This window comes from Leptosomus discolor, chromosome 17, assembly GCF_034619465.1.
Source record: "Leptosomus discolor isolate bLepDis1 chromosome 17, bLepDis1.hap2, whole genome shotgun sequence".
In the NCBI taxonomy this organism is placed as follows: Eukaryota; Metazoa; Chordata; class Aves; order Leptosomiformes; family Leptosomidae; genus Leptosomus; species Leptosomus discolor.
Genome location: NC_141407.1, coordinates 4,279,572 through 4,401,467, shown reverse-complemented (window position 1 = coordinate 4,401,467; position 121,896 = coordinate 4,279,572). Strand labels below are relative to the sequence as shown.

The following is a 121,896-nucleotide window of genomic DNA, read 5'->3' as shown; positions in this document are numbered from 1 at the left end:
GTCATAAAAGCGTTTTTCCAAGCAGCTGTCGCGGCGGTCTTCTAGAAGGGGTCTTCCCAGGGATAATACCTCCAGTTTTGCTTTTATCTTCCTGCAATATTACTCTGCAAAATAGACCCCTGTCTTCACAGAGGTTTTGTGCAGGGTACCAGGGTTCCAACAGGTCTGTAGAGCTTGAATAGGTTTTAGCTGAGTTTATCAAGGAAAGGGGTGTCGTTGATGATCTCTGGTGACGCTTAAAATGCGAATGTGGAGTTTGATACCAAAGCGATGCTGGTTCACCCAGCTGGGACTTGCAGTGTGGGGCTGATAGCAGCAGAAAGGAGTGTTCAGTAATTGTCTTGTTATTATAGTTATTATTAGCTAGTATTGTTGTCGCTGTCTTCTCTCACTCTCTAAAATTGAAAGCACATTTGGCGACCGTGTTGCTCTTGGTTAACAGCCCAGCGGCAGGAACTTTCCCCATGCACTGACTCCTTGTCCCTTCCCTCCTTTCAGCATTCAGGTGTCTTTCAATCTTCCTTCACTGCTGCTAAGTCTTCCTCCAGCCAGGCAAGATGTCTATGCTGGACATGAGCGTGTTTGGGGAGGCTGCTGAATACCTCCGGAAAAGCTACACGGAGCAGCTAAAGCTTCAGACAATCCCGTTTGATGGTAAGACCCCGAGGCAGTTCTCCCATGTGTGTGCCCCAAGCCAGCCCCTTGGCCATAGCTCTCTTTGGAGATCATCCCTGTCCCTTTCCCAGTGCTGCTCCTTGTGGTCTTGCAGGTGCTGCAGAATTACCCCCACCACCCTGGGGGACAGGAAGATCTCAGAAGTAGGAAAAGCAGTTTTTTGACTTTCCCCTTGTTTGCTGAGGTGTGGGTGGAGGTGGCCCTTTGTCTTCCCTGACCCCGAGTGACAGGAGGGCTGAGGGAGATTGGCTGAGGAACTGGTGTCAGAGCCTTTTCCAGCCCCGTTTCATTTTGGAGGTGTCCACTCTGTCCCAGCCACCCTGCTGTACCACAGTTCGCTGTGCTCAGGCTCCAGGGCCCAATTTGCTCTTCTCAGTTTGGCAAATGAGAAGAGTTTTCCTTCCTCTCGCCATCCTTTGTTCACGACAGTCCAAGTGCAAGCACACGTGAAGCAGGGGACTTCTGTCAGGTTAAAAGTTGACCCTGTCAAAGTAAACATCTGCCAAACATGAAGAAAGCAAAGAAATCCTAGCTCCTATGACCAAGAATGTAGGAAGGAATAATCGCTGTCCATGTACGGACTGTATTCATGTGGCTTTCAGCTGACAATTTCAAATGGTTTTCTACATTGCAACCTGTTTTGTGTCTCCCTTTCCTTTCCTTTCCTTTCCTTTCCTTTCCTTTCCTTTCCTTTCCTTTCCTTTCCTTTCCTTTCCTTTCCTTTCCTTTCCTTTCCTTTCCTTTCCTTTCCTTTCCTTTCCTTTCCTTTCCTTTCCTTTCCTTTCCTTTCCTTTCCTTTCCTTTCCTTTCCTTTCCTTTCCTTTCCTTTCCCTTCCTTTCCCTTCCCTTCCCTTCCCTTCCCTTCCCTTCCCTTCCCTTCCCTTCCCTTCCCTTCCCTTCCCTTCCCTTCCCTTCCCTTCCCTTCCCTTCCTTTCCTTTCCTTTCCTTTCCTTTCCTTTCCTTTCCTTTCCTTTCCTTTCCTTTCCTTTCCTTTCCTTTCCTTTCCTTTCCTTTCCTTTCCTTTCCTTTCCTTTCCTCCAGGAAAGAAGCGGTCTTGGATCCCAGATGAGAAAGAAGCTTACATTGAAGTGGAAATCAAAGAATTATCTGGCGGCAAAGCCACCGTGGAAACCAAAAATAAGGATGTAAGCAAAATACCTTTCATTTCCCAAGGGAGAGCAAGTGTGTGCGGAGGGGGGGATACGTGTGACAAGATCACATCTGAAACTAGTCAAGCTCTTGCTGATAACCCTTCCATGCTCAGCGATCAGTCATGCCCCGAGGGGACACGCACCAGCAGAGTGTCAGGAACGTAGGCCAATTACTTGCCAAGAGTGGCAGCGGTTCAGCATCCCCCCCTCGAGTGTTTGCTTTCAAACACGGTTTACCTTGCGGGACAGACCAGAGAGGGGCAGTCGGGCTGGCCCAGCACCGCTCCCGGCATGGGAGGAAGGGCTGCCTGAAGGCTGCGTGCCCCAGCACAGCCCTTTTGATGCTGAACCGCTGCCTGGCTCATCTTGAAGGCTGAAACAAGAGGTAAGGGGCCAATTGGCCAATTCCTACTCGTTTTAGCTGGGATTTGCAACAGAGTGAGTGGTGCTGTTGGGAGAACAGGAGCTGGGCAAAGGGGTAGGATCAGCTGTGTCTCATGATGAGGCTCCAGCTTTCCAGCAGTAGGAGGGAGGCAAAGCAAGAAGGATCAGCTGGTATTTGTCACAATAATAGCCAGTACAAATAGCTGCAAATGAGCTTAATTAATATTCCTTTCTTGGCTACGGGAGCTACATGGCCCCACAACTTCATTACACTGCAGAGACTCACAGTGGTGTAAAACTGGGAAAAAGAACAATGACCTGACCAGGCAGTAAAAGATAGACTTTATTATTTCTATTACTCAGCACTGAGAAGTGCTCATGCCTGCTAAATTTAAAATAAATATATGTGATCATCTTTGCAAAGTGTCAAGGCTTTGAAAATATTTTTGTTTGAAACTGGGAAAAAAAGTAAAGAAATTTGCTCTCTCCAAAATAAAATTTATTGGGGAAGAGGTAGAAATTTAAAAAGTTTATTCTGATGCTTAAAAGATCTTCAGCTTCTGCAAACAAAGTGGTTTCCAAACCTTTTTTGCCGTTCCATCTTGATACTGTCTTTTTTAACAATTTGCCACGGATTTACAAAATACGAAACTATACCTACTTTCCTTGGATCAGCTTTTCCAGCAGAAACTGTTTCAAGAGGCATAATCCCAACCTTACCCTTCTATCTACCCTCCCGCTTTTAACACCTAACACCTTTTAACACCATCCACTTCCTATTCACCTGTAAAAAAAAACCCAAACAAGCCTCTTTGAAAGTTTTCATTCAATCTTTATTAGCAAGACCATTTGCTAAATCCAGCTTCTTCCATTCAGGCCAGATATGTAAGTACTATTTTCCCAGCGCTTGGCTTTGCGGGATTAAATAAATCTAGTGGTTAGTGATGGCATACAGGCTTCAGCTGTTTGCCCAAATAATGAGCAAAAGGCTGTGCTGCTGCAGGATTTTAGGCTGTGAAGAAGAGCGCAGGATGGGGGTATTGACGATGTTGTGGGATGACGTCTTGATGCCCCTCGGCTTGGACCCCCTCTGTGAGCCTCGGCCACAGTCCGTCCCTCTCGGGAGGGAATAGGTCTGGAGCTTGCTTGTCCCAGCTGGACTTTGTGGCTGGGATGCTGGTGGGGCTCCTGTAGCCCTGTCACCCCAAAACGGAGGGCAACCCTGTTGGGAGGACAGCAAGCATGGAGCCAGGGTTGTCCTCAGGATGGGACTGTTGGTGTGTCCGCCCAACTGGCAGGTTTTGGGGGAGAGGGTGTTCGGTGGGGGCTGGGGTCCATCTGATGTGTCCCCCCTCCTCCGGCAGACACGGGTGGTGAAGGAGGATGAGCTGCAGCCCATGAACCCCCCCAAGTTTGATATGATCGAGGACATGGCCATGCTGACGCACCTCAACGAGGCCTCCGTGCTCTACAACCTGAAGCGCCGCTACTCCCACTGGATGATCTACGTAAGCTGATGGCGCCAGGGACAGAGGGGTCACCCTGTGGGGTGGGGAGGTGAAGGGGTGTTGGGGCACCCCCATCCCTCACCTGCCCCCTTTGCCCCTGCAGACTTACTCGGGGCTCTTCTGTGTCACCATCAACCCCTACAAGTGGCTGCCCGTCTACACCGCGCCCGTGGTGGCAGCCTACAAGGGCAAGCGGCGCTCTGAGGTGCCCCCGCACATCTACTCCATCGCCGACAACGCCTACAACGACATGCTGCGCAGTAAGCCCTCACCTTGGGGACCCCCATCGTGGGGGGTCTGGGCTCCTGGGGCAAGGGGTGAGGTGGGTGGCACTGGCCTAATGCCTGCTCCTTCTCTTCCAGACCGCGAAAACCAGTCCATGCTCATCACGTAAGTGCCCTTCCATGCCCTCACTTGCTTGGCCCTGGTGTGAGCAGTCGAGGCCCCCCCGCGCTGCGCTCCCAGGGGAGCCCTGGGCAGACACCCCGTGCCCCAGGAGGGCCCCCCCAGCCGCGTCCCCCCCGCCCCGGCAGCTGTCGGCCCCCCCCGTCCCTTCCCACCCAGCCTGCCGCCGCGCCAGGTGACAAAGCCCGGCGCGGGCCTGGCGGGAGGGCAGGCTCCCCCGCACCCCGACAGCTGCGGGAGCTGCCGTGGGGCGCCCCGACCGCCGGCGTCCTCCGAGGAGCCAGGGGGAAGGAGAGATGGAGGCCAAGGCCAGAGGGAGATGGCGGCAGGGCTGGAGGGGCGGTGGCGGGGGAGGAGGGTGATGTGGGAGGGTGTAGGCCAGGTTGATTTCAAGTGACATATAGATAAGGGCTATATAAAGGACTCTAAAGGACTCTACACCGCTGCCAGGAGCCACGGACATTTTTAGCCTCGGCCATAGCCTAATTAGGAAAGGCAGGGGCTGCGGAGAGATGCTTGGCGCGTGTCCGGTGGCGGCTCTGCTCCCCGGCTCCCCCCCGGCTCTTTGTGATCTGGGATTACAATGGGAGAGCAGCTAACTATAGGGATGAGCTCAGTGGGGCCCACGGCCGCCCGCTCCCCACGCTGGGCACACCGGCCCCAAGGCTCGCCCAGGCAGGATTCACCCTGGCGCGGTGCCGCCGCCATCTCCAAGAGCCCCCAGCAAAGCGGGGTGTGCTGCAACTACCCGAGCGGGAGCAGGCGAGGCTGGTTCCTGGCTGATCCTGGACAGCTGAAGCCCTGGGGCCAAGGCCGTACAGCCTTGGTGGGCGCCAGCGCCTCCCGCCATATCTGCGGAGGGCAGCTGACCCCCCGCGGCACCTTCGAGGAGGCAGCCAGAGCCCGGGCTTGCAGCCGGAGGACACGGCGAGGATGTTGCTGGGTTTCGCTCCAAAGACAAACCCCAAAGACAAGCACGTACACCCCCAGGCTGGAGGGGATTGACAGTGCTGGCCTCCCCGTCCCTCTGATACTTTGCTTCTCCCTCCCGGCATGATGAGTGGGGCGGCAGATTGGCAGGGTCTCTGTTTGAAGTTTTGCCTGTTCTTTGCCTCGTGTCCTTGATCTGTGTATTTCTGTTACTCTAAGCGGAGAATCTGGTGCTGGTAAGACTGTAAACACCAAGCGGGTCATTCAGTACTTTGCCATTGTCGCAGCCTTGGGCGACACACCCGGCAAGAAATTAGTAAGACCCTCTTTTGAAACAAGTTCTTGCTGTTTTCTTCCTTTCTTTGTTATTTTTTTTTCTTTTTTTTTCCCCTTCCCCCTTTCTTCTTCTTTTTACTTTTTTTTTTTTTTTCCTTTCCCCAACTTTTTGCATTTGGAAGCGTGTTTTGGTCTGACCCACCCAGGGCTTGGCTTTCCCTTGACTTTTGAACAAGCAAGGCTTGAAATTATTCTGCTCAAGGGGAAATGGATTTTTTTTTTAATGCAGCTGCTCAATCTGTGCAGCCCAGAAGAGGTGCTTTAGATGCCCTCTTTATCTTCTCTTCCTCCTTCAACACCCCACAGATCTTCTTCTTAAGGCGCACTTAAAGAATGGAATAAGCCTGCCATTTCCCACTTTGCCTCTTTTAAGCCTTGCTTTTCATCCTTTTCTCCTTTTTTTCTCCTCTTGTTCATTTTGACCCTTTTCTACCTTGTGCTTTTCTTGCTCTTGTTTTGATTCTTGCATTTCTTTGGTGCTGGTTATTTTTGAGCTGCCCTTGCAATTGCTTATTTCCTCTTGATATGTTGAGTCTCCAGCCTGCTTTTCCCTTGTAGAAGCAAACTGGCTGCTTTAGGTATCAGACAAGCAATACTTCAGCATTATTTTCTTTACTCTTCTTTGGGTTTGGATTTAACTGTTCTTACTTTTTGACGCATTCTTTATTTTCTTGAGCTAATCTATTTAACAACTTTTTGGCATCTCTTATAAAGTTTAATCCTCCCATTTTTTTTTTCTTGGATGTTTTTTGGCACTAAATGGTCATGCCCTGCTTTTCTGACCATGCTTCTTGTGGTTCTTGCCTGGCTTTTCTGGATTTCTAAAGACAATTTTCTTTCCTTTCTCTAGGCAGCTCTTGCCACTAAAACTGGGGTAAGTGTTGTAGACTCCTAATCTTTAATGCTGAGGACAGATTCTGCTGCACCACAGAGCTATGGCAGGGTGATGAGGAATGCCTGCAAGACCTCTGCCTTGGATCTGGGAGCAAGAGCTGCCCCAGCACCTGGGCAGCATTTAGTTCTCTGCTTGGCTTTGTACCTCTCACCTTCCTATAGTTTGAAGCTTTGGTGTTTCTTCTCTTAGTGACTTTCTACCTTTCTGACTCCAACCTCTCCTTCAAGGGATCATTACTCTTCAAACGCTTGTTTCTAAGCAGGACAGTGTTTGCCTGGGTGTAGCGTGGGCTTCTCCAACCATAAGGTGAAGCCTCCACTCTCTGAGCCGTTAGTGTCTCCCCCAGCCTCAAAGCCCAGCTGAGGGCGGCGGTGCTGAGGGGCAGGGGAAGCTCCTCGTTGCCTCAGGTAGCGCTGGGTTCTGGCTGCAGACTGGGGCCCTGATGATGCCTGGACATGCCACCATCTGCGAAGACCTGAACTGGCTCAGCCACATTGCAGGTAGCTGATGTCCTCTCTGGGGTGCATTTCTGAGGTGCTCGTTTAGCTCCAGGAGCAACTGAGTGCCTTCAGAAATCCAGCAAAGGTTTAGTCCCTGGCGCTCCCAGCACCCCAAGGGCTCAGCCAGTCCAGCAGCTCGGTTGTATGTCCTTGGCCCTCGGTTTTTCTGTCTGAGCCCTGAGGGACAGACTTTAGCTGAGGCACACTCTTGGTTGGGGAGATGCTCACAGGTCTCAGGTGACTTGAGCAAACTTACTAAAAGTGAGATAACTGGGGGGCTGAATCTGTGGGTCTCGGGGCAGCCCATGGGGCAGCCCCCATTGAATTTCACAGGCCAGGCCATTTTAGATCAGGCTGAATTTAAAGATAAGAGATGAAGGGATATCCAAGTGACAAAATACAATTTGATAGCAAAGCTGTGATTCACAGCTGCTCCCTGACTCTTTTGCCCTTCACACACCTGGAGCTGCAGAGGTGGGGAGCAGTTGTGGGCCCAATATTGAAAAGACAGCGTGGCTCTTAGTGGCAGAGCCCAGGTGTTTCCCACCTAAGGAAAGCCCGGTGGACTGTAATGTGTCAGAGCATGGGCAAAAGCGCTCATGAAAAATCCTGCAGGGTCCTGTGCCTCCAAACTCTGCTATTGTCAAACCCCACTGTCCGTTGTGTGACTTGGCACAAGTCTCTTGCTTCTCTCCTCAAATTCTTGTCCTGCTTTGCCTGCATTAGGTGGGGGCTGTCTCTTTATCTTTGGACTGTGCATGTGAAACACAAATGGAAAAGCAAAGTCAGGGAGAGATTAATCTTGGGGCTTGCTCTGGAGAGCTCCAGTGAGTTCAGCAGATCGCGCCAGCTGGGACCTGTGATGTGTTCCCATCACACTGTGGCCCTGCTGTGCATGTTGTTGGCATAGGGAGCTGTAGATCAAGCCTGTTTTCTGGATCTCTTCTTTTGCAACGTGTTGTGATTTGAACTGTCCAAGGCTTTGGTTTGGTGGAAGAGAAAATGTCTGGCAGAGTCAAAGAGCCTGAAATGTGTCGGACTGTTGTGACAATGCATGCTTGCTCTCGGTTTCCATATTGTAGCAGCCTAAGAAAGGGGCTGAGGACTGCTGTGCGCAGAGAGGATGGTCTCCTGGATATTCAGAGGGACCAGTTTAGGCAAGGAGAAGCCCACGGAAAGCATTGCTGCAAAACCCAGCTCTGCTGACCCCTAAACCAAGCTGCATTGCCTCATGAGACAAGAAGATGCCTCAGGAGCAGCAGGCTCTTAAAGGCAGCTAACGAGCATAGAGGGCAGATGGTGCAAGGACCCCCACTCTGTTTCCCTGTGTTGTTGGTAACAGATCCCCTCCGGCCGGGTGGGAGCTGACTCATCCTTTGGTTTTGTTTTCCAGGGCACCCTCGAAGATCAAATCATTGAGGCTAACCCAGCTATGGAAGCTTTTGGCAATGCCAAAACCATAAGAAATGACAACTCCTCGCGTTTTGTAAGTGTCCTGGCAAGACAGAACTAACGTGTCGCGTTTGTGTGAGCTGGATGCATCGCTCGTGGTACTGTGTTTGTGTACGGTGTGAGCCAAAGGCACGTAGTAGGAAGCTAGTTCTGCTTCCTAGTGGGACTGGACTGCTAATGCCAAGCTTCTTCTGGTTACGTCAGTGCAGTAAATGGTGTGCTGGTCAGGATGAATCACCCTGGTGTCACAGCCTGTGGCTCAGCCAAAGCTGAGAGGGCCAGTGAGTGCTGGAGCTGCGACAGACAAGCACGCCCCTTCCAGGGAGTAGCATTTTTTTTTTTTTTGCTAAGCCCAGCCTGGGTCTGCTGTGGGATGTGGAGCTCGTCAGCCACAGGTCGCTTTGATGCCCGTCGTTGTGCTTTGGAGGGAAAGGGGACACGCCTGGGTGAGATTCCTCAGCACACCACAGAGCAGGAGGCTGCGGGCAGACTCAGTGTCACACTGCCTGGCAGAGGTCTTAGCTTTCAGAACAGGTCTGAGGACAGGGATCTACCTGCTGTGAGTGAGGTTTCTGCCTGCCTAGTGTTTAAAGCCTTAGGTGATGCTGTCTGCACATTCCAAACCAAAGAACTTCACCCACCTACCCCCCACAGGCCCAGTAACTTGCCTGGCATCAGCAGAAGCCTAAGCAGTGGGAAATTACCCATGTCTTGTAGTCACCTGAGGTTTCTAGGAGCTGTTCAGAATTGTACCTGTGTAGCCGAGCCCAGCACTTACCTCCTGCACATGTTTTCAGGGCAAGTTCATCCGGATCCATTTTGGCCCCTCAGGGAAGCTGGCCTCTGCAGACATTGACATCTGTGAGTAAACACGTGCCAGCCACAGCGGGGAGGGATTTCATCTCGCTATTTGTACCAATGCTGGGTCAGCTCCAGGAAAGAACAAGCCCTCCTCTAATTCCTCTGCCTTATTTGATTCTAGATCTTCTGGAAAAATCAAGAGTGATTTTCCAGCAACCCAAAGAGCGAAGCTACCACATCTACTACCAGATCCTCTCTGGGAAGAAACCAGAGCTGCAAGGTAAGGCAGCCAAAGCTGCAGCATAGCCTCTATAGCATGATAGCCTGAAAATAGGCACAAAGGGCTCTGTTGTCAGCTTTGGGGTCCACAGGGAATGATCAAACCCGGCTCACCACGCAGGTACTGCCCCCAAATGCTTTCCTAGCTGCGCAGGATCATGGGATTGGTGGATAATTCAGGGTGGAAGGGATTTCAAGAGGTCATCTGGTCCAGCATCCTTTATCCTCACAGGCTGAGAACCCAGACTAAAGCCCTTTCTGCAGCTGTCTAGTAGCAAAGAAGTGGTCCCTCAGGGTCTGTCTGCAGAGGGGGAGCAGGCTTTGCAAAGCTGCCTTGCATAGAGTCCTTGTCGTGTGGCAGGTACAGCACTGAACTCAGTATCTGCAGGCGGGAAATTTACTCATTTTGGGGTAGAGGGAGGTGTTTTGCAGCCTACTCTGAGCTCCTTCAGCCACACTGGTGAGATGACCTATTTCTGGTGAGTTTGAAAACAGCTGCACAGCTCACTCGCAGCAGTGGCCCTGGTGTAGACGTATCCTAGATGTGTTCCCCAGGACAGTCCCAGCTGACCCGAATTTGCACCGCGGCAGTCCTGCCCTCCAGGTGCCAGATCACATGGGGTGCACAGGAAACCTTTCCACACTGCAGAAAGCTGGCTGGCACAGTCCCCTGGGGTGGTCAGCCTCTTGGCTGCGGGCTCTTGAGCTTGTTGCTGGCTCAAGAACAATACCTTATTAGGCAGGTCTGGAGAGCTGTGCAGAGCAGTAATCTTATCTGGTGGTCACAAGGACATGGATGGCCACTTCTAAATCAGTCTGCAGCCAAGCCATATCCCAAGATAGCAAGCAGGAGGCACATCACAGAAGAGATGGACCCATGTGCAGACCTGCCCAGGCTTGAAAAGGGTGTTCCTCCCACCAGCTGGTGCCCTCTAGTTGAGGCTGGTGAAGCCTTACCTCTTCATCTATGCCCGGGGTTGCCCCTCTGTCCCAGCTTTGTCAGACTGGCTTCACCTTCTGCATGTCTTCCCCCAACAGATATGCTGCTGCTTTCCCTCAACCCCTACGACTACCACTTCTGCTCTCAGGGTGTAACAACTGTGGACAACCTGGATGACGGCGAGGAACTCATGGCGACAGATGTACGTGTACTTCCCTCGCACTGCACAGCCCAAGGCAGGGGCCTGGGGGATGGCACAACCTCCTTCTGGGCAGACGTGGGGATGTGTCCCTCTCTAAATCGGCTGTGAGCTCCCTCTGGTTTATTGGCAGTTGCTCTGCACATGCTATGAGCCTACAAGAAAGAGCAGAGTGACTCTGAGCTCCATCAACGGCCTCCTCCAGACAGAGAAGAGTAATTCCCCGCATTGGGAACGTCCTGTAGCACATGAGCACTTCCTACAGCTCCCATGATGAGACCTCAGTTCAGAAAACCTCCTGCTTGTGAATGCTAGGCTAGTCTTTTTGCTTTCAAATAGATCATGTGGGAGTTGGACTCACATTCAAAATCCTATGGACCAAATCCTTGGCTAGGTGCCCACTGGATAGAGCACCCTGCCCAGAGCCCCAGGATAGGGAAAGCACCTTAGGAGTCATTGGGAGAACCAACCCTTACTTCAGAGTGGTGATTTTGTGCTATCTATCTAAACTGCTTTGTCTCTCCTCAGCACGCCATGGACATCTTGGGCTTCAGCAACGATGAGAAATATGGCTCCTATAAAATAGTGGGCGCTATCATGCACTTCGGCAACATGAAGTTCAAGCAAAAGCAGCGAGAAGAGCAGGCAGAGGCTGACGGCACTGAAAGTGAGTTTGGCTCCACGCTGCCAGATCTGCCCAGCCTGGGCTGGGCATGCAAATCCCTTCAAGTGCAGACTGTGATAACTTCCCTGGCCTGGTCTGTGAAGGTCAGTGACCATGATCCCAAGCAACCACACTGTCTTGGGTCCTGCTGTAGGTGCAAAAAAAGGCCTGTCCTTCAGCAGGCACGTTTAGGACAGCCTTGTCTGCAGGCACTAGGTGGTCTGATCTGCATCAGACTTGCCTCGGCAACACCACAGGCTGCCACACCCTGTCCGTGCTTCACCTTGTTCAGTCCTCTACCCCTCATCAGCTCTTGTCTTGCACCTCATTAGACAGCCTTCCAGAGCAGGTCATCCACAGAATATGAGCCAGGCCGTGATCAGGACTGCAAGGACCTGCTCAAGTCACAGCTTCCTGAAGAGCAGTTAGAGTAGGATACAGTCACTGGCTAATACTTTTCCTTGTTTGTTGCTTAGGAAAATCCAATGCAAACCATAGATCTAAGAGAACAGTCAGGCTGCAGAGCAAACCTGAAAATTCAGAAAAGTCAGAGGTCAAATATTTTCTATTGCTTTTGCACTGCTGTGTTATGCCTGGCTCCCAGGCATAATGGAGCGAGCTTCAAGGAGAAGGTGACTTTCTAGCATGTGGAAGGATGAGAAGGCAGAGCCCTATCACTTAACTGGAAGGTTTAAGCAGTAACTATACATCAGCTGAGGCAGAGATCCAGCAGAAATGACTACCTGGATCAGACCTTGTCATGGTAACATTCATGAAGGAAGAGTTCCACTTGCTTGAGGAATGTCAACACAGGATTCAGCTGCTCCCTGGTAATGAAAGAACATTTTGATCAAGCAGTGATTTCCCCACAGAGGTGATTTTCTAGCTACAGTCTGCTATTAGGAGCCTATGAAAGATAAGCAAGAAAAATCACCTCTCTTCTGGTCAGTTCCAACTCACTGCATGGGAATCAAGCTTCTACTGGAAAATGCATAGAAATCCTCAGCTTAAGAAGACTCAAAAACCTGATAGGCACCTGACAAGGTGCAGCAGGTCTGCTATGGCCATCTTCTCCAAACAGTAACTTCTCAGGCAGGAGGTCCATCATACATTAAAAGCATCATACAATATCTAAGATGGGAAATCACAATAAACACTGGAGGAGACTCTGGAGCAGGTGGCAAAACTAGTGTAGTTAGCACTGATCAGTAGAAGAGCCGGTAATTTTTTTTTTTTATTTTGGTTTTTTTTTTTTTTCCTCCCCGGGGCTTCCTTGCTGGCTCCTCATGCCCTTGTACTTTTTTACAGATGCTGACAAAGCTGCCTACCTGATGGGAATCAGCTCAGCTGACCTCATCAAGGGGTTGCTCCATCCTCGTGTGAAAGTGGGCAATGAATATGTGACCAAAGGTCAGAATGTGGAACAGGTGAGCGTGCCAGGACACAGGCTCAGTACTCATGCTGATGTGTGACTCCTCTGCAGGCAGGCCCCTTGTGTAATGTTCTCTGTACAGGGCAACTGGTGCTTTAGTTCACACTCTTGGGTTTAGGAGACTCCAGAGCAGCATAAGAAAATCTGTCCACAGTTACTGGCTTTTAGCAGCTGGGAAAGTTGGTAGAAGGGCTGGAGATAACTTTGGATATTAACCAAGGCTGGAGGATCAATGCAGTATCTTTGAAATGTGGGTTGGAACACAGCCAGAAGAGGTCCAGTTTCTATGGATCTGCTTCAGAGATGGTCACACTCTCATGAAGAGTTCAGCTCTGGAAAATAGAAAACTCATCTAAATACTCATCTAAAACTCACCTAAACTGGTCTTGTGTGAGACTCAAATGCACCAAAAATGTATCTTGTCAGATTCCAGCCACATCACAGTTAGGAACCCAAACCTGGCCTGGATAGTACAAGCCAGTCCTCGAGTAAAATTCCAGAGGACATTAGGAACTGGTGTCTTATCCAAAGTGAGCTGTAGGCTCCTGCCATGCACAAGGCTTCTGAAAATATCACTTTAGGCTGAGTTTGTATCCTAAGACTTTGGAGGCAAAGACCAGGCCAGCGACACGAGAACACACTTGTGAGCATGTGAAAACTAATCTTGAAGCATATCCTGTAACCATGAACTCCCTGGATCTGTCCTTTGTGTGCCAAGAGGAGTTCTCTTCTTCAGCTTCTAGCTTCTACAAAAGCAGGGAGAAGCATAGGTGCTCATGACCTGCTCTATGATTTGCTTTGGCAGGTTGTCTATGCTGTGGGAGCCCTGGCTAAAGCCACCTATGATCGCATGTTCAAGTGGCTGGTGACTCGGATCAACAAGACCCTAGACACCAAGCTGGCCAGACAGTTCTTCATCGGAGTACTGGACATTGCAGGCTTCGAGATCTTCGATGTGAGTTCTGCAGGCCACCTGCAATTGGTTTGGGGGAATGTTGTAGCTAGACAGCTCAGTTCTCTAGTGTCTGGCAGCTCTATCTCCTCCAAGAAACTGCTGGCCTTGGTGAGAAAAAGAGCTCTTGTCTGAATGAATTTATCTGGAGCAAATAGGCAGCTCACAAGGACTGTTCTAACACTGCTGTAGGCACATCTCCTATGATTCCTGGCTACCTGCTCTGGTAGCAATCCAGCTGAGCCTAGCAGAGATCGCTCTTCACACCCAGACAAAGCAGAAGAGTGAATCCCTTGGTGTCTGGAGCTCCTTCTTCTGACGCAGGTTTGTTTTGTTCTTGCAGTACAACAGCTTTGAGCAGCTGTGCATCAATTTCACCAATGAGAAGCTGCAACAGTTTTTCAACCACCACATGTTTGTCCTGGAGCAAGAAGAATACAAGAAGGAAGGCATCGAATGGGTCTTCATTGACTTTGGCCTGGACCTGCAGGCTTGCATCGACCTGATTGAGAAGGTAAAGCATGAGTCAGGGCACAGGAACGGTACTTCTGGTAGGCGGCTTCTTTGCAAAGACTGGAACAATGAGAGGTGCTCTGCTACCAGAAATGAAATTATTCCCTCCCCAGTCAGTGGCAAGTGCCCAACTTTGTTTTCCCCACACTTACAGCTCAGAGCCTCCAGCCCATTGAGTCATTTTTGACACAAATTTTGGTTTTATGAAACCACAGAGACTCTGTTCCTACCCACCGGTGAGCCACAATACCTGGTGTGGCCTTTTCCTCCAGAGAACAGTGATCTCTGCCCCTTTTTTCCTACCCACTTGCTGCCCCTCGGTGCCCCTTGAGTACATGCCGATTCAGAGCACCTTGTATAAAGTATTTCCACCATTGCATGGAGTAAACTCAGCCTTCTTTTTGGAAAGGAGCAAACCTATCAGGATACTGGAGAGGATGTCCCCTTCCCAACAATCTGATGGACGTGGGCAAGCCCCAATGTCTTGCAGGCCTGGCCAGTCCCACTCCAGCTGGAGGTCAGATGCAGCCTGGAATACACCAGTGATAGCTTGCCCCGTGGTCATTGTCTTGCACCATTTCTCTGAATGAGGCGAGGTCTCCCAAGTCAAGCCTTGCCTCACCTTGGTCAGTGGCACAGAGAATCCCCATTCTGGGATGGGACGTGGAAATGCTGATCTCAGACCTCTTTATACCACCTTCTCCCTGCAGCCACTGGGGATCCTGTCCATCCTTGAAGAGGAGTGCATGTTCCCAAAGGCATCTGACATGTCGTTCAAAGCTAAGCTCTACGACAACCACATTGGGAAGTCGCCCAACTTCCAGAAGCCTCGGCCAGATAAAAAGCGGAAATACGAAGCCCACTTTGAGCTGGTGCACTACGCTGGTGTGGTACGTCCCGTGTCGGCTCTTCTGCAGCATTCACACCTTCCCCCTTGCAGGGCTGTCCTTACCTTTGCCTCTCTCCTCTGGTGACAGGTGCCGTACAACATCATTGGGTGGCTGGACAAGAACAAGGACCCCCTGAATGAGACAGTGGTGTCCGTCTTCCAGAAATCCCAAAACAAGCTCCTGGCCTCCCTCTATGAGAACTACGTGAGCTCTACTTCAGGTGAGGAACAGCCTCACCATTTTTTTGACCTCGGTCTCTCCCTCCCTTTGCAGCAAAGCCTCCTTGCTCCCACACCCAGCTGTAGGTGCAGTATTCCTGCACCTAGCAGCTCGGGCAAAGGGAAGACCACTAAAAACCTCCCTAACGTGGGTGGGTGGGTGGGTACTCTGGACATGCAGTGCTGGCCTAGGGGCTTTAGATGGGTGGTTAGGACCAGGCTGAGCTTGTGCAGTGCTGTAGAGTTGTCCTGGTGGCCTGGAGACTCAGGATATGCGAAGGGGTCTTTTGTTACCAAAAGCTGAGGAGCAACACCTGGAGTTGGGTGCTGTGGGAGATGGTTTTGGTGGTCTGCAGCTTTGCTCTGTGTCAGGGCACTACTACCTCTGCTTTACAGAAAGCAGGGGCTGTCAGCATTTCAGGGGTGTCTGGGGGTGCTCCTGAGTCCTTCAAGCTGGGCAAATGTTTTGCTGATGTAATTAATCAATGTTTCAACCAACAGAGGAACCTCACAAGCCAGGGACCAAGGAGAAACGTAAAAAGGCAGCTTCTTTCCAAACAGTGTCACAGCTGCACAAGGTAAGAGCCAGCCCCTCATCCAAGACCATGAAGGAAGCATGCTCAGAGTGTCCCAGTATCAGTCCCACTTCCCTGACCAGACTCTGGGTTAACTTGCACATGAGCTCCTGGGGCCTGAAGGACCACCAGGGCTCCTGAAAGACCACCACTAGGCAGAAGCTCCTAACACCCCTTCATCCCCGGGCAAGGGGCCTGTGCCTGGCAGAGTCCCAGCCGTATCCCTGTGCTGCTAGGGAAGGACACGAGGCTCCAGGCCGGGAGAGCGATGGCTCCCTTTGAGCTGGCGCTTGTGCTGCTTCTGCCCACGTGATGCTTGTGCTGCCCGGCAGCTCCTTCGCCTTTGAGAGAGCGGCAGTTAAGACTTGTAGTGATGTTTAGATAATGTATTACATGAACATCACTTTAAGTCTGTGCTACTTCTCTCCTCATTCTTGTCAGCGGGAAGGACAGCCTTTGGGCAGAAGAAAATGGAGGAGGATCTTACAGGTCACTGAGCAGGCAGCTCTCTGCTGTCCTGCCCAGGGAGGTGGCCTGAGCTATTTTACAGCTCAGGATAACACACCTCCCCGTTCCCATGCTCACCACAGGAGTTATTTGTCCACCCCAGAGCTTAAGCAACTGGAAAACAGCACAGAGGGGTATGTGAGCCCAAAGCTGTGTCCTGCCATGACAGCCTTGTGGTGACGGGATGCTCAAAGAGGGCACTGCTTGTGTCGGAGCTCCTGTTCAGGGAGACGTGTGACTTTCTTCCTCCTGAACAAGTCACAGGCCTTGAGGAAAGGTGTCTGTGGTGGGAAGTTGCTCCATGATGACACGCAGCTGTGGGAAGGCAGTCCCTTCCCCGAGCTGGGCCTGGGCAGGCTAAGCCTGGACGAGCAAGGGAAGGCAGCCTGGAATGATTGAGGGTGCAGATGCCTTTCCCACAAGAAAAGGCAGGGCCGTGTCTTGGTTTGAGCCCTACCTTGGAAAGAAAAGGAGGCCCAGGCTGGATCGGCAGGTCCCTCTGTCACTGCTGAAGGGCATGGGCAGCACCATGGAGGTGCAGGGAGAACCTGATGAGATGAGGACTGCAGCCAATGTGGATGCCAGCACTGGATTTGTAGGGTGCTGAGCACAGGGCTGATGGGCACCAGCAGAGCTGTGTACCAGGAATATGCTCAGTCCTGTATTCCTGTCTCTCCCTTGCAGCAAAGCTTTACCTACAAATTCTTGGGAAGCATCTGGCTCCTCTCTGGCATAGCAAAACCTGCAGGTGCCATTTGGCATGTCTGCCAGCCCAGTCCCCACTGCTCCCACCCTGACAGAAGGCAGTGGTCCTGCTATGGGGCTGGGGATGTCCTGTTGGCAGGACAGCAGAGAGCAGCCAAGCAGGAGGAAATGCCCCCTCTCTCATGAAGAGTGGTAAGGGGCTCTCTGCCTGCTCTCTCCCAGCCTGTGGGTGGAAGGGCCTGGAATGAAGTGTTGTAGGGGAGCAGAGCTGTCACCTCATGCCTCATCCCCTGTGTCTGCCCTACAGGAGAATCTCAACAAGCTGATGACCAACCTGCGCTCCACTCAGCCCCACTTTGTCCGCTGCATCATCCCCAATGAGACAAAGACCCCAGGTATGCATGGACTGAGACAGCAGCACCCTGGCAGTTCCCTTGGGCGACATCCACATGTGGGAGCTGTCAGCGACTCTTGCACCTGCCTTCTCCCCAACCCTTTTCTTGCAGCAGTCCTGCTGCCACTGAGACCCAGCCCCATCTCAGTGTGGAAACCCCTGTGACCCACGCCAATCTCCTCTACTGGGGAGAATGAGTTATGCCAGGCTCCCATTTTGGCTGTGCGTTGATGGTTGGGCTGCCTTGTACTCGTGTGTAACAGCAGGCATGGATGAGTCTTTCAGGCTGACTTCCACCATCTGAGGCGGTGGAAGCACTGGTGCTCAGCATAGGCCCACAGGACAGGTTAACATCCGCATTCAAAGCCATGGGCTGTTTCTAGAGTTCAGGGCCATGCTGCAGCTCCATTTCCCATGTCTGCCTGGGCTGAGTGTCTGCTCCATCTTTGTTCCCACCCATAGGAGCCATGGATGCCTTCCTGGTTCTGCACCAGCTGCGGTGTAACGGTGTCCTTGAAGGTATCCGCATCTGCCGTAAGGGATTCCCCAACAGGATCCTCTACGCAGACTTCAAGCAGCGGTAACTCCCTCTTCTTCCTTGCCCAGCAACTCACGCGTGTTCTGAGGGGAGACGGACTTACCCTGCCCCTGACCTGCTCCCCAGCTTGTGCAGGGCTGGTCTGGACCACCACAATACGCCCAATGCACGTACAGTCCGGGATAGCTCTGTGGTGCCAGACATGGATAGTTTGGTGCCAGACATGATGGGACAGCAGGGCTGGTGATGTCTGAAGACGCTGAATGCAGACCTGGTGCAAGTGGATGGTGACAAGGCCCAGGTCCTCCAATCCTTGCTCAGATTTCTCTCTGCCCCTGGGATCCTTAACTTTCTCCAGCTGGCCTCATCCACCCTGCTTGGCCTGGACCTGACCAGGCATGGTGAGGCAAGTGGCCTCCTCCTGCACAGTCTTGTGTTCAGGGACTAAGATCTGACATGGTTCCCTGGTGCCTGCTCTGCAGAAGAGCCCATACTTCACCCTGAAGCTCCTGGTTCATACACAGCACCAGCCTGTGCTTCAGCAATGTGCTTCCAGGGGGAGCTGGTGTGGCTGGGGTACAGTGATGATGATGACGGAGCCATCAGCTCTGTGCTGGGGTTCTCTGCTTTGTCCCTGCAGCTACCGTATCCTGAATCCAGCAGCCATTCCAGATGACAAGTTTGTGGACAGCAGAAAAGCCACAGAGAAGCTGCTGAGCTCCCTGGAGCTGGACCACTCGCAGTACAAGTTTGGTCATACCAAGGTGAGACCAGGCAGCTGGTCCGTGGGAGGGAGACACTGCCCCTCCTGTCTCCCTGCAATCCCAGTTTGCTCTCCGTTCTCCCAGCTTGCTCTGTGCCTGGCCACAGTCCTGCTGAAACCCTGCGCTCTGCAGGTGGCCCTTGAAGGGATTGAGGAGGGCAGAGGAAGATGCAGACTGGGAAGAAATAGGTCTGAGCAGAAGGTCACTGCTGCCTGACCTCATCCCACCCAACACAGCAGCTAGTCTCTGCTGGGGGCTGCGAGGGATTGAGTGCAGGGCAGGGAGATTTGGTGCTCAGCTGTGCCTGTGCCTCGTGTGGGTGCACCTCCAACCAGGGCAGAGCGTGGGTGTGCGCCCGTGCAGGGAGGGCACCTAAACCTGCAGTGCGTAGCCCTCGCTGCTCTGTGTATCCCTGCTTTGGGCTGCATGTGGCCCAGGTCTGCCTGACAGGTTTTGTTACCCCTCAGCCCTCTGTCCTCTCTGCTGTTGACTCTGTTCTCACCCTCTTGCCTGCAGGTGTTTTTCAAGGCTGGTTTGTTGGGCTTCCTGGAAGAGATGCGAGATGAGCGTCTGGCCAAGATCCTGACCATGCTGCAGGCCAGAATCCGTGGGCACCTCATGCGTATTGAGTATCAGAAGATCATCAGCAGGAGGTAGAGTTGTGGGGGAAGGTAGAACCTTGTGAACATCTCCTCTTGTTCCTTCTGCACATTTCAGTGGGTTTGAACTGTGGGGCTTGCCTATGGCTGGCAGTGTCTGGGTGAGGCCCTGTCCTGAAGAGATGAAGACGGCTCTGCGAGAAGTCTGACATGGGCCTGGTAGGGAGGGTCAGTGTATCTAGGTGGTTGGGAGCCTTTGGTTTCCACTGGAAGATTCAGAGATATGTAGAGTGAGGAGACCTGACAGCCAGGCCACACCACCCATCCCACTAGGGCCATTACAGTGGGCAGACAATGTGCCATTCATGCAACATGCTGCCAGTTGCCCTCCTGGTGAAGAACAGAGCCATGCCCAGGCCTACAAAAGCCAGGTCTCTGCTGCAGTGAATGGGAGGTGGGGAATTTACACCCATGATGATGCTGCACTTGTATCCCTCCAGGGAAGCCCTCTATACCATTCAGTGGAACATCCGGGCCTTCAATGCTGTCAAGAACTGGTCCTGGATGAAGCTGTTCTTCAAGATCAAGCCTTTACTCAAGTCTGCTCAGACTGAGAAGGAAATGTCCAACCTGAAGGAGGAATTCCAGAAGCTGAAAGAGGCTCTGGAGAAGTCTGAGGCTAAGAGGAAGGAGCTGGAAGAGAAGCAAGTCTCCATGATCCAGGAGAAGAATGACCTGGCTCTCCAGCTGCAGGCAGTGAGTACCTCACCCTGTCTCTGGAAGTGTAAAGGTAGCGCAGGGCCCATGGGTAGAAGAAGGAGCAGACTGTGCTAGATCCCTCCTTCAGCCTCTGGCAGTTCTGAGGCCCCCTTATTGCCACAATCTGTTTGAAATGCAACGTTAGACTCAGTGCAAACCTGAAGCAATGTCGCAGACTTGCCATCTCAAGGCTGCCGTGGGGATTCATGCTCCCTTGGCTCTGGAAAGGGTGATCTCCTCACAAGAGGGTGGGAGGGATGCCAGTGTTTGCCCGGCAACTGTGGCTAATCTGTGCTGGTTCCATGCCAGGACAGTGTCAGTCCACTGTTTCCTTCCTCTGGCAAGGTTTAGTTGCTGTTAGCTCTTTGGCCCTGGTCAGTGTTAGTTCCGTGGGCTTTGAAAACGGACAGTGACTGGAGCTGTCTTTTTTTGTACACCTGAGCACCTCGGGCTTGCTCTGCCCCTTCCACCAGGAGAGGTTCAGCTTTGAGCCAGGATAGCATGGCTGACAGCTTGCTGGTATGTGCCTGGGACAATGGACGAGCACTGTCTCTCCTGTGCCTTTCCCAGGAGCAAGACAACCTGGCAGATGCAGAGGAACGCTGCGACCTGCTGATCAAGTCCAAGATCCAGCTGGAGGCCAAGGTGAAGGAGCTGACAGAGCGTCTGGAGGATGAGGAGGAGATGAACTCAGACCTCACAGCCAAGAGACGCAAGCTGGAGGATGAGTGTGCAGAGCTGAAGAAGGACATCGATGACCTAGAGATCACGCTGGCCAAAGTGGAGAAGGAGAAGCATGCCACGGAGAACAAGGTAACTGACCCTCCCTGCAGAGTACAGCCGCATTACCCTGGGGCCTCAGTGCTTGTGGGGGCACCAAAGAGGAACGTCAGCGACACAGGGTGCTGGTGTGTGGGAGCTGGGGCAAGGAAGAGCGCAAAAAGGAGAGGGCAGAACCCTCTGGTGTCCTGCCTCATAGGACAGGAGTGGTATGGGCAAAAGTTCTGTGCAATGGCAAGTAACGTGGGACAAACTACCTGGTGGAACCAGCCTGGCCAAGGGGGAGGGGCTGACTGCTGCTGCAGTGCCAAGCTGCTGTTGATCGTGGGCTCCTGCCTTTCATGGGTCAGGCTGCTGTATTATCTTTGCTTCTCCTGTTCCTGAGAAGTTGCACTTGATTTTTTACCTCACTGATGTAGGTTAAAAACCTGATTGAAGAGATGGCTGCTCTGGATGAGATCATTGCCAAGCTGACGAAAGAGAAGAAGGCACTGCAAGAGGCCCATCAGCAGGCCCTGGATGACCTGCAGGCTGAGGAAGACAAGGTCAACACACTGACCAAAGCCAAGGTCAAACTGGAGCAGCAAGTGGATGATGTGAGTCACAGGCCAGTGACAGTGAAGTGAGAGAGGTTTGAGTCTCACCTCCAGGGGAGCCCAAAGGCTGGCCCTGAGTGGGGCCTTGAGCGGGGGATCGTTATCAGATCCCATTTAATATGGCCAGTTGATGAATAACCTCATTGACAACCTACCACTGAACCAAGTAGTGGTCTAGAGTGCCTCATGGAGAGCAGTGCTGGGCTGAGGGAATGGGTTTGAAACAGCTCTGGCTCTCAGGGCTGGGTGAAGTTCCCACAGCAATGAACACGGGAAGGTTGGGGCTACAGAGGGTCCCTTCCCTCCCTAGCCTGTCTCCCTTCATTCTCCAGCTGGAAAGCTCTCTTGAACAAGAAAAGAAAGTCCGCATGGACCTGGAAAGAGCAAAGAGGAAGCTTGAAGGAGACCTGAAGTTGACACAAGAGTCTGTAATGGATCTGGAGAATGACAAACAGCAGCTGGAGGAGAAACTCAAAAAGTGAGTGTGTGATATGTATCTGGGTTGTGTGCTTACTCTGCCAGGCCAGCGCCCACCTCTAAATCAAGTGGACGTGTGGCCTCTGCAGGGGCTGCTGGGATGTGGCTTTGAGCGCTGCTGGTGTGATCAGTCCAGGCAAAATGAGGGCTTGGTTTTCCTGGGCACTGTGCAGAGATGCTGAGGAGCTCGCCAGCTGCACAGACCAGTAGATCAGGGTGCTGTAGACCTTCCTCTGTACATGGAGTTGGAGAGGAGAGACTTGCCTGGCAGGAACCTAACACAGAGTTGGGGCCTCAGCTATAAGTACAGTTTTCATCACTCGTGTCCCATTCTTATTGGGGAAGTGGAGAACAACACCTAGGGACCTCATAGGGAGAACCTCAGAGCCAGGTTGTCTGCTGGTTTGGCCACTCCAGCCCTCCCTCAGAGCAGTCCATCCGCTGCTTCTTACCCCTGCAGTCCCTTTCCTGGGTGGGTTGGTTTGTCCTCTGGACCTGGGTGTTAGAGTGCAGGGAACAATCCTCCTTAGGCTTCAGGAGCCAGGGGGACTTGGCAGGACAGTGTTTGTCTGACCAGAGGCTCTGCCTTCTTTCTACACAGGAAAGACTTTGAAGTCAGCCAGCTGAATTCAAGGATTGAAGATGGGCAAGTGACTGAGGCCCAGCTGCAGAAGAAGATCAAGGAGCTCCAGGTATGGTAGGAAGAACTGTTCTCACAGCCCAGGAGTCCTAAATTTCCATCAGATGTAACGTGCTGGGGGATCCCTCTCTGAGCACAGGGGCATCTCCTTGGCAGGAGTGATGAAAAGGGCGTTGTTAGCAAAAGCAAAGCCCTCTGCCAAAATGTGATGGACTGAAAATTAAAGGATGAACTATTGAGGTGAATGCTAGCACCAGCATGAGGAACAGCTTCTAGGATGCAATTCTCTGCTTAGTCTAAAACCTTAAATCTGGTGCCCAAACTCTGAAGATCCAAATCGAGTATGTTTGGCTTCTTCCCAGCAAAGACAGGACCCCAGGTTCAGACCGTTTGTATGGAGGCTTCCCACTGAAGGGAGGCTATTATCAGCCTGGATCCTGATGGCAGGGTACAGAGGAGGGCAGGAGCTCTGCAAAACGGGCTACCAAGGAGCACCAGGCACGCTTCCCTCAGAGAATCCCAAAACAGCCCCAGTATTTGCTCCAGGCTGTTTCACCCCAGGGTCAGAGGAGACACTTTGCTCCATTGCGGGGAGCGAAGACGCCGGAGCTTCACCAGGTTACTGCCTTATTCTGTCTCTTCCAGGCCCGCATCGAGGAGCTGGAGGAGGAGCTGGAGGCTGAACGTGCTGCCAGAGCCAAGGTGGAGAAGCAGCGGGCAGAAGTGTCACGGGAGCTGGAGGAGCTGAGCGAGCGGCTGGAGGAGGCCGGTGGGGCAACGGCCACGCAGCTGGAGATGAACAAGAAGCGGGAAGCAGAGTTCCTGAAGCTGCGGCGGGACCTGGAGGAGGCAACCCTGCAGCACGAGTCCACGGCGGCTGCCCTGCGGAAGAAGCACGCAGACAGCGTGGCGGAGCTGAGCGAGCAGATTGACAACCTGCAGCGTGTCAAGCAGAAGCTGGAGAAGGAGAAGAGCGAGATGAAGATGGAGGTGGATGACCTATCGTCCAACATCGAATATCTCACCAAGAACAAGGTGGGCACTGGTTCTGAACAGGGCAGGGTCAGCTCTTCTGTGAAAATCAGTGCAACTGTTTGCCGTGTGTTCAGCACAGCCGCGTCCATGGGATGTTGTCCTGGGTAGCTCTTTGCCATGGCAAAGTCCCACTTTTTCACCAGGTGTACCTCGTCCCTGTGTCACTATGGCAGTGCTTGCAGGAGGCTTTGCTTGTCCTAGTCAAGTCGGGAAGACCTAGCAAGGCATTTCCTGGGAGACTGACTGCAGAGAGCCGCTGTTAGCTTAGCAGGGACACGAGAGTTCTGGCAGGGTCCTGCTCTCTGCCTTGTGTGCACATGGGGTCAGCGGAGCAGGGCAGCGAGGTCCCAGAGTGCTGCAGGTGCTGAGCAGCTCCTCCTGGGAGAACGGTACTGCCCAGGCAGGGGTGGGTCTGACGGAGGCTTTGCTTGGTGCCTGCAGGCCAACGCTGAGAAGCTGTGTCGCACCTACGAGGACCAGCTGAGCGAGGCCAAGTCCAAAGTGGACGAGCTGCAGCGACAACTGACCGACGTGAGCACGCAGCGGGGCAGGCTGCAGACTGAGAACGGTAGGTGGGGGCGGCAGCCAGGGACGAGGGATGGCCTGGGGCTGGTCTTGCACTGGGGCATCTGAGTCGGGGAGCTGTGGTTCAGCCGGGCGGACAGGCCTGATTCTCCCATGGCCAATAAAAAATAGCAGGAGCTTTGTCTGGCGTGGAGGGGAGTGGGATGTTTGGGTTGTGCCTCCGCTCAGGCCTTGCAGAGGTGCTGTATAGCTTGGCCAGGAAGAGGACCTCTGTGGTGATGCCAGTTGTGCTGGGAGATGTGCTGTGATCTCAGGCGTCAGAAGGAGGGGTTCCTAGCGGGCCTTCCCTGCCTTTAGCTGCTGGTGTGCAGCTCTGCCCATGGGCCCCAGCCTGCCTGGGTGGGGATACGGCTGGGACTGCTGGAGGTCTCCATGCAGCTGAAGGCCACAGGCTCTGGGGGGGTGCGGGCTAATGCAGATTGCAGCCCTCAGGCCCCAAAGTAGCTGTTTTGGCTCTGTCTGAACCCAGGGGAGCTTAGTCGGCTGCTGGAGGAGAAGGAGTCCTTCATCAACCAGCTGAGCCGCGGCAAGACCTCGTTCACACAGAACATCGAGGAGCTCAAGAGGCAGCTGGAGGAAGAGACCAAGGTGAGCCTTCTAGGGCATGGCTGATCTCGGAGTGACACACGTCTCGGGGACTGGGACATGTGTCCCACTGTGGCAGTGGCCCAGATTCTTGGACTGGGGAGGTGGGACATACCCTGCCCACAGGAGCCCCAAGGGCAGCTCTTAGCCTGGGAAAAACAAAGTTCCCTTCCGCTGCCCCCAGCCCCGGTGCTGTGGCCGGTGTCCTGGAGCCTGGGGCCAGCTGCTCCTCTCACGATCTCTCTCTTCCTCAGAGCAAGAATGCCCTGGCCCATGCCCTGCAAGCCTCCCGGCACGACTGTGACCTGCTGCGGGAGCAGTATGAGGAGGAGGTGGAAGCCAAGAGCGAGCTCCAGAGGAACTTGTCCAAAGCCAACGCGGAAGTAGCCCAGTGGAGAACCAAATATGAGACAGATGCCATCCAGAGGACGGAGGAGCTGGAGGAAGCCAAGTGAGTCTCATAGCAGGAGGCTGTTCCTTGCAGGTGACAGGCTTCTTCTGTTCAAAGATGGGGCTTTCCCAGACCCCAGGGTGAGACTGCACCCTCCTGCCCAAACTTGAGGCTGTTTGGGCAGGCAGTGGCCTCCCCTCCTCGGAGCAATGGGATGGGACGACACTTGGGCTGGGAGCGCTCATCCCTTGCTGCCATCGGCAGGAAGAAGCTGGCCATCCGGCTGCAGGAGGCGGAGGAGGCAGTGGAGGCTGCCCACGCCAAGTGCTCCTCGCTGGAAAAGACCAAGCACCGGCTGCAGACAGAGATCGAGGACCTCTCGGTGGACCTGGAGCGTGCCAACTCGGCCTGCGCTGCCCTGGACAAGAAGCAGCGCAACTTTGACCGGATCCTGGCCGAGTGGAAGCAGAAGTATGAAGAGACGCAGGCGGAGCTGGAGGCATCGCAGAAGGAGTCACGCAGCCTGAGCACAGAGCTCTTCAAGCTCAAGAATGCCTATGAGGAGTCCCTGGACAACCTGGAGACCCTCAAGAGGGAGAATAAGAACTTGCAGGGTAGGACTGGGCTCAAGCTCTCCCCTTGGACTCTCTCACGGGCAGCCTGTGGCTCCCTTGTCCTCAGCCATGTGGTGCGACCGGGGTCCCATGTAGGCAGGGGGCAAACCGTGCTGCTCAGCCAAGCCTGGCCCATTTCCTCCTCGAAGGGTTGCAGCAGCCCAGTGAGGAAGCCAGCATGTGTCCTGGCTTCTGGGGCCACTCTGGGCAGACAGACAGTGTCACTTGGCTCCTGTTTGGAAATGGTGCATGTTTTGCCATGGCTGTGGCATGACACTGGCTTGGGGGTGTTCCTCTTGGACAAGGAGGTCTCTGTGGGTCCTTAATGCCTCTCCCGTGTCCTCTCCTTCACCCAGACTGCCGGGGAGCACAGCAGGGCCCAGAAATGTCCCCAAGCACAACCTCAGCTGCTCTCCAAGGGGCTGGGGGGACATCAGCTGAGCCTTGGCAGGGGGATGGGGAAATCACCTGCACAGGGCTGTCCCCACAAACTCATTCCTGACCAAACACCTTCTGTCCCTGCCAGAGGAAATCGCTGATCTGACCGACCAGATCAGTCTGAGTGGCAAAACCATTCATGAGCTGGAGAAGCTGAAGAAAGCCCTGGAGAGTGAGAAGAGTGATATCCAGGCAGCTCTGGAGGAGGCTGAGGTGGGTCCTTGTTTCCCACTGTGTGCCCACTGCCCTCAGGAGCCACTGGCCCACCCTGCAGCTGTGGCTGGGGGCTGCTGGAGCAGCAACCCACACCACGCTGGCGGGGTGATAGTGCTGAGCTGGGCTGGGACCCCTGGGCGCCCCCCTCATGGGGGGGGTGTGCAACCACAGCAAGGCACTGGGGTGGCTCCACCTGCCCTGCACCCCGTAGCTCTGGGCTGGGGGGCAAGGCCAAGCTGGGGGGGGGTGCTGAGGAGATCTCTCCCTGGGGGCCACCTTCTCATGGCTGCTGCTGTCTCTAGGGTGCCCTGGAACATGAGGAGAGCAAGACTCTGCGCATCCAGCTGGAGCTGAACCAGATCAAGGCTGATATAGACAGGAAGCTGGCGGAGAAGGACGAGGAGTTTGAGAACCTGAGGTGTGTGTGGAGAGGGGAGAGGCTGGGCCATTGTGGCAGGGGCAGAGCTGGTACTGTGGCCCTGACAGGGATGCCCCAGACTGGCTGTCCCCAGGGGGGACTGGGCTGATGCATCATCCCTCCCGCAGGCGCAACCACCAGCGCGCCATGGACTCCATGCAGGCCACGCTGGATGCGGAAGCCCGGGCCAAGAACGAGGCTGTCCGGCTGAGGAAGAAGATGGAGGGAGACCTGAACGAGATGGAGATCCAGCTGAGCCACGCCAACCGCCAGGCCGCCGAGTTCCAGAAACTGGGCCGCCAGCTCCAGGCCCAGATCAAGGTTGGACGGGCGATGGGCTCGGTGCTGGCCCCGCTGCCAGCTCCAGCTCCCGCCTGTCCCCACTGACCCCACGCTGCCCGGCAGGACCTGCAAATCGAGTTGGATGACACTCAGCGCCACAACGATGACCTGAAGGAGCAGGCAGCTGCCCTGGAGCGCCGCAACAACCTGCTGCTGGCGGAGGTGGAGGAGCTGCGGGCAGCGCTGGAGCAGGCGGAGAGGAGCAGGAAGCTGGCAGAGCAGGAGCTGCTGGAGGCCACCGAGAGGGTCAACCTGCTCCACTCCCAGGTGAGGGACCACCGGATCTTGGGTCTCTGCTGGCACTGGAGCAGCAGAAGCCCGTCTGGCAGTGGGGCCGCTGGCTACAGTGAACGGCCAGTCCCTGTGGCACCGCCCTGCTCTGTCCACAGAACACGGGCCTGATCAACCAAAAGAAAAAGCTGGAGACCGACATCTCACAGCTGAGCAGCGAGGTGGAGGACGCGGTGCAGGAGTGCCGCAACGCTGAGGAGAAGGCGAAGAAGGCCATCACGGATGTAAGAGTGCGGTGGGGACGGTGCCGTATGGTTCAGCGAGGGTGTCCAGCACCCTGTGGGGCTGGTGGGTGGGAGGAGACGGGAGGGTCTCAGAGCTTCTCCATTGAGCCCCTATGTCTGGAAGGGCTGCCTGGCCTTGTGTTGATGCCCCTGTGCTCTTGGCTTTGCAGGCTGCCATGATGGCAGAGGAGCTGAAGAAGGAGCAGGACACGAGCGCGCACCTGGAGCGGATGAAGAAGAACATGGAGCAGACCATCAAGGACCTGCAGATGCGGCTGGATGAAGCGGAGCAGATTGCTCTCAAGGGGGGCAAGAAGCAGATCCAGAAGCTGGAGGCCAGGGTGAGGTGGCAGGGGCAGATCCCCGGCTGTACCACCTAGGATCAGGCTCCTGGTGCTGCCCCAGCCCCTGTGGCACCAGGCTCTGCTGGGCACTTGCACTGTCCCATCCTTCTGGGGCCAGTCCGTACCACAGGGGTCCATGGGCAGTGAGGGACAGTCCCTGAGGCCCTGCAAGCCTGGGGCTGGCTCCAGGACTTTGCTTGGGGTGGCTTAACCTTGGCTGTGGCTCCTCTGATCTGGGGAAAGTGATTTGACCTCAGCTGGGGCTGGTGCTGGCGCCAGGGAGCAGGGTGCTGAGCTGGCCTCTATCCACCCGCAGGTGCGGGAGCTGGAGGGAGAGCTGGATATGGAGCAGAAGAAGATGGCCGAAGCCCAGAAGGGCATTCGCAAGTACGAACGGAGGATCAAGGAGCTGAGCTACCAGGTACGGCAGCACCGGGCACCACTCCAGCCCAGCAGGACTCGACCCAGCTCTCCCTGTGCTCAGCCTCTCGTGTGACCCAGTAACACCCCCGCAAGCCCAGTCTGGGCTTGTTCTGGGCTCCGTGCAGACACTGACAAGGGTGGGACAGGGTTCTTCCTGGCACAGCATCCACCCCCTGCTCTGTGTCCTCCTGCCCGTTTGCCAGCAGCTCCTGAGCTGGGTGCTGGGACGCAAGGGGGAGGACCAGGGGATGGACCCTGACAGGGGTTGGTGGGGCAGGTTGGTGCTCTCCGTGAGAAGGGCCCTGGCACCACTGGGACTCCTGGATAAAGGTACGGGGGCAGCCGGACCCTGAGCTGGGGGAGCTGCTGGCGTCCTGCTAACAGACCTGGGGCACTTGCAGGCTGAGGAAGACCGGAAGAACTTGACACGGATGCAGGACCTGATCGACAAGCTGCAGAGCAAGGTCAAGAGCTACAAGCGCCAGTTTGAAGAGGCGGTAAGTGTCCATCCCCACCGCTGCCCTCCTCCTGGGGCAGAGGACAGTGCTGGCCTTCCCCGGGTGGCTACAGGGGAAAGGGGCCACGAGACTGACGTGGGGAGCTTGTAGCCCCGTGTCCTGGCTGTGCCCCACCCACCCACCCCCTCACGCTGTCCGTGGCCCCCCAGGAGCAGCAGGCCAACTCCAACCTGGTCAAGTACCGCAAGGTGCAGCACGAGCTGGACGACGCCGAGGAACGTGCCGACATCGCCGAGACGCAGGTCAACAAGCTGCGTGCCCGCACCAGGGAGGTCATCACCTCCAAGGTAAGCCCACCCAGCCGTGGGGAGGGCGAGGCAGGGCAGGGGGCTCCTGCCATCCCCGGAGCCAGAGGGGCAGTTGTCCAGCCCCTGGCTGCATCGTGCCGTGGCACCGCTGTCCTCCCCTGCCCCCATTGCCAGCACCTGCAGGGTGGCAGAGCCCTCCCAGCCTCCAGGCCCGGCCTCTCACCGAAGCCCTTTTGGTTTTTTTTTCCAGCACGAGTAGCAGGAGCCCAGCTGCCTGCCCTGCCCGCTCCCCGGGTGCCTGCTGGAGGTTGGAGGCAAATGGCTGCAACAGCCGCTGCCAGCTCTGCACCGGGTGAATAAACGTCGATCTGCCAGGACTTGCTGCGTGGTGTCTGTCACGGGGTACCCAGCGCCTTGGGCTCTGCTGCTGGAGAGGTGGCGGGGAGGCTGGGGTCTTTGGGGACATCTTTCACAGCCAGGCAGTGCCAGGAGAGAGGCACAAGCCTCCCTTCTCCCTGCTCTAGTACCCAGGCTTGCTCCAGGCTTTGGGTGGGTTTTGGGAAAAGAGCCCCTTTCCTCATCCCTCTCCCTCTTCAGCACCCTGTCAGCTGCAGGGGACCCGAGCTGAGGGGCGAGGTTGGAGGGTGGAACAGACCTCACCGATACTGTTAGAGCCGGGGAGAACATAAAACCCCCTAACCACAGTCCTGCAGGGCAGAGGGAGGGTTGTTACGGCTTTGGCAAAGGGACAGCGAAGAAAGACACCTCCACTCGTCTCTTTAAAATAGATTTCTTTAATAGTTTCCATTTAATAAGTTTACTTGCAGTTAGTAAATTGGCATTAATCTGGGCAGCACGAACCTCAGCAATCCCTGGGGATCATGCAGACTTCCAGAAGTATTTGTTAGTGACAGGGGTCCCACCTCCACCCCCATCCCAGCGCGCAGCCTGCTGCACCCTCCGCTGAAGGCAGCGCTCTCCCTGGCCCCACGCAGGACGCTTTCCCCCCGTGCTCTCCATAAATAAGACAAACCAAGAAGGAAGGACAGAGCTGGCTGGTCCCTCTCAAAGTGAGATTCTTGAGGCATCTGGCACAGACAGACAAGCCCCCAGGAAGGCGGCCCCCAGTTAAAACTTGCCTGGGACCCTCTGCACGCTCACGCCCCTGCCCGCTGCAGGCAGAGCCTTTCCCCCAGACACCAGCGCACCCCCTCCTCGGAGGGGCTGCTGGGGGGTTCTGTCCTGTGCCCTTCCCTGCAGACGGCCACCGCAGCCGGTGGCCTCCTGCAAAGCGAAGCCGAGCTGCCTCTCGCAGGCGAGGACCCAACAGTCGGCGCGCTGGGGAGGAGACCCGGGCGGCAGCGATGGCAGCGCAGTCCCACGCAGGCCCCCAGCCAGGGACAGCGGCCCCGAAGGGCCCGGGACACAAGCACAGAGCTGTAAGTGAGGCTCCGCAGGGTTAGAGCAGCAATCACTGGATGCACCAATTAACTAGGGAAAAGGCATCCCTTAACTTAAAAGCCTTTTAATTTGAAGCATTTATTTCAAGTGTACATCTATTACAGTTAAGAAGAAGCAAAGATACACCAAAAACACAAATACCCAAGAACAAAAAAGTACAGATGGGAAAGAAATTAGGTGAGGGGAAGGGAGGGCACAGGGTGGGGGGGACCTGATGAAGAAGAGACTTGCAGCCGCCGGAACGAGGAGCTCCCTGACACAAGGGGTGCCACCAGGGTAACCACTGGAGCGGGGCAGGGTCTGCCTGGGGGATTCAGCCCCCAGGGAGGGGCACGAGGAGCCCCAGGCGCCCCTGCAAGGCTCCAGGTTTATGCGCAAGCTCAGCAGCTCTGACCCCCCCGCAAGCGAAGCACGGACTGCAGGTCACAGCAGGACCCCCAAGTGCGAGATGGGGAGGGCGACTTGCAGAGAGCAGGTCTGCCCCCGGGGCTGGGAGCCTTGTTCTGCCCCCAGGCCCCAGCGCAGGGGCCTCAGAGGGGGTTCATTCTGCTGGCAATGATGAGAGAGAAAAGGCTACAGCTCCGGGACATCCTCGCCTCCGGTCCCGCTCCAGAGCCTGGACAGAGCTGAAGTCAAGTCAGCTCAGCAAATAAGTTAAGAAAATTTAAAATAAATTCAGATGCCTGTTTCAAAGAAAACCGGTTCCTTTTAGCTAGAGCTGCAAGATGCGTATTTTTTGACTTAAATGCAGTGGCTCAGGAATTCAGACTGTATTTCATTCCTGGGAATCTGACTGACTTGGAGCAACACAACATCAGTTAGCAGGCAGGGCACGGGTAGGTTTGGCAGTCAGGACGGCCAAACCCCAATTCCCCCTTTCCCAACATACCCTACAAAGTTACTTTCAACCAGGAGTGTTTATTCCCAGCATTTAACACATTCCAATTAAAACAGATCCAGGAAAAAACTGACATCTCCAGTAAATATTGCACTTCAAGATTAATGTGTGTGTTGATGTTAAGGACTGAAAGCAGAGACTGACTTAAGACTTCCAGGCATAGCAGGTTAGCATCAAGAGCAATGGTCCTGAAAAGGATTTCAAAACCGGATTAGTCACCCAAGAAGGGGCAAGCCGCAAGTTAAAAAAATTAGTACATTTTAATGCTAGTGCCCTGTGAAAAAGCCAACCCCTGTTGCGATTCCACCACTGCTGAGACGTGTCTGTTGTTCTCAGCATGGCAAAACACCTTCAGATGGGAAGGATCGGCAGGAAAGACAGCCGGAGCAGAGGTGGTCTCCTAATGCACAGACAGATTCAGTACCAAATGATCCAAAAGTAGATGGTAAAGAGGTGACTGGAGCGAGGGCTCTCAGGAATCAAAAGCACACACGCACACACACGCGCGCATACGCACACACTCACACTCTAACCAACCCTAAACCCCGGGTTCCAAACCCCAACAGAAGAGCTATGCCTGAAGGGAGTCCTCATGGTGGCTCTGCACGTGGCTGGCGTGTCGGGTCCCGGTCAGACTGGCTCCTTGGACCTCACATTTGGAGGGCAATCGCTGTGCTTTTTGACTTGCTAATTCTGGTAGCCATGAGCGAGCCACAACTAATTGGCACATACTGGGTATCCTCCTCTGTCAGCAAAGACAGCTCTGGCCAGCCACGAGGGACTGGCAGAGCGGAAAAAATAAAAATAAAGAGGCTGGTTTTTGCAGGTGATTATTTTTATCCCAGAACAGCCGGAAGATACATCCCTGAATGTGTTGCCCAGTGAGCTTTCGAAGTCTCATCCGTTAGAGATCAGAGATGGGGGCCGGGAGGGGGCTGGGGTTTTGACAATGCAGTAACGCTCCACGGTTCCAAGCTGCACACGCACACACACACTACACAGCGTATCCCTGAAAATCCACGGGCTGCGAGGTACCCTCCGAGCGCTGTCCGTCAGAAGCCAGAGCGAAGAATTACTCCTCAGAAAAGTCTCTGTCAATGTCCATATACGCCTCGTCGATGTAGCTAACTATGGCACAGGGGGACGTCCGGTCTGGACTGAGCAGTATAGATACAGTCTCTTTCCAGTAGGTAAAACTAATACAGGAGCTCTGTGGGAAGAGATGGAGAGGCTGGTGAGCGCGTCTGCAGGCACCAGGGAGCACCAGAAGGCACATCCCAGAGGCATCCGGCAGACACAGCCGGACATCGCTTCCTACGCAGCCCGACTGCCCCAGCACTGACTGACCCTGCAGCCCCCCCGCCCGGGGGCAGGCAGCAGCAGGACAGATGCAGAACCCACTACCCCGTCTCCAACCGGCCTCCTGCCATCCAGCTACAGGCAGGGACTCCCAGCACCTACGGCAACCACAGCCCTGCCAAGGGCAGCACAGGGTGACCACCACCCCAGCAAGCCCCCACGGGCCAGCAGGCAGGGCTGCCCGTCAGCAGTACGCACACACAAGCCCAAACCTCTCCTTTCTGTCCAGCCCAAACAAAACAAACCGGGACGCTGCGGTGCTGCAGATCAAGCCAACGCTGGCAGTAGCTCCCGCTCCTAGGGAGGACCCCAAGACAAGGCGCCCTCCCCGCTCGCATCCCTCCTGCATCCCTCTCCAAAGGCCAGAAGGCCTCGCCATCAGCCCTACGCCACATCGTGCCATTACTCAAAGCCTTTACACACCAGACAATTGTTTATTTCTGCCCACCAGCGGCCCACGACACGAGTACCGCAGCGTGCAACGATGCAACCCCGGAGCGCGGCGCTGGCAGAGTGCTTCGGTGCCAGCAGCATCCCCCCTCGGCAGCCCGGCGTACCTCGGATGTGCCACATCAGGACGCCAACACTGTGACACAGCGCCCGGGTGCCGCAGCCCCCCGACCCTGTCACCTGCCGCTGCCCGGGGCTGAGGGGCTCAGCCCAGCCCTGACCCCAGCAGCACCGCGCCAGCTGAGCCGAGCATCTCCCTCCCACAGGGGCTCCCTCCATCACACGCCTCCCTCGTGGGGAACTGAAGCGCCTTATTTTAACTGCTCCCAAGCCCGAATCCTGCTCCTCTTCCACCACCTCGTCTGCAGCAGACAGCCTGTGCTCCCATCCCGGCCGTGGGGCCGCGTGCTGCAGCGGACATGCACACCAGAGAAGGGCTTTTCCATGAACACACTAAAAATCCATTAAATCTGCCACCCGGTCACTGCAAAGTCAAGGGAGAAACCAGTGCAGCCTCCCTTCAGCCTCCCAGGGCACCTACGAGGGAGCCGCCTGCTCATCACAGGCCACCTCTTCACCTTCTCAGCACCCCAGACCAGTGGAAACGTGCAGGCTGCTTTCCCAGGGCAGCTGCCCTGTCTCCCAGCAGCCACACCAGATACTTTTCCTGCACTGTCTGCCACCCCAGGAAGAGCGGGGACAGTCTGGATAAGGCGATGACCAGTCTGGGAGCTGGGTGCCATCCTCCCTCCCCACCCCTGCGCAGGGCCATCTCGCCAGCCTGCCTTTCACACCCGCTCAGCACTGCTAAGCCTCACCTCTGTGTGCCAGAGCCAAGACCCAAGGCGTTGTCCGCAGGGAAGCCCCGCGCCTACCTTGTGGCAGATCTGACTGCTGGCAGAAGGGACCTGACTGGGTAAGATGGTGTGAAAAGCACCACAGAAAGTTACGCTGGGGGGGGCAGAACTTGATCCCTTCACAGCCTCTCACTTCCCATTTCTGCTAGGTGACGAGTAAGGCAGATATTGCTACAACTGATTCTTGCCATGGTAAGAGGTTCACATACATTTTCTAAGCAGGTGCTGTCTTTATCCTTGTTGAGGTAATGCTGCTGCCAAAATCGCAGGAGACTGTGGAAGTTATTCAGGATGAAGCCTGGGTATTTTTCTGTATATTCCATCTGTTGCAAAGTGCGCAGATAAAAAGGTAGCTTTTCTTTCCTTCGGGCCAGCATTAGGATAACTAAACTTGTGTTCAAACAACTGACGTTTTCCTAAAAGGAAAAATGACACAGATGGTCAAACAACCACCACAAAAAATACGGAGGTATCAGTTGTACATATGTCCTTACAAAACGTGGTTGTGGTAAGCATGCAGAGGAAATGCTTCTACCAAGAAAGAAGGGACATGGGTCCCTTCAACAACCTGAATTAAATACATGGGTGTCCTCAAGAGAAGCCAGGGTCCTCCCTGCTCCCAGCCCACTCCATCACTACACAGTATCAGCAAGATAACTGCAAAGCCAGTGTCAGCTCTTTACCTGGGTAAGCGTCTGTACATGAATAATATTAATGAGACGGAAAAGGAAGGACATTCTCATGGACATCTGGGACATATATGATAACAGGCGGCACTCTGACAGGACTTCTGCAACTGCAGCAAGAGGAAAAAGACAATCAAGTGCTTAAAGTTCAGACACATTGGTCCAAGTAACATGGCAGTAAGAACTGGTGCTCAGACTGTAGCAGCAAACCTGCAGAGCAGCATTTCTCTGTCTAAAACCAAAATTTTCAAAGTCCCAACTTAAAATAACCTTTATCACTGCCAAACACATACACCCTATTTCTTCTTCTTTACCTTTAGCATCAGACTGATTCTCAAACCGGTCCAGGGACAGCGTAATGCAGCGAACAAGCATGTTTGAGTCAACCAGTGAACTGTTGATCTGATTTAAAAATATCTGGAACTAAAGAGAAATACTTTTTAGTGTAAAACTAAAAAAACCCCCACCAAAAAAAAACCCCCAAACACTCATAGATGAGGTCTGACAGAACAGCATTTCATACCCTTTTCGGAACGCGTATGGCCAAGAGGTGTACTAAACCAGTTACTGCTGGGAACAGGTCAGCAAACCCACACTGGAAAAGCTACGAAGGGGGTGTGGCGAGTAGGGCAACAGTAAGCGTTGTCCAGATTTCTGACACCCAAAGAGTGCAGGTTTTGAAGGTTATGGGAGAAACCACCTTAAATTCTGAGCACGAGCACCTCAAACAGGCACTCTGCCAACGCAAGGCTTCGCAGATGTGGATGCTTCCCCCTTCCCTTCAGAAACAAGAGCTGGGTTCTGAATGCCAAAGCAGTCAGGGGCATCACCTTTTAGTGATCCCTAACAACACTCCTGGGCCTGCCCCATCCAGTCCTGGCACTGCGGGCTGGCCAAAGGATCCTATAGCAGGTACCTTAAAACCACTGCGGAACAGAAAAAGACCAGAGTCCTGGCACCACTAGAGTCTCTTTGGAAGCTGTGTCACTTCAATGGGACCAAGATCCCACCCACTGTCTGTTTGGAACCAGCGTGGCTGCTGGCCTCTGGAGTCCCAGCAGCCCCATGTCCTCCTGCAGTTATTTTGTCCAAGCAGGCAGGGCTAGGGAGGAACACAGCGAGGGACTCGTACAGAATGAGAATTAACAAAAATACAGATGGATAAATAGGAAGCACACACAAAGCACACAGACAGATTCCCTAGAACGTGTGGGTTCGTTTACCAGGAAACAACCTGAATTAAATACACCTTTCTTTTAAACACATCTCCGCTGCTATTCTCCAGGCTCTGCCAGACCTAACAGCAAGCAGAGAAAAATTACAGCAACAGAAGCAGGAGTATGAGGTCATTCAAAACGCACCCAACAGCTGATGTTGTACGCACAAAGTGCACGAGAGCCCTTTGCACAGAGCCGTCCATTCTTGATCTACGCATGCAACTAAGTTTTATAGGCAATTACATCAGCCGTGGCTTCTTAAAAGGTCTGTCGGTTCAAACAACAGTTCAATGGCAGTATCAAATATTAATGAATATTGTAAGTCATCTCCATGAAGACCCCCCCCTCCCCAAGCTCCAGTAGAAGCTTTCTGGAGCCCGTCTCGATGCCGACAAATATCAGCTCAGCCTAAATCCAGGGACTTCTCAGGAAGTGTTCTCCTGTCTTTGAGCCCTGACCTTAGACCTGCCTCATCCTGTAGCAGGACAACGTTTTCTGAACAGCTCAGTGCTTCCTGGCTCAGAACAGCTGGGAGCACTTCTGGAAACACGAGTGTGGGAAGCAACATACACGCTTGAGAAGAGACTCCGGCAGCTCACTCCACAGCGTCATTGTGCACCAAGCTCCACCAACGAATCTGAGCTTTTTAGAGCGGTGTTTGGTTGGAGGGGTGTAATTTGACCCACTGACAACAGCTTTTACAAGTATTTACCTTCTCATCTGTGTTGATGTACTTGTTGAACCTTTTGAATGCATCAATATTGAATTTCATCAGTTCTCCCAGAAGGTCAAAGTAACTCTGAAGCACATCTCGTGATTTGCACTCACTATCAACAATGCAGTAGAGAATATGCTGGCATGGGAGGAAAACACGTTACTGCCACAGTTTAGTCTAATCCAGCAGCACAGCTTAGTCTCTGACTCAATCACTATTTAAAACATTTATCTGCAGCTTTAGTTCTTAGATGACAGAACGAAAGACAACAGTTCAGTCTTCTGTTAAGTTACCTTCCCGCTGACGCAGGCTATACAACTGGCCACTCCCCACCTGGTTGACACAAGCAGAATTCACAAATGCTTTTCAAAAATTGCCCTATTCCCAGGGAATATTTAACACTACATTTTCAGGCCCTTTTGAATTCACTACAGCTCAATCCTTCTTGATTGCTACGGAGATACATTACAGAGGAAGCTTGAGATACACTCCATTACCTCCAGGAGCCCTCTCTTTAGCAGGAACATCTGGTCTGCATAGGAGGTGGTGCCTCGCAGAAAACTTTCAACTGCCCTTGCTTGCCAAAACCTGAGAAGTAGAAGAGATGATGTTTTAATTTTGAAGCAAGGGGAGTATTTTATCACAACTATAATTCGATTTAAATTTCCTAATCTGTTTTATCCTAATCTGAAGCTGGAGTCAGACCGGTTGACCCTGCAGAAAAATCACTGACTGTACTGGGTGTGAGGTCCAACGCAAGCATTGGCACGCTCCCTCACCCGCGCTGCCACTGTAGCCAAGTGCAACAAACCCATCTCTCTTCACAGCTTATGAGCTTCAAGGATTTTTAACTGCTATAAGCTCTATGAACACAAACCAACCTCCCAGCCGACTCAAAACAGCACACTGCAGTGCAAAGTGAACCCACCTGAAGGAGGATTCAGCTGGTTCCTTCTTCATGACCTGAAGCAGTCTGGTCAATAAACCTCTCTTCCCATCACAGACAAGACTCCTAGAGCATGTGAAGAAATCACAGCGTGAGTGGAAGGGATGGCAAGCACAGCACCTTGTAGAACACTGAATCCAGGCTCTTCTCCAGAGCTTTAAATGATCAAAATCCCACTATTAAATATACAGAACAAATATTAACTTCCGTTACTATTTCTACCAGTGGATGAGCTCTCACCGCCTTTGGTAAACGTCTGCAGTACCTCCAACATGACTTCCAAATAAATCCTAAAGAAAAATTACTCATTTTCTCTCAAAACTTTAATGCTTTCAAAAATACCAATTTACACCTTGTAGGAATTAAGAGAATAGGAAAAAACCCATATACCACATCTGAGTGTAGGAATGAAAGAAACACTTGTCTTTTTTTCCTCAAATATAAAGGAAGCTCCAGGTTCCATTTAGGAGGCACAGCTGAAATGGAAACCTAGATGCTACGTGAGGCAGCCTTGTTCTGTATGTACCAGTAAAACTAGAGAGGCTGTAGAAGTGCAGTACTACTTGTATTAAACAGCACCTTCAGCGGAGCATCGACCCACAGCAAGCTTGTGCAGAAGCAATGCCCTGATCTCATGTACCAAGAAAAGCCACACAGATACAAAATGCTCCGTGTGAAAACGAAACCAAGAGGCCAGAAAGAGAGCAATGCTGTATGTCTGGCTACACAAAGCATGCTGCAGAGGGGGAATCAGACGCTCCAAGCAGCACTCTTCTACTCAGAACCCACCCCAGCACGACACTCGGCAGATGCACCAGGTCAGCGGCCACGTACTGTATCAGCACCTTGGCCGGGCAGCCGACACCCGGCTGGCAAAGCCCTTGGGGGAAGGAAGGGGTTTTCCTGCAGCGTGACTGTCTGTTCGCACCGACACTTGGGAGAGACGAGAAACTTTGCAGGTTGGAAAAAGCTGTTGACGCCCTTGATCCGCTTCCCTTCAGTGCTCCCTAACAGGGTGAATGCTCCCCCCTAAATACCCGCTCCTTTTCGACCAAAGCCAAAGGTACCTGTGCTTAGAAGGAAAGGAGTACGAGTAATACAGACACCATTTCTTCCCAATTAGGCACAGTATTATGGTAATAATTACAATCTAGAAATCCTCTTAGAGAACTCCCTTTGAAGTGAGGTAAATCCGCTCTGTGCGGACCAAGGCTCTGCTGATACCCCAGCAGTATTCTGACAACTCAATTCTGCAAAGAATGCTTCACCTGGTGCGGTTTGTACATCAGAACTGTGTATGAAAGAGGTCATTAAATCAAAATAGTCAATTTAACAGATACTCAAATGTAACACTAGAGATTCTGTAAGTAGTTTAACATGTTAATCTAATTTAGCTTATTCTAGTTATTAGTTGCTCTTAAAATAAAGACTCTGAGCAGACACACTTAGATCTGTTTATGCAGACTGGAAATGGACATTACGTGTGCACAGACTGCTCCCGAATCTCAAAACTAGGATTTGTTAGTAGCAGCCATCCACGCACTAGAGGGACCCCAGTTTACTTCCCAGGTCTGTCTGCACCGCCTGTATGACAGAGGCCAGACAAACAGGCAGACCGAGCACATCACAACGGAGTCTGTGCCATGAACTCAAACCCTCCATTTTAGGCTGCTTTTGTTTTTAAAACGCCTTACTCTGAGCACAAGCACATTTTGGATTTGCTAATGACCGTGAGTACCGTACAAACCCAGACGCTTCCCGCTGAAACATGTCACTGAAATCCAAGTGTGGCGGAACAGAAGGACTTTGAACAAAACAGGTGACATCGAACTTCCAACCTAAGTACTGGCAAAACACTAGAAGCTGCTGACCTAAGCCCTCCCTACTCACCTGTCTGTGTTGACAACTGCATCAACTTCAGGGATGTTGGCTTTATGGGAGATTGCACTCAGCTCATTAAGTTCTTGGCTGTTCAAAAGGAGATACTTGTTCCTAAAGCAAGACAGTTGGGGAGAAAAACGATGAGTTCAAGGGGCAGACAAACGTGCAATCCCACAGAGAGTAAAGCCAAGCACCTATGAGGGCTGCAGGACTAGACAATCAGCTTTCACCTCTCCGGCTCTCCACAGCCCTTCATACTCTTCTCCCCTCCACCACAGCACGCCCCCAAGGCAGGCCAGCCAGCTGCTGCTTTGTAAGCCTCCTCCAAAATTTCCCTAATGCAAATTTCAACACTGATCAGCTTTGAGATAGGGGTTCTTTGCTGACCTGTTCAGGATCTTATGGTTTGTTTTGTAAATATTTGCTTCAGGAGAACACTTGTTTTTTTTAAAGCCTCAGCAATATTTTGCTGAATTTCAGAAGACTTAAATAGCAAACTTTTTCACAGCTTCCTTCCTGCCTTACAGTGACCATGCACTTTATCAGCAATAAATCTCAGTTAGAAAGCAGAAACTGCAAAAGTAGTACTCGGTCATCCTGGTAGTTTATTACTCTAAGCAAACTGTTTACTCTGGAAATACTGAAAAACATAATGAAATGTAGAAAACAGAACAGGAATGGATATAAACACAAGGAATCTTTATGAAATTCTTCACCAAATACTGAACTTTTCATAATGAAAATCAATCAATTTATCTGTAAACTAAATTAAAGGCAGAATAAGTTTGACAAAGTAGAAATGTAGTCCAGAGGCTCCCTTTGACAGACACCCTGCCTGATGCCAGCATGCTCCCTTACAGCCCTCCTACTTCAAAGCACTCAATCACACAGCAAAGATTTACTTTCAGGAAACCTCAGGGAGCATAGGATGCAGCGATGAGCGTGAGGGTGTGCAAAGAGAACCTATTCATCAAAACAGCAACTACGCAGAAGAGAAATTATTAGACCAGAAAGGCGAGGGGGATGCCTTCTTGCTTCAAACACTGACTTCCAGATTAGTGCCCACTGAAGCTGTCATGTGAAGCTGCTTTTCATCTGCATCAACAGGTTTCTAATGAAAATACAGCCTCTCTCCACACAATACAGTTCTGGTTTATACACAATTTTACTGAAGTTAATATTAGTATCTAAGTACTTGCTCTCATCTTGCCCTCAGCTAACACAGCTTATCTGTGATTTCATAGAAAGTTCACGTAACTGTTTGTTTAAAAACCCTAACCAGATTGCAGACATTCCGCTTGCTCAAATGCTACAGCTGAAAACTGTTTTCTGTTTAAACAAGCCCGAGATCCTTGTAGCAGCCACTTATGCAGGAACACCATCTAAAGAGATTTTACTGGAAAACCTGGAGTGATTCCTGGGCAAACAATGTCTTGCATGGAGGATTTACAGTAGGTCAGCCTTCCCCTTCTGTTTACAGTATGTCCAGCACCTCCCCATTCTTCAAGCTAACACTCCACAATCAGAAAGGCTGACACTGCCAATATGCATATCTACCAGCACTAGATAAAATCCCCACAAAAAGATCACCCTGGCTGTAGGTAGGCAGGGCAAGACGTGCAATATGCCTCGAATGCAGATGTTTGTAAGGAACGGGACGCCATCTTGCAGGACGGAATTAGAGCGATAGGACACCGACAGAATGCAAGGTACGATTCTACAAGTCAGAACAGAGCAACAAGTACCTCTGTATCAGCAGCACAGCATTAAAAAAAAACCCCAAGCAAACCGCATCACCCCTGAACTACTCCAGCAGACTCGAGTATGCCTTTTGAAGGCAAAGAGAAGCTTTCTTCCTACCTCCAACCTAGCTTCCCGATGGCTGACAGAAAATTGTTCCCCTAACATTTCCCCATCTAGTTTAATCGGGTCTTCTCCATTGCTGCCATCTAAACAGCAATCATGTCTTCCCAGCCTTTTTATAAAGCCAAGTGTATTAATTAACCTCTTCAGAGGCACACAGTCTTTCGCCCTGATCTTCCAACCAAGCCTTTGTTTCATGCTCATTCCACTCTGAATTAAACCTGAACATGTCCCCACAGGGTACGTGTGCTCTTGCGAGCACGCTGGCTCACTACCAACTCTCAGGGAGAAGACAGATAAACAGCATCAGGAAAGCTGCCTCCTTATTTCTTCAGCCAGAAAGCGTTAACTCACCATATAAATGGTTCAGTTTGTTTCAACATGAAGCAAAATGGGCTATTTTTTGATCAACAGACATACCAAGACATGCCCGCTGGAGAGCGTATCCTTGGCCTTCTCTCAGCAGGAACCAAAAGGCACGCAAACGTCTGAGTTGAGTTTAAGGACAGGACAATGTTCCCTTCACACGGAGCCTGCGCTGTGCCTGGAACACCCGCTGTAACCGCAACTGCAGCCAGGCAAACAATACTGCCGAGGCACAACCTACCACAGCTTTTCATACTCACTCGTGGTGATCACTGAAGCTCTGAAGAAGCCTCAAGAACTGTATCTTCAAAGTAATGTCCTAAAAAGAGACAAGAAAGGTAAAAATATTTTGCTTGAGTACTTTTGTGTATCATTAGTTACCAAGATGATACGAAGGAGCTGAATTGAAAACTTGTCCAAATCAAACCCATTTGGACAGCAGAGCAAGTGACTTGCATAAATGGAGAAGACTGCACCCTGCAGACTTCCCAAAACAGAACACAAGTGGAGACTGCCTCCAAGCCTATGCATGTAGCTGTTAATAATTCCTTCTCGCTGCAAAGGCAAAAAAGCTCATCACTGTTTTGATCGATTTCAAATCGATCTAGGTTTGCAAAAAAAAACCCCAACACAAAAATCCACAAGAAACCCCAACCCCCCCCCCCAAAATACCAACAAACCAAACCAATCCCCCCCCGCCCCCCAACCTGGCTGTCATCCATTTTGTGTTCTTTGCCTCTCCTTGCTAGACCTGCTAGCTGTCATTTCCTTAAGTTTTGGTTGTCCTCTACATTTGGCCTCCAGGGACCACAGAATTTACCCAGTTCCCAAACTAGCAGAGAGAGGAGAGGCTAAATTGCCCTCTGCTAAATTGCCAGCATGAGCCAAAGATAAAGACTTAAGTGAAAGCCATAGTTCCCAAAAAACTGAATGCTACCACATCTCAATTCATTTATTATACAAGTACCCAGTTACTCAGTACAACTCCTCAGAAATACACGACAGGATAAAAATCCAATTGAGAATTTAAAAAGTTACTCACTGGGCTACAATCACAATTTTGATTGTGTCCATGCAGAACCAGGGCTGATGCCGAATGCTTTCTCCAGATCAGTTTGTCAAACAAGTTATTGAGGCCAGGAATCAGTTTGAACTCTGCTATCATTTTATGAACCTGGAAAACAAGAGGAATATATACTCATTTGCTGCAGTCTGAAACAGGGATGCAATGTAGTCTGGTAAACAGATTGGCACAATTACACCATCCTCTGACAACAGAAAGAATGAATTATTTTGTCAAACAGCATGTGTTTGGGCTAACATGCACACTAACCGTGGTGTATCCTTAGTTTGGTGGACATGGAGAGAAAACAGACATTTTGGGAAAGCTTTTCACTGTTCCTCTGGAAGCAGCTTTGGACATTAGGAGATCACTTACAGCACACTGAAAACAAATCTATACCCAACTCCTACGTATCACAAAACTAAGCTGCCAATATTCTGCTGCCGGATATCCACGGCACATCCTTTGCCTTTCCAGCTCACACAGCTCGAGCTGAGGCAATCCTCCGAAGACAACACAAACTATCGATACTGTTTTTGTTCGAGTGACCTAGGCAGGACTTTGAGCAAAGCACAGTCCAGCAGCAACACAACCACACTGTGGTTCAAGCGCTGCTCCTTCAGGTTAAGGAGAAGCTGAGCTTCTTTAGAGAATGCTCAGAAGAGAAGAAAATGCCAAATCACTCAGGTTAATTTATCAGTCTGCCTGCCAAGCTAGGACACAGTACACATGATGTGTTTGACAGACTACAGAGTTACTCATGTAAAAAAGCTAATAATTTTGGTATGAGCAGCTATTAAATACTTTCAGTCCAAGCTTTGATACTTTTGAGGCAGGCAGTTTGGAAGCTGAGGAACAGGAGAAGTACCAAGTGGGACTCTCATCAGCTGTAGGCCTATGACAAGGAGTATCCCTTGAGACGTGGTGCAAATGAAAACCACGCATGACTGGGAAGCCCACCACGCTGTAAAAGTTAAGTGCCCAAAGCAGTAATGGGCACGCTTCTTAAAATCAAGTCACCTAAACAACAACGTAGGTCATCCCCGAGATGAGAATTATAACCAGCAGTATTTCAAGCAGTCACTCCATTTTGTTCTATTTCCTCAAATACCTGAATGAATCAAAAATATTGGAAGCTGATGGTATTTTACAGGTTTTCATTCTTACTCTTGTTTGCAGCATAGCTGGTGGCCTTTTGCATTCCTCCTGGCTGTAGCCATCAACTTCTCCATCTACATGGAAAATGCAATCCTGCTGCTGGGTGAATGTTGCTATCACACCTGAGGAAGCACGCAGCTCCTTCCCACCTCACCCACACCACCCCAACAGATGGCAAACCCTGGAGTCCTGCGGTGCTCCCTTACTTTAAAACGCTCCTGGACACTTTGATCTAGTCACGAGCCTCCCACAAGAAGAGCTCTGAGGAAGCTCTCCCAACAAAGCACTCCCTGTCATCGCCGTCCCTCACTGGCCAGCATGGCACACGCACAACAGGGTGAAGCCAAGCGTGCAAGCCGCCTGCAAGCGCCTCGGCCCCTCGCTAAAGGAGGAGCTCTCTGTGCTCCTTGTTTTAACTCGTGAATCTGCTCCTCTCCACACAGAGCATAATCTGCTTATTCCAAATGACTCACTCCTAATTTCAAAGGTGTTCAGTTTACTTTTAGTTTCCTTAACTCTCAGTTCTCACCTGATGGACGGCTGCATAACAAAGCTCCCGAGTCACAGTCGCTGCCTTTGGATCACACGCTCTCCCAGACTCAAAACTCATTATGACTCTACTCATCCTGGGGATGCCAAGACAATCCCTGCTCTATATTCATCCTTCAAACTACTTTGACTTTTTCCTGTTGCTGCCCAGCTTCACATGAATCGCTCTATTGCTTTCTCACTATTAAAACTATTATGAGCTTCTGCTGTGTGCAGTTTGGCTGCTTACAGTAGGAGCAAGTAACTCAGCTGATTGCCTTTCACCACAATACAGACATGCAAGACAGCCTAGAAAAATATATAAGGAGAGTAATTTAGGGTGTGACCGTAATGAGAAGGAAGCAAAGGCACAGATCTGCAGTGAAACACCACTCATCCCCAAGGGTATGATCATCCCCAACATGGCAGCAGGAGCCAAGTCACTGCCAGCACAGTTGGCAGTTTATGCAAGTTACCCAGCAGTCAAGTTTAAACCAAGGATTTAGACTAAACATTCAGCAACAGGTTGAGTTTGTCAGAAAGCTGCAGCATGCTTCAAGCAAATGCCAGACCATTATGTTGATTATTGCTGTGGACTGAAGCAGGTTTGTGATGCCCTTCAGAAATTCCATGCAAAATTATTCCAATATAAAACCAGTAAGATCTCTGGCTGCTCAGACTGGAAGACAGATATCACAGATAGAATCATAGAATCATTTAGGTTGGAAAAGACCTTTAAGATCATCAAGTCCAACTGTTAACCCAGCACCACCAAGTCCACCACTAAACCATGTCCCTAAGTGCCACATCTACACCACTTCTAAATACCTCCAGGGATGGCGACTCAACCGAAGTTTTTCCTAATATCCAATCTAAACCTCCTCCGGTGCAACTTGAGGCCGTTTCCTCTCATCCTATCTCTTGTTACTCAGGAGAAGAGACCAACCCCCACCTCACTGCACCCTCCTTTCAGCTGTAGAGAGCGATAAGGTCTCCCCTCAGCCTCCTCTTCTCCAGACTAAATCATCCCAGTTCCCTCAGCCGCTCCTCATAAGACCTGTGCTCCAGACCCTTCACCAGCTTCGTTGCCCTTCTCTGGACACGCTCCAGCACCTCAGTGTCTGTCTTGTAATGGGGGCCCCACACTGAACACATTCTTTGTGTGCTTTCGTCCCCTCATAGCAAAAGAGATACCATCAAGCAGCTGAAATCCTGGTCAGGGAGAGCGCTACCGCAGACACTGCCATTCTCTGCTTATTGGAGCTTTCCATGTAGAACAGGTCAGCTCCAGTTCTTAATGTGACTGCCTCTCAGGAAGGGGAATGGATTCACATCCGCCACACAAGTCTTTGAAAACTTTATGTAGATTAAGGAATGAGGGATGTATCACACGTTTCAAAGGATTTTACAAAACGAGCTGGCTCTGGACAAGAAGTGTTTGGGAATGAAGTAACTCAAATCTTTCAAGAATTCAATTCCAGTCCTGAATCAGCCCTGGAGAAGTGAAGCGCGTGCCAGCTTTATCTTAGACTGTCTCCCTGTTTGCATGGGGGCTGAAATAGCAGAGGAAGAATAAAGAGTTGTTTTCCCAGGAAATTAGAAAAAAAGTCAGCTTCAAAGCTAGCTATTTCAGAGGCATACTTTCTCCCTTGTCACATTTCACAGAACAGACTAGAACTGACCCGGGGAGGTGAGGAAGCCAGCACCTCCAGCTCCCTCAACAGGCAGCCGCAGGATGAGTGCAAGCTGCAAGTAGTTTCTGCGGTATCTGTAACACGGCATTCTTGTGGTGAAATCAGGCAGGAATGAATTAGCTGACTTGATACAATGGAAAAAAGTCCTCCTAGCAGATCCATGTTCTGGTAGTTCTACTTATGTCTTGGGCTTTTTTTAAATTTTATTTTATGCACCATAGAAACTACTTCTAAAAGGAACGACAACAGGAGCATGAGCTGCTTATGTTAGTGATCGTGGTTTCTGCAAGAATTGCTAGTTTCCTCTGGTTACTATTATACAGAATCTATTTCTTTTTAATGCTGAGTATCCATTTGTAGGTTCAGGACTGTACTACAAATGGACTTCTAATTAAAATTCTGATTATTAATCTGATTAAGATTCTGATTTAGGAGACTGCCTGTGGCGATTATCTGTGACTCCTATACAGTGGGATGTTACTAGCAAAGAACAAAATACTCAAGATAAATGTGCTCAAGCAACAGCCCCCCAACACAGCTACTCTTGCCTAATACAACAACTCAAAACAATTTGATCCTCCCAGTCTCTAGGGCATCTGAATGCCCCCACTATTCCAAGCTGCTCTGCTGAGCTGAGCAGACTGCCAATGCTGGAAACCTGTCAAAACTGCACCAACAGATTGTTTTTCTTCTCCCTTCACAATATGCCTGTGACCCGTTTAAATCAAACTACGGCCAAGCTGCAGTGACTGATTCTCCATAAGCCTATGTGAGGGAGGGAGCAAATTACTGTTCATTTCTAAAGCAAGAAATGCAGAAGGAACAGACAAGGTTCTAGGCAGCGCCTAATACAGACAGCACCAAAGCGCATCCTCCCAGCTGAGAGTTTAACAACACACTCGCACCTGGCTGAGACATGAGAACCTACTGCAAAAATCACCCACTCACAAATCACACCTCATTTCCAAACAAGAGGATTTCCAAACGTGAAAGCAGCCAAAGAAGGGGAAGGCCTGAAGGGGCTCCATCTAAGCAGGTCACCAGTGCACCAGGAGGGGGAAGAACACTTGGCTGCAGCTCCTGCAGCATCCAGGTACACCCACGCACTTCCTCACACAGAGACCGACCACCCGCCCCCCTGGCTGGTCAGCCCTGCCGGTGCCTCATTCTGGGTCAGCAATGAAACGCTGCCTGTTTGTGCATTGCTGCAGCAATGGGATTTGCCCAGCTTTATGCCCTGAGCTTTGCCCTCCCTGTTCCTGCGTCCATGACCTAATTAATGAGCACTTTGGTTTAAAGAGACCTCACCTTCTGCACGCGTGACCGCTTACAAGGGCTCACCTGGTTCCTTTGTCTCCCCATGAGCAGCACACAGAGAACATACAGCACCTCCAGCTTATACATGATCTCGTGCATGATCTTCATGGACTGGGGAAGCTGCGTTCGCGTTGAGGTGTTGGCCAATCCACTTTCATCCGAAGACTCTGAACAAGATGGCAAAGATGTGAGTCTGAGGCAGCTTCAACAGGAAAGGGTTTGTTACAGTTATTACTTTTACACTGAAACACTGCAGTTATAAGACCAGCATGTCTGCTTGAATCCTCTTCTCAACTAAAAATAGTGACATACAACAAATGACCAACTTAAAATAAATGCTACAGAAGAGAAAAAAATACCCCTGGAAGTTTAGAGGAGATAAAATTAGATTTTAAAAAATTATTTATTTTCTCCATAATAACCTAAATGGCATCACCTACCTAAAATAAGTAGGATCACATGTATGAATTAATAGACTACTGCACCAGAAAGGATAATAAAAGTAGGGGTGAGATTATCAGAAACATTTACTATTAGTCTACTTTCATTTCATACCTTAGTACCAGTGCACTTAGGCCACAGCTACATCACTTTCATATATCTAGAATTATAATGCTAAGGGCAGAAATGGGATCTAACACGCCATGACTGCAAGTGGAAAACATGACAGAAATCGTAAGTGACACAGAGAAAGTAAACAAGGACACAGTGGAACTTGTAGGTTGCAGTTCAGAAGGGAGTTCGCTCTTTACCCAACACATAACTCAGCGACGAACTGCCCTGCCACAGCACAGCGCGAGTGGTTTTTGAACCCATGTGAAGAAACAGTAACTAGGCAAAGGAAGGAAACCATCAAAGGCTAAAAAGCAGAGACACCACCTCTGACTCAGAAGTCCCCAAGCCACTGGTGACTGAGGCAGTATCCTGGGAAAGCACATCTAGGTTTGCTTGCTAATTGAGGTTGTGGGTCAAGAGCCGTGACTGGGCATGTTCCACCTCGGCAAAATTGCCTTGTGAATTACGTTCCAAAACACCAAGTGTTCTCCAGCTTCCACCAAGTTGGTGTGTATAAAGGGTATGTGTGAGATGCTGTTGGAGCATTCCCGTATTTCATCTTTTGTGTATTTTCAGAAGTTTTAGTGACTAATTGCTACAAAACTAATGAAGCTGGATCAGGAAGAAAAGTTTCCCAAAGAAGCATAGAAGCAAAGATTTAGGTATCGACATTTTGGGATAATTCTCATTACCAAGTACTTTCAGTTCTATAAGACATATATTGCATTTTTGTAATATTGAAGGGTGAAGAAACAAACCATTCACTGGGCTTCAAAGCATCTTCCTAAGGATGTATTAACACTGCCATACCCTCACCTGGAACAATCATTTTTTTCCAATTAACTTATTTAATCTTGCTGGAACTACCTTTCCTTTTTAAAGAAGGGACCACTTGCATGGTACAAAATATTTGGACCTAAAGCAATCAGTCTAAGTTTTAGAGCAAAATGCTGATAAAGTCCCTTATCTCCGATGTACGGAGATTAGTGCTGAGGATGTACGGCGTCACACTCATCCAGGTGTGCAAAGGGCACAGTTTGCCACAGGCCACTTCATTTTACTAACTTTAGTTCATGAAAAAAAATTAGCACTACATGAGAACAAAACGGGAGTCAGACCTAAATGCTGACACGTCGGTCTTTCATGCAAGAAAAGGGGAATCAACACCAGCTGAAAGGAAAAGCAACCCACGGCAAACACCAAAGCTAACGGTGGCGAGAGGAACGCAAGCCAGATACCTGTACTGCTCTGCTCTGCCTCTTCATTCGCCACTCTCATCAGTGCATCAAGTACGAGAGCATTGTCCAGCCAGGTGTACCACTCTTCCAACTCCTGGAGGAAGCTGGAAGTACCCGTTGTTTCAGACACCTTCCGCGTTGCCAGTTTGCACAATCGCTCAATGAAGCCTGGGATATTCAGAAGTGTAGCTGAAAAAGAAAAATAATTTTATTGTGATTTAAGATCACCAACACAACAGTCACCAAAGCCTCTCTACCACAAGGTAGCATAACATCTACATTAGTAATACAGAAGCATACACAGAAACTAACTCCGTCTGGTTAAAAAGATCCAAAGATGGAAGAAGTTTGTGCACGCTCCTATTAAGGACTGGAGGAGAGTGTACATACCGTAGGCATAATTCAGTGTTAAACTGGTTTGTGTTGGACTTACACTGGAAAAAAATTAGTTCTACCCTACTCTAACTGCTTGTTTCCAGCCAATTCCCTTTTTGCTGGCCCTGCTGTTTTCCAGTCCACAGTGAGTCAGTATCTGATCTGGCTGAAAATTAAGCTGGCAGAAATAAACCAGCTCCACCTCCCCTTTCCTCTGTGCGATGCTACCTCCTTCATTTCACCTCCTGTGGGGTTTGTCTCTCAGCAAATTGAACTAGCTCACCTCAGCAGCTGGGCGGAAAGCTGTCAGCTTTTTAAGTACTAGTTTCCTGAATTAGTTCACCATGGAGCAAACCAGATGGGGAACACATGACAGCAGCCCCAAGTTTGAGGGTTTTAATTGTTGCTAGAAACAGCAGTTCCAAGGACAGAAGTCACTGGTCTGCAAAATGCTTGGGGGGCTTGGGGAGCTGCTAGGAGCCGCATTTTGTCCTGAAGTTTCCACAGGACCTGTTTACTATGGATACATGGCTAAGTCTTCACTTGACTACACACTTGCAGATGCGAGTGGAAAAGGACAAAGAATTCGGCCATGAACACTAGGTGAAATTGTTGCAAGACTCTGCCCGTTGGTACCATCTCTGAAAGAATAAGCTCCCTGATAAAATTTTTAAAATGGAATATGCTTTACCATCTCAGATACAGTCTCTAACTGTGCAAACAAAAAATGGTTAGTCAAACATTCGCTTGGCTAAGTTTAGCTCTGCAGGATCCAAGCTTATTCAGTTCAATTTAAACTAAACTTTGTACCCACACCTACAGATACTTGTCCGTTGCTCTTTCCAAGCAAGCTCTGGCAATCCACAGGGCAGAAGACAATACGCCCCCTTTAAAGTTTCTCATATTCTGCCTGCTGTTTTACACTATTCCTCTCTCCCTGGATGTTGTAGAGGTGGCAGTAGTTACAAACGGAGCTTTGCTGTTCATGGATGACAATGTTAGAAGACGGGAGAACCAGCTCCAAAACCCTTTCTGCACTTCCCAAACTAGCTTGCCATTGGCCCGTGCAAATATCTGCTTCAGGAGCCCAAAAGCTTTTCAGTATAGTAAGAGCTGAAAACAGCAGATCCAACATTTGAGGGTACTTGAATTTAAATCTCTTAAATGCACACTCATCCTTCCAGGCAAGACTTTTGCATCGGAGAAGTACTCAGCAAAATAAGGAAGCCTGCACTGTGCCCGAAGTTAAAGTGGAGATTAGACCCACAGATTTCCAAGGCTGGTGTGGCCACGGTGGGCAACATGATTAATATTAAACACAATTTCCTTGTTGATAAAGAAAGATCTCCTGCTCAGGACAATGCCAGATAAAATCGGAGAAGTAACTGCTCCGACAGCAACCACACTGCATGCACTTTTAGTTCAGGCATTCGTATTTTAAGGAGGACATAGAATTACTGAGAGTTGCTAAAGGGAAGGCCATGCAAGTGACTGAAGGACAGAGGAAAAAAAAACCCAATTATTTTACGCCACTCCCTTCAGAGGGTGAAATGACAGAAGTTAACTCATCTAACTACCAACACCACACAAAACTGAAAGCTAAAAAGTAAGGTTCATTAACAGAAAAGATTGTTTCCAGGAAACTGCTTTAAGAAAGTGAAAAAAGAAAAACGCTTTGTAAGACAGCATGCTTACAGTATCCTCTAGAAACATACACTACAGATGTGACATTGAGAAGAGGGCAACTACACACTGTTGATTCTTCTGCCTTTGTTCACAACGTAACAATTACCTTGATTAATTTCAGCTCGAGAAGGACCCAAGTTTTTTTTCTGCTGGGCATTTTTGGCAAGAAGCGTGTGCTTGTCGTCACTTCCTGTGTCAAGTTCAGAAATTGTGACAGCAAGGATCCTGCAGAAGTTTGCAAGCTGCTGCTGATCAAAACTGGACACAAGGCTCGCAAGATTGGGAATATCATCCAGTTGTATCATTTCCTGGAGGAGGCAACATCAACTGAGTAAGTCGCAGGTGATGTTCAACAAGCCAACACAGACACAGCCAGAAGGCTTCAGCTACAGCTCTTCCCTGGGCAGATCTGGGTGTTCTTTCAACAGTAGTAAAAGAGAAGCAAGCAGGCAGTGACAAGTGAAGAGCCTGAAAACAGCTGTGATTTACAATTGGTGTCACTTAGTTTATCAATTCCAAAAGTACAGGTAACCATATTTTAAAGTATTTACATAAAATTTAGTGGCCTTTTTTAAATTAAAAAAACCCAACAAAAACCCCCACCACAACCTAATTTAACACAGCAATTGCAGTTCGATATTAGAAAGTTTCAATTTTGTTTTCCATTTCTGTGTTTTCTTTGAAACTCACAGATGAGAACCAACTTCTGGATCATTTTTCTCAGTCTTTTTCATTACGAGATCTTTTTAATCAAAAAGATGTTGAAAACTGTTTTCAGCAAAAAGCATTTTATGTTCAGATACATTAAGCTTGTTTCCTACCCCAAGAAATACATCATTCTCAACCTCACACTAAAAAAGCAGTAACAAAATCCTGACCCTCTCCACAAAATGTACAGATGCATTTCATTCAGGGTCTTCCCAGGATTACACGTCTAGTATTGTATTTGCATCACATCAGGGCACCAAGCTGTAACGATGCTGGCAAGCAAGCTCAAAACCCTAGTTTGTGCAGAAGATCCAAGTGCTCTGTTCCCCCAGCCTACAATTTCTCAGAGAGGTGACAAACCCCAAGGTAAGAGAGAAGCATGGGAAGCCTTCGAGACGGCAGGAAGACTACTAAAATATCTGAAGTGTAATGTGAAGGCAAGGATGAAAAATGAATTTATATGAGGTTCATTTTCTTTATTTGAAATACTAGTTGTACTTTATTGACTGCTAGGTACTCACCCCCCATCATCCTCTGCAAGCTATGCCAAAAGCATCGCGAGTGTGATACCACACGCATAATTTGGCCGCTGTACGAAATGTGACTGAAGTCAATGATCACTGTAAACAGCCAGGTTTCGAATAAGCTACAAGAAGCAAGAATGCTAGCCGAGAGGGTTATCTTCAGCAGCTCTTCAAAGAAACAGTTGTTTTTCCTATACTGGCCTGGAAAGCCTTACAAATAAAATTAAGAAACCAGCAACCAACCTTTTTAACTCCCAGGATATCTTCAATGAGCGTTGCCGTTTGTAGGAATGTCTTTTTGTTTGTCATCAGTGTAAACAGGAACAACACAAAGTCATTTCTTTCTGCCAATCGCCTTGTGACTCCTTCCGTCTAGAAAGCAGTAAGTGCACACACAAATTGAGCGTCAGAGCCCACCCTGAGAAGCCTCACGTTACAGGCACATGCAGGACAGTTTTACAGATGAAGTGTTACCAATTCAGCTATTCCTGAAACCAGGAAACACTGTGCTTATGGTGACCAAACCTAACTCCAGTCCTTGTCTGAACTGAACATGACGCTTCCAAAAACCTACAGACTCCAGGATGAGAGGCTTCATCTCAAGGCAGTTGTTTACTTGCCTGAATCAAAAGTAAACACTGACGCTGGAAATACATCAGAGGGGCTTGTCTCTGGTTTCCCACACAAATCGTGACCAGCTCCACTTTATGGTACATAAATGCAGTCCTCAGATTCCTCCTGAACTGTCAGCGGTGCTCTCAGCCGGGCAGAGTCTGAGCAACCAGAATCAAGCATCGGCCTTAATGAACTCGCTGATGAACCCAAAAGTCTTGCTAAAGCATGAACTCTGGTTCATCACCAAGTTCATTAAGGACAGCTTTCATGCTCTGATCTCTGCTGAGAGCACAGCCAGTCTTTTCTGGAATTAAACGTAACTTAAAACTACGTCCTTACCGCTCGCAAAGCTGTCTATTATGTATGACTGACACATTACCAGTGCTCACAGAACCAGGCTAGCTTAGATACTTCCTGAATATTTACATACAAGCCTAAGAACAGTTAATATCGCACACAGAACACTTCTGTGATGCTGAACACTCCTCATTCAAGAGGGAGCAGTAACACTGAAGTGAATTACACCAGCAGCTAGTCTATAAATTGCAAATTTGTTTCTCGGCGTATTACGCTATTCAGTCTGCAAAAGTTGCAGTACCTATAGTTGAAAAAAATTAAATCATGCAAGTCAAGAAAAAAGTGTTCCCTCTCTTCCCCCTCCCCTGTGTACACAGACACTTTGTAGTGAGCACATGATCTGTTAAGACAAACTCTCGAGATCAGCTTGATGTCTTTGGAATAGCTCCAAGCCAGTACCTGCCTTTTCTCAAATTTTAGTTAAACGATGCTCCCTAGGCTATGAGATAATAAAATGTGTGATTAAGTTCACAATCTGGAGGATGTTCCCTGCATGCACGATCTGAGGCAAGTGCTTTCAGCTTCAGAATTTTAATGGCAAGATATTTCAATCGGCCTTTACCCCAGTGTCCTCCTCAGCCCTGATCTGCCATCAACTGAACTAATACTCAGCACATGGAGCTGCGATCAAACTTAGAACACTTTGCCAGCACCATCACTGAACAAGACTAGCTGTGTCTCAGGTTATCAGGCACCCATTTCCAGTTTCAAATTTTAAGTTTGAATACAACAAAGGCTGACATGGCTTTCCTATGGAAACACAGATACAGAAAGATCCAAACAAGAGGATTTAAACTTGACGATGTGGCTAAGAAAACAGAAGTTATTTGAGTAACACATCAAAAAACAGGGTGGTCCTATATTTAACTGAGGGAGTTTTAATGAAAAGTTTCAGGGTAAGTTTAAATTATGCTTGTAAGAGTCTGGTCTGTTCATTGTCTTATCAAGTGGCACATGTAAAACATGATCAGCAGAAGAACACTTTTCCACAGAAGTTGTACTTACACATATACATGTGTTGTACAGTATGCTTAAACAGTCCTTGATGAGGTCATCGCTTACTGCAAAGGAGAAAACAGACATTTACTAGCTATGTGTTGCCAAGGAACACTAATGTCCACAGTAGTGGCATGAATAGCTATAAAATGAGTGAGAATTTCAGGCTAACTGCCAGCTCAGATCATATGTGCAAATGCCTTGGAGGTTAAAAACCAGGGGAAGAAACACTCTACACCTGACCTGATGACGTGCTTTCTTCCAAAGTTACGATCAGCACTGCCTAGGACCACAGACAGAGATGTACTTGTGGTCCAGTGCACTACTTGGTCACACACACGAGAAAGTGACAGGAGCATAAACAGTATTTTAGGAAAAATAATCACAGATCAGCTCAAAACTTGTCCATTTGAGAAACTGTGAGACACATATTGGTTCCAATCATTAAGCACGGGGTGGAGAAAAGGACAGTGCATGCAGCTTTTTCCACGCAGCATCAGGAATTCACAGAAAAGCTTTCAATCTGATTTACTCCAGCATTTTAATATTTAAGATCTGTTTTCAGTACAGACATACAACAGCTGCCTCGAGCTCCAGTTCAAGTTACCTCACCTTTGCAGTTCCCTGGCTGATGGGCATGGAGCGCACCATGACATTTCCTTTCCTCAGAAGGGTTCAGGGAACCAGCAGAATCACAGGCAGGAGAAATGAAAACATTAAACCAAAGCTGCTCCAGCAGGAAAGTTGTGCTGAAGCTGCTGCACCCCATTGGCAAGTTCTCCTTAGAGCATTTTGGAAATTAGTAGTCACTGTGACTAGGGCAGGAAAACTGCGTGCTTTTCATCCTCTCACCATCTCGGTAACTCCTACTACATAAACAATGTTTTGTGGCTTATTATTAATAATTGTTAACTGTAGCTATAGCCACAGTAACAATAAGAGTTCCCAGTGATTGCAGATTTACTGCACCGAGAGAAGTATGTTATGCTGAGCGCGTGAATACTCCTGAGCTGTGCTTTGCAACAGGTGCCCATCCTAAATCCCACCATGAATCAGTACTGCAGGGAACAAAGAAACCAATGATTCATTTAGGAACAGGAAATTGCTGGTACGGAAAGACAGTAACAGAAAAATAGAGTAATTTCTGTCTGAATAAGGATACAAGACAAGAGTGTAAAAAAAAAGATAAAACACCTATTCACTTACTTTTCTGTTTCTTTTTCTGCGTAATAAGAGTTGGTCTCATGAGAATTTCTACTAAAAGCTGTAACAAGAAGATAAAGAATTAAGGGAATAATCACCAAGATACAAATAACCAATTAGTTTGTCAGTGACAAATCCAAACTTAGTCCTGTCTCTGCTGAAGTCAGAGGCAAATAATGGAAGCTCTACAATCAAAACCCCACTGGTGCCAAAATTAAATTGACAAAAAATAGCTGTATTTACCCTGAAGAAATAATAACAGTTGTATAAACAATTTCCCACTGGCAAGTTTTAAAGAATTCGAGTCTGCAAAGAATGTAGTTTCACATGCACCCAGATTACATCAAGAATGGCTATCACACATCTCCCAAAATAATGAATCTTTACCAATAAACTGCAAAGGGATGCAAACTTTGCAAAGGCTTGGGATCCCTAAATCTCGCTGGGCTTTGAAATACATTTCAGGTCCAGACATCACAGAACTTAGTTGCTCCAGATTTTCATCTCACCAAGAAAGAGCAAGCCACTGCTCGTGTACATGCACCTTGTACCTGTACTTACAAATACACTTACAGATATGGGAAGTGTGGTCTCATTTCTATTTAAGGAACATAAAAGTCAGACTAAGACTATGGCTCTGATGGATGTAGAACTGATCTTTCGTTGTTCTAGCCTATATCACTGGTTTATTTAAAAACATTTTAGAAAATAGCAGTTTATTTAAAAATGAGTTAGCCACTAGAAAGAACTGATGACTTCTGCAAGAAGTACTGCAAGAAGCCCCTAGTTTTAAAATTCAGTTTATAATTGTTAAGAGCAATGTAGGCATCACCCAGTCAAGTCATGCCAGCTGACAATATACTTACAACTTGCTCTGTCTATTTGTCCCAACTTAACTTTAACCTTCTTTTAACACACTACCTACCCAGACACAGAGGAAAACATCTGACAGCACTGGAGGCACTGCCCACATTCTAAGCACTGACAAATAAATAAATAGGCAACTTTAAAGAGGAATATATATTTTCCAGCAGTATCTGTAATAGAGGCTGCACATCACTAGGGTAGAGAAAAATGACTGCAGCAGTAATGAAGTGCTCTTATTAATGGCTTACATTTTAGGAGAAGAATGCACACCTCAAGGCTTGGTAAGCATCCAAAGATATCCCTGTGCACCTGGGATGCAGGCTGCCTGATCTCCTCCTGGGAAAGAACGTCTACTGCAACAAGGCTGGCTTTTAAGGGTGGCTGCAGCCATGCTCGCTCCTGCCTTGCCACAGAGTGCACCTTTTCAGCTCGTATTTATTTTTCCTGGTCAGTACTATAACCCACCATATATTTATCACCTTATTCTTGCAGAACTGGTATGCTCCTCACATACACTCCAGGGACTGGACTGCAGTGGTGTGAGACACTCCTTGGAGAGGGCTTTCTTCAGCCATCCTACTGAAACTGCAACAGTATGCAGCAAGAAGCACAAGAGTCCAATGGCAGAAAGAGAATAGGTAGGAGAGTGCCTCACCAGAGGCAGAGGAGCAGAAAGGGAGTTATGAGATCTTATTTCTTGGAATGGGGTTGCATTCCGGTCCGAAGTCCATAGGCTCATGTATCAGTTCATGTGTTTGTACTCTCAGGTAATATTTTACATGTATTCATAGAAAGGGAGGAGACACAAATTGTGCTTTTGTTCTTCCTTGATGTAAAGGCTGTCAGAATCCAAAAATATTTTAAGGAATGCACTAGCACACATTATAGCATACAGAGTACACTGAACATTTCCTGTCCTTCAAAGTTACTCATGGTTCACAGTTCAAATACTGCAACACAGAATCAGCATATGGCATACACAGAACCAGCAAATTAGACTACTTCCCTTTCAAGTCCTAGAGTAGATTTTCGAAAACACATAGCACTGGCTTCTACCTCTGCCTTTAACCACATTGAACCCACTTGTATCAGCCAAATCTCTGGCCATAGTACCAAGGAATTACAGTGTATCTGGTATCTACCACCTTCAGCCCAAGAAAAAACAAACAAACAAAAAAAAAAACAACCAACAAAAACCTACCAAACACCACCCCCCCACCACACACACTTGTTTTGTGCATTCTTATGTCAAAAGCACTTCTACAGGAAGTATCACTATTTCCCTTCAAAAACAAGGGAAATTTAGGACATTTTCATACAATGTTCTAAATTGCTTGGGTAGCTGAAGACTTTTGTCCTCAGTTGACAGCATACCAGCAACTAAACCAGTACTAATTTCAAAACAACATAACCTAAATACAAGTTTTACTTAAGTAAAGGCATGTAACAAGAGAGAAGTAGCAAAGACACTGTTCAGTTAGACCAAAAAAAAAAAAAAGGCAAGAAAGTGTCAATTAGTTCACTGGAAAATACAAATCATACATTTCTAATGAAAGCTAAGATCCCGGAGTATGTCACCAAAAAACTGAGCAAACTTTGTGTAATGTAGAATCAAAACAAATAAACAAAAAGATAATTTGCCAGAATGTCTGCAGAAACCTTGCAGTTCTGTTTAAAAACATTTCCAGAGATGAAGCAGTCCCCATTGCACGCCAGCAATAAACACAGCCAGCCTGGCTAAAAGAGTGACCGAGTGTGCTCAAAAACCCACCACACATCATCCTTCAGTGGTAAGTGGAATTCTTGGTGCTCCAGTATCAACTGCAGTATTAATCTCACAACTAGAAATCATTTGAAACTGTTTTCATTGAGAATCTAGAGGTTCTATCTTTTTTAAGTTAAAACAGAGTGCCTGAAGAAACAGCCAGGTCTTCATATAAGAAGTAGCACCTCAATTTCGATGATGTAATACCTCGGAAAACACACCGCTTTCACATTTTGATTAACAGAAACAGGCACAATTCTAATGCTTAACATCAAATTCGTAAAGAAATTCTGTAGTTTGCATTTAGAAGCTTCAAAGCGCTCAGACCTCATTCAGAGATTTCTCAGTGGTATGACTACTGTGCAGAAATCTTTCGATAGTGTTGAAAAAACACACTTACATCGACTCCTCCAAATAAGTCAAATGTGTATGTATTTGGGAAAGTGGACTCTTGAGCAGCTTTTCTATCTTCTGTAACAAATGCCATGGCTTCCATTGAAAGAAGTGGAGAAATTTCCTGCATGCAGTAGAAAAAAACCCAACAAATGGTTCAAAAAGAAAACTTCTCAGTATAAACAGAATCGTCTCTGACTATCTGTGTGATCTACTGACTAATCAATTACATGCATTCCCAGCTCTTATCTACCAGCCAATTCACAGATACTATCATGCAAACAGTTTCAAAAATCAGTTAGAATATGATCACAGTAGACTTTAAAGCAAGCAACCACAAAATAACCCCCAGCTTTCAGGAAGAACGGTGTAGACAGTACCTTTAAGATGCTTTGGCACTGGGAGAAATCACTGTTTGGGTGGCTCTGTTCATACAGCTTTTGCAACAGTAAGGGAATTCCATTCCATTTTGCTTGTTTATCCCTTTCCTTTAACAAGGCCTCTGTGATCTGCGAAGGAAGAATATAATTACCGTGTGCCCAATGCTTCGTAACCAGGAAAACAACCTTATCACCTCCCCAGTCTAACAGCAGCAGAGCACCACAGGAAAAGAGTTTACTGTGGAGAGTACCGTTACAAAATCCAGTACCTCTTTCCACACAGCAATTTATCCAGGACTGGTAGCTGCAGAATTTTACAGATGGTCAAAGTACCTTAAGCAGGACAGGGCTTAAAGCAGATGTTATCATTTGGTGTATACTTACTCTCATCTGTATTTTGATACTGATCACATATTTAAAATGGGAACACATTAGTCTCTAAATAATTCCAGAACTCCAACTGACAGGTCACTGAATAAGGAAATGGGTGCCCTTGACCCTATCAAAAATTACACTAGTCTAAAGAAGACAGAACACTGAAGATGGAAAGGCTTCATTACTCGTTACATTCAGCTATTACTGAGCATTTCCTCAGCCAAGTCCCTGAAGCCATTACTGGTCATCGCTATGACCAAAGCACTACGATTTACAAGCAGGCTCCAGAAGAATGTATCAAAGATACAGTGAAAATTTCCTCTGTAGTCTCGGGCTGGTTATAAAGTGGAGACCAACAACTAAGTCGGTAGAACAACACTGGCATTATCCTCTGGGAAGCAGCCTGCAACCCCAAAAGAGAACACCTCAGCATTTGCTACTACATTTGTGCAAACTTTCTGCAATCTTCCTCCTTCTCCACAAAATATATATGATAAAATTCTCAATATTCACCACTATATTTTACACTTAAAAAAAAAAGTAGCAGCAGCACAAGACTGGTTAGCAGCACAATATTCTGCTTGGAATCCACAGAAGATATTTTGAAGGCTGAACATTTCCAGGTTACTGCCAGCAGATGCTGTAAAGGAGGAGCTCTTCATTAATTCACCACCCTGTCAATGCGGACCTAAATTTAACTCCCTTCCTTAATGATACTTCAGAGTTACCTAGACCAACACCAATATAGGCACTTACCCTGGGACAGAAAGGTAAGGTAGACAGCAATAATTAGAGCTAGCAGGATTTCTGGCTGGTTTTACAGAATTTTTACATGCCCTCCAAATACAACACCAAATAAAGAAAACGCCAGTCCTCAGGTCAGCAAGACTGCATCTCAATGCGACGGCTGTGGATTTTCTCTTACTCCTAGGCCAAAAACCTCTAAGCTGCACATTCAGCATAAGTTTCTCCCCCAACCCTTCTGCGGTTAACTTGCATTGTTTCCCTCCAGCCTGCTTAAAACGTTCATTGTTAATAGTTAACAGCCAGGAAATTTTGCTTCTTATTGTTTCAGCCAAGACATCCTTCTCAGATATACCTCAGTGTACAATTCCAAAGGACCATTCAATTCAACTTCTGACTGAGAATTTAACTCTTTTCTCTGCTTGTTAGACAGCATACAGGAAGACCAGAAAACAGATGCAAGCACATGAAAACTCAGACTGGCAATGTGAGCTGCTGCAGGTCCTCACCCTTCCAAGCTTCCCAGATACTCAGGGTTCTTTTCCTGCTGAAATACCCAAATTCGGATGTAACAAATTCAAGGCTCTTGAAATATCATGGTTTCTTGCTACAGGGGCTGAAGCAGCATGAGCAAACCTGGGACATAAAACCTCCTCTGTATTTTAACTTCGCCCTGCTTTCTGATTTCTGAGTAAGAGTAATCAACCAGCACTGCTGGAGAACAACACAGAGTTCCTTCTGAGGAGGCACAAGAAATGGCAGGACAAAACCAGAAAGTCAAAATGGCTCCTCATTGTTTGGACTGTGAGTAACAGGTCAGCTCCTTTTAAGTCATAAACTTCCATTTCTCCTTGTAATACCCAGCACAGAGAGAGCAAGAGGCGCTCTACCACCACTCCATCTCAGGTGCGGGAAGAGCACACAACCCCATGAGTCGTAGGAGGAACTGGATTAATTGCTAGGTAAAGCGCAAAGAACATGCAGCAAAATGCCAGGGAAAGGAGCCAACTCTCCGGCTTCAGTTGATGTGGAAGATACCACAGGCAAAGATGACGTGCATTGGCTGCAATCTCAGCTTCCAGCAGCACAGGGCAGAATTCAGCATCCAAGTGCTCTCAAAAAATGCCAAAAGTCCTTAATTGATGTTAAAACCTTATCCTGGGCTCAATACCACATTTGTTAATTGCCTGCATGCTTCTTGGTTTGGGGCAGGATCCATCCCCACTCTCATTTCTGTACTAGTAGGTCTTTTTCTCCCCGTCCCAGACTTTGAGAGGCAGTCACTTGTGCTGACCTGCAGAAAACTTTCAGAATCAAAATTCTGAACGAAATGAAGCAAATGTTTCCTTGCTCTCATCTTCTTTCAACGGCTTTCAAAAAAAAAGTTTTTCTTTCTCTTGATTCAATACATGTCTTTAGTCTCATTGCAAGCTCTAGCTTGTGGTCCCTGTTCTGTATTTACGAGGCTACCCTGGCTCTGAATATTTCCATTGTGGCAGGGCGGTATTTGCCAACGCAGAGATTTTGGATTCTGTGGAGGGATTAAAATTCAATTACACTGTATGGAGCTTTCTTTCTTTACAACCATTTTGGTTAAAAACTGCATCTCATGATTTCTGTAATAGCAACTAGCCAACAGTTTTCAGTTCTACGAGAAGTTGGTTTCCTTCTTACTCTTTTTGGGCAGACATTACTGAATAGTCACCGAAATTAGCACTGGGTCTTCTGGGGCCCCATTCTCTCTCTACAATTTTTTGGTCTCATCCAAGCAGTATAAGTGCAATCCAACACTGATTTCTCAGGAATCCCTGAATGAATTCTTCATTCACTGACTAGCCCTGGATAAAATACCTGAAATCTTGTATACAAAGCTTGAGAAGTTAGATAGTACTTAGCACGAAGGGGAGGTTGCAGAAGCCCAGCTGGAAGTGGCAACAATTAAAAGAAAGGGCCTACCTAACCACGGTGGCTGGGGTTATGAATGGTCACGCCTTACATGCACCAGAAGATGACAAAGTACCAATTACAGGGAAAACAAAGGAACCAGCGTCAAACCCTCCCTACCACCCAGGTGCAGTAAACCCAACTGGCACAAACACCAAGACTCCACACAGTCGTTGCTCAGAAGTCTGCCATAACACATCCAGGGTTTGAATCACGAGCAGAGGAGCCCAGGGGACGGGACGTTACGGCTCCCCAGAGGTGGTTCTGTTCCGGGAGGCCACTGCAACACGTCGGCACGCACCAGCTCCAGCCCAAGCCCAGAGCTCCCAACCACGCCACCGCCCAAAGCGGCCGGTACGAAGCCAGTTCTACAGCAGCAGTTTACCGAACCAGCGAGGTGATCAGGTACCTGAGCAGCACCACCCATCTCCCCTCTCCAGCAGGGCTGTGAAGCCGCGGCAGTGTGGTTAGGCTGGAAAGGCGATCAAAGCCTTTCGAGAGGATTTGAGCACAGAGTTAAAAACGCGTCACCAAGCCCACCCATGACTGCAAGGCAGAGTACACCGAGTGGTTTTCTAGGACTGGAGCCCAGGACATCCCAGGAGATTACTCCAAAGACTGATAACCACCACAGCAATACTTTCCTACGACAGAGTTTAAATAACTTTTCTGCATATTTTTTCTTGAAAGTACACACAAAGGGCTGAACAAAGACGCTACACACAAATCTAAATATTTCTTTTACATTTCTTTCTAATCCTCCTGTGTTATAAATCCTTTTAAAAGGCTCCAGCTTCCATTACCATAACGGTCAATAAATAATTATGAACAATAGCTAAATCTTCATCAGGTTATATGAAGTCATATGTTAATATTTAGCTAAATCCATCCCTTGATCAGTTGAGTTCCCCTTTCCTTTCTCTCCCTCCACTTTGCTATAGGATTTGCTACTGATGTTCCCACCCATGACTGCTATCCTCCAGGCACAGCCTCTCCAACAGAAGCAGCTTACCCTCCTGGCTGCTTTGTGCCCCTGCACGTGGCCAGAACCGCATTACGAGCACTGCTAAAACGTTTGTTACTGGCCTGAGATCTCTTGTAGTTCCGATTGCTTCAAAATCCCTTCCCCTTCCAGTGAGGATTTTCCTTTCCATTTGTGATCCGCATTGTGACAATTTTCATTGCCCTACAAAGTAAACCTCTGATTTTCCTAACCTTGTCTCCACCACTTTTCTAAGCTGTGGTCAGTGACACATCTCCATGTCTTCTCAACAGCTGCTGACAAACTGAAGGGCCATCGACACACGACAGCAGCATAAATACCAGAAGCTAATCCTCTCCTTTGCTTTCCAGAGCAGGGGAAACAGTTTTCTAATAAAATAGCATCTCTGTTTCACATTTTATCCTTCAAACATTTCACTGTCTTGCTGAACACTCAAGTACAGGAGGGTGTTTTCTGTGATCTTTCAAAAAGCAAGTAATAGTGACTCAGGTGCCCAGCACCAAGGGATTCATGCTGTGACAGACTTTACAGCTGTGACACATCAGTTGCATTTTTTCTTAATTCAACTTTTTGTTGCAATCATGCATTAAGGTAAATTGGAAGTGCTTTAAAAAAGCAGAATTTCCATTCTTAGCATTTTCCATGACCACTTCTGAAGTAATATTCAAATGTTCTGAAAATTTAAAAGGAAAGAGGCACAAGATCACAGATCTCAAGAAACAAATGCAAGCACATGGTCTCTACATATTTTTAATAAAATCAAAGCCTTTCCAGTTCCTTTCCTTCAAACCTTTTAGGCCGTCCCTTTAAAAATACCAGGAAACTAATATTTGTGCAATTAAATATTTATTTTTTCCTCTGAACAATAACAACTTAGGAAGTAACCCCTGACAGACTGCCAGGAGAATGATTATTCAGTATTTTGGGGAGTGCCCCATCATCCCAGCTCTTTACTATGTTTTCCTTTTCAGTTGCTAACAAACATGCATCAGTCTGGCTAAGCCGTCTCTTTCCTCACACAACTTTTCACAAAAAACCCTACAACCGATTTAAATGACACCCCCCAAATTTTGATTTTAACACAATGGCACACTATGGAAACACAACTTCTGGCCTAGAGAGGGATTGTGGGAAGCTGTGAACTGCTACCCTGCAGCTGCGGGGCAGCAAACACCGCGGCCAGTCCTCAGCTGGGTCTTTCGCATGTAACTGATCAAGAACATGTCAAAGACCACAGAGTTTTATTCACAAAAAGAAACTCCAGTAGTGATATTAATCTGGGAGAAGTCCATGTAAGAGCACCTATTTCTCTCCAGCTCCCAGATTCTTCGAAGTGCGCACCAAGTTTCCCATAACTACTGTGTCTCCATCCTCCACAACCTTGGATGGAGCCCACCATCCTTTCTCCTGACAACCCAAAAGCCAGGCGTGAACTGAGGGACACGGTGTCCTATGATAAAACCTGTCATAGCTTCTAGCCAGGTCTAACCATCCCCACAACTCCCAAACTACTGCTCTTCCCACCATCACTGGAAGAAGAGCTGGTCTACCAAGACAAAGAACAAGTCTTGCGCATCTCAAAATTCCACCGTGTTTCCGAGAGCAGACTCCAACTCTGATCTTCAACACCAGCAGCTCTTCAAAACCACTACAGAACCTATCACTTAGTAACAATAGCTACTCATGTTTGTTTTGATGATCTTACTCTCGGAGAAAAATAAATCAACTAATATGTAAAATTATATTAACTTCTCAGTGATTACTGTTTCCTTGGAACTGGCTCCTTCAACTCATCTCGAAAGAAAGCAAAACCCGTAGGGACAGCTAGGAAAACACAGAGGGGTAAGGAATATCACCTCCACAACAGTTTTCTTCCCGCTCATCTTCAGCCACACAAAATAAGACTACTGAAGTCCAACACTGCCACTTTGGAGCGTTTCTAGCGTACGACAAAGCTCTGGTCCTTGTTACGTAAAAAGCACGTCCAGGCTTTCCAATACTCACTAGCTGCCCTCTACTGAAGAGGCATAAGCCTGCTAAGACCCTTACAATTAGAGCTACTAAAGTGGATTATATTCACGTGACTGGTTTTTTGTCGGTGGTGGTGTAAGGAGGAAACAAAACTAATTAGAGACCAAAACTACTACACACTACTGGTAAACTGTAATGGCAGGAGCTGGAAAACTGGATGTCCGAGGCAGAAAATGTTTTCCTTCCACAGAGAGATTTTTTTTTCCAGAGTGGCTACGGACTATCCTCCTGAGGGAAACATCTATTCCTAGGGATAGCAGATCATGAAATACAGCTGGAAAAATGGGCTCTCTTTTTCCATTCTGATTGTTTCAGCTAAGCCTTGGCAATCCTGTGAGAACGAGACCAGTGCTGACGACCTGCTCCTGGGGCCGCACCAAAAGCGCCCTAGTTTGCCAACAAATCCCTGGTTAGTCCATTATTGCACTGCTCTGTCTACAGGGATTCCCACAGCTGTACCTAAACACCTTCTGGTTTCATGTTATAGACAGGCTTTCCACAGCTGGCTTGCAGCAGATGAAGTGTGTGCCTGCTTGCTAAGGGGATCCGAGCTTGATCAGCTGAGCTAAAATATTCCTTTGCCTTCAAGGAACCGCAGCATAAACCCCGTCAGGTCTTATTTACAGCGCTGTGTGCACACAGCCCAGCCGTGACAGGAGAGGGACTGCAGACCAGCCAGTTCACAAGCAATATTTTTCCTTATTAGAAAATGCGTGTCACTGCTGGAAAGTTGGTCTGCTGCTGGTTCACCCGTATCTGAAAAGCCCCTTTCACTCGCTCTGCGCCCCGTGCTAGGGCAAACCTCAATACAAGGTTATGCAATCTGATAGCAACGACTGAGGCTTGCATCCAGGGCAGCAGCTGATGCTAGCAATATGGCCAAAATGGATATATGGAGAGATAATGGCAATATCTACTGAAATCTGCTTTATCCATCACACTACTTCCTATTAATAATAAAGCAAAGATACCAACTGGCAAGAAAGCCATGGCTCCTGCTAGGCGAGTAGTGAGAACACACAAGGCTCCAGATTTCAGAGCCTTAGCTGGTCTCAAAACTGCCAGATACTCAGGTGGCTGTTGCTGACAAAAATACTTACACGTCCCTGTAAGATCAGACTGATCAACTTTCCAACATAGGCCTGTCAACAACTATCCTTACCAACTCAAAGATAAGCCCCTGCTTTCCTCATGCAAAAATGGATCTTCAGATCACCTAAAAATAGTACACAAAGCTTGGTTTAAGAATAAATGCCCACAGAAGGGTACTCATTGTCTCCTGGAGATCAGATGCTGAAATACAGCGACAGCATTGCGGAAGAACACCACTCATGCAGGCGCCACAGCAAGGAACGGTGTTTCCCAATCTCTCTGAATTAAGACCTTGACCAGGGTTTCTCTTCCTCACGGAACACCAGTGGTGCAGTCCATGCGGCATATGACCCAAAACCTCCTTGCAAGGAACGGGAAGAGCAAGCTCAAAGGACATTCTCTCAACTTGTTCTCCTGAAGCCCAACACAGCAGCTTGGAAACCTGATCTGCTCTCAGGCTTTTCAGGAGCTAATGAGTTGGAAAAACTTAAGCAAGGGTTACCACACTGCAACTGAGGAGTCAACTGCAGGAAATCTGTGCACATTTTGATAAAAAATAAAACTTAAAGAAGAAAAGCACCCAAACTGCCTCACACTTCTTCAAAAGTCACATCAAAGTGTTTTATTTTTAGATCGTCTACAAACAAAAAACTGCTTTAAGGTAAAAGTACAGAGACACAATTTTAAAAGTTCAAAATCATTCAGGAAGCTGGTTTTTTTCCTACTTGGTCCAAGTGATTTAAAAATGTATTCCTCCAGCATTTATGAAGCACTGGGAGCCCTAGGCATCCAAGCTTTAAGTCTTTCAGGGCAGCACAGTGATACTGAAATTTATAAAGCAGAACAAAAGAAACAAAAAAAGCCCCAGCAACACCTCAAACTTGGGCATTACGAGAAGGAGGATATAACTAGCAGAAGTTTCCTTGATTACTGTAAAAGCCTGGCCATCTATTTCAGCAGTTACTTCCAACAATTCGCAAAAGCCCCAAATTAAAACACAGTACTACTGCATTTCTCAAGCAAACCAAAGCCCAGAGTGGAGGTACCATCCCAACAGACCACGCTGGTGCACGACGTTGTTACGGGTTTATCTGACCGAAATCGCGATGGCCATGGGGGAGCGAGCAAGGCAGAGCATGGGGGTGGACATACAAGTTGGTGAGACAACGCATCACTTTGTCCACAGGCCTATGAAATACACTCCTAAAGCCACCCCACAGAAACAACTTCCTTCAAAAGAGACAGTATCAGGTTTAAATTCATGCAAATGGATTTCCCTTTTCTTAAATACTAACCATGAGAGTATCTGAGCAAGCAGTACTGTAAGGACAAATGAGCTGTTAAAAATCACCTCCTGCTCTTTCACATATCTCAGCTACAGAACGAGGCATGGACATTTATGATGAACAAGTAATTGCTCAGAATCCTTGCTAGTCAAGGAAAATACTGTTGTTTGCACTAGTGAAAACCACTTAGAGAAATCCTTTTTTTTTTATTCCATTTCAACTCTTTTAAGATACTTTAGCTCCATAAATCACCACCTGAATGCAAGTTCTTTTCCTATGCTTCAGTTTCCAAGTCTTTGCACCATTTTGAATTTAATCTGTAAAATAAATGCCAGTTATTCTTCATAAAAAGAAATGAATAGTTCATTATCTATTTAGCTTCCTAAAAAAGCCAGCATAAGCACACGATAGGCACAAGCCTAGGTCAATGAGTCGATTTCATTTCTCAGTATTTCCCAGCATCATCAACTGGGAAACGATGACAAATCTGAAATAGACCTGGAATAGTTTCATGGAAAACCACCAGCATAAAGCCTACCCCATTTCAGAGCTAGAAGGTCTCCTGAGCCCTAATACCACGAGGTTGCCTTTATCCATCAAATACACCTAAATTTTGAGGCTGCATTGTTATGGTTCCAAGCAGAGCTTCCTTTTTTTGCAGGAGAAAGGCACAAGCTCTATCACCAACTAAAGCACCAGAGGAGGACGGCTCTCTTACAGCATGGCAAATGCTTGTCCTGCTCTACAGACTTTCTACAGGGAGACCGAGGATGGGAATGAGGGAGAAGGAGCACGAAGGCACAGAGGCATCCTTCTTCCCCACCGCGTGGGCCTGCAGGGCCGCCCCTCCAGCACCAGGCCCAAAGCCGGGCTGGCAGAGGAGGACGGGGAGCCCCAGAGAGCGCTCGAGTCCGGGCGGAGAGAGGCCACTTGGCCAGATGCTGCCTCCAAGCAGACCTGGCGGCAGGCCCCGCTAGGCCAGCCGGGCTCGCCCCGGCCTCGGAGCTCCGGGAGAGGCCTGACAGCCCCGAGCCAGTACTCAGCCCCGCCGAGGGGCCGCGAAAGCCGACAAACCCCCGCTCCCAACCCTCGACGGAGCGCGGCCTCGTGGGACGGTCTCCGAGGCGGACTTGCAAGCCCTGCCCGAGGCCGGCGGCGGGCGGGAGGTGGGCTCGGGGCAGAGGGGCGGCAGGCCTCCGCCAGCCCGCCCCGGCCCACCGCCAGAGCCCCAGCTCAGAGCACTGCCCGCCCCCACGGGACCTCCCCAGCCCAGTAAGCCCCCGCCGAGCTCCGGCCCACCCCCACCCCCGCTCAAACCGCCGCCGGAGCGGCCTCCCCCCGCCACGGGGCCGCCCCCCCACCCCGTACCTGCGCCCCCCGCGTCAGGCCGCAGCCGCTGAGCTGCCCGTGCCGGAGCTGTGCCAGGATGTTGGTGGCCACCGCGCGGGCTCCGCGCCGCCCCCCCCCGCCGGGCCCGGGGCCCCCCGCCGCCGCCGCCGCCGCCGCCATGGCCGCTCCTCGGCTCGGACGGAGACAAACAGGAAGCGCCTCCTCCCCCCGCCGCTTTGTACGGAGCGGCGCGCGGGGCGCTCCGCAGCGCCCCCGCCCGGGCCCCGCGCGCACCGCGCCCCCGACGGCCCGCTGGGAAATGTAGTCCTGCTGGGGAGGGTGGCGCGCATGCGCAGGGCCGCCGCAGGGCATCCCGGGAAGGGGCGGGCCGGAGCGGTGGCGGGGCCGTGGGGCGCCCCCGCGCGGCGGGTGGCGGTGGCTGCGGGGCGGGAGGGCGAACGCCACGGCCAGGTACTCGCCGGCCCTTCCCCCGCCCCGGGCGTCCTCCCGTTGATCGCTCCGGGGGCTGCCGAGGCGGCAGGGCCCTGCCTGGAGCTGCCTCACCTCCGCGCCGCGGTTTATTTCCATTGAAATGCCCACACGTGCTTTCCTATCGCTTCTGTAACGGTTGTTAACTCACGCTTAGCAGCCGAGGTGAGCAATTCAGACACGCAGACAGAACTGAAATCCACAGCACTGCCCCCGAGGAGCCCTTTGGATCGAAAGAAACCACAAAACAGAGAGTTGTGACGCACCAAGAGCCCCGACCCCCAGGCAGACCTTTGCGACAAAGCTGCTCTGCCCCTGGGAGACAGGGAGAGAGCTGGGCTCACGCAAGCTGCCGAGACAGGTGCTATTCTGCACCCCAAAATGGTGTAAATGCCTCCAGGGGTTAAACAAAAAACCAACAAAAACCCCACAAGTGGAAGGAGACACGGCACACTTGGAAGTGAGTTCTTGCCCAAGGTACAGGCAGCAGCTCCAAGGGACTCAGGTGACGATGGTCCCAAAGTCACAGCTCTCACCAGTGGCCGCCCTCCTCCCTCGCCTGCTGCCGCCTCTCCAGAGGAGCAGCCCCGCTCCCCTTCTTTGTGAGTCAGCCAGGAATGCAGCACACGAGATGGTGCCGCTTTAATCGTGGGCCTTTGTTTATATTCCCCTTTAATTTCCCCTTGTTGTCTACCAGGAACAGAAAGCAATACAGACACCAGGGATTGACATGATGCTTAACAGCATCGCCTAACCAGTGCTGTGACGACATCCAGGTGATGCATGTGGAAGTTTTACAGCATCGCATCTTACATCACTTCTCACCGCTGTGAATAATGCGTGCGCCTGACAACGATCACCGTTTTCTGGGTAAAACGCAAGATCTGCTAATGGGTGACTTGCTGTTGAGGTAAACTGCTGTCCACAGAACGCCACCAAGCGCTGCCTTTGAAGAAACCCGAACATGGCAATCTTTGCCCTTACACACCTGCACTGCCTCGCACACCACAGCCTGCTTTCAGCCCCCTTTCCTAGTGCTTCCCTCGCCCTCCCTCCCTGGCTTTTTGCTATGTTTTTTGCTACTTGCCAGCAATTCACACAAAGGTCTGAATCTTTTTCCTCTGTCTTCTCCTTTGTTAGAGCCATTAAAATAGTCTTTCAAGACAAGATGTTTGTCTGACCTTGCAGCAATCCACAGCCTCTCCAAATCCAAACGATTACTTTTGAAATACCTCAGAAAATCTGGCCTTAAATTTTGGGGCTTGCAGGCTGCTTAGAGTGGAGAAAAAAAACCCACAAAACAATTACAAGGACGGCATTAACAGTAAATGCTAAATTTGGTTTCTGTGCTATCTCTCACAACTCCACCGAAAACCAGTTTCCTTCCAGCCTTTCACAGATGCCACGTGTATGCACTGTAGGTGGGACCTTTTGAGCACTGACCTGCCTTGTCTGGAAGCCACCCAAAATTGCCACTACCCATCTGTGTTTCACACACTTCTCATTTTGGATTCCTGACAAAACTTCTCTACTTTCTGTTAACATGACCAAGCAAGCGCTCACCATATTGCTTGATTTGAGCTCTCTCTCCAGCTGGAACGTGCCAAAATAGACCTGCCATTTCTTCCCACAGATGTCCTTCACTGTGAGGCCCCCGGCAGGAGAGGCAGCAGGAGACCACAAGTTTTAGCTTTATTTTTTTCCCCAGCTGACTTGTGATAGTAATTTTGAATCCTTCAGGTTCTCACTAACAGCAGCACCTCTTAGGTGGTACATACAGGGCATGGAACCTGATCTCCAGTGGGACAGCCAGCCACCAATGGTTTCATCCCGCCATCCCTTAGAGATTCCCAAACATCTGTCTGTCATTATGTTGCCTATGAAACAGCACAACTTGTACATGCGTCACTAGAGGGCTCAAGCATGCTCTCTGCCCTCCAGCAGCTAGGCCAAGTCATACAGCTTTCCATTTAAAAAGAAGGCTTACTAAGGATCCTAAGAAATCTTATCACAGTTTTGTTAAAAGAAAGTCTTAGTAAGATGGTAGTCACGCTCAAATACGGGAACAAACCAAAATTAATGCTGTCTTGTGTTATTCTGACTCATCCATCCCGTAGCACTGATCAAGATACACCTAATTAGTCGCAGTAGAACCGTAGCTGTGTATAGATGGGTTCCTTCAGCTCCCACCGTGCTGAGGAAAGATCTTGCCTCTTAAGGCTACTACCCCTTGGTTCTGCTACTGGGGCCTCTTAGGTGAGGGCACCACAATGCCGTGGTTAGCAGAGATCTATCGTGTGGGCAACCTGCAGCCTTTCCCCCAAGCCTTGCACTTTCCTCTGCTTCGTGGGTGGCGCAATGTGGAGAGAGAATCAGGACCAAGCCCCGAGCGAAGCCCCCGGAGCAGGCCTGCGTCTCCTTGTGCTACAGGCTGGACAGCGAACAGCGCGCGAGACGCAAATGGCTGGGAAACAAAAAGATAACCTGACGGTTACAACGAGGAGGCACTAACAGGAGCTCCGTCTTTGTCTAACAACGCCTCAGTTTTGGGTGCTGCTCTCTCAGGACCTCCCCTGCCACAGCTGCATCAATGCAGTGTTTCTAGAACGGCAGCTGCCCCACCTGCCAACAGGAGAAGCACGGAAGGGCCTGTACAGGTCACCCATCCTTCCCATCCGTGTCTGGCCAAAGCTGCAAGTGTCTCTCACCGCGGTTTACTCACAACTGCAACTCCTGCAAGGCAGGACTGCAGGTTTTGTGTAACTCCATAGCACTAGTACAGATCCAGACAAAACCAAGTTTCTCAAAGCAACCCCACACCAGCAAAGACTGGGCATTGGCCCAGTTGCATTTAATTATTTCACTGGCCACATGGATTTATTTATCCTGCATCTCTAACCCACTCAACTGACCATAGCTTGTTTGTGCTTGCTCCAGACTCCTCAACTTCCAGCAGGCTTGAAGAAAGCCTGTCATTTTTCTGCCCCCCACCCCCTTTTTCTGGAAAAAGTAAAACTCTTTGTAACACTACTGATTTCTCTCTTTCTGATCATTGCATACACCTGTCAAAAAGACATTAATTACACATTTAAAGGTTTGGATTTGTCAAGTCAGCTGAACACCCAGAGGTTTAATGCCTTTCACCTGTTAAGAAAAAAAAAAAAAGACAGAAATGCAGTTTGGTTTCCATCTGGGGGAGGGTGACAAGGAGCTCTCACTGCCTGCTGCGCTGCCTCCCGCGCCAAGGCAGGGTTGCATTTCAGTCTGAACCAAGTCCCCTTCCACCCCACCCTTACCCACGCTACACATACAGCTCAGCCGGTCCACCCTGAGGCCAGCTTCACTGACTGAGGTGGCTGGAGTTCTACAAGTGAGGCCCCAAAGGGAAGTTTAAAAGAGGAAAGAAATGGGGAAATTTCCAAGGAAAGGCACGTTGGATTCTGTAAGAAGCAAGCAAGCTCCGCTGCAGGGTAAATCAAACCTTTGCTAGTCCACACTCCACCTCAGTTTGCAGATGACATTACCTGGACACTTACTAAACTGGTTTCAGGCAGGTGGTACTGACCCACACTGATTCTACACACAGAGGAACCGAGCACTTTTCTATGTCACAACTGCTCTCCTCCCCCCTGACATCCTTCATGCCTGACAGACATGCCAGACCTACAAATCTGAGACTCCACCTCAAAATCAACAGGTTTTCCCAACTGGTGATCAGTCTCTCAGCCGAACCGCACATTCTTATGAGGCCAAAGATAAAGGAGGAGCACATCGCAGAGGAGACTGGAGGCTCAGAAGTGAAGCCACAGCCAGCAGTCCCTTACAACAGGGAATGCTCAGGCTCATTTTTATCGAGCAAAGCAAGCTCTGGACTCCACATAAGCCTGTAAAACTTCAAAACAAACTCACAGTGAAATAAACAAGGTACCTCGAACCCGTAGCCTTTTCTTTCTCTTTCTGAACACCCGTTTGCTGTTCAGGCAACCAATTGGTTTGAGATCAGCACCTTGGCAGCACTAACAGCCAATACTCGAATCACATTTCATGAACGAGCAGTAGCAGAATTTAACGGGAAGCTGTTTGGCTCCAGAATACAATTCACATTGTGAGGTACGACACTTTCCATTACGAAACTATAAAAACACATTCCCAGAGTCTGAATGGAATTCAATAATTTAAACTGATGATGAAAACAGAATCAGGTGTTATCTAGGAAGACCTGTCCCAGTACTGCAAGTTTAGAGTTAAAAGATTGACTGGGGCAACTCAGGAGCGAGTGTGAGCTCTTCTTAGAGTTCCTCTTCTCTCCACCTTTCTCTGAAGGGGCATCTTCAGGGTCTTTTGCACTTTCCCCTTCATGGTCGGAAGCTCTTTTTAAAGTGAATTTCCTGTTTTTCTTCAGGGAGTAAAATTCCTGCATCAAGTCTTCCACCTCCCACTGCTCTTCCTTCCGCTTCCTACAGCAGTGCAGCGCAGCAGGGTCTATAGGATGAGCCTCAGTGTTGAAGACGTATCCGCCAGCATTCAAGACGCATTCCCCGTACGGTGTAACCACCACATCAAAGACTGATCCATCGTTGTGAATGAAGTTGTCTGGGTCAAACAGCAGGTACAAGTATTTTACTGTTTCAGCCAAAAAGAAGGATTCCATGCGATTATCCAGTCTGTGATCTCTCAAGTCTTTGATCTACAAGAGAAGAAATACAGTGGGTTACAGTTATATCGAATTCAGCAAGGTATGAACTTAGGGTGAAAGTAAAGCCAGCTTGCAATTCATTTCCATTAAACAGCACAGTGTGGCACCAACTCACCCTGTATTTTAAACAGTTGTATGCAAGGTTCCAGATGTTTTGAATTAGCATAGTTTAGTGATCGAGAAACGATCAGGAGAAATGCACTTCCTATCTGGGCAAGAAGAGTGAGCAAGCTTCCAACCATTTCCCCCACTAAAAAAAAGGGTAAGGCTTTTGCTTATCTCCCAAATCACAAGGCCCAATTTCCAATATTTATAAGGAGTTTTTTTGGTAAAATAGAGCTTGACAGTATGTTTGAAATCTTCTATTAAGTCATTTTAGAGAAATCAGTCACTGCAGTTCTCGTTTGATCAGATTTTCAAGGGGTAGTGGGAAAGCAGAATCACACAACTGGCAGGCAGACAACCTGCATATGAGCCTTCCTGCTATTCCTAGTAGCTACCAAGATACAGGAGGCAGGTAAGAGTCGGTCCGAAAACAGCCTTGTCTCCAGCTTGTCATCAGGGATACGGACAGTAAAGTACCCCGACAGTCAGGCTGACCCCTTGACATGAGTCTGCAGCGGCCTGCCTGAGACACAGCTGCTGATCCTGGGAAGGGAATGCCAGGCTGCTGAGGTCATTGTGCCCTGGACAGAGCAAGGATGAGAGCTGAGCAACTGGTGCATCTGGCAGGAAACAGCCGAAGGATGGAGATGCTGCTGTCTGCTTCTCCCTTCTAGAAACCTGGTGGGGGAGAGAACAGCCGAAGGAGGGAGCCTTGCGGAGGCAGGACGGCTCCGTTTTGGCTAGAGAGTGCCGTGCCGTTCCTCGGTGCCAGGGACGAGCCTGAGAACCGTTATCAAGAAGGATCGATCGGCACCGATGGAGCCCAAAAGAGGCGGAGACACAGAGGAGGAGGAAGGGGTGCTACTGGGCATGAAAAGGGGCTCCTCAGCACCCGAACTTTGGAAGCTTCCCCCACCGAGAGTCATGACGATCGTCAGGGCCGGCGGGACGCTGCCTGGACCTGGGACCATCGGGACGCCTTGGACCCGCGGTTGATCTCTGTCCTCTTTTCACTTCACTTTCCCCTTTCCTTTCACCCTCTTTCCCTATCGCACGCTGCTTTACGGGCAAACAGTAAAGTTTCACTGTTAGATTGAAGCAAACCCCTTTGGTGTGGTCGCCTCAATTTCGCCCTTTGAGATCTCAGCAAACAAACCATCACGAGTCCACTGAGTAACCGTGACATTTTAAGTGGTGTCACGGACAGGATCCTGAGAGACAGAGGGGTGCAGGTTGTGTGTGGTCTGTGACAGGGAAAGGACATTTCGTTCCAGCCGCACCTGGGCCTGCACTCTGAAAGGGTGAGAGGCGTCCAGAAAGCAAGGGGGACAATTCAAATTTCCCGCACACGCCTGGGTGTAAGTGCACTCCAAACTCAAGTTGAGGGCTCTGTCTGTCGGGATCAAGTAAAAGATCTCTTAGTACAAAAGGGGGAAACTGTTCTCTCATAAATGAGATTTGTCTGCTCGGGGGAGTGAAGCGACAACCTTGTAGAAACTATAAGTTGCCTCCCCGTGGTAGATTTTGGTCCCTTCAACCACTTGGGGAAGAGAAAGGTGAAGCAGCAGAAGCTGTGTTTGTGTGTGTAACCAAGTTTCGCCTCCCTGAAGTGTTTTTGGTCCCTTGGTAATAAGAATGGCCGAAAAGGTTGATAATCAAGACCTGCCGTTAGTGAAAAATCGAGACTTGTTCTATGCACTCCTATCAAAGCATGGGGTTCGACCCTCCCCATCTGTGGAAGACTGGGCTCGAGATAATTGGACAAACTTGCAGAGAGTAACAGACCGAGTGATTTCTTTACAGAATCAGGCTAAGGTTAGATCAGGTAAAGGCAAAGCGATGATCTGTGCTGTTCTGGGAGCCAGCTTGGTTGCAGCAGTCGAAGACCACTTTAAGGGGCGTAGTCATGAAAAAGAAATCATAGAATCTCTAGAAAATTTGGTGCAAATTTTGCAAAGAATAACCTCCAAACTAGAACTGCAATTAGAGGTAGAAAGGGAAGAAAACCATTCGCTAAAAGCCATCCTAAGGGAGGAAAAATCAAGAGGGATCGGTCAAGTAGGAGTTAACGGTGATCTGCCCCTCCCCGTCAGTAAAACTGCAGTGGCAGCCTCCTACACAGCTGACCTCCTCCCCCCTCTTCCTCCTCCTCAGCCCTGGGAGGACAGCCTGTTACTGGTCTTCAATGGCAGCTTTTGGGAATTCCAAAGGGAGTCCCTAGGGATATAATGGACGGTTTACCCCTTGATAAGCTGAGTAAACTGGTATCAAAATGGCATCATCAGAAACAGCACTTGCAGCACAGGAAAGAGACCTCACCCGTTATGCCCACGGCCCCCCTCGTGAAGGACACGGGCAACAGGACAAGCGAGGTTTTTTTCCAGGAGCAGGGAAACTAGAACCTCCATTCCCAGCAGTGGGCAGGGGGATGGAGGATGGATTTATACCCGACAGCTCACTAAGACTAACAGCGGAGGTTTACTGATTACAGCTATTGTGGGTCCCAAGCGTGCACTAGTGACTTTTTAACTGATACCAGTGCACAGATCTCCACCCTGACCGAGGAGGATGCACAGAGGAGTGGAGTCACTCCCTCTAGGCGACGTTTTTCTGTCCTGAATGCTTTAGGGTCAACAGAAGTTATGAATGTTGCTCCGGCAAAGCTGACATTGCCGGGAGAGGAAAGTGCAGTCACTGTTGTAACGGTGGTCGGGGACATTCCAGCTAACTTGTTAGGAATGGATGCCCTTAAGGGAAGGGGGTGGGAGGATTCAGAAGGATTGTTGTGGACCTTTGGAACACCCGCAGCTGAATGTCAGACTGCTTTAACTGCACCCCCTTTGCCGTTTAGCAAAATAACTAATGTCAAGCAATATCCCTCCCCCTGGGAGCAAAGGAAGGTATCAAACCGGTTATGCAGGACACGGGAGCAAGGGAGCAAGGAGTGGTGATAAATACCCCGTTGCCTTTCAATTCTCCGGTGTGGCCAGTGAGAAAACCACGGAACGGCTCGGCTCCGGGCTCACAATAGATTTTCCGAGGCTGAATGCCAACACTGACCCTTTAACTGCCACAGTCCCTAATCTGGCTGGACTGATAACAATGATTCAGGAGAAGGCTCATCTGATTATGGCAACCATAGACGTGAAGGATATGGTTTTTATGATACCTTTGCGGCCAGAAGACACAGATCGTTTTGCGTTTACGTGGGAGGGGCAACAATTTACTTTCACCCAGCTACCCCAGGGGTATAAACATTCCCCCACATTGGCTCATCATGCTTTAGCCCAGGAGCTGGAAAAAAGTACCAAAAGCAGAAGGTACAGTTGTTTATCAGTATATTGATGATATCCTCATTGGGCGAGATGAAATAGAGGAGGTGGGGGCAACCCAACAGAATATCATCTCCCATTTGGAGAATCTGGGTTTGCAAATTCCCCCCGAAAAGGTCCAAAAGCCCTTACAAGAAGTAAAGTTTTTGGGAATTTGGTGGAAAATGGGAACGACATGTATCCCACCGGACACTCTCCCTTCCCTAGATCAGATCAAAATGCCTGAGTCAAAAAAGGACCTGCAGCACGCTTTAGGATTATTGGTGTTCTGGAGAAAACACATCCCGGACCTCTCTATCGTTGCTAGACCTCTTTACGATTTGTTACGAAAAGGGGTCAAATGGGAATGCACTGCTTCTCAGGAAGAAGCTATACAATTGTTTATTTTTGAAGCAACAGCTCACCAAGCTCTCGGCCCTATCCACCCTACAGATCCTCTCCAGGTGGAATGGGGGTACGCCATGTCAGGGTTGTCAATACACACATGGCAATGGGGTCCTGAGGGTCCAACCCAACCCATGGAATTTTATTCCTGCAGCTTTAAGGATGCCAAGAGGAGATATACTGCTTGGGAGAGAGGTTTGTTTGTGGTCAGCCTGGCTCTCATAGAAGTAGGGAAAATGGCACGACAACAACCAACGGTATTAAGAGCCCCGTTTAAAGTTATAAAAGCAGCTACTACCGGGACAGTCCCCCCAATGGGGTGGCCCAGAGAGCCTCAGTACGAAAGTGGTATGCTCAGATTGAACACTACTGTAATGTTTTCTCAGTGACCGAAGGAGCTTTAAAAAACCTAACTCTACAAGAAATGGAGAGCGGGGACGGCAGCCAAGATCAACCTGCCTCAGTTATTCGGGTGGCCCCTCCTTTTCTCCATGATCAGTCAGTAAGGGCTTGGTTTACCGACCCTTCTGCCAAGAGAGAAGGAAAACTGTGGAGGTGTCGGGCGGTAGCGCTCCGTACCTCCTCTGAGGAACGGATTGTGACAGAGGGAAAGGGCAGTGCCCAAGCAGGTGAATTAATTGCAGTATGGAGCGTTTTCCAGTGTGAAGCACAAGCTACTTCTCCTGTCCATATTTATACTGATTCCTATGCTGTGTTTAAGGGATGTACTGAACGGCTTCCTTTCTGGGAGCAAAATGAACGGGAGGTTAACAGAGTTCCAGTGTGGCAAGAACTCTTAAGCATTGCAAGCCAAGGGAATTTTGCTGTGGGATGGGGAGTTTCTCATCAGGTAGGTGGGGGTTCAGTGGGGGAGTGGAATAACAGAGCTGATGAGGTAGCAAGGCTAGCCCCTGTGCAAGACCACATGAGAGTAGGTTGGGAACTCCTGTTAGAATGGTTGCATGTAAACTGCAAACACACAGGGGCTAAAGGTTTGTTTTCATGAAGCCCTTGCCCGAGGCTGGCCTGTCACCAGAGCAATGTGTAGCACCTACACATCAGCCTGCGAACAATGTCGTACAGGACTAGCAAGGCACCCTCTAGAGGATGACCCTCTGCAGTTACGGGAGGGTAAAGGCTTGTGGGACGCCCGGCAGGTGGATCATATCAGCCTCTTTAAGAAATGAGGAGGAAAACATTTTGTGCTGGTGGGAGTGGAGATAGCATCAGGACTAGTTCAAGCAGAAGTCTTTAACAAGGCTACGGGAGAAAACACCGTGAAGGCATTGCGAGAATGGTTTGGAACTTTTCCAAAACTGCAAGAAATACAGTTTGAAAATGGTTCCTTTCCCTGGGAAAGGAGCATCGGATAAATACCCACTGGATAATTCCATCATTTTAATTTTCTGCCTCTGAGGCAAGCTCTGTTGTTTTATTGTTGCAGGAGAACTCTGAGGGACACTAGGAACAGGAAGAACTACTCATGGATGATAATTTGGAGGCCTAAATTTTAGAATGACTGATCATTTAATTGGACTGATGATTGGACTGGTTATAATTTTCTCCATCCTACCACTAACCTGTAACCAAAAGAATGCAGAATGGCCATGGCCCCAAGCTATTGCCAAGTACACCAGCACTCTAGAGTACTAGGCCAAGGACCGCCTCCCAAACTTAGCTGCTGTAGTAATGCGTGACACTGAAGTGTACCACCTACTTGAATGGGAGTGGGACAGAAAAGATTGGGTTCATGCCCTGACTGGAACAATGGGAGAAAAGATACAGATAGGATGCAGAAAAGTGGAAGAATTTCTCTATGAAAAAGCCTCCTTAATTGTAATTTCTGGAAATCTTTTGGATCCAAATTCAACAACCCAAATTCACTCCAGCATCACAGCGAAACTCTTCCCTACTACAGAGTGGAAATGCAACAAATAAGATTCTCTCACCAGGTGTTGCCACCAAAAGTGTGTCGGTAACTTCGCCTCAGACCCCAGTACCGACAACGTGGAAATCACCAAATCCTGTATTAACGAGCAAGGGGATTGTTGGTACAACTTACTCGGTTCATCCCGTCATTGTATTAGGATTGAACCACAACGGAGCTGTACTTTATCCTATTGAGCATAAAGTATGGGCCCGAGATGTGGATGAGAAATGGCAAACAGTTGATTTGGAGTCGTGTATTGTATGAGAACAACAAGGGTTCACCTGTGAAAATAATGCCATTAGAGCTGAGCACATCTGTTTGGACACTGAACAAAATATTTGTCATTTTGAGATTCATCCAGATGAATCTCCTGAAACTGTACTTGTGTATATTGGCAAAGGCTGTGCCTGCTTGAGGACTGCTTGTGATTCTGTGTCCGTAGATGGTGTAGTTGTAGATACTAGGAACCATCCAAACTTTTGTATTTCTAATTTTACTAAAATTACTGCATGTGACTTTTCTTATTTAGCCCCAGTCACATCCCACCAACTCTTGCAATACAATTACACAGTGATTCATGAACTGCTGCCTACATCCATTGGGATGAATCTCACTTTGGTAAAGCAATTGCTACAACACCAGGATTTGATCAAGATTTTGGAAAAGATCAGGGCAAATGGACAGAAAACCTTGGTAACTGTCCATCACAATGTGGAAAAAATTCACTGTATTTTGGAAGGGATGAAAAACGATGCAGAACACAAGTGGTGGGACACACTTTTCGGATGGTTGCCTTCTGCTACAGGCATCCTGAACAAGTCGTGTCACCCCATCATTGTCCTCTTGATATTAGTTTCAGTTTTGTATTGTCAGCACTACTCTGTGTCATCAATTGGAACACGTTAAATCGGTTGACACGTTTGACATCAGTACTTAATGCACATAATATGCTTAATGCCCCATCCAACGTTGTTATCCTTAAGTCTGTTGAAACAAGGCGGATCGCGTGAGAAAATGGCATAAAATCATTGTATGCTTAAACCTATCAACTTCTACTGGTAAACTAATCTTTTTTTGGTTTTGTTTTTTTTGTGAAACAATTTGATTTTTGTAAATTGTTCAATTGTTATCATTGTTTCTCTCTCTCTCTCTCTCTCCGCCTCTCTTTGAGAATTATGCTACCATCATGTGGTCCTGACAACAATATTGAGCCACGAGGTGGTGTGAGAGTCGGTCCGAAAACAGCTTTGTCTCCACCTTGTCATCAGGGATATGGACAGTAAAGTACCCCGACAGTCAGGCTGACCCCTTGACATGAGTCTGCAGCGGCCTGCCTGAGACACAGCTGCTGATCCTGGGAAGGGAATGCCAGGCTGCTGAGGTCATTGTGCCCTGGACAGAGCAAGGACGAGAGCTGAGCAACTGGTGCATCTGGCAGGAAACAGCCGAAGGAGGGAGATGCTGCTGTCTGCTTCTCCCTTCTAGAAACCTGGTGGGGGAGAGAACAGCCGAAGGAGGGAGCCTTGCGGAGGCAGGACGGCTCCGTTTTGGCTAGAGAGTGCCGTGCCGTTCCTCGGTGACAGGGACGAGCCTGAGAACCGTTATCAAGAAGGATCGATCGGCATCGATGGAGCCCAGAAGAGGCGGAGACACAGAGGAGGAGGAAGGGGTGCTACTGGGCATGAAAAGGGGCTCCTCAGCACCCGAACTTTGGAAGCTTCCCCCACCGAGAGTCATGACGATCGTCAGGGCCGGCGGGACGCTGCCTGGACCTGGGACCATCGGGACGCCTTGGACCCGTGGTTGATCTCTGTCCTCTTTTCACTTCACTTTCCCCTTTCCTTTCACCCTCTTTCCCTATCGCACGCTGCTTTATGGGCAAACAGTAAAGTTTCACTGTTAGATTGAAGCAAACCCCTTTGGTGTGGTCACCTCAATTTCGCCCTTTGAGATCACAGCAAACGAACCATCATGAGTCCACTGAGTGGACTGTGACAGCAGGAGAAGCTTCTGATGTTTTCCCACGTTTTGGGCTCTGATGTGACAGCCCAAGACAGAATTAGGCCCACTGTTCAGGCCACGAAGGAAGTTACTACCAGAAACAGGACCAGTGGTTACCACGTCAGCTTCACAGAGAAATACGAGGAGTTTGTTTGAAAAAGTCATGTTTCAACCACAGTAATCACTTGACTCAATGGCAAAACATCATTCATGAGAACACTTTCTAAAAGCTGATTTTTAGCAGCCATGTAGCCAACTCGGCAGTTGATTTAAGCACTTACAGTTGCAAATCCACAGTCCACCTTGCTGATTTTCTCTATTGACTCCACTACATCTCTTCCCAGTTCTAAGAGCGTGGGATCTCTTGTAGCACGGTACAGATACATCGCACTCTCAATCAGCTCTGCAAAAAAAACCCCAAATAGTTGGTATAAAGATTACCAAACCATGCACACAGGGAAGACAAGATATTCCTTAGACTAATTTAAAAATACTACCTGAGGATGACCAGGTAACAGCCTAACTTGCCTTGTACTTCCTCTGGCTCAAAGCTCAGACACTTGCTTTTACTAAGGATGTGCTACAGAGACATTCACACCCTAACCAGACTGCATCAGCTCAGGTAAGAGTGAATAACGCCCCCTCCCACATTCACGGAGTGGGAGGCGAGCAAGAGAGAAAAGGATTAAAACTCGGTTTTCAAAGGAAGAAAAGGAAAAATTCAACCCCCAAAATATAGTTTTTAAACAATACTGTAAGCCTCTGGAACAGGGGTATCTAACACACCACAAAAACAAGCACTATGGAAATACACTATATAGGCAACAGAGGCAGTGAGCTGTGGTTACTTTCTAAAGAAACAGGTCTTTCTGATGCCATGATACATGTGAAAGTAAATGTTGATGAGTATTTTTGGTAGAAGTGTCCAACGTGGATGTCACCTGAACACTCAGACCAAAAGGAAATTAATTATTCTCATTTACAAAGTTTTACTGACCCAATAATCAGGTGTGAGGTCTGGAGGGCTTTTTTGGTCAGAGTTGTAAAAAAAAAAAAAAAGAAAAAAAAAAAAGAAAAAACCCCAACCCCCCCTCCCAAAAAGACAGATCATTTCATTGCAGTATCACAGACAACATATAATCCCTCCTATATGTTGAACTTTACTAGTGCAACTAGAACGAGTTTATTTCAGGAACTCAGCAGAACTAGAGTGCTCTGCTCATACTCACTCTCACTTCCTGAATTTCAGGGACACAAGCACCACGTTAACATTCTGCATGACTTTAAAACATCCCCTGTCAGTCAATCTAACACTTCAACATGTCAAATCCTATGCTGTGAACCCAATTCACTGACAAGCCCCCTTTCTACAGTAACATTGTGGTTTGCTTCCTTTAAAAGGCAGCCCTGCCTTTGGGAACGGCAGAAAGCAAAATGGGTAGCTCTGACTACGAAGTCACTGGTAAAAAGTCTGCAGGAACTAAGTCAAAGCAAAACTGGGGAGGAACTTTTGGAGGGCAGGTGTTGCTAACGTTTGATCTTACCACCAGAGCAAAAGCAGGACTCGATACTCCTTCTTATTTTATTTCTGCTTACCAGGCCTGAGGGGATATCCTTCTCTTTTGTCCACCGTATAGCCCTGGGGAATGTTGTAGAACTCCGGCAGCCCACCAAACTGCTTCCAGACAGTGTAATAGTTGAGGAAGGTTCGCATGGCATTATCCACATCCCCAATCAGGCTCTGAGAGAGAGGAAGCAATTAGCAAAGCGACATCCGGGTGAAGAAGAAACAGCAGAGGAATTGATGCAATAACATTCCTATAGTCAAAGCAAGGGATAGTGACAAAAATGGGTTGCTCAGCAGGTCTAAATGCTCTAAGTAACATTCAGGCATGATGCCTTAAGAATAGGCAGGACTAAGGAGATTGGTGCTGCTTTTCTGTTGAAAAGTGTGCATTCCGCACACCTAAATAATATAAAGTCTCTTCCATTTTTAGTTAACAGAAAGCTGCATTTCTCCAGTCAACATTGTAGTCAATTGCAGTGTTTAGTCTGTTTCAGTGGGGATAACAAAGTCCCAAACCAAACATAAGTACTGATAAGAAAGCAAACTTCCCAGCAGGAAAGTGTTCACACGAATAAAGCATTTATGAGGCAGTAGAAAAAGAGGTGTGATTTTCTTTTGCCTTATGTTCTCATGTGGATGATGAGACCTCTGGCAGTGGAGTTTGCTACAACAAAACTGCCCTCCATCACGCTTAATGGGAGAGACTTTTTTCATAGACCATAGATAAAGTCAACATTTGCTCTTCTACAGGCTCAGGCTACTGCAGATTTCACCAGAGATCAAAACAAACTTTTAAATCAGCACAGACAAGGGTTATATTTGTAACTTTTATATCAAAGACCAACCACGACAGATGAACAAAATCACTCTATGCTACTGGTATGACAGCACTTACCTGTAGGCCTGGCCAGTAGGCCTCCAGGGACTGAAAAACAGGCATGGACACTGTTCCTTTGTACATCTGAACCCAGAGGTACCAGTCATCAAACTTTGTGTAATTTTTGATAGCTTTGTTATATTCTATAAAGAAACATAGATGGGTAAGTAACTCAACAAAAAAAAAACCAACTTTTTTTTTAAGAAAAAGAGAAGCCCCTTTTTCACTTGAGCATGTCAAATGAATGATGGGCCACTTTGGTAACTCTTTGTCACCACAGATTGTTCAGAAGTATCACAACAAACACTTCAGGAACAGCCTCGAACGTACCCTATTAGATTCTTCATCATCTTCTGCCACCGTCCCCCACACAGAGTTTTTACAGGTGCGGTCAGGGAGGGTCCTGGGACCCTTCACACAAAAAACAAACTGCTCACCTAGAAACATAGACATTAGCTCCTTGTCCTGCAGGAGAATGGCTCCTTTAACAAGGTATTCAAAGTAGGAGTCCACTCCTGCCCCAATGCCAGCATCTTGGGCCACCCACTTGGCAGTTATCACATCAATGTGGTTACCAACCTGGAAGAAGCGAGAAGAGAAGGAAAGAGGCAGTTAAAGTGGAAATAAAGCTAATCTACTAAATCATAGCTTAAAAAAATCCCCACAACAGAACTGTGCAACAAAACCTTGACCTTTTTTCAGACCGTCACATTTCACAGACCGTCACATTTCACAGATTCACCACGTCCAAGCCAGCTGGCATTTTCTCCATTACAAGACACATTTACCAGTATCAAGAAGTAAAAACTATAGAAAATAACTTTGGAATTTTATCTCTTCAATATAAATGCTGCACTGGCCAAAAGAAAACATCACTATGCTACTGTAAAAATGCACAATTTCAACATGATGTGTCTGGTCTTAATTCAAATCTTACAAAAGAGCAGAGAAGCATGAAGAGGTACAGATACAGAGATGGAGGCCAAGGATGTCAAAGGCATGAGAGCTGCCATGCTAATATTTAAATAGATCCTTCAAACCTGGGACTCTTCAGCCTAGAAACAGACCCAGCCGATGACATATAAAACACACAGTCATTGCTTGCTTAGCAAAGATGAAAAAAACCAGCTATTCAGTTTCTTTCTTGAAGAAGGATTAGGGATATAAACTAAAAATAAACAGATCCCAAAGCAAACAAAAGGAAACACTCCTACAGCATATGAATAAATCTGTTCAACTTCACATACGCAACACTAGGAGCTCACATAGGTTCAAAAAGCAGCTACAGAAATTAACTGAAGAAAGACTGACCAGGAGATAGTGAACACAGAGATAACACTTCTAGCTCTGGAAACTCCTAAAACACCGAAGCTGTAGAGGCTGGTAGTATCTTGGTGCACTTGGTTCTCTTCCATAGGCCATTGTCCCACCAGGCATTAGACAGACCTTTTATTTAACCTGTTACAGCTGCTGTTACAAAAACCACCACACCCAGCAGAAGGCATCCGTCTCCCAACATCTGTGACGGAGCAGAGCAGTGGCACGATGCTGGGTGGCACCACTAAAGCAGAGATGCGGACGCTGCCGCTGTTCAGGAGCAATGTCAAACATGTGACTTCAGCCCAGTTACCAGCACTGTGGTTATTTACCCACTTCTGTCTCCTCTAGGCCTAGAACTGCATCCACAAAACTACACAAAGAGCAGGCCAGCAAATGCAAAGTCCATTCCTCACTCACCAACCCAATCTCCGAGCGATTTTTCCACAGAGCCTTCAAAGCCTTCCTGGCCACATCCTCGAACACTGGGTCACCAGTAAGGTGGCTTAAAGTGGCAAATTCCACTATAAATGTACCAATTCCAGCAGTACAGGTAACTGGGGTCTCCCCAGGGTTTACTCCGTGCAGCAAGTTCACTGTTCCATATGGCATCCCAGTCGGGGTCTGAAAAGCTGAAACACAGCATTTTTGGTTCACACCAGTGTTCACTGTTACATCTGACAGGCTCTCAAGCAAACCTGTGCCTCATTCCACTGCACACAGCCAAGAAGCTGCAACTGGAAAGAACGAAATGAGAAGTGGAGTGTGATCCCGGGAGGGGCAGAGGGTACCCTAAGCTACACACAGCCCTGGGAAGGCACTGCAGACCTCTTCCACCTTGCCCACAGCAGCAGGCTGCACCCCTACGCTTCTTTACAGCCCAAGCAGGGCAGTCAAAATGGAACCACCCACGCTGGTCAGCAAAGTGCAAACGCTGAGCTCGCGATGACTCAGTGGTAGCCCAGGGTGCCCACCACACAGGGGAACAGGGCCACGCTATCAGGGCACACATCCCAGCAGCAGCTCACACAGGGGTAGATAAGGCTGCAGCTTCTTGTCTTTACAAGCTGCCGTTTCACAGCCTTTATTTATTATTTATATTAAATACATTTCCCCTCAACAAGCAACAAACCGACGCATCAAGCACACACAACACTTGCTATGCACACATACAACTGGCATCACGCCCTTCACAATGTTTTCCCCACAAGTTAAACTTGCTTTGAGCCCAGGGAACGCAGGACTGGTTTATGAGCTTACCCATCAAGTGGTGCCATCTTCACCAAACACACCAGTCACCCACACACTACAGCACAGGGCCACCAACCAGCCAAGGGCTCACCCGGCAGGAGTTTGCGAGCTGCTTCCTCCGCCATCCTCAGGAGAGGGCCAGAGCACGGCCAGCCCACCTCGACTTCGACACCAGCCTTCTTTGACAGCAAGTGAGCGGAGAGGAGACCACCCACCACTGGAAGGAACACAGTGAGAATCCCATTAAAGAACGTGGGGAGGAATGAAATCTGCTACCAGCCGTACTTATCGTGATGCAGAGGCAGTTCATGGGGAAGAAAAGGGAGATGGCTCATCCTTAACAGCCTAATTCAACATGCCACAAAAGAAGAGTGGTTTGTTTCTTCTTGCCTGTTTGAAATGGGTAGCAGATATATTTCTTTCATTATTTTAGAAGCATCAGATCCTACCTGCCCTACCCTACCTGCACTGCCCTGCAGACAAGCAGAGAGCTAACAGTAACGTGAACACAAACCTCTATGAGAGGAATTGCTTCAGTTCTTCCAGACAGCTTAATACAATGTTTGTGTAAAGTAACAGAGCGCACCTTCTTCGATCCTGGGAGAAAAATGTCTAGGCCAGAACCAAGGATTTCGGTGTGACTGACAGAGGCAGGGAGTTATGAACCCCTTTCACAGCCTTGGCTGCTGTCACACAAGAAGCACAAACACAGAGAAATGCTGCTGCTGCAAAAATTGGCTCAGCAATATTTGACAGGAGAAACAAAAAAAGCAATTCACAGTTTTGTTCCCTGACAGTGTCTTTTAGTCGGATGGCACTGAAGCAGGGAGGCATTTAACCAGACACAAGACTCCAAAGGCCTTTGCCATTTTCAAGAAAAAACGGACAAGTTTCACTTTATGATGCTAAACCCAAGAAATTAATAATCTCTATTCCAAAACGATGTAAAAAAAGATAGTATGCAATTTGTACTGCTTCAGTGAAAAAGATGTTTATTCCAAAGCTCAAAACCCGGCACCAGAACATTGAAACTGCCACGTCTACTTCTGTTTGCGCTGAGAAAGGAAGGAAAAAGGTGAGGTGCAAAGACAAAAAGGAAGTGACATTTGTTTGGGGCGTTTCTGTGTGTTTATGTGCCCTGTGACACTGCACTACAAATTCCCTCTGGCCGCTACCCCACGTCACCTCTGTGTATAGTTCAGGGACTCGCACAGGAAAGAAATCCGGCATAAACACCCTGGAAAAACCCACCTTACCTCGAATGTTAGTTTCAAAGACAGATGCATTGACATCAATATCAAAATCCACCCCTTCCTGCAGCACACTGAAGACTCGCTGAAACTCGGAAACATTTCCCAAGATCTGCAGGGGGAGCAGGACAACAGAGAACAAGGCTTAGAGCTCACAGGAAAACAAAGGTGCAGTTCAACGTTAGGGGTTCGTTCTACTTTTGTTTTATTATTTTGTGAAATCATTAATTACAGATAGCACTAACAAAGCGACTGACAGTTTCATTTCATTTCAAAACGTTTTCTTCACACGCTTTAGATCTCTATTCCAGAGTTAGAAGGTGTCGGGGCGGGGAGCCCTGGCCACCTGCCTCTCAGGGCTGGAGAGAAGGGAAACGCAAAAGCTCCCTGGTCATTAATAACCCACTTTCTGTCACGACCGCGTACAAGCCAGGGGTAAAGAAGGAGGCTGACAGCGGCCTCGAGCGGCCTGAAGGGCCCTGCGCACCGGGCCCAGCCCCGGGGCAGCTCGTACTCACCAGCAGGGTGTCCAGCGCGTCGATCAGCGTGAGGGAGAAGCTGTGCGAGGAAAGAAGCGGGGTGAGGCCCGGCGGAGCGGGGGGCGCCCAGCAGCGGCGCGCCCCGGGCCCGGCCCCGGCCCCGCTGCGGACAGCGGCGCTGCCCCGGCCCGGGGCCGGCCCCTACCTGCCCCAGGTGTCCTGCCCGTCGCACGTCAGCGGCCGCAGCTCGTCGTAGGGGAAGGCGCTCTCCAGGTAGTGCTCGTAGGCGTGGTAGAACATGGCGCGCACCCGCTCCCTGCGGCACAAGCACAGCCCGCTCAGCCCCGCTCCGCCTACGTCCCGCCCGGCCCCGCCGCCCGGCCCCGCCCTCACCGGTAGGAAGCGACGTCCAGGCCCCGGGCGGCCGCGCCGGTGCCCGCCGGCGGCGCCGGGAGCCGCAGCGCCCACAGGCACAGCAAGGGGCCCAGCAAGCGCAGCATGGCCGCGCCCGCCCCGCCCCGCCCCCGCCCGCCAGCCGGCCAGCCAGCCAATGGGAGCGGCAGGGGCGGGCAGCGCATGCGCACACCGCCGGAAGCGCCCTGCGCTGAGCTTCTGCTTCCGGGGCGCTCCGGGGAGGCGGCGGGGCGCGGTGCCGCTCCCGGGCCGTGGTGCCGCTCCCGGGCCGTGGCTGCGGCAGTTACCGCCGGGGGGGGGGGGGTACCTCCGGTTTCCTCCGCACGGGAGAGGGGGGGTTCCCGCGTTGCTTCACCGGGGGCCGTAACTGCCCGTCGCAGGGACGGGGGGGGACGCCCGGGGGCAGAAATGAGCTTCCCGGGCGGGTCGGGAGGCGCGGGGGGAGGGGAGCTGGCACCGCTGGAGGTGAAACTCCCAGACCTGAAGGAAATACAACAAAAGCCGTGGCGTTTTTGTAGGGCTGACGCGTTACCAGGGCTGGAGCCAGCTGCCGGGGAAGGCGCTTGTCCCGTGCGGGCAGAGGCGATGGTTCCTGGCTGCGCTGCTGTGCAGTTCCTGCCTGGAGTGAGGCTGGAAGTGGCCCAGAATATTTGTGAAGCACGTGGGAGACTCCTGGCCTGTAAGCCTTCCTCCTGACAAGCCATCCTCGTGCTCTTCCTCTAATTCAAATCCAGCGTTTGATGAGTTTTGCGTGACGGATCAGGACCTGCTCCGGGGAAGCCAAGATCCAAGCCCGTGCGTGGGCCCGTGTGGTGGTGTCACCCTCCCGCACTGGAAGTGGCCTTCAAATCCTGGCGTGTGCCCCCAGGTCAGAGCAGGGCTGGCTCCGAGGCAGCCCGGTTCCCTACGAGAGGAGCGAGTCCCCTGGTCCCCTGGGGGCATCGGTGGTGCCGCTCATGTCGGGAGATTCCCGAGGCCATACTCCCAGTGTGATTTTAGCTGTTTAACCAGGAGATTGCATTTTAACATCTGAGTGATTGGCAGAGCTCTGTACACCTGCACCTTTATAGACTTTGATTCACGGTAAATCCTTCCCTTTCTCCCCCATGCATGCGTGTAGGTGAGCGGTGAGTGGAACCCTGGCAGGGAGGGCAGAAAAGAAAAGGGCTAAGCCAGTCCTTTAGCTGGCGAAGGTGCAGGTGTAGAAATCAGAACTGAACCAGCTTGCTTGCAGGAGAAGAAAGGGCACAAATAACCCAACACTTGGTCGTCTCATGCTGGTGTTTAGCATCAGGGAGGGCTGGCTATTGTTGATGTTCTTTAATAAAATACACCCACTTTGCCCCAAGGCTTCTTGCTCCGGGCTGTCCCACTAGGTGTCAGTGCACGCTCGTGTACCGGCGCAGCTGCCCGCAGCTCTGCTCCGTGCTGGCAGCAAATATCCACCGAGTAATTTCAACATATTGTTCATTTGCTGCAGCTGTAATTTGGGTTTCTGGGACCATTTATCATAAAGCTGTCTGCTTTCTTATTCCGTGGCTCAAGGCTGCTGGAGTCTATCTTGCTGTGTTCCTGGGAGAATCAAACTGTTGGAGCTGATTTCACTAAAAGCTGTCACAGTACGTTACTGGAGCGCGTTTTATTAAAGTTCATTTTCCAGACTTGAATTTAGCAGTGTACTAAAACGCTGCCATCTACCATACACTGGAACAGTAATTTCTCTATCAAAGTCAGTTACTGAGTTCTAAAAGTTGACTGAAAGATTTTTGAAACAGATACAGTATGTGAGTTGAAAGAAAAACAGGACGAGGCAGAGGCAGAGCCGCCAGCGTCTCGCCACTGGCACCAGAGGGAGAGCCGGGAAGGTGGGAGCAGCATCACGAGCACTAATTGCACTAATTGAAGTGCGGTAATTAATTGCTGCACACACACCCCCCCCCCACACCGCCCCCCAAGCATTTGTAAAATACTTTCATGGAAAAAAAAAAAGTAGCTGACTCCGACAGAGGTGAGCTGTCTGTCGCACAAGAGGGTCTGTCCCTTGACCCGCAAGGGCTGCGCCCAGCGAAGACCAAACCGAGGGACGAGCAGGGGATGGGGTAAACGGGCCAGAATCGCTGCTCCAGGGGCTGATGGGCAAGAGAGCAGCAGCTGGGAGAGCCAGCCGGACCAAACCCGAGCGGGCTGTGATAAAGCCGCTGTTGGGCCGTGCTCAGCACCCTCCTTTCTGTTCCTGAGAGCCCTGGAGGCAGCTGAGCACCCTGGGGCGGATTTGGGGGCTGGCTCCTCCCAAGCGCTTGCTGCTGGGCCCCCTGACGCAGCGGCAGGTTTATGGCCAGCCCCGCTGCAGCAAGGTGGCTTTGTTGTGGCCACCACAAGCCCCACCACAGAGGGGCTGAGGGAACTGGCTGTCGAGAGCCAGGCGGGAGCGCGTCCCCTTGCCAGAGGGGAGGGCGCTGGGCTGCGGCTCAGGCCCCGGCGTGTGGGATCAACAGCGGCTTCCCGGCGATTCTGTGGCCACGACCCGCGTGTTTATTCGTGAGCACGAACGCGGCTGGTGGGATGGAAATTATTTGGGGGGAAGGGTGGGTTTCAGTGTGGCTGTGGCATATGCTGGGGGAGCGTCAGTGCGGTGTGCACGTGATATCATACAAGTTACACAGGTTTGATGCAATAAATCACAGAAGATGCGGGGAGTGGTGCTTCCAAATGGACAGAGCACGTTACTGAAATATTTAGGCTGCGTCAGAGTTAAGTGCTTCTTCAGATGCCTCACTCCAGCTTGTCAGGCTTTCTGTCTTTATGAAAAGGCCACTGGCAAAATAATATGAAGTTTCATTTGGATGTGGGAGAGGCTGTAATTATAGGGGCGTTTAACACTTTGGTTTATGACATCTTTAGGCTGAGGACTTGTTTACTACTTGCTATTACCATAAGTGGTGCTGTTGCCCTGCTTGCAATTTTGGTGCCCATTAAATTGGAAACTGTATGTAAATCAGGATCGCCCATTAATATTTATAATTCACGATGGAATGTGGGAGTTTGTTATGAGAAGAACCATAAACAGGAGTTTTGTGAACACTGAGAACTGTTGCTAAGGTGGTTCTCTTCAAATAATTTTCCTTTGCAGCTGAACATCAATTCTTAATTTTAGTAGCATGCATAGCAGGATGGAAATGATGATTGATTTTTCTCCAAGTGCTGTGGGCTGCTTCAGTCGAGATTTCACTATAAAAGACTAGACATTTCCAATTGCTTTTTATAAGTTCAGAATTGATTTTATTTGTTCAGCACCTGACTAACATAATAAAAGAGAAACAAAATACAGCCAAATACATGACACAGAAAACTGACAGGCTACCTGGTTCCTGGCCTGCCTTTTGGTGCCGTGATTTTAAGCCACACTGCAATTTGAAAAAGCAAGTGCTGGGCTCGCAGCTGCCTAGCTGTGACTGGCGAGGTGTCCCAGTGCTGCACAGCCCTGCTCTCCTAGTCAGGGAGTCTGAACAGAGTAGGTTCCACCGAGGGGGCACTCAGCAAGCAGAAACGACAGCAAAAGATGGGAAAGGGAGAGCTGATGTGGCATCACGCCACCGTGCAGCTTCCCCAGCTTCAACTAGTTCTCTTAAACCTCTTCTTGATTTTTCTTTCACTAAGCAATTTGATTTTTCTTTCACTAACTAACTAAAGTAGTTGCAGAAACTGTAGGTGGGCAGCAACTGGAGAATTAATGCAGCGGGGGCTCCCATTCCAGGTCTCTTCCAAACTGTTTGCACTGTTTCACAAAGAATTGTGGCTCTATATAGGATCTAAATATTTTATGCAAATCTGGCTTGCTGTTGGGATTTTAGCAAGTGAGAAAGCAAAAGTAAAACCGAGTTAGCCTCAACGCATCTTGGGTTTTAGTGTGGGGATTTATGGCACCCACGATACATGACATTTGTAAAAGTCCAAAGCTGCCATGCTTGTGTGAATGAAGTTTTGATTTCTTTATCTGAGCTGGGATTTTCCCATGGGGATTGTGGCTTTGATATTGTTTTACCAGGAAGATTCAGAAATGTTCAGGCGGTTGGTGTGTGTAGAATACGTTTAGGTGAACAGGGGACAGGCAGCATTTCCCTTTTATGTAATTCATCGTGTCCCCAACAGCCAAGGAGCAGGAGCCCTTGGGTGCAGCAGGAGAGAGGTGTGGCTCTGTCTGCTGTCAGCCCCTGTGCCACCAGACTCGGGGATGTCTGCAGAGGGGCTGCCTTCTGCCTCTTCTGTTTTTCTTGGTGGGCTTGCAAAGGTAGGGGGAAAAAAAAAGGACAAGAAGGGTTATTCAGCCTTATGCGTGGTGGGAAAGGGATGGAAAGTTTGCTTATCAGCTCCAGGATATTGACCTCAAAGTTCAAAAAACTTGTATGTCTGGGAGAACGCCCCACCTTTCACATTCACACGGCCACCGTGGTAAGGGCGGCTGAGTTTATGGCTGGAGAGAAGCCATGAGAAAACCCTCCTGTGGCTCGCTGGAAAGACAGAGAGATGGCAGAGACATTTTATTCCCTTGTTTATGACCGTGTAAAACAAATTCACTGAAACTTGTCACTGAACAAGGATCTCCTGCTGTTAGGTAAAGGTCAGAACAGAGGTGAGTTTGTTTCTCAGAACAGGAGACAAGGGCTGTGTGCAGGAGCGTGTAACTCTGCACTGGTAACCACTGCCCAAGGGGGTGCGGGACCAGGGGGAGGCGGGTTTGGAGCTGCTGTGGGATTTCCCTTGTGTTTGGGAAAAGGGAGTCTTGTCTGGGGGGTTGGGGGGGCACAGGAGAGGAACGGGAACACCACCAGCAGCCGTGCTGGGATGGTCTGGGCTCGGGCTGGGGCTTGTGCAGGAGAAGCCCGAGTGGCAGAGAATGCAGCTGCTCCCAGCTGACACCTTGCTGCCGACGCGGCGTGACCCACACGGACATGTGCCAAAACAGAGCTGGACGAGTCACTTTTCTCCAGCATTCATCTCCTTTTTGCCTTTTTAGTTTTGCTTTTAACCTAAAACTACTTTATTGCCACTACACAAAGTATGTCATATATGAGCTCTGTTAAGGCAGTCAGGTGACAGCCCTGATGGCTGCCTGCTGTCTCTAGGCTTATTTTTTGACAGGCGCAAATAGTAAGCTCCTCCCTGGTAGTCTTGTTTCAGTCTGCTTGGGGTAATAATCTAGCAAACCCTGAAAGACATTGTTCTCGTTGAAAATTAGTCTGATATTTGATATTTGCCAATTTTGTGATGCAGAAATTACCATGAAAACAGCTTAATCAATCTCCATAAATGGTCATCAAGAGAAGCAACAGCCCTGCGGTGCTTGGGAAGGGGATGGTTTGCAGTGGGAAGCCAGAGTGCTGGGAAACCCCATTGCTGCTGGGATCTGTAGGGTTTGGTCACTGGTTTCAGTGCCATCTCCCATGGGGATGCCTGCTCAGCACCTCCTCCCTGCAAGAGGAGTGATGATCTGGGCAACGAAATACAGCCCAAATGCCACTCAGGCTCTGTTACATCTCTGTCTTTCAGGGATCTCATCAATTGGCTGTGAGAGAAATCCCAGGTGGGTTTTCTGGAATAAATATCTGCTTTTTTTTCTCCATGCTGTTGGCATTTTGAGCCTTCAAAACTTATATCCCCCTTTCTGCACTCATACACTGAACAGAGTAGCCTCCTCCTTGTGGGGTCCTGGCCTCCTTTCCTGGGAATCTACCATAATGGCTTTTTCAATGTCTCATCCATGTTTGATGAGAAGAATTCAAGCAGCAAGCTGATGATGTTAAGAGCTCTCTCCCTGCTAGGTGGAGGCCTCTGAAGAGGTGAGTTCATAGCAAAGCTGGAAGGAAATCTTTGCATGCCGACAGTCTGGACTGGATCCTTCTGGAGAGTGGGTGAGATGTGCATTGCAGGAACCCCCTCTGCTCAGGGTCAGAGCAGAGCCTGCAAAGCAGTGAGGCATGTGGCCTGTACCCATCATCTGTTGGCCCATTTGCAGGGCTGGTCCATGCCTTGGAAGCTGAACACGTGAGACGTGGAACAAAGCACAATGGTCCCTGAATTAATCTCAGCTTTGTTATTCCAGTGCCAGTCTGAAGGAGACGGGGAGGGTTTGCTGGGCATGGTAGGGAAGACTGTTCTGGATGGGGGCTGTCATCTGCGTGCATATATATCTGTCATCCTTGGGGGGGTTTTGGCCTGATCTTTTGTAGGCTGGTCTGGTGGCTTCATCACCATGCTGCAACCCCGCTCTGCAGGTGAGGAGATGTGGGCTCCTGAGCCTGTCTTGTTCCCACAGAGCCATTTTGCCCTCCTGCAGTGCGGAAGGAGATGAAAGGGACCTCCTTCCTCTCCTCTCCACATCCCACTCACCAGGCTCCCAGTGTGACTATGATGGACAGGTGGTTATGTGTCTAGGAGTGGGACACCCGCCCTGACTCGCAGCTGCTGTGTGCAGCAGATTGGGGTCTCTGCTGGTGCACTCATGGCTGCAGGTCAGCTTCCTGCCAAGCTTCAGCCTCCATCCTCCATCCGTGGGTTCACCCATCAAGCCATGTCTGCCCCGTTACTCCTGCCCCAGACAGGAAAAGGAGAGGGACACATACAGGGCAGGTTTCCTTAGTGCTTCTGGTCCTGCTCACATTGCATCTTCTGGCTTTTCTGTGCAGCCATGAAGGCTCAGGGATTGCAATGTGTTTATAAGCAAGCTGAGATTCTTGGAGACCCACAAATTCAAGGAATGGGTCTTTAAAGAGGAAAGAAACCCAGTGCCTAAAACTTGCTCAAAGGTCTCCAGTAAGGGAGGGCTGTGGCTACTTGCCCTCCTGGGGTTGGTGTGGGGCAGCGCTGTGCTGTGCCAGCTGGAGAGTGCTCCCGTACACCACTGGTGACTAAAGGAGAGCCCCGGTGGGTTGGTGGTGAACTGTGGGTGGGAGTGAGCTAGCAGGGGGTAGAAACCCCCATCCCAGCACCCTGTGGCATCTGGGTGCTGCTTCCACACCCACAGGCTGGTGCCTGAAGGACTCCCCTAAGGCCTCAGCTATGCAGCTCCCAGCGGGACCATAGGGACATTTTGATGTCCCCTTTTGCTGCCTGGCAAAGCCATGGAGCTTTGGGGAGAATGAGCCCAGAACTGGCCACTTCTGCGGCAGCCTGGAGAGAGGTGCCAGCCAGAAAGCGAGGAGCTGGTGAAGATACTTGTGTTGAAACCTCTCTGGCGAACATTTGGTGGTTTGTAGAGAACTGAAAGAATGAAAACTTTGCTTTATAATCAAAACTTTCACTTTTCAGTTGTTAGTTTGGGATTGTTGATAAAAATCAAGCGTGTTTTTACTGACAGTGACTTTTCAGAGGAGGGTTTGGTGGCTAACCATCTGCTCCCTCCCTGAGGTCAACCAGAACTGTTTTGAAGACACTTTTGCATCCTTGAGTCCCTGGTCTGTGTCCCCAGAGAGCTCCTGTGCCTCTGGACAGTGCTGTGAGACACAGCCCTGCGGCCATGACAGCATCACAGACTGCATCCGTGTCTGGCACAGGAAGGGATGGTGTGCCTTTCTGTCTGCTGCTGCTCTGGACCTCTTCAGTGATGGGGCTGTCCAGCCAGGTCCCCCACAACCCACCCCTCTGGGTTCCCAAAGCTTCATGTCTTTCATTCTCAGCTTCTCATTTGTTCTGTTGCTCCTTTCCGTCAAGAAAGAGCATGGAGCTTCTCACTGGAGTCCCTACAGCAGCACTCAGGATAACACCTTGCTGTCCAAACTGGGCTTAGACAGCCACCCCATTGCCCCCTGTGTCCCTCTGCTGTCAGCCCCCCTCAAGGTAGCTCCTGGGGCCCTGGGACCATGGGAGTCCCTGGGAGGGCTTTTGCTTGGCCCTTGTGGTGCTCTGGTCTCCTCCTCTTCCAGGGAAAGGCTGTTCTGCTGGCTGTGGGCAGACAAATGACCACAGTGCTGCAGAGAAGTCCGGCAGCTGTCTGGACTGCCAAAGCTGCCAACACAGAAATTATTTTTAAAGAAATCTGTGTGCCTTTTTTGTTAATGATTATTAGGAGTGGTCAAATAGCGTCTGTGCCACGAGAGGACTGTTTTCATGGCAGTTCTGCTGCTGCTGTCGTCTGAATCCTCAAATGCCATCAGGCTGAAGGGCTCCTTTCTCTCTGATTTGAAGATGATCTTTATTTCTCCTCTGTTAATGTTTTTAAAGCCTGCTAGAGAGCCTCGAAGGCCAAGTGCTGGCTCTGCTTTCATGTGAGACAAAATGCATGTATTGAGGCATTCTTCACCACTCCAGCTGTGAAGCTCCTTTGAGGCGGTGCGGTGACACAGTGGCGATGGACTCTGAAAGGACAGGCTTCCAGATGGGAAAGTGACAGGCTGGCAGTGTGGAACTCCCTGCAATGACCTTCTGGCTCTGCCAAAACAGGGGCAGGTTCCCATTGATGTCAGCACGGCAGGAGATCTCTTGAGCTCCAGAGGTGAACATCCGCTCTGGGAGTGATTGAGCAGAGGACGAAACCACCACCTGCCTCTGAGCTTCTTGCCCTTGGTGAACCCAACTGTTTGTTTACTGGCGTACAAACAAGGAACCAGCAGCGGTACAAAGGGACACCCCAGCCACTTGTCCACCATGGCATGGTCATCTGCAGCTCCGAGTGGGTAGAGGATGCCGTGGCTGGTGGGTGCACAGGACCTTTGCTTGGACCCTTCCTATAGCGTTTTGAGGGTGCAGTGCATTTATAACGGATTGGTTGTTGCCTTCATGAGTCTCCATTTCAGCCTGTGTCACATCTGCTTTTCAGTGCCAAACACATTAGTGCTGTGGCTTGTGCATCTTGAGTTTTCAGTTGTGATTTCTCAAAAATTGGGTGAGTACCAACAAGCAAATAACGGCAACAAGGTACCACCCTACCACAAAAATACACTGCAATTTTGGGACCAGTTTTGATAGGATTCTGCCAACGGATCTGAGTTGAATTTTGCTCATTGTGAGACCTAGTTGTTGGGGCTCGTTTCCTGTCTTTTCCCCTTTCTTTTTTTTTTTTTTTTTTTTTTTTTTTTTTGTAGTGCAACAAAAATCTGTGAAGCTTAACATTAGAAATGGGTTAGGACTTCACTGAACTGTGCATGGATGTTTTAAAGGCATTTTGGAGAACATCTTGCATCATTCACTCACAAAATGTAATGAATGAAGTAAAATATAGTTAAAATTCAGATGACTAAGCTTATCTAGATTTTAATCTAACAAGTCTTTGTGGGTAATGCCTTATACCAACACATACTTTCTGAATTTGTATACATGTATACAGGTGAAAGAGTTGTTTTCATAGCTGGAAGGGGAAAATATGACCTTTCAGAAATTCTGAAACTTCCCCTTGCTCTCTGAAAATAGAAAAAAAATCCAATGGAAAACACTCTGAGAGATTTCTTTTGCAGATTAGGGAGGGATCTTTTAATCTACAGACAAGGGAAGCTCAAACTGTGTTCTGCAAGAGGCCTCAGTAGTCCATCCAGCGGATGATAAATGATCCCTGTATTAGGTTTGAAGACTCGACAGGACCCTGCAATCAGGAGACGGGCTGCAAAATTATGAGGTTTGAAAACTTTTCAGCTCATCCTGTTTGCCTCCTTGTTTCAGAGTCTTAAAGGGTCTGAGACCTTTTCAAAGTTCCTCTTGCTGCCTTCAGTGTTAGAAGCATAACGTTTTTCTTACTGGCAACTGAGATTTTTAACTGAACCACATGGCTTCAGGCTGAGATTTTGGCAAACAAAGCGAATCTCCCCAGAGCTGCTGGTGCTTGGCCAAAGTACACCAGATCCCTGGGACCTGATCCTTTTCCAGGCACTGCCATGTGTGGTGGTTGGCTCATCTTGAGATTTTGGGTAAGTTGGTTGTGGTCGGGTTGACACCCGTTAGCACTGTTGGCCTGAGCGCCTGCGCTGCCTGTGCTGCCTGTGCTGCCTGCAGGCCAGCTGGGGCTCGCTGCGGTGCATGCGGAACAGCATTGCTGGCAGGGAGCACCGGTCGAGCCGTGCAGCAGCCCAGCCTGGGGTCCCACCGCGTCCGTGGGGCTGGCCACCCCACAGGGGCTGGAATCATGACCTTTTTGGAGTCTGCTGATGTCACCTGAACCACGGGCCTTGCCCCAGGAGCTCCCTGTGGCTCTCTAGCCATGCTGCTGCCAGAGCCACCGCGGGTGCCGTGGAGGTGAACCGGCCAGCTCATCTCATAACTGCTGTCATCGCAGCGCGGCGTTGGGAAATGAAGCGGCACAGCGATAGCGATCAGAGGTGCTTGTGCTCCATGCTGCACACCGCGAGAGGTGGGTGAGGAGCAGTTACTCTGCTCTGCAGCACTGGTTGCGATTACAAACATGTTCCCGCTATCAGTTGCGGTGGAAATGTGGCTTTCTGACATTTCTCATGAGAAGCAAGACTTGCCCCTTCCAGCCCTCGGCACGACCAGTAGCCAGGCCATGCCAGCAGTGGGGCTTTGGCTCTGACTCTCCCCTTTGCACCTGTGTTGTCTCCTGCCTCCTTCCAGACCCACCTGGGAGCAGATGGTCCTGGCGTGGTCCTTCCCCACGTCCCCTGGGAGGCTTTCTCCTGTCGAGCCTATGCTGCAGTGAGGGTCTCCCTTGTCTCTCCACTCACCACTCTCCATTTCAATAACTAGAAGGGGTAAATGCTTGTTTACTGGAGCAGACAACTCAGACTTGGTCATCAGCCTCCATACTGCGAGCCCGTAAGCACTGGCGATTTTGTTTCATCTCTGATTTTAGAGAGCTGTTCTTCCCAGAGTAGAGAAACCTTTTTCAACCCAAATTTCAGAAAGCCTAGCACATTGCACAGAAAAATTCCAGTTCTGACAAATCCACACTTTCCGAAGTAATGTTGCCAGATACTCCAAAATAGAGTAATTAGGAAATTCTAATTTGGCTCCACTTGTCGTAGTCTTACTAAAATAGAAATTCCTGATTTTGCATGTTTCCCCCGTTAAGAGTAAGGCCACTGTCAGGCTCCTCCAACCTCCTCCTGCCTAAAGAGGACTTATGAACAGGTGGAATTAGCTAGCGAGGTACATCCAGTTGGTGAAGGTGCCACTGTTGAAAGAGAAGGAGTGAGGGAAGAAGAAAGGGGTGTTTTGTTTGCAGTGAAGCACCTCTTTGTTCATATGGAGTTGAGCTGAAATGAGTCCATAAGCTCTTCATGGCTGCAGAGACCTGCCCTTGCTGCTCGTTTCCAAGCCTTCCTATGGCCCATGAGAGCTCTGCTCCTGCAAGGACAGAGGTGTTTTTGGACCGTTGACCCCTGTAGCACCTGGAGGTACACCTGGAAGGACTGGCAGGAGCCCCTCACTGTTCTCGTGAGCAAAAGGCAAGTTGGGTTGGTTGGGCATGCCCAAGCATCTGCCCTGCTCTGCTCCTGTGCAGATGTTGGGGCTGTGGCAGGAGGCTCTGTGGCCCATGGTAGGCAGAGGGCAGGGCAGGTGTTCCCTCGGCCATGGACACTGCCAGCCTGTGAACAAGCCTTATGCTTTCACTGTGCCCCTCAATAGCCACAGGGTGTGGTGAGATGGCTGCCGAGGAGTGGAGATGTTCATTCTGCCATGCTGGCACCAAAGGGTGGGATTTCCCTTGGGTTTCTATGGGTTTCCACTGGTAACCACAAGCAGGTCGCTCTTCTATCATTGAGAGAGGTGCTGGATATGTAGAAGAGAAGTTTTGGAACGGTTTCCTCTGCACTGCAGTGCCAGGGAGAGCTCCTTGGCACTTGCCTGTATTTTTTGGCAGCTTCCCCTTCCCCACCTGAGTGACAGGGAGAGATGCGCAGACAGTGTAGGACACAGGGATGCTGTACCTGCATGTCTCCTGGCCAAGGCTGGCTGGGATGCTGGTGCAGGCCCTGTGGGAAGCACCTTTCTCCATAAGAAGGACCATGCAGTGCCTCTGCCTAAGTGACTTAGGGACACTGACCAACCTGGCCAGTGTCCAGGTGGGAAACCCTCATTGCTCACCGAGGAGAAGTAGAAGAACGTGACTTCTTCTCGAAAGACTTTTCCCCTTCCAGTCTTTGTCTTGAGCCTTGCTGGACATGTGCCCAGCGACTGGCACAGCAAGACCTTTTACTGCACTGCTACAGCCTGACACTGGGGAATGCAGTCATACATCAAAGCCAGCAAATATGAAATAGAAAATGGGTTTTAAAAAAGGCTACTGAAGAAACAAAGCTTCCAGATCTCTCATAACCCCTCTTGTCTGAGCTGGCAGCTGCAAGTGAGCTTTGGATCATCATTTTTAAGGCATAGAAGACAATGATGCCTTACAAAATCGTAATGAACTAGTGGCCCTTTCTTTGGGAAGGCTTAGCAAGGCTTTGGAGCCTGGGAAGGGATGGCCATCTTGCTGTGGGGATGTTTTGTTTTTTCTGTCCGCATGGGCCCCAGTTTGGCTGTATCACAAACCTTTGGAGAAATCTCATTTAGCATACACTCAGAAGGGGGGGGGCAGTAATAATTTTGCATCTCCCATCTACACTGGCTGCGGCTGGGAGGTGGGTTCCCCTGGGTGCTCCATGGCCCTTCCCCAAGTAGTGAGCAGGAGAGCTGGGCTGCAGCAAGGAAGGGGGCATGGGAAGGGGTCCATGAGAAAGATCCCAGAGCTTGTGAGGAGCTGCGGCTGGATCTGGGCAACTGGGAAGGTGCTTGGCTAAGGGGGCTGTGGTTGGGCTGGGAGCAGTGCCAGTGTGGTTTGGTGAGACCCACAGCTTCCTTGTGCAGAGGTCTGTGAAGTTTCCAGCCCTGATAATAAATTACATGGGCGTGATTATAATGACAAAGGAAATAATTACTTCATTGCATTTTCTTCTTAAGAAACCCATCTCGTTGCACCCCAGTTCCTGTAAGCAGAGCAGTGAGGAGTTTGCAAATCCAGAGCATGGGAGTATATTCAGACTGGCAGAGCACAGGTTGTCTGCGCCGGTTGTGAGTGCAAGCGCGCTACAGCAGCCAGGGCTCGAGTCCTGCAGGTGGAACAAGGTCATTCAGAAGTCATCATAGGGCAACAACCTGTGAGCAAATCCTGCCTGGTGCTAAGGCAGCTCTTCGTTATGTGGCTAATCCCAAATCACCCTCACGTCAGCCAGCTGCCTGTGAAGACCTGCTGAGGACCCAAAGTCAGCAGGTTTTGGCTGTGAACACCATTACACCGTTGCCTCAGTGGGACAGCAGTTTCAGAGCTGGTCTAAGCCTGGCCACTGTATAAGCAGTGGCTTTATTTAGTACGTGTCTATCTCAGCCTGCCGTTAGAAGTTAAAATCGTTCCTTATTGATGGGAAATAAAACACAGCTTTGAAAAAGATATATCTTGGCAATGGGCTTTGTTTTGCATTTCTTTGTGACAAAAGTGATTAAACTGCTAAATCACAGCTGCTTTTCTCATAAAAAAGACAAAGCATCTTTAGATCCCTACATCATTTCAAGAGTTGCGGAAAGCTCTAGGTAAATGGGAGTGATTTGATCTATCTTGGTTTTATCGCTGTATCTCCTACACCCACAGGCTCCTGCGCAGGGTGTATTTGCTGTCTCATGGCCTAATAGCTTCCTGTGTTACTCATAACTTAAACACTGAGAAAGAGATAAGGGATTGGGTTTGGTTTGTTTCCTTTAAGAAGAAATGAACATTAATAAATATCTCATTACCAGAAAGTGTCATAGTGAAAGTACAGAGCTTTCTCCTGTTCCACAGTTGGCTCTTTAATTTTCACCGTGGTCAAAGAGCAACATGAAAACCCTGAAAAATGATCCCAGTTACACTCAGCTGAGTTTTCAATACCTGCTGGATCAGATAGGGCTGAGCACCTATCGCGAGAGATGATCAGATAGGGGCAGCAAACTGCTGCAGCCTCTGCTGGGCACAAATTATTCCCTGGTAATGTCCACTGGAAGGTGAAAATTTGCTGTCACAGCAGCCGTGTTCTCCAGTATTTCAGAAATCTCCTGAGCCCTTGGACCCTGAGGTTGGTTGTGAGGAGCCCTGGTCCTGCTGTGAGCCGCTTCCCATGACACCCCCTGTTGCAATCATTGCTGCAGCTCATCTTGCTCCAGAGAGCGCCACCGGTGAGGGTCTCCTCCGCCGGCTTTGGTTCAAGGAGAGATGGATGTTGATGCCCCAAAAGCATGGGCTGGCTCTGGAGGTGGCCAAAGGGTCTGCTGCACTGGAAGGCCCTTGTGATGGTTGTCAGTCACATCTCTAATTTTCTGGCTGTCAGGCTTCGTTCATTGTTGTCTCCCAGGTGGGTGTGGAGATGTGAGGTGCTGCAAAGGATGGCTGAGAAGGGCACAAAGAGGGGTGCCCAGAAATGAAGCTGGGGGAGGCAGAAAGAGAGGGGACCACCAAGCTTGTGGTGAGAGGGAGCAGTGCAGAGGGTGGGAGAGAAACAGTGGGTCAGGGTTGTCCCCAGGCAGGGCATATACAAGACCTACAGCAAGAAAACTGCTCTCCTGGCATCAGCCACACTTGGAATGTGAGTCTCTCTGCGTCTATTCCCTGGAGTGGAGAATGGGAGTCATTGTCAAAACCACCCCACAGAGCCTCAAAAGGTGACATGAGCCAAAGAGACGACACTGGCTGTCGGGGATAAACCGCAACAAATCCACTGCTGATTGGAAAAAAACAGCGTCAGAGAAATGCTAGAGAGCATGGGCATCCACGCTGGGTTCCCCACCGGGGAAGGGGGATATCAAATCCAACAAGCAGCTCCACGCTGGGCACTGGTGGGAGGGGGGTGATTTAATGCCTGGGCTTGGATGGCAAATGCTTTTGGGCAAACCGTGTTCTCCAGCACCGTGAGAACAGGAGAAGCGAATATGCAGCATGCTGCTGCTGTTTGAAAGGTCAAGGTACAGGAGTTGTCAGGGGAACACCAGTTTCCCTTTAAAATACACATATAACACACAGCCAGGAGTGGGGAGTGGAGAGGAAAGCTTGAAAAATGGGTGAGCGAACAAGAAAGGGTCAGAAAGCAGAGAAAGGTCCACCTCCGAAAACTGCTAGAAAGGAGAGATCTCATGACTTTTAGGCCAGTCTCCTGACACATGACTCCAGGTTTTCAAACATGTGGGGATGGCGCTACTGTGGATTATTTGTTACAAATGATTTACAAGGTCCTTCAGAGGGAAATAAATTTCACAGGACAGTGCCTTCAGGGAAAGTAATACGTATTTGGATGCGTAATTCATCATTCTGCATTAAGCCCATAAGCTCAGCTGACATCGAGGTATACCTGATAATCTCTTATCTAAATAATTTCCCCTTGAAATCTTCCATCTGTGCAGCTTTGTGCTGTTGACGTGAGGATAAACCATTGGGCCAGAACTTCTGCTGGGGAAATTGGTCTTGTAACAGTACGGTCAAGATGGAGAACTGCTGCGTCCTCCCCAGAAGACCCCACACCATGTCAGGTTACATGGAAGGCACCAATGGTGTCAGATAGACCCAGAGAGTCGTGGAGGGTAGGGGTAGAGGCCTGCTTTGCATTTTTTTGAAATCTGGGTCCCTTTAAATCTTCTGGGGATGACCTACCTGGTCATCTCTTGGCTCATGATCAGTATCAGAGGAAGGCTAAGAGCTTTCTGTGGAGCCTTCATCTAGCTTGGCCAACAGGGAGTTTTCCCCACACTTTGAGAGGTAGTAATTGTCTTCTACCTGAGACACTTCACCAGATTTCTCTAAATCTTTTCTTTGCCACTGTCAAGCCGGGTCATCTTCGTTAGCCATCCTGGGATGAGGTCAGGCCCAAACTCTGGGCTTCCGAATGACCTTCCAATAGTGATGCTGAAAGCCCAGCCCCCAATAGTCTCCCCCAAACTCCTTTTTTTTTGCCTTTCTCTCAGCATCCTCTTTTTTCTGCTGTTGAAGACACAGGGGTTTCTCTGTCATGAGGCTCCAGGGGCTGTTTCTTTGTGGGGGATGCTGGCCGTGTGTAGGTTGTCATTATTGTGTGCTGTGTGTTGGGGCAAGACAGCTCCAGCTACGACGGGAGTAGAGCTTGGAAAGACTGTTCTGAGTTTGGACACGGGCCCTTCGGGGCTCCTACAGCCTCATAACACCTTCCCTTCCATGCCATGCTGCAAACCAGAGACATTCACAGTGGGGATGTTAAAGATGCAGCGTTTCCTCTGGCCAACCTGCCACTGTGGTCTGCGCACAGCTGGCTGGGACCTGGTTTAGCAGGGTGACATGATGCTTGTGCTACCAAATTCAAGAAATTAGTCACTAATTATAGCAGCCGCCCACAGTGTCCCCAATAATGTCGTATCTGAGAAGGTCATGAACCCCGTGAATCACCTATGAATCCACATGTAACTCTGGTAAAATAACAGGAAATATAGGCATAATGAGATGTCACCCCATCGCTGATTATGCCGATAGTATGTACTGTGCTTGTTCCTTTGCCGTGGAAACAGGTTTGGATGGGACCCAAAAGGGTAAATGCTCTGCAGCTGCCTCTTTCGTGAATTCAGGATGCAGGTTTGCCTCTCGCCTGGCTACAGGATTTGCCGGAGCCCCACACCAGCAGGCCCACAGCTCCCAGCCTGCTGGACTTCTGCTAGCCCTGAGTGGTGGAGAAGACATCTGCAGAAAACTTCTATCCAGCTCAAATTGTAGCCCCCATAGTCATGGGCAGCCTGGAGAGGTGGAGGCATGCAGCCGGGCTCTGTGTCCTGCCGAATGCACGGAGCCCCATCCCTCCGGCTCACCACGCAGGGTGGGCAGGGACCCATCCACCCTGGACAAGCTCCAGGATGGAGAGGTGGGGAGCAGCTTCCCGCAGTGCCGGTGGCCAGGTCCCCTTCCCACCATGGCTTGCTGCTGCTGACACAGTTTCTCTGCCAGCCTAGCACGCAGCAGCAGGGCACGGCTGCCAGTAAGCAGCGTAACTAGAGCCTCTCAGATGTGGTTATTCTGTTTTTCTCCCACCTTCTCCCCAGGGGAAAGCTGCTAGCAGAGCTCACTGCCAGTAGTTTGATGCATCAGGAGAAAGGGGCTCGCAGCCCAGGGCGCGCAGCCGAGTGTCTGCGTGGCATGGTAGGCAGCAGGGACAGGTCTTCCTCTTCCACCCAGCAGCTGTCCTGCAGGTGGTGGACGCAAAAGCTGTGTTTGGCCCTGTTTTGGGCAGGCTCCTCTGCCCATCAGCATCTGTGATGCTCTCTGTGCTACCTTGTGGGCCCCACTGCCCACACCCGTGAAGCTGCTCGGCTCCCCAGCTCCTCTCCATCCCTGCTGGGAGCCCCTCACCCTCTCCCAGCTTCTCTCTACCTTCTCTTCACCATCATCCTGGCACCCCACAAGCCACTGCCCCCTCACTTTTCCCTCTCCAACTCCTCAGACCCCATCTCGATTCTCCCCCATTGTCCCTGCCCCTTGCTCAACCAGTGTGGCTGCACGAGCATCTCTCTGTTAGCATGAAATTCAGCAAACCCAGGGTGTTTTGGAAGGGCTGAAGGGATCTGTGAATTTCTTTGAATATAGCATCGTGTTTTGGCTAAAGAGAACAGGAGAACATTTTGAAACTGTCAAAATATTTTGTTTAGGCATTTTTTAAACAAAATGTTTCACTTGGTAGTTGACAAAAAAAAAAATGTGAAAAGAAAAAAATTCGTTCAAAATCTCCAAAGCAAAACCTTCCCACTTTTGTTTTGAGATGGCACCTGCCTGTGAGAATTCAAACTATAAAGGCACAAAAGCCGTTTTCAATAGTAAATAGTGTCCAGGCACCCATCGGAGTTTCTTCAGTGGAAGTCAAAACGTTTCAAAGGGAGTCAAAACATTTTCTGATTTTATTTTTTGCCCTGTTTCATTTGGATGGAAGAAAAATTTGTCCTTGCTGGGCTTGGATCAAGGACTCCTGTTCATTTTTACTTTGGCCGCTAAGTAGAAATATTTATGACAACACATGTGGCTTGCTAGGGAGCTCAAATCTACTTCTCGCATTAGAGAGGGAATTAATGCTGGGGTCAGGTCCTCTGTGGTGACCCTCTCTCTCTCTTCCACTCTACTTTGGCTTCTCAGCCCACAGGACAAAGGGGCCACAGAAAATGTCTTCACTCCGTGTCTAACTTTCTCCAGCCTGTGCACTGCCCTGGAGATCCTGCAGCTTTTTCTCAAGTGAGGCTGCATTTTCTCTGTGTTTTTCAGAGCCTTTCTTATTTCCTAGTGTATCTGGTTGTCTGGCCCTTGTCCTTCTGTCCTCTCATCTCTACCAGCTCTCCTTGAACACCACCGGTGGGAGAAAACCCCAGGGCTGTGGTCCATCTCCCTCGGTCCAGTGGTGGCTGCAATAAGCCCCTTCTGAAAAGCTTTCAAATGACACACGTCCCATTTTTTGCCTGGTTTTCTAAGGCAACAATGTGCTGCAGTCGTGCCAGCTGCCTTTCTGCCATCTGTCTGTCAGTCCCCCACAGAGCTTTGAGCGCCGATGACTAATTTCAAGTAAACTTGCCCAAAGACGTGAAGGTAGGAAGTTCCTGTGAGCACAATGACAACCAGGAGTGCGGCTGGGGGGGACCAAGGGGGAATGGGCGATCTCATGGCATTTTGCCTCCTGGTGGCACCTCCAAGGCTTGGGTGGCTCTTCTGGTCCTGTTCACTGTGAGCTGTAAGATGACATGAGCAGATGAAACAAAACTATTCAAAGACAAACATTTTTGGTTAAACAGTCTGTCCACGTTCAGTACAAAGAGACTGCAGAGAAGAGCCCTAGGTAAGGAAGCCAGGCTGGTGGGTTTGTGCTGTCTTCACGCCAAAAGTGTCAGGGCTGTGTTTCTGTCTAGAAAAATGTTTTGCTATTTCACCTCATGGTGGAAGGGTGGAAATCAGCCAACTGCAGGGTGTCTCTGGCCGAACCCCCCAGCCCTGGGGCCGCATGTGGTGGCTCAGTTTTCTTTTGGAACGACAACCCAACCCTTCCAGCAAAACCCACAGCCCTCCTTGCACAGCAGCCTTGCAGGGTGGTTGGAAAGAGACTGTTGTGTTGAGGTGAGTAACATCTGAGTTTTGCCGGGGCATATTTTCACTGTTAGAATTACAAATATTTTGATCAACATTTAATAGTCACTAGACTACAGACACCCACAGATTTTTGTCTGTGGTCTCTTGTGATGTTTAGGGAGTTTGCAGCATTTTTGCAGATCACCATCTGACGTATTACAGCTTGGCCTTGGACCACAATGATGTGAGTGTAGTTTTGAGTGTGAACTCCCAGGCAGACAGCTCCATCTTTCCTGTCTGTCTATATACTAGGTCCTTCGAATTCCTAATTGTCAGGATTGTCCAGCAAGTCTTCATGATATCCAGTGTTTTTCTTGTAGCTGTAACTCCTGAAGCTGCACTTGTACCAGAAATTCATATACAATTGGAAAAAAAAAATATTCCAGTAGGGCTTGGTGAATGTTTTTGCACAAAACTCTCAGGTGGTGAAATTTTCAGTTCATCAGAAGTGCAGCTGTTTTGTGAACCAGAACAGTTCGCTGAAGCATCGGAGCTGACATGCACCACAAAGATTCAATTTTTGTTCTGCATCACCTTTATGTCCTGGTGTTTGCAGAGAAAAGTGCAAAGTGATGTGGATGTAGTTTAAAGGCTTGGAAACCAGATGACAACCAGAGGAAACCCGAAGGATCCATAAGTGTGAAAAATGTTAATGCATATACCTCTAAGCAGCAATCAGTGGTGGACCATATGAAGTTTGCCATCATCTTTGATTAATAAGGATAATTAATTGGCACAGTGATATCAAAAAAGACTGTTGTGCTGTGGTTTGAAAGAAATCTTTTAATTTCTTAGGCCTGATGTGTATCACCCCCTCCTTAGTTTGGAGGGATACCAGTGATAAGCTGAGTGATACCAAGATCTTCCCTGTCACACAGGAAGCTTTTGGAGTGAGGGAATGATGTCTGCGATGGCTGGGAGAGAGGGACTCACTGGGACAGGGCCCGGGTTTGTCTGCCTGCTTAACATCAATCATATTTATTCCTCCTGGTCATATCCAGCACCTTGAACCCTCCCTTCAGGCTGGTCACAACCCTGCTGAGCTTCCCTCAAGAGAAACTGGGCCAACTCTTCGAGCTCAGCCTCACCTTTACCCTCACCATCCCCTAGAACCTCATTTGCACCTTTAACCCTGCACCTGCAGAGCACCAGGATTTGGGGATTTTTCCCTCTCTGCCACTTTTCACAGTGGGCTAAAGCAAAGGACAGGTCAAAGCCCTCAGAAAACACCATCTCAGCGCAGTGAGGAGGAGGAGGTGGCCAGGACACTTGTCGGTGTGTGCACAATAACAGGAAGAAAAGTGCAAGCACAGCCCTTGCACTGGGGTGGAGGACCGGATACAGCGATGAGAGTAGAGCCTCCCTTGGTTTTGAATTTGCCTGAGGGGTGCTACTCTCTTCATACTGAAGGTAAAGGGAGAAAATGTACAGAGGAAATTTTGCCCAGAGACGTCTTCAATTCATGTTCCAGGTCACATAGTCCATGATCATAAGAAACAGGCAGTGGTACTCGATGCCTCCGTCTTTGCTGTCATGCAGAGCTGATGTTGAGGGTCAGGTGGGTTTTCCCATGGGAGAACAGCCTAACAAATAACTGAGAGGGCCTCGGCGTCTCTGCAGGAAGCTTAATGACAAGAAAAAAAATGCATGGAAGAGGTTTTGGGCTACAAGGTCAGTTCCGGCTTTAGTAGCCAGCGTGAGACCAAGAGGGATGGGCTCAGAGATCTTAGCATGACCCTGTCTCTCTGTGGTTTTGAACAGTGAAATGCAGCTCAGCAATGGGGGTTCAAGGGTCTTTGCCAATTTAGTGCCATGGCAAAAATATTAGGAGATTCATGCCAATATCTCGAGGTGTTTAATAGGAGGGAAAAAGAAAGAAGTAAAACCAAGTGTCTGGAAAGCAAAATTTGACTTATCTAACCAGAATGTCCCCAAGTTCCTGTGATGGGAGGGGGCTCTGAACATTCCCTCCCATCAAGAGCAGGCATTCTTCTCTGGGGAGAAGCAGGTCTGCTGGGCATCCACCATGGGCAGGATCTGCTTTTGCAAAAAGTCAGGGAAGAATGGGGATGGGAGATGGGAGAGCGCCAGCTTCTGCTCCAGGATGCCAGGCAGCTGCCTCTGCTGCCAAGGCATCTATTGCTTGATGGTAGGAGGACAGCATCTCCAAAGCAAGCCAGGAGCCCCTGGGACTCTCTCTGGGGAATCTTTGTGGCCTGTTCCCTGTGTTTGGCTCTCAACATGTTCCTTCAACAGCTGTGAAAAACGAGGGGTGATGGGGAGTAGCAGTTCCCCACCAGTGATTGCCACCTTTCCTCCTGGTGGCCAGACACGGCCCAGCTTGGTGCTTGGACACGCCAAGATCCCTCTTGCTTGGGCTCATCTTTCTATCTCCTTTGACAGCTCCTTTCACCAGCACATGCTGCACGACACCATGGTCACAGGCTGCCCTCGAGTCCTGGAGTTCAGCTCCCAGCACTTGTGCCCGTAGTGGCCTGGCAGAGGAGGCGAGGAGGGAGATGTATGGATCAGCAGGGGTTTTGGGGCTGTTTCCCCACTGTCTCCGGTGAAGATGGGGATGATGTTTCTATACTGCTGCCACGCAGAGCTTGCCCCCTCCTTCATTTGTCACTGGCAGCTCCAAGTGGGCTTTGGCAGGAGACCTGCCCTAACTGGAAACTTCCCAGTGCAGAGTCAACTGGAGCTGGTCGAATGGATGCTGAAGCTGGCAGCTGCCTAGTGAGAAGGCAAGGGGTGGCAAAAAGCATATTTCCAAATGTAGCACATTTATTTTTCACCAGCAATTAGCACCAGGAAAGAGAGAGGAGTTAAGGATCTATTCCACTTGGAAGGGAGGAGATCCTTCAGGGCCTGAGGGGGAGGGAAGGAGCTAATGAAGGAGCGCAGCAGGGCTTGTGCCCTGCCTCTGTGCAGAGCAGAGGGCAGTGCTGAGGCTTCTGCCCTTGGCCTAGCTCTCCAGGAGGCCTGGGTCCTAGCCCTGGTGGTGAAATACCCTAAAAGTTCATCTCCATTAACAGATACAACTACCAGTGCCGGATGCATGGGCAGAAAGGTCTTTGGAGGCTGGACGAGAGGAGCTTCGGAAGTCCCTTCCAACTCAGATTATCCTCTCAGCCTGTGAGGTAGGGCTCAGTCAGCAGTTGGGCAATCAGGCTCCCCAGGACCATATCTTGAGATTTTCTTCCCCACAAGCCTCGCTGGCAGCTTTCCCCACTCACCCTCCTGCCTGAGCACAGCAAGAGGCTTCGCAGGCAGGCAGGGCTCTGGCTGTGCTTCCCTTTGAAGCTGCCAGTGAACCAAGCAAAACTACTTATGTTGGAAAGTCTCCTTATGTCAGGAGAAATAAGCCCAAGCCTTTGATTTTCACATGGAGCCCTAGCTCGTTTGCTCCTCAGGCTCAGCAGAGCTCTCCCTTTTGGGATCTGCCAGGTCACAGCACTGCTCCCATCACAGTTAGATACCCCTGATGGAGCAAATGTTCCCATCTGTCATCTGTGCCAAAACCAACTTTACTATGTCCTGGATTTTCAGAGAAAAACTGTTTTCTCAGCCTGAAATCTCAAGCCAAAATTGTTTATGGTTTTGACAGTCTTTCCAGATTTTAGCCAGAAGCCGGCCCGTTTGTACCCAGTAGGAGCAATCAGTCAATGTGTAGGGGCTGTGACTTCCCCAAAGCATCACCAGGCCCCAGAGCTCAGCTGGATTTAGTTACACTGCTCACCTTCACTTCACAGAGAGCTGTTTTGTTTCCGCCAGAAAGGAGCAACAAGGAAACTCAAGTGGTACAAGTGATGAGAGAGAAATCGCATGCAAGGGTGCACTGGGATTAATTAGGACATACATAGAATAGCAGGTCATATGTATGTTTGTATATATAAATACATGAACAAACAGACATATATATATATATATATATATATACGTTTCCTATGTCATTTGTGGTGTCGCCCATTCCTGTAACAGCCCCAGAGATCAAACCCGATTTGTCTGTGCACCGCTAGAGGCCAGTGTGCACCTTGAATAAAGAGGCCAATGCACTAATTAATAACTGCCTGTTGGGACGACGTTCCTTGCGGGATGAGCTCTTGTTGCACAGGGGATGCTGGCCAGGTCAGGGGAGGCAGTAGCCCACCGCTGGCAGCCCGGAGGGATGGGTAATCCCTTCCAGCTGCGGGCCCTGCATAATCCTGGCAACTTCTTGCAAAGTCCTGCTGCTCTGCGATGGCTTGAGCATGGTCCTGCTCGGGACCTGATGGGTGTCCGAGGTGTAACAGCCGTAATGTCCTCTTCTCCAGCCCTGCGCTGCCAGGCGGTCACATCCACTGGTAGCCAGCCCTGTCCTCACTGCTCCTCAGGGACTGTGGGACGCTGTGGTGGCAGAGCAGGTCCCACAGCTTCCCCTCCCCGTGCCACTGCTGCCTGGACGCCAGGCTGGTGCAGCAGCAAAGCTCTAGGTTGCAGATGGGCAAATACCCGCTTGTCTGCTTCACTGGCTGAGCTGCAATCGGTGGGTTTTGGATGGCCCTGAAAACTAAAATTGATTCTGAGAACAAAGGGAAGACCATTGCAACGCTTCCTTTAAGTAGGGATGGAGAGTTTCAGGTAGTTTCGCAGAAGTTTTCACCTCGACATGGGCAGTAGCAGCAGCAAATTGAGATGCCTTTCTCCATACGAGATCATTTCAGCACGGTGACAGCAGAACCTTTGTTTAGTGAATGTCAAAATGAAACATGCAGCCTTTTAAAATCTGCTCTGAAATGGGCACATTTTAGCTTGAATTATTTGCCAGCCCCAGATCCATTGGGGTCACCTCTTTAGCAGTGGGGAGATGAGAGCAGAGATGGGGGCTCAAGCCGGGGAGGGTGGCACTGGAATGGGAAGGGCAGTGAGGAGGGAGTGCTTCGCTGTGTCAGCTTCTCGATAATGCAGCTGTGTTTCAGGAACTGTTCATTTAGAGTTGATGTTTTTTTAAATTCTTGTTTATTACTTGGCTGCTTTTATCTTTGGGAGATGGAGAGTGAGACCAGAGTGTTGCTCCTGTGCATAAGGGCTTTGGTTGGTCTGGGGGAAACAGCGAGGTTCAGGAGTACAACTTCATGTCCTCTTAGAAGCCCAAACCCAAATACTCAGTCCCAAGTCCTTTTTTTTTTTTTTTTTTTTTTTTAATCTGGAGCAGAAATAAAGACAAGAAACAAAAACAAGGTGATATTATTCCCAGAATCTTTCTTCCCTCCTCTTAGATATGTACTTGCATTCCCCTTCACAGCCTGAAAGAGCTGAGATTTACCTCAACAGGACCTGAAGCACGTTAAGGTCCCAGGAAAAGCCCCTCGGGTTGAGACCAAGGGTCCATGCCAGTGGTCACAGACAGACACCAAAAAAGCAAGAATGGGGCAAGTGTACATGATATCCCATATCGACCTTCCATCTGTGTTCAGATCAGGGGAATGTCCCACTTGCTTAAAAATGAGCATTTTCACTTGCCCCAGAGCAAGCTACTGTCAGAGAAGACCATGGATTCAATACAGTCAGTGCCAGCGCACCTTGGTCAAGGTCACCCCAAGTGACCTGGGGTCAGAGGAACTGCCGAAATGCAGAAGAAAAGCCACGCAGGAGGGCTGTCTCCTTGGGGTCCCCAGGAGTGAGACATCCCCTCACCGTGTCCCTGGAGCACTCGCAGCTGTTGCCAGAGGTGTGGCAGGCTCTGAGCTGACTGAAACTCTGAATTTTGTTGAAGTCTGATTTTGGTTGGAATAGTACAAGCCCTGTGCCAGGCTGGGGGTCGCTGCTACCGGCGGCTTTGCCGGTTGGAGACCTCGTGGGAGCAAACGGTTTGTTTAACCCAGGACACTTCAGCTGGGAAATGTCAGGCTGAATGAACTGCCATTTCCTGCGGGACCTCGCTCCCCACGGCTCCGCTCCAGCATGGCAAGAAGAGGGTTGAGGAGGGAGGAAAGCTAATGGCCCTTTGCTCTGGGCAGCTCACAGCACACGGCACGGCCATCCTGGCATCCCCATGGCTGGGGTGCAGCATCTTCCCGTCACTTTCTGGAGCTGGGGGCAGAGCTGCCCTGGTGGGATGGCTGCATCTCTCAAGGAAGCTTTGCTGGGCCCCACACAGGGCTCTTTGGGCTGAGCAGCAGAGCTTTGGTGGAGATCCACTGGGTCCTAGGGAGTCCTGCAGATCCACCCTTCTGGTGTACACCATCTGAGGGCATCGCTCTGTCAGCCTCAGCTGGCACAGTCTGGACTTGCCACCTTCCTCTTCTTCTGCTGCAAAAAAGGCTGATGTCTGTATCTGGCAGCAGGGTGGGAGCCCAGGGAGCGCATGTAGAGGATGCTTGTCCCACCTTACTCAATGTCCATCCTTTTGCAGGACCTGCCATGGCAATGCTCCTATGAGCAAGGAGCTCCTGATCGTCCCTGTATCACATGGATGGAGCACAGAGCTGCATTATCACAGGAGAACGAGCATGGCAATTGCCTCCTCTTCCTCCCCTGGAGACCTGCCAGGGAAAGATGCCCCATGGCATGATGTGGGATTTGCAGACCACCATGCTCCCAGTGATCCATCCAGCCTGGGAGTGCTGGAGCCTGGGGCCAGCACAGGAGCCCAATGGAGCTGTAAGCCCATATCATATCGCTTTTAACAGAAAATCCCCATGAGGAGAAGCCTCCCAGGGGAGGACTTGAGGCTGCCATGTCAGGGCCAGAGCAAGTGGGGAGCAGCCCTGAGAAGAAACAACATTCTCAGACCCACCTCACTTTCCCCCCCGAGTCCCGAAGTGCAGCTTGTTGCTGAGAACAGTCTGATGGAGGGTGCCGGGGGCTGTGCCCCAGAAACAGGCGTGTTGCTGTGGTTGCCTGCCCACATTCAGGGCTGTGCCGGCTCTGCAGGCAGGAGCTGGGCCCAGCTGGGTGTCTCAAGGGAGTGCAGCCACCCAGGGGTTAACTGGGATCCTCTCTCCATGCACAGCTCTCCTGCCAGTCTGCTGAAATCCACTAACAGAATTAGCACTGGAAATTTGTGCACTGTATTATGTAAAAAAAAAAAAAAAAGCATGAAATATATTTAATCTCTCATTTCAGAATTGCATTTGACATCTAAGTTAAATAAAATGTTCCTGAGGTCATTAAAAATCAGAAATAGTACAAGATTCGGGTTTACCATAGTTTCAGAATGAATCAGGTTTCTGAACTTGTTTTAATCTCTGTATAATTGCTTTTCTGTATATGGTAACCTTTAGAAAATGAGTTTAATAATTAGTCATCTCAGACTAGTTAAAGACAACATCCTGCCCTCAGTTCAGTTTTATTTTCAACAAAAAACCAATGCCAAAGTAAATTCTTCACTATAGCTGGAAACATAGATTCAGGCTACATGTTCCGCAGGTGAAACAGCTTGTGTTAAGCCCCCTAAGAGTTTGAAAGTTCAGCAATGCTCATCTTGATGGCTTTTCGCTCTCCCTCCGCAAGAAGAACTGAAAGAGAAGTGGAAAACATCAGGAAGCAGTGCCAGCCATGGCTGGTCTCTCAGCTCTGCCCCTCCTGCACAGAGCCCCAGACCAGTGCAAGGAGAGGGTTTGACTGGATGGTGAAACAAGGGACCTCATGCCTGGCCCCCCCTCTTTTCCCAGGACGGCAGATCTGGGTAGAGTCCAGGCAGTTTCCAACTCCTTTGGGCCCATGCGTGGTGCCTGCATTGCTGGCCTGTAGATCACCGCAGCTGGGGCACGCTCATGGTCCTGCTCCTGCTCCTGCCACCATCTCCCCTGCTCCCTCAGCACCTTGCTCATCTGTATTAAAATCTCATCTCTCCCCATCACATTTCATGCCGTCAGGCCACTCTGGATCTCTCCTGCAGTTATTAGTTTCCCAGTGCCCATACATTATCCTCCTGGGGTGTCCATATCCTCCAGGTCGGCAGCTCAGCAATGTTGGTGGCTCTTTGGCCCCTTGCCACTCCTGCAGCATGGGGTCCCTGCAGAGTTTGGTAGCTGCTCCCTGGCTCCTCACAGGGTGTGGGAGACCAGCCCACACCTCCAGGACTGTGGTGAAGAAAGAAGCAAAGCCCAACCTGTGCTGACGGCATGTACTGTGCACGGGCGCTGCAGGGACGGGGCACCCCGTGTCCCCAGCTGCTGTGTCCCGCGGGGCTGCCCTTGCCCTCAGGAGACAGAGTTGCATCCCAACACTGCCATCAGCTATCCAGCTCCTCTTCCTTCTTGACTTCTGGCAGTCTAGTGCAAATCTGAACCACAGGTTTCCTTTGCTGTTGCAGAAGGCAGTGGAGGAGGAGTGTCCTCCTCCAGGCTCCATTTCTCATGACGCTGGAAAAGGCACTGCAAATACTATCCTCTACATTGTCCTCTGCTTTATCTAGTTTAAATTTCTAAAGGGTTGGATGTGCCACCATTTCCCTGGAGGGATTGTTCCAGTATCTGATAGATCTCACTCTGGGAAATGTTTCCTGCTACTCAACTTACATTTTCCGATTCTTAATTTCATCTAATTATTCTCAGCTTTAACCCCTTGGCTGGTAGCCATCCCTTTCCTCCCTGCTGACAGAGCCTCTGGTTGGATTTTCAGGAGCTTGTGGCATTTACTGATCAGGTCATTCCCACCGAAGCCAATGGTTTCCATGGTGCACAGACTAACAGCAAGTGCTGCTGGCTTGGAGAGACCTTCTTGGTCATCCTGTTCCCCTTGGAGGGACTTGTGCTGCCATCCTGTTCACCTGGTGTCTCCAGAAATGGGTTAACCCCACCCTGCGGACTCTAGGTTACTGATCCAGTTCCCAGCCCTGGAGCACCCGTTGAAGTCAGTGGAAAAGCTTGCATCAGGGGTGGGATGAAGCTGTAATCCCACAACCATGCTAATCTTTGGATCAGGAGCACTCAGTGCTTAAACGTCTCTCGCAGATGGCTGAGAGTGTGTTTTGCTAAAGCAAACTGCAATTACATTTAGTATCTTCAATTTGGCTTGACATGTTGCCTCTAGAAAGAGGAGATGTCTTGTATTAAGGGCTCTGCAGCACAGACAGTATCTTTGACCCTCTCCTCGTGCAGCCCCCCCCAAACCCTCTCCCAGGCTGCATGACGAGGCGAGCAGAGATGATGGCAGCAGGCAGTCCTGGCCAGCAGGAAGGAGCTGCTAATGCACAGCTATTTCTGTCACAGCAAGGAGCATTGTACAGCACTGACCGAGGAAATGAAACCAGAGCCCGTGCGGGGACCACAGCAAATCCAGGAGAAAAGGCCAGTAGGAACCAGCTGCTTCGCTACAGAAACCAGAGGAAGCAGCTCACCAGAGCACAGTGATGGGTAAAGGCAAGCACTGGCATGCTACAGCTCTGCACCAGTCAGCACATCTGGGGCAGTGGGGCAAGGGAGTTTTCCCACCTAGCAGTAATGGAGATGGATTTTCTTTTCACTGGAGTAAAGGTATAATTAACATATACTCTGTATCGTCCGTATGCCATGCAGAGGTGAAGATCTCCTGCCTCTATGTCTTTGTAGGGAAGAGCAACAGACTGGAGACAAGGTGATGAAGTAGATCCACCTTTGACTGCTTTCTCCAGGAAGTTATTTTTGATTCAGAAACATTAGATGATCAGATAACTCCTTGTAAATGTGGCAGTCAAGTCCCCTGCCCAGTCCAACACATTGACACTCATGGTGCCCTTTTTTCCACCACCTTCCCCTCTCCCTTTCTTGTTATAGTTCTCTAACTTTTACAACATATGAGGCCTTGTTAAACTGGACTTTGGGAAGAGCATGCCATAAGTAAAGATCTCCTTGGGCTCCTGGAGAGGAGCAGACCCCATAATAATCTCCTAATACAATCTCATTGTGTCAATCCAGGTTACTTGCAGGAGTATTTCTGTTGCCAAAGTTTTCTATGATATACTTTCAAATCACTCATAGCTTATGTCAGTTGGTGACCACACTCCTACCCCATGGTCTTCTTACACTGCATCCACCACATGTGGGATCCAGGTGTGCAGCAGATCCCACACCAGCCATTAAAACATTCTCACTGGAAGCCAAAGAGAAAACAGAGGTTTGTAAATAAAGTGATTTAACACTCATATCTAAGGTGCCTCAGGTTGTCAAGAAGGGTGTGGGTCTCCCATAGGTCCCATTGCATCCGTGTGGAAGTCTCAGCTACCCCACAGTCATTTCTATGCTGCAACACATACATCTATGTTTAGATGCTCAGTCTCTCTCTAGGTTTCTGGAGCCCCAGGACTCACCAGGAGCTGTAGTGACATGTGTTTCTGTAGACCTCAAAGACAGAGCAGCTCTGAGTTTTTTACAGAAAATTTAAGCAATGAGAATGCTGATATCTTGAAAGGCTGATGGTTGGCAGCAGGAGTTTTCTGGACTGCTTGGTGTGAAATGTGTTCTCAAGTCCACAGTGAATGTTGAACATGAGGAAGAACAAAGCACCCACAGGAAAAGAGGCAAACACAGCACTTGGCAAGCATGTCCATAGCTGGGTGGCATCGGAGCATGGCTGGCTCCATCTCACACAACCCCTGCTTTCCTGGAGAACACTGTGCAGTGGGAGACAACTGCAGTGACAGTTGTCCAACAGCAGGCGTGGGCAGGGGTTTTCCACAGCTTAGGGATGAAAGCGCTCGCCTGTTGGTGGCCATGGAAGCTGAGCTCACGCATGTGCTCAGGTACTTGCTAGCGTGAGAGCCCTGAGATCGCGGTGTGTCTAACCACTTCTGAAGGCTGCAGGTTTCGAACCTGCTCCTCTTCTTAAGGTCCAGTGGCACAGCTCCTTCTTGAAAGCACCATGTCTCACTGAAGTTGTCAGAGATCCTGCTGGCAAAGCACTCTTCTGTCTAATCCCCAGTCTTTTATGTCGCTTTGCTCAGTAGGGCTCAAAGGCACTTAGAGGTGGAGGTTCCACGTGTCCCACCTGGTTGTGACCGGGGGCTGCAGCAAAGCAACTCGGTGGAAAATCAGTGTGGGGCTTGATGGCCTGTGTGACTGGTGGGAAAGGATGTATCGGAGGTGGGAGGGAGCAGGAGGAGTGCCACTGTCCTTGGACTGTCGTCACTCTGTCGTAGTGGGCTGATATATTTAAATATACACCGACAGGCTCCAAAGCTGTGGCTGGGGTACGCCCAGAGAAATTCACCAAAGTCAGCATCTAAATAAGGAAACACTGGACTTGGAAAGCTGGTCCATAGTGTGTGTGTGGAAGCAACGTTAGCAGAAGAAGGTCCCTTCCCCCTCCGTTTATTGCATTAACGTTTGCTTTCTTTTTACTACTGAACAAATGAAGACAACAGCTGTGTTATTTAACAGTGTGCATTTTACTACCAACAAAGAATGGTCCTTTAAAACATGCAAAATGCTGTGTGCTCTTCCAGTGAAAAGTGGAATTGCAGGTTTGGACAGAATGACCTAAACAATAAAAGTGCAGCTGGAGCATTAAAAACATAGTTGGTGGCAAGGGTGGTTGGATTTGGATTGACTAATCAGAATGATGATCAAAAGGACAATTCTGCTGCTTTAGGAATAGAGCCATTTGCCACATCTTACTATTATGGCAAATCTTAAGGATTGGTGGGTCTTCAAAGAAGTGATCCAAAGTAAAAAAACGTATGTCTATTGCCACTATTTTTTCTAAAGGTCATTCAGATACCGTAACAGTTGCTTTGCAATGAAAACCTTGGATGCAATAAATGAGCATAGGTTATCATGCCCGTGCTGAGTGAAGGAGATGAAAGCACCTCTTGGGGCCAAATTTGAGCCAACCTGGAAACAGCCACTGTGGGTACCAGAAGTGGTGAAACCACAGCAGCGCACAACTCTGCCCGTGCTGGGTCAAAATATTTCCCCTGCTTTCAGCTTACTGCTTGCATTTGCCTCTTTGAGCTGCCTTGACCCTAAAATTGTAGTGTGGGCTAGCACTGAGTCTGGGGAAAAGAGCAAGCTTGAATATTCATGCTGTGGTTGCAAGGAAAGTTGTGCAGACAATAACTGTCTGACATGAATGACACAACACATCCAACATCTTGTCTGAAGCACTCAGAAATGAAGCTTGAGCGTGCAAGGCATTTTGAAACCTAAATGGGAATGTTTGTGTAAGCTCAGGTGACAGTCAAAGGAGATATGATGCATCTTTGGGGTTGGTTTGATGCAAATGGGCACTTGAAAAGAAATGTGATGGTTGGTTAGCCAAAGGCGAGCAGTAATGTGTGCTAAAAAAGCTATTGTATTGATTGAAATGCATCTAGAAAACATCAGTCTGATGTAAAACATGAGTAATCAGCAGAAGCTAAAGGCTGTTTCATAGAGCTCACGAACATGTGGTTTTGAACACCATTCATTAATAAATCAATGAAATGTTCATGTTGGCAGAGGGTTCAAAGCAGCCTTCAGTGAGCTGCTGGAGGAGGCGGCTGTATCTCAGGATGCTGGCGGAGGTGGGTCTGCCTCCAAAGGGGTGATGAGTGCCGGGGTGCTCAAAGACGCCAAAGTCTCCACTGGCAAGTGACCAGCAGTCATGGAGGACAGTGATCCTGGGATTTGTCATGGGCACTAAATGCAGAGTGAGGGATCTGCCTGCAGCACTGGGGCTCACTCAGGACCAGCAGCCAGTTCCTGCTGTGCTCTTGGACCCTGGACTGAGAAATCCCTGCACCCTGTCAGTGTAAAGGAGGTTTGATTTCAAAGAGTAAATCCATCACTCTCATCCTGTATCCATTGCAAAGGAGATCTCCAGTGGCCTCTTACAGAGATCTCCGATCCTGGCAGGCAGCTGGAGAGATGCTGTGGGTCGTGTGAGACAGAAATTTAGAAGATACACAGATGCCAGAGAGACCTGTGATGTGGCCCCTAAAAAGAGTATGTTTTCTGATAATGACTGAAATTTAGACACCTCCTGTTGGTGCCTCCACCCACCACCCCCTCAACACTTGTGCTGTTTACCTGATGGACTGACCGCTTCTGTCTATGGGACTTTCTGTACGTCCTGGGGACCAAGTGGGCTCCCTGAGTCCTGAAGGACAGGCAGAACCCCTTTCTCTCTGCCATGCTGGGACTGCACAAAACCCTTGGGAGGTTTCACTACAGAACCGACAAGCTGGGTCTGTTCCAAGTCACGTGTGATGTGCAGACCCCCTGCCCTGGTGCAGACCCCATGTGAAATTTTTACATAGGGAACAATTTGGCTGCAGCTGTTCTGCATCTTTCTTAGCCATGGAGCTTGATTTTCCTCTCCCTGCAGCCCAACCAGGTGCCTTCAGCACTGGCCTGGAGGTCTGGTTTCCCCCCACAATCTCTTTCTTACCGATTTGTATGAAATTCAGCACCTCTGTCTAGATCTGGTGTTAGAGGGAGAGGGGCCACAAGTGAGGGATAGGAGCAGCTTACTCCCCAGGGCATGGTGTACTGATTCATGGATCTTTGCCTGTGTGAGCTGGAAGCAGGACCAGCCAAGGTCAGAAATAAAGGTGTTTTCTGGCTGCCCTCCCCTCCACAGCACCCACCACTTGCAGATCAAGGCACCTTTTAAGCACTTGCCTGTGCTGCTGAAGAGCTCCTGTCCTGGCAGCATTTTTAACTACTGCATCCTTCCACTGCTCTGATTTTCATCCTATAAACGTGAGTTAAAATATGCGCTGGTGTGAGCTGCAACTCCTTG

General features: G+C 49.5%; 3 protein-coding genes across 4 annotated transcripts; 1 reads left to right on the top strand and 2 right to left on the bottom strand.

Moving 5' to 3' along the window:
• The first annotated feature begins 557 nt into the window (after nt 1–557).
• On the top strand, nt 558–30,573 carry MYH7B (myosin heavy chain 7B). The gene is made up of 42 exons (XM_086474943.1): nt 558–654; nt 1,717–1,820; nt 3,575–3,718; nt 3,822–3,978; nt 4,081–4,108; nt 5,273–5,369; nt 6,240–6,263; nt 8,178–8,270; nt 9,034–9,097; nt 9,219–9,317; nt 10,355–10,458; nt 10,984–11,122; nt 12,428–12,546; nt 13,357–13,506; nt 13,847–14,017; nt 14,727–14,906; nt 14,994–15,126; nt 15,626–15,702; nt 17,219–17,306; nt 17,768–17,885; nt 18,484–18,607; nt 19,124–19,260; nt 19,707–19,962; nt 20,536–20,778; nt 21,165–21,341; nt 21,674–21,819; nt 22,420–22,510; nt 23,104–23,493; nt 23,935–24,061; nt 24,548–24,666; nt 24,918–25,114; nt 25,319–25,668; nt 26,195–26,319; nt 26,625–26,740; nt 26,869–27,061; nt 27,146–27,349; nt 27,472–27,597; nt 27,768–27,938; nt 28,258–28,362; nt 28,766–28,861; nt 29,032–29,169; nt 30,391–30,573. The coding sequence occupies exons 1-42, from the start codon at nt 558–560 to the stop codon at nt 30,571–30,573; spliced, it is 6,000 nt and encodes a 1,999-aa protein (XP_086331069.1).
• Nucleotides 30,574–32,303: 1,730 nt separating this feature from the next.
• On the bottom strand, nt 32,304–69,235 carry TRPC4AP (transient receptor potential cation channel subfamily C member 4 associated protein). Of its 2 annotated transcripts, XM_086474978.1 has the most exons (19): nt 69,095–69,235; nt 59,252–59,380; nt 58,879–58,995; nt 55,850–55,907; nt 54,653–54,708; nt 52,919–53,047; nt 51,550–51,751; nt 49,383–49,571; nt 47,614–47,756; nt 42,872–43,003; nt 42,090–42,148; nt 39,610–39,711; nt 37,702–37,785; nt 37,271–37,361; nt 36,771–36,911; nt 35,156–35,264; nt 34,839–34,951; nt 34,365–34,571; nt 32,304–32,699 (listed from the first exon to the last, which is right to left on the bottom strand). In XM_086474978.1, exons 1-19 carry the CDS (start codon nt 69,233–69,235, stop codon nt 32,562–32,564), a joined length of 2,340 nt encoding a protein of 779 aa, XP_086331104.1. In that variant the 3' UTR covers nt 32,304–32,561. The 2 variants fall into 2 exon arrangements, with proteins under 2 accessions (XP_086331104.1, XP_086331105.1); XM_086474979.1 differs by lacking the exons at nt 59,252–59,380; nt 69,095–69,235 and having other exon boundaries at nt 56,962–58,921.
• A 4,093-nt stretch (nt 69,236–73,328) lies between these two features.
• Nucleotides 73,329–89,233, bottom strand: EDEM2 (ER degradation enhancing alpha-mannosidase like protein 2). Its single transcript, XM_086474564.1, has 11 exons — nt 89,127–89,233; nt 88,939–89,049; nt 88,773–88,812; nt 88,261–88,366; nt 87,096–87,221; nt 86,174–86,385; nt 84,874–85,015; nt 84,455–84,579; nt 83,589–83,733; nt 82,274–82,395; nt 73,329–74,231 (listed from the first exon to the last, which is right to left on the bottom strand). The coding sequence occupies exons 1-11, from the start codon at nt 89,231–89,233 to the stop codon at nt 73,743–73,745; spliced, it is 1,725 nt and encodes a 574-aa protein (XP_086330690.1). The 3' UTR covers nt 73,329–73,742.
• Nucleotides 89,234–121,896: the final 32,663 nt, after the last annotated feature.

What these genes read in the sequence shown, in the direction of transcription:
- MYH7B (XM_086474943.1), top strand. Translation starts at nt 558, where the DNA reads ATGTCTATGCTGGACATGAGCGTGTTTGGGGAGGCTGCTGAATACCTC. An exon ending in TGGAAACCAAAAATAAGGAT is followed by an intron (nt 1,821 to 3,574) that starts GTAAGCAAAATA and finishes CTCCTCCGGCAG; the next exon opens with ACACGGGTGGTGAAGGAGGA. An exon ending in ACTCCCACTGGATGATCTAC is followed by an intron (nt 3,719 to 3,821) that starts GTAAGCTGATGG and finishes TTGCCCCTGCAG; the next exon opens with ACTTACTCGGGGCTCTTCTG.
- TRPC4AP (XM_086474978.1), bottom strand. Translation starts at nt 69,235, where the DNA reads ATGGCGGCGGCGGCGGCGGCGGCGGGGGGCCCCGGGCCCGGCGGGGGG. An exon ending in CCAGCTGAATCCTCCTTCAG is followed by an intron (nt 37,362 to 37,701) that starts GTGGGTTCACTT and finishes TCTACTTCTCAG; the next exon opens with GTTTTGGCAAGCAAGGGCAG. An exon ending in GAATCAGTCTGATGCTAAAG is followed by an intron (nt 34,952 to 35,155) that starts GTAAAGAAGAAG and finishes CTCTTGCTGCAG; the next exon opens with TTGCAGAAGTCCTGTCAGAG.
- EDEM2 (XM_086474564.1), bottom strand. Translation starts at nt 89,233, where the DNA reads ATGCTGCGCTTGCTGGGCCCCTTGCTGTGCCTGTGGGCGCTGCGGCTC. An exon ending in ACGCGCTGGACACCCTGCTG is followed by an intron (nt 88,367 to 88,772) that starts GTGAGTACGAGC and finishes CTCCCCCTGCAG; the next exon opens with ATCTTGGGAAATGTTTCCGA. An exon ending in TGGACTGTGGATTTGCAACT is followed by an intron (nt 74,232 to 82,273) that starts GTAAGTGCTTAA and finishes CTTCTCTTGTAG; the next exon opens with ATCAAAGACTTGAGAGATCA.